Source organism: Uloborus diversus, chromosome 3, assembly GCF_026930045.1.
Source record: "Uloborus diversus isolate 005 chromosome 3, Udiv.v.3.1, whole genome shotgun sequence".
In the NCBI taxonomy this organism is placed as follows: domain Eukaryota; kingdom Metazoa; phylum Arthropoda; class Arachnida; order Araneae; family Uloboridae; genus Uloborus; species Uloborus diversus.
In genome coordinates this window covers 120415946-120545883 of record NC_072733.1, presented here as the reverse complement: position 1 = coordinate 120545883, position 129938 = coordinate 120415946, and the positions used below count along the sequence as shown (strand labels likewise).

Sequence of the window (129938 nt, the reverse complement as noted above, 5' to 3'; positions counted from 1 at the left end):
GTTAAGGAGCTAACTGGCTCTTTTTGTAACCAGGTTAAACTATTTTTTATTCTTAGTATCAATATCAAAATTATTTTGCCTTGTGAAATATCTAATAGTTTTTTTTTAATCATAAATTAATTCATTTCAATTTGCTTTTTCTATGTGTTGAATGGCTCAAGAGACTGATCATGCTGCATAGCATAAGATGCCCTAAAAGAAGTTGTACACCTAAGACAATTTCTATCAGGCAAGTTTAAAATTTTATATGTTTATCAATGCCTTAGTTTGATATTATTTCAGTATAAACTTATTCCAATATTTTTTATATACCTTTTTTAAGGCTGTTGTGTATTTTTCCCAGACAAGCAGAACCTAACAATTACAATAAACCAGTGGTGCCCAACTGTTTCGTACCCAAAGGCCGCACTCCTTTTAAAATGCTTCCCATTCTGTCATAAAAAAACACATACGAAAACTTTAAGTATTTAAAATTTTTCCTATTAACATAAAAAATAATATAGGAAATTATATGAAAATTAAAAAACTCATAGCTGTTGGAGATGCTTGATGCTCCTTTTATTTATTGCACTGTTTTTCCGGAATCAATTTCTGAATATTTAACTCCAAACTTTATATTGTCATGAATTAGCTTTTCGCATTGTTGCTTTTGAACTAAACAACAGGCCACACGTATCAACTTCGCTGGCCGTAGGCTGGGCACCACTGCTATAAACTAAAGAAATAGTCACACCTTACTGCTTCACTCTATCGTGGTTTTAAAAAAAATATGTTCATTATTCTTTTCTAATGGGCTCGTGTTGATTCTTCTGAGGGGCTACAGTTTAGTTTTAGTGGGGTGATAAAAAATGCTGAAGAATGTCAAACATCATGATATCATGAATGTCTATTGACTCTTGACTGTTAAAATACTTATTGAGCTGTGCATATCATGGACGCCCACATGAAAAATTTTGAGGGGCGGGGGCAATATTTCCCCCATGGTTTAGCAAGATATTTTTCCCATGAAAACTGATTTCAGTACAGATTAGAGTTATTAAAATTTGACATTTTTAATAACTTATTCATTAATGGCTGGATCAGAATTGTTTTATATATTTTTTTCAAAGGAAAAAGTACTAAAAACAAAAAGAAGCTCTAATTTAATAAGTGGGGACTTGACCCCCCACTTACCCCCTCCTACATGGGCTCCCATGGTGCAATCACTGACAGTCAAAACTAAGCATAAAAAGCTAAGAAAAGTATCAAATTACACAAATTTCAAAGGAACGGCCATGGTTTTAAAAACATATTACACTGCTCGACATTGAAAATGCAACACCAAGAAGGAATGTTCAGAAATTTATGTAAATTTTGGAGTAGACGTATATTACTGAGTTATGTAAATGATGTGAAATGTGCAACTCTTTGATGCACGTGAAGTAAGATATAAGGGAAGGAACTTGCAGAATTTGCAATATTCGTGTCATTTCTGACTGGAGAATAATCGAAAAATTTTTGTTTCTGTCTTGGAGGGTACATGTAACACGAGAGAATGCCAGACCGCCATCAACGAAGGCACTTCATGCAGATAGACGATTTTACGAGGGTATGGTGATCAGACTGAGAACGGGAGGTTGATCCGTGCGTCAAATTGCAGCTGATACCCACATGGATGCATGCATGGTGTGCAAAAGATGGTTGGAACAACGAAGTGTGGCAAGATTGAGGGGTGCAGGGGCAGCCAGAGTGACGTCAGATCACGTGGATCGAAGCATCCACCGACAAGCTGTAGCAGACCCACAAGTCACTTGTTCCTCGATACTGCAGCAGGTGCAAGATACCCTGAATGCTCCCGTGCCAACCAGAACCATTTCCTGTTGTTTGGTCGCACATGGTCTGCAATCACGGCGTCCGCTAAGAAGACTTCCATTGACCCCACAACATAGACAGCAACGTTTAGTATGGTGCCGGACTAGAGGTACGTGGATGACAGAATGGCAAAATGTCGTATTCTCAGATGAATTCCGCTTCTGTTTATACAGCAGTGATAGTCTGCATGCCTGTGTGGCGTCGACATTGAGACATCTAATCCGGCAGTAACTGGAACGTCCCACTGCACGACAATATGGCATAATGGCTTGGGGTGAAATTGTACAATTCCATATCACCTCTAGTTTGTATTCAGGGCACTATGACGGCCCAACGATACTTGGCTAATGTGCTGCGGCTGGTGGCAATCCCTTACTTTTAAGGGCTACCTACTGCAATTTTTTAGCAGGATAACGCCTGACCACACAGTGCTCGCATCTGCCAACCTGCTCTCTGAAACACACAAATGCTTCTCTAGCCACCATACTCTCCTGACCTGTCACCAATCGAACGTGTGGGATGTGATTGAACGCTGTTTGCAGACTCTGTCCCTTCCACGTTCAGAAGACGAACTTTGGCAAATGGTTGAAAGGGAAGGGAGAGCCATTCCTCTGGACACCCTTATTGACTCTATGCGTAGATGTGTTTCTTCGTGTATCGCTGTCCCCGGTGGTCCTACATCCTACTGAGCCGACGCTGTTCTCGCTCTGTATTCTGCCTATCATTTTGAAATTAAGATCATTTATTATTCCTTGCTGTCTCTGTCTTTTTTCCAAATTTCATCACTTTCTGACCACTCCTTCTTGGTGTTGCATTTTTAATGTCGAGCAGTGTATTTTTTTCACAAGCAAAAGGTCTTACTATTCAACTTTTTACACTACACGTGATGAAAAAAAAAACATAAGAAATGAAAAAAAAAATGTTTTTGAGAAGTTCATTTTTACATGTTTGGTCTAACTTCAGGGACCTGGCAGAGGTCTCAATGTATTTAATTAGTCAAAAAAATTTTTAACAAACATTATATGTCAATACACAACTTTTCCCACCACAAACAATTTTTAAAATAATGCATAAGAAATTTTTTTTTTAATTTCAAAAAAAAAAAAACCCAATAATTTTTGCATATTTGGAACTTTTAAGGGATTAATAATATTTTGATTTACAAAAAAAAAAAAAAAATTACACCTGTATTTGATGCTAGTACACAACTTTTCCCACCACAGGCATTTTTGATTTTGAAAAAAGTTAAAATCGACCCACCCTAGTATAAAGGTTTTTTTTTTCCTTTTAGTATGGAACACTTATGTGAAAAAATAAGGTGAAGTTTCTTGATGGTAACATCATGCTATTTCAGAAATACATTTACACTAAAAAAATAAAATACTATTCTTTAAAAAATACTAAGCACTTTTCATAATGTACTCAAAAGGGCAAAATAACTTTTCTGGGCCAGAAAAGACAATTTAAGTATTCCTGTAGTTTTCAAGTATTCCAAGAAAAACACTTTAAAGAAAAGTGCGACTCATGTCATACAGAGAATGTCTTATCATTATCTAACTTTCAATCGTAAATTTAAATGTTGAAACATGCATATTTTTCTTAGTAGGAAAGATTGGTTTGAAATGACTTGAGCTGCACTTTTCTTCGTTTGTGGTTTTATTTTCTTGGAATAATTACAAAATACAAGAATACTAAAATTGCCCTTTCTGACCAAGAAAAGTGATTTTGTCTTTTTGAGTGCATTATGAAAAGTGTTTAGTATTTTTTAAAAAATTCTATTATTTCTGAATACAATATTTTCATGTTTATCTCTTTTTACTTTCAAGTTAGGTAACTTTTGAAATCAACAATAATAGTCAATAAGCATGTCATAATGATTTATAAAAAGTGCTATTATCATAGTAACTTTATACTACAGTGAAGCACTGTTCATACGTTTCTCTTTTATATATTTTTTTAAATTGGCCCCTGCCAAGTCGAATACACATTAGCCTATACCTGTTATATGTTTTTTACATTTGTACACTTTTTTCATACAGTCCCTTCAAAAAAGTATAAGTAGTGCTTCACTGTATTTACATGCTGATTATAAGAAATTAAGGACAATTTCTACTAGATAAAATTTAATTTTGATATGGAGTATTTAATAATTATATTTTTTTTAATTTAGCAATTATTTTCCCCTTATTTGAATTGCAATATATATATATATATATATATATATATATATATATATATATATATATATATATATATATATATATAGAAGTTTTTTTTTTCAGTTATTGTGTTTGAATTTTCCTTAGAAAACATAGAAAAAACTGATAATTATTTTAATTAAAACAATAGTAATGACTTTAAAAATATTGCATGTAGGTATACAGTAAATTAACATAATTTACTATTTTTATAAAATACACAGCCAAACCTCTTTTACAAAAAATTAAAAGGAACCATGCAATGGTGATTATTTTGGGTTAAACAGATTTTATCTACTCCCAATAAATTGCCAAAAAAAGTGAATTACTCTTGCAAGACCAACCATGTATTTCATGTGACGCAATGTTTTGCATTTAGGTTCTACGATTCATTTGCTTGATAACTACCAATATTAAAATAAATTATTGAATTTTCTCTGCTATCCAAATTTGAGTAGAATTTTGTGTCATAAAAATATAGATTGTATCTTAATCTACTTTTGTAGATTCTAGAATTTTTAATCTTAACCCTTTTTTGTTTATTTCCTTGCATTTGTAACCTTTCAACCATATTCCCAGTTACTGTATTATTTTCCATTTCATATTAATTTCCTGTATAACAATACTTATTATTGAAAAGCTGTTATTTCAGTATTTTTTTTTTCTTTATCAATATTTAAATTTGAAATTTGGTGCTATTATCTTAATCTAAAAACCAGTCTTTCATAATATAGACAAACGTGTGAATGGCGTTCGCAGAAAATGTTTGGCTCTGCAGAAATTTTTTTTAAATTGCTAGCATTAATATATATATATTTGTGTGTGTGTATACATATATTTCTGTTAGTCTTTTTCCAAAAAGCCTTTTAAAGTGCATGTGTGAAAAAAGTAATGGTTTTGGCAGTTTTCTTCAGTTTGAAAAATAAGCACAAACTTGATTATTGCAAAATAAATAAATGATTTAAAGCTTGCTTTTTTTTTTTTTTTTTTGGCTTCTTTTATATTTGAATATAGATTTAATTCTTTATTCATAGACATGGGTGCCATATGCAAAATTGTAAGGGGGTGGGGCTCAGATATTTTCTGCATGGTTTACAGGATATTTTCCCCATAGACACTGATTTCAGTACAGATTAGAGTTACTAAAGTTTGACATTTGTGATTAATTATTCATTAATGGCTGGAAAAGAAATGTTATTACATTTTTGCAAATAAAAGGTACTAAAAGCAAGGAAGTTCTAATTTCTAGGGGGGATGGGTTTCATCCTCCCTTGCCCCCTTATATGGGCGCCTTTGTTCAAGGGTGAGTAAGGCAAAATAATTATTTGCAGAAAATTTTTCAGTTAGTATTTGTGTTCAAAGAAAGCTTTCCATTTTATCTAAGTCTGCTAGACCTACCTTAAACCTTGTGTATCTCAAAAGTCAGTCTTATGAAGTATCAACATAATGGTAGTACAATTATTGTTGTATTATCTTCTGCTCAATAATGTAGCACAGCAGGCCTGCATATTGAATTACTAAACCAGTATAAAGTGCCTTCACGCATGGGCGGATTTAGGGGGGGTCAGAGGGGTGGCAATGCCCCCCCCCCCAGTTTTGGGAGGACTTTATGTAGTAACAACACATCTTTCAAAAATTAAAAAAAAAAATCATGATTTTTTCTTTTTTGAATAGGAAATTAAAGTTTATTTTTTCTTTTAAACTTAAAATAGCCGTTTCTTACAAAGTTTGAACAATACTGTACAAGTGTATAATCTACTACTCAATTTCAGAGACTGGAAAGTGCAAATTATTTATAGGTTCTAAAATCCCTGAAAAGAATTGGCGCAGTATAGCCTACAAGGGCTCTTGAACTAAAAACCCAATCTAACCAACCAAACCTTGAAAATAATTAGACAAGTCTTTGAAACTCCAAAGCAAAGTGTGCAATTTTATTTCTTATCAAGTGTATAAATTAAGAATTGTTCAAATGGGTAGTATGTTACTCTCTTGATACCTATTCTCTAAATCTGTGTACCATTTCTTTTAAAGTATTAACTTGCATCACAAAGCACTTTTAAAGCTTAAAACTTAAAAAACAATATTATTTGCCTATTGTTTCTAATTAACCCTTATAAGACTTCAAAATGCAGAATTTTATATCCATTTTAGAGAATTTCCTCCGGGGGAGTAACCCCCGGGCCCCCTAAAACTGGAGATATTCTATATCCCACTTAAAAGGGAGCACTGCGTTACTCTCTTAATACCAGCCCCCTCTCTTTTAAGGTCAATTTAAAAGGACAGCATGATTACACACAGTAATGAAAACGACACATAAAAAAGTAAAGAATGGCCTTACGCATCACAGAAAACAAACAAAAACATGGGGGGGAGGGCAATTAAAAATCCTGCCCCCCCCCTTCCTCAAGAACTCGAGTGGGAGAAAACTGGGGCAATTATCACACTGAAATAGTCTTTTCATTTATCACAAAACACCTAATCTCTGTTCTCAATGCATGGCATGTCACCTTGAAGTCCTGCAAACCTATACCGCTTGCACAGTTCATGAGTTTTAGAAATCAGGCTGTTCCCCCTGACAAATTGAACTTCAGGGATAACCTTTCTCATGCAGCAGCTGATGCAGTGCTAGACTTGGTCATCTCTGCCTAGAATCTTTTTGGATAATATTTTAGTTGAAAAATCAAAATACTGAAACACTTAATTTCTCATTTAAATTTAGCAGTTATAGAAGTAGAATTTTAAAATAAAATTTATGAAACCGAAGTCTCTTCATCCCAAGTTTTCAATAATTGTGTAATGATACTATGGGCACTGACTAAGTTTTTGAAATATTTATTGCAAATGCAAAAATTTATTCCCTTTTAAGATAGACAAATGTTGTTCAGAATGTAATACATGTTAATAATAAACAAGTTCTCAAAGAAGAAAAGAAACTAGAAAAAAAAGAAAGTTTCAAAAAGTTTATTTCATTTTCCCTCTCCACCCCTTTATATTTTATCAAGGCATTCAAATAATTAGTTGTTTTCATATATTTCTTTTATCTATCTAGGATTGGTGAAAGGCACAGAAAAGTTAAGTGATGCAACTTCCGGATCTTCATGAATATGATCAAATTTTTCTACTGTAATATATGTTTTCTGTAATATAAGTTTTAGTAATAAATTTTTTCTCACATAAATTGGTGTGTTTACTTTGATTGTTTCTTTTTCTTATGTGTTCAACATGTTTCATTTAAGCTTGCAAAATAAAATCTATGTGCGTATAAGAATGCAAAACTTGAAACAAAAGCTTTAAATAAAAATCATATTTATATAAATTTATTAAATAATTTTTTTATATAAATTATTTGAATATTATAATATTCAAATATTTTTTTTTTACTTTGCCGGCTTAATGCAGTGTGAAAATAAATTCATAATTGATAGTTTGTTGTATAAAAAAAAAAATCTTCAGGTGTTCTCAGAAAGAAGAAAAAGAAATCAATGCAAATTATTAACTTAAATTGATGTGCATTGTTAAATCCTGATATTGAGGATGAATAATAATTAGTAAATAAGTTAGTATTTGATAAATTAATTTTTGTGATAATGAATAATTGGGATTTTTTTATTAAGCTTCAAGATAATTGATGAGAATACGTGAAGTTTGGAAGTAGAAAATAGCTAGCAGTTATTATTTAAACAATATTTTTATATAAACCATTTTATTATTTTTAAAATTTTTAAAAATTGCTGTATGCAGCAATAACAGTCATTATTGATAGTGTACACTAAAAATGGTATCATATATGATATTACTTTCAGGTATTTCCAAAAGGAGCAAAAAATCTGTGTATTTTAACTCAGTAAACTTTGTAAAGACATAAAATTAGGAGAAAATTAGAAAACTAATCAAACAATATAAAATACTTACACACACACACACACACAAAAAAAAGGTAAGTAATTGTTTTACAAGTAGGCTTTTTTTTTTACAGGGATTGCTACTTATTAAGCTTCAAGGTAATGATCTAAAAATACAATGAAGATTGATTTTAGAAACATAGATTCAATACAAAATGTTTGAATAAATTGCTTTAAGTGTGATTGTAAAAGATTTGAAAATATTAGAACTGCATGAAGACTGCTGCATCTTAACTAAGTGTAGCTTAAATTGAATGTATGCTTGAAAGTCATACACTTAGCTTGATGGCAGAACCAGAATTGGTTCAAAAGAACGAAAAAAAAAATTCTTTTTAAATTTTCAATTTTTCCTTTCAAATTAAAGTTTAAAAAAAAAAAAAAATTGGTACTTTTTTTTTCAAATGAGAATGATTTAAAAATATGATGTTTTATAGCAATTTCAAACAAGAATATTTTACAGTTCAATAAATTATAAACTGGTATATATTCAACAAAAATTAAAGTCTTGCTCATTTAAAGTTTTATATATATATATAGTACGTGAAACACTTGGTATAGTCCAATTAACATCCTGGAAAAGGTCAATATATGAACGGCTATAGTTCGTAGGACATCTTTCGGACATTTGATATAGCCCATTTAACGTCCTGAAGAAGGCCAATATATGAACGGCTATAGTTCGTAGGACATCTTTCGGACATTTGAATTAGTCCGATTAACGTCCAGAGGATCGACTACAAAAAGCATGGTCCTAGACATCGCCGAAAAATGATCGACTGACATCATTTGGACAACCAGGGGATTAAGTTTTTTTTACGTCCTGAGGATCACGAAAGGCTTAAGTCCTCGGCTAGGCCGGACATCATAGGGACGAACTGGGGAAAAACACTTCGCGGACATTGAACGGTCCCTGGGATGTCCCTCGATGAGCACGGGATGAAATTCAAACGTCCAGAGGATAACCTAATGTTTTGAGTTAGTCCTGAAATGACGTCAGTAGGACGTCCAAAGGACAAAGTTGTGCTGTCTGGGATGCCTTTATAACTCTTGGATCTTTTCTTCAGGCATTTAGTATGGAAAATATATGTATATCATTTTTTAAGATTATCAGCACGGAAGCCTACATATGATTAACCTAAGGTCTCCACCTGACAGGAGCGCAATTTTGAAATGCAATCAATTTCTGATAATCTATGTTGATCGGAACCGAAACCAAATCGGATTATGCAGACTGAAGAGTAAAATTAAAAAGCAGAATTCAGTTTTATATGCAACTAAAAACAGAGAGATTAAATAAGCACGCAGATTTTAATAAAATGTATTTTTTATAATTCTCCTCCAAATCAAAATGGACAAACCCAAACCAGACTAGCAAATAAAGAAAAGCCAGATAGACAGGACTTGGATTAGTGGGGCTCTAATGTGCTCTTTCTATTGAAATTCCTACAAATCATGAGATCAAGCAATCTTTAAAAATTTATTAATGATCTCCACTCTTATTTATCAACTTACTTATTTTTAAAGGACAGAAAAGTCTTTGCTTAATAGTTTCAAGATAGTAAATTTGGATTTTAAATGAATTAAATTAAAAAAGCGTGATCATGACAGTAGGATGAACCAGATAACAGTGTGACTTTGCATATATGACACATAAATAAGGTTTCTACGCAAATGAATTATTTGTCAAATCAAAGAAACAAAACTGCTTGAGAACATAACTATAAGCTCATTTGTGTTTGTGAAAAGAAAGAATTAAGACATCCTCATGTAACAAAAATAATGCATAAAGAAATATTGCAGCGGTATAAGAAAAAGTGCATTCTTAAAATTCGAAATAGTAAACTAATATGTACTCATAAATTAAACTTTTTCTTACTTATCCTTCCAGAAGTGTCCAAGACTATCTGAAAATATGAATACAATAGTAAAAAGAAGCAATACTGCTTGAGACACTAGTCCGATTCGGGATTGATGAAGTTGTGATGAATCAGTTGCAGAAGATGAACCTTGAATAAACTCTCCTCGAACCTAAAATAACGTCATTTATATTCAGAAAAAAATTAATTCACAAAAAAACTACACCAGCTGACATGTCTAATTAGAAAGCCATACAATTTTCCGTACAAAAACATCCAAAGACAATAACATATTTCAAAATGAAAATGAAACATTAAATATTAGCTTACTGATATGACTACACTTAGAGTGGTTTTCTTGAATTTTAAATGACATTTTAAACTTAATTTAAATTTTCAATTGAAAACATAAATAATTCACTATTGTAATTTTCTGTGAAGTATGTGTTAAATGCAATATACCAACAGCTGGTCATGCTATTGCAGTGAAGTTCTGGCTTTAGCCATGGCTTAGGAGCAGTAACTTTCTTATGTGCTATATGTTTCAAAACATAAAAATATGAGCAACTAAAATAAAACAGTCAAATGCAGTATATATTAAAATAATTTCTAATTGGCAAAAATATTAAAATGTTTTCAAATTTTCAAGATGCAGATATGTTGAAATTTAAAGCGAGGGAAGCATTTTTTCTTGGACTGTTGGTTAGTTTCCCAAAAATAAATTTATTAATCATAAAAATGCAATAAGATAATCTAAAACAGCAATACAGTAGACCCTCGTTTACGCGGTTTAAGATTTGACACCTTTATTTTATTTTACGCATATGAGCAGGGGTGGATACAGAAAAATCTTTTGGAGGGGCACGAGAAACTGAATATATACCCCCCCCCCCGCCACCTTCGATGTTTCATAACAAAGTTTTAATGACTATTTTTAAATGTGCGTGTTTTTTTTTTATTATTTTTTTAGGATTCCTTTAGGTCAATGAGTCTACTTTTAAGTACATGAATATTATGCCCGAAAATCTTTGAATGTGGACGGAAAACATCTTTAACGTTCCAAGCCATTTAAATACTAAACCCAATATAATGTCACCGAGATGCTATACGAGCGGCTTCACTTAGGAACATTGTCATGATGATTATAACACGAGGGCAAGGTTATTAAATAAACCCATACCTCACTTTAGTTTTTAATTAATTTATAAAAAAAATCATAACTTCATAACATATAATTTTTACTGAAGAATTCAGAAACTATTTCTGTGTGAATTTCAAAACAGTTGCTGATTTGTTCTTAAAGCCATGATACAGCTGAGATAACATATATGTACTACATGCCGTTTCCATTAAAAATCATGGTTTTTCATAGAAACTACCATAATTTCTTTCATTTTGCATTTTTTATAAGCTGAAAAAGAAATCTATTATTTCGCAAATAGGCTCCTGGATCAAAATGACTCTTTTATGTGCGCCTACACATTTTAAAAAAATGCTAATGATTGATTCCATCAAAAAATTAGTGGATGAATCGCAATAATACGGTCCTTGAATTCGAAACCAGCGAGTTAAATGTATTCTGCAACTCTGGGCCTCTGACTCCAGTAAAACTTCTTTAGCAAACAAAAATGCTTTTTTTCAAAATATGCTGTATGTTTTGTGTTCTTTTTAATTAATTACATAAAAAAATGCAAAAGAAAGGTCAATTAAAAAGTTATAAATAAAATAGTGAAATTAATTCATCCTTTTGGGGGGGGGGCACGTGCCCCTGGGGGGGCCCCCCCTCTAAAATCTGCTACAGCATATGGGTTTCAGTTTTACGTGGATGCCGCAAAGCAAACAGATAAAATTTCCCCCTCTTTCAAAATCCAAACTCCCAAAGATTTCAGATTACAAGTAATAAATGTCTTTTAGCATGCTAATAATCAAGCTTGGGCGACATTGTATGCAATTGGTTCCACAGCTCTTTCCAAAAGTAAAATTATTACACTCACACAGTTCAGAAATCACTGGAAGAAGAACTTTTAGGCGTGACAAAGAAGGACAAAAGCAACGAGGATACCGACATTGATGACACAGAACCAAAAACTTTCAGATCGAAAATTTTGAGCCATTTCTTGACAGTAGAAATGAGCTTTCTGATTTGTTAGAATAGGAATATTCTATCATGGAGAAATGATCATGGATGGGTTAATGATCAGCAAAGAACTACAGAGAAAAATTCTTGACTGTCAAAAGACTATCATAGCCAGTTCCTTTTCAAAAGCACTTAATTATTCTGTGTTTCCTTTATTCATGTTGCGTATAGAAATCAGTATAAGTACACATTAAACTAATTTTACGCTCGGCTATCACTGGAATGAAGTCTACGGAACCTAACCCCTATTTAAACACTTATTAAGTCTTATTTTACGCGATTTTGATTTACATGACATTTCCGTGGAAGGTAACCCCTGAGTAAAACGAGGGTCAACTGTATGTTAAAATAACTTCCAACCATCAAACATATAAAAATAATTATAAGATATAAAAGGATTGAAATGCCAAATACAAGAAGCGATTTTCTCTAAGGTGCATATTAAATGTAAGCATGTATGGGGGCAGGGGCGGGGATTTATTTAAATTTAAAAATAAAATTATCTAACTTAAGGTAGCAAATGCACATAACCCTTAAAATTTATAAAAATATTAAAATATTAACAAGATTAAAGGATTGAAATTTCTCACATGGAAAAAATTTTTTTGCAAACCACATGCTAAATGTTGACTAGTTCCCCAAAAATAAATTAATCTATTAACTATGAAAATTTAAAAAATTGCAATACGTTGATCTAAGGCAGCATTCTATTAAAATAACTACCTAACATCAAAAATACTAAAATACAGTAAAACCTGTTAAGTTGACCTTGTTAGACAGGAACAGAATTAATATTTTATTCTTTTATAATACATATGAATCTTTATAAGTTCACCACAAAAGCACTGCACCGCAATTGGTCACCTTACACAGATTTCACTATATTTACAAGATGTAGGATTTAAATATCAAGCACAAGAAGCAATTTTCCAGCGAAGCAGGTGTTAAACATATCTGCCTTTTGATAAGCTAAAATGAATCATTAATTTTTATAACAGAAAATAAAATATGCTAATGGGAGCTAACACATTCAAAAATAACTTTTAACTGTCGAAATTATCAAAATATTTGTTTGATGCAAAAGGATTGCAACCTCAAACACAAGAACCAGTATTTCATGAAGTATGTAGTCAAAGTTGCAATCTGCAAGATGAAATGCTTTTTAAAAACAATTTAGCACAATTGAGGTAGTGAGAAACAAAGGGATGCACAAGTTGCAAAATTAAAAATTTGGAGATAACCTGTACACAAATGGTAGGTGAACCCCTCCTCTGTCTTGGGGCAAGATATAGTACTAGTAGCCCTGGTAGGTGCTGCTGTGCAGCATGATTTAGAAAAAAATTCAATGAAAGCCTACCTAAGACGTCATCGTTATGCGCATTTTACTCAAAACTTAAAAGTCCACTTACATCCCTTTGCTTCTCACTTCCTCAATTCAATGAACTTCTAAAGAATTTAAGTACAGTAAAACCTTTTGCATTGACGACCTTTGTAAGTTGACTGCTTTTGTCAGGAACAGAATTAGTCTTATATCATACATATTATCCTTTATACAATTCTGTTTGTGAAAACTGCAAGACCATGAAAGACTTAAGTGAGTGAGCTGAAAATTACAGGAAATGTATAATAGGACATGATATGCAAATGATTCGAATTGCAGACAGGTAGCGCATGCGTAAGCTGAGTAGCACCCTCTGAATGGTGGATCGAACTGAATATAAATATATGGCTGTAGCGAGGCGTGTATGATTATCGGTGGTTATATGCTAGAGTAAACGTTAACTGAATCGTTACTATGCCTCTTCCTCGAAAGAAAGCGAAACTTGAGCAAATTTCGGAGTTTGAACGAGGCAGAATCTTCGGCCTTCGTGAAGCTGGATTGTCTTATCGTGCAGTAGCCGTTTATGTGCAGCGTAACAGCAGCACAATCATGCGTGTTTGGAAGCAGTGGACGGACGAGGGTCGGACAGCTCGGAAATCCGGGAGTGGACGCCGAAATGTGATGCCAGCTCGCGATGACAGACACCTGGTGCGTATGGCGCTGATAAACCGCACAGCTTCTTCTAGACAATTGGCAGCACAGTGGTCAACAGCTACAGGTGTTTCATTGTGTGCTTCATCAATTCGGAGACGTCTGCTGCAGCATGGACTGCTCGCACGGATTCCTTTATACAGAATTCCTCTCACGCAAAACCAATGCCGCCTGGGGCTACAATGGGCCAATGTGCATAGGAGCTGGCATGCTAATTGGCAGCAGGTCGTCTTTTATGACGAATTCTGATTCAATTTGTGGCACCATGATGCCAAATTCATTTCAGGCGCTATGCCAGTGAACGGCACATTCCGGAGTGCATTATCGAACGCCACAGTGAAGGAACACCCGGAGTTATGGTCTGGGGTGCCATAGCATATCATGGACGATCACAATTGCTATGAATTGTGGGCAATTTGCACAGTACCTGATACATAAACTAAGTTTTACAGCCCCAAGCTATTTCTTTCCTGCAAGGTTTGCCAGGGGCTGTATTTCAGCAGGATAATACCCGTCCACATATCACCAGGACTGTCAAATTTTATCTTGATTTGCAGTAGGTACAGCTTCCTCCTTGGCCTGCATATTCCCCGGATATGTCACCGATTGAACATGTGTGGAATTTCGTTGGGAGGCCTCTCACTCCTGATCCTCGTCCTGTTGCTTCGACAGATGAACTTTGGTTGCGCATACAAACAATATGGAATACTCTTCCACAGGCAGATATTCAAACTTTCTTTCACTCCATGCCGAGTCGTGTAACAGTTCTTATTGCGACGCGTGGTGGCCACACAAAATACTAATTTCCATCTCTTTTTATTATTTGTTTGGTTTGAAAATGCATTCATTTGTACCATTAGCACTTAACTGCGTATTAAATTTCATTCAACTATGATGCTTCCTTCATTGTGTTGCAATTTTTTTCAAACAGGAATGTAAGTTGACCACAAAGATGCTGCACTTCAAGTGATCAACTTACAAAGGTTTCATTGTACAAGAATTATAAGCTTTACAAACTTTTTCAACATTTTCGGACAGTTAAAACTTTTTTTCGAGCATTTTTCAAGACTTTTAAAAGAATATGTATCCGGAGTTTCCTGAACTAATTCAAAAAAGTATATTGTTTAGTGAACATTTCCAATCTCGAAACTTCCTTTGGTACAACTTAAAACCCTAGTTCACCAAACAAAGGCTGTGTGATAGTGGCTGGCATAACGTCACAAGATGTTTAAGATATAGCAGCCAAAGTTCACGGTCTCCTTTGTGTATTAACGCATGTAACAATGAATTTTAAAGAAAGCTAGCAGTTAAAGCATGTCTGAATTGATGAAAAATATGTAAACAACATTCAATTTTATACCTTTACCTTGCAACTGTAAAATAGGGCAAAAAAAAAAAAAAAAAAAAAACTCTACCGCCAGAACTTGCCAGTTGGCAGGTATAAAAAACTGAGATTCTGTTACATTTACCTTGAAATAAACTTCCACACCATAAATTAAGAAAAAGACGACTACAACCAGCATCAAGACAGCATAACATCCATGAAAGATATTAATAAATAGGCTCTGCAAAAACAAAAAAAGTGAAAAAATAAATAAATGAGCAAAAACTAGAACATTATAATATTTACTTCCTGGATTCATATTATAACTATTGATGAAATGTAATGAAATAAAGCTTGAGTAATGACACATCTTTCGGTTGGATCTGCACAAGTAATGCTACAGTGATGTTTTAAGTAAAGGGCAGATGGATTGAGAACAATCATAAAATTGGTATACAATGAATATCTAGGACAGTGGTTTCCAACCTGGGGGTAATTGCCCCAAAAGAGAGGATTTGGTCCTTCAAGGGGATGACAACTTTTTAAGTGTTGATAGGGGGAGATGAGTACTTAAAAGATAAAATAATTTTCATAAAAAGCCTGCAAATATTGAAATTCAAAATGCATACAAAACAGATTGTTCAGATTTCACACAAGGAATATCAAGTTAAAAAAGAAAAAGTCTGGAGCTTCTTCCTCCTCAGTCCAACCACAAAGGAAGTATTGCAGCAATCAACACCAATTTTTATGAATTTTCAAATTTCATTTTTTAAAAAATTTTAAGTGCCAATGCTTGTATAATCCCCCAAATTCTAATTTAAAAATGAAATTTTCATAAAAAATGTACTACTGTTTTAGAACATCATTGATTCTCTAAGTAAAGTATTTCCCTTCAGTTTGTTTTGTGAAAGGTGAATAACAAACATAAAAAAGGTATTTCTATTTATTCTAAATACAGTTTATTAGCCACATGGGTGCAAGTTTGATGACATGTTCAAGACGGAAAATATTTTGAGCCTCCCCCCCCCCATGCATGCTCAAAGAAAAATTTATGAGCATAAGTGTTGTAGATTTTGACTATAACCGTTTTGGAATCTGTGTTTAATTTGAATTTTTCGCTTTTGACTTTTCTAACAACATGGACCTAGTTTAAATTGTAATATTTAAGCGTTTTAATATTGTAGTTCCAAAAAATTAAGAAATAACCAATAACGTGGTGTCTGGGGGGGCTCTCCAGAAATTTTTTTAAATAGAAATCCAAAAGATGCAAGGCTAGGCCATTTTAGTAAAGTTCAGTGAAAGGAGGGGTTCAGGAACTCTTTTATATCAATTTTGTCAAACTCATAGTCCCAAAATCACAATATTGGGCAATCTTCAAAAATATTATAGAAAGAGGGGGGGGGGGGGCACTGGCTCTCCCTGAAATTGAAGCTTTGAAGATTTTGAAATTGAATCTTTAAAAACGAAATTGTACTCCATCTTTCATAACATTTATACGCTTTTTGAATGCATTATTGAAGGGATGGAGTTTCAGAACTCTCCTTCGGCAATATTTCGAAATTGAAGTCCCAAAAAACGCAATGTTAGACGATGTTGGATGATGTTAGGGGTAAAAGCTTTCGGGACTCCAAACCATTAATTTTTTGCCGATCGTAAACCTTTTTATTGCAGCAATAAAGTCGCTCGAGACATAAGATTTTTACTTTCGCAACATAAATTAGCTCTGATCGGAAAGTCTACCCAAGATAGTGCGAACAAACTAGAAAAGAAGGAAAGGTAGTTGAAGGGTATGGGCGATAAATGAGCTGGCACCATCCCCCCCCCCCCAACACACAGTCTTCATTTGTAAAAGAATTCTTTTATATGATAGCAGGTGGTAAAATTAGCAATTAAAAAAAACAGCTTCAGTGAAGTAGATGCGCTTTTTAAACGAGGAACACTATCTAACATTCATTAATTTAAAAAGCAATAAGGGAACTGAATCCTCACCCAAGAAAGGGCCCCCAAATCATGTCCCCCAAAAGGCACTCACAGGGATCTGGCCAGAGGATATTTGGGTCCGTTAACGGACCCTTCACAAAAATCCGATCAACCAAAACGGACCTTTCACAAAATCCCGATCAAACAAAACGGACCCTTCACAAAATTCTGATAAACAAGATCGGATCTGTCACAAATTGTTTATTGAAAGAGCAAATCTGAAAGCAAAATAACGCATATTTCTGTGTATAAATCGATAATTTTTGGAACCTTTTTTTAAGTCAAATTAGAGGGATCAGCTTATACAAAATCGGCTAATTTTGAAAAAAAAAAAAAAAAAAATCGGCACTCTTGCAATTCTCCTGCAAGCGATAAATAATTGCTACTGCCAAATAAATATAATGGTTGTTTTGTAGTAAGTTACCGCCCTAAAGCTCCGGATGGAATAACTGAGCTGGCGGTGTAGTTTATAATGGTTGTTTGTTTTATCACAGCTAATTAGCAGCGGTGTTGTAAACTTTTCTGAAAAGGCATTGGTAAGCACTTTTCTCCGCTCATGATTTAACAAACAATAATAATATGTATCTGCGAAATGAACTTAGAACTGCAAAGGGATAGTAAGGGTGAGGAAAAAATATGATCGCTTCAGATAGGGTTACCAAATTCAAAATTATCACCACTTAGCGTCTGGCGTTGAACCTTTATAATGACTTGATTAGAAAATATTCTCATCATTTTGCCAGCTTGTCAATATTTGCATTTTTACGGTGCAGTGCGATGTTTAATTGTTATTTTGGGAGAAAATTATATGGGTTTTGATTTTTCGATGCTAACAAGGATGATTAACTTTAAATAAACTCTTTTAATTACCGTTTTTTTTTTCTTTAGATGTCTACATTTTGAAATATGCAATCTTTTAACATCCAATATGAGAATCATATTTTGTTCTTTTTTCAAGCTAACTTCGCTTTATTAGGAGTCAAATAAATGAAAAGTCTCTTTATTTCTGTTAGAACTCTCATTTCAAGTTTTTAAAGCAAAATTCCATTTTCTGTTATGAGTCAAAAATGAAAATGCTGAGATGGTTTGTTTTATTTTATTTTTTGGGTCAACTGTGTCCACAGATATTAATGAAATGGTTATCATAGGACTCTAAAATGCAATTTTAAAATAATTTTATCAAAAATATTTCTTTTACAAGCCGTTTTTATACTTTTGATGCCTTCACTTTGAGAATTGCGATCTCTTTGCATCCGATATGGGATTCCGATTTTTCGAATTTTTGATGATTATTACGCTTTTTTAAGAGGTAAACAATTGAAATATCTTTTTATTTTTGTTAAAATCAGGGAATTTATAAGCTTTAAACGAAATTCTGTGCTTTTTAACAGTGTCTTGGGTCAAAAAGTTGAATGCAGAACCCTATTCTGAATTTTATTTATTTATATTTTTGTTACAATTATTTTAAATACTATACAGAAATATATCTAGTATAATTTAACATAATGTAGAATGTTAGATAAATATTGATACTTGAAAGAGCGATGACCCCCCCCCCCCCCCCCCCCGCCGCCAAATGTCAGAAAAAAAATCCAGTATGATTTTCTCGACATAGAAGAGGAAAACACTCAACTTTAAGTTTAATTGATGCAGTTTTGTGCCATCTCTAAGTTCTAAAATTTCGTTTTAACAAAAAAAATTTTTTTTTTTTTTTTTTTTTGCGAAATTTTTTGATTTTTTCACAAAATTAATTCATTTTTCACAAAATTATTTGATTTTTCACAAAAAACGGACCCTGCGAAAAATCCTGGACAGACCCCTGTCAAATACAGCCTAAAGTAGCGTTTTAAATATTTCAACATCGAAAAATTGTCGGAAGAGAACTCCCGAACCACTTAAATTCACCACAAATGTCCTTAATTTGAAATTTTAAGGCTTCAGTTTCTACATTTTTTTCAATCAACAGTACCCCCCCCTTTACCTATATAAAGGGTGTCCCAAAATTAATGCAAGATTTGAATTTGCCACCATTTTTTCCATAAATTGTTGGCAGCCATGAAAAAAGAACAATTTGACAGTTGATAGTTTAGGGTTAGTAAAAATGGGGTGTTATTGTACCATACAGCTAGAGAGAGTGAAACATTTCAATTATTGCATCAGGCATTTCCTGGTCGCGTACTCTCTCATTTCGGTCATCAGAATTGGCACCCTAGATCATGTGATTTAACATTTTTAAATTTCTTCTTATGGGGTTATTTGAATTCAAAGGTCTTTGTCAACAAGCCCACAACCACCCGTGCATTACCGTGTTGCGATACCGAGCGCCAATAACAGTAACTGCTTGACCAGCCTCAACTTTCATTATTTTTGAAACAATTGTTCAATAATGAAAGCGCGTTATTGTATCATATAACGCTCCATTTTTGATTACCCTAAACTCTCAGCTGTCAAATTGTTCTTTTTTCAGGGTTGCCAACCATTTATTGCAAAAATGGCGGCAAATTCAAATCTTGCGTTAATTTTGGGACACCCTTTACATGACTTATAACTGCCTAAAAGTTTTAATACTTTAATTTTGGTTAAATTTTTGCCAGAAGCTTCCGACTCCCTTCCCACTTAAGTCATCCAAAGATAGGCCAAAATAGGAGTTCTTAAAACTTCAAAAACGAAAATTTTCGGGCTAGGCAGCGGAATACCCCCTTCTCCTTGTGTGAAGCAGGCACACTAAAGGCAGTGTAAGTTTGTGAATAAGATTTATTTTTCTATTCAAAGAGCAACTCCCCTCCCCACATCGCCAAAGACAACCCCAAGTCCCAAAAACTTCAATTTCGAAAATGTTTCGAGAAAGACCCCTGAATTGCCTAACTCTTAATTCACTCAAAAATAGCCAAAATAGCATTTCAATACTTCAGCATAGAGAAATTTTTGGGGAAGAGACCCCCACCCCCAAACTCTTTCCACTAAATCTAATAAATTTGACTTAAATTTGCGGTTCCGCTTTTCATTACCGAAGTTTTTGCAACTTAATTTCTAAAATTTATGGAGCCTTCGAATATTAGCCTTTGAATTCTCTCTTCTTAAGTCCCGCAAAGATTACCTAAAGCAGAGTTCTGAATACTTCAGCTTTGAAGGGGGAGGACCCCAAACCCCACCCTCAATGTTCATTAAAGATGGTATAAAGTTGCGCTTTTAAGACTCCAGTTTTGGAATTTCGCCTAAAGGGGGAAGGGGGACCCCCCCTCGACATTGCCAAAGACAGCCTAAAAGTTTTAAGACTTCAATTACAAACATTTTTCGGGAGTGGGGTCCCAAATACCCTTTCTTTTAAGTCATTTTAGTAGAGCCTTAAATAGTTATTAATGCATCAAGCTACAAAACATTTTGAGGTTAGAACACCGAAACCATCTCTCATAAATTCACCAAAGATTGCCTAGATTAGTGTTTTTAAGACTCCCGTTTCCGATTTTTTTTAAACCTCACCTTTCCCACTTTTACATCATTAAAGACAGATTAAACGTTTTTGACCTTTTTTTATAAGAGTTTGCAGAGGAAATATCCCAAACCACTCCTAGCTTCAAAAATGGCTTAAAATTAAGTTTTTCGATTTTTTATTCTGGCGCCCTTGAGTAGACCCCCCCCCCCCGGCCCCTCTTAGATTCTCCAAAATATAAATGTGTTAAGACTTCAGTATCGTGGGTTAGTTTGCGGACTTACCCTCTTTGCAAGAGCAGCGTTTTATTCGCAAACTCGTGCTGCCATTATTTTTCTCGTTTCCTTTCTCTCCCCCCCCTATTTACATGCTAGCGAGTGTTAGATTGAAAGTCATTGGAATTTAGTAATTCTTCAAGTCTTAGAATATTTTATCAGAAACATGTCGGTGTTTCAAACCAGCTTGAAATTTGCCTCCGATACTTTCCAAAATTCCAAATTCTTCTTAAAATCTTCAAAATTCCTGCTAGTTCGCGTTTTACCTGGTATGTGGATGCCCTTTGATGTGGCGTAAACATTTCATCCATGGGTGCAAGTTTGGTGATGTGTTCAAGACGGAAAATATTGTCAGCTCCCCCCCCCCCCCCTGCCTGCATGCAGGCTTACGGAAATATTTATGTGTGTTAATGTTGTAGATTTTAAGAATGCCAGTTTTGGAATCTGTGTTTGATTTAAATTTTGTAATATTTAAGCGTCCAAAAAATCTAAAATCCGGCAATAAGTGGAGGGAAGGGGGTCTGGGGGACTCTCCCCAGAAATTTTTTTAAATTGAAGTCCAAAAAACGCTACGGTAGGCCATTTTGGTAAAGTTCAGGGAAAGGAGGAGCTCAGGGACTCCTACATCAATTATTTCAAACTGATAGTCCCAAAATAACAATATTGGGCAGCCTTCAAAAATATTAGAGAAAAGGGGGGGGGGTGCTCTGGGCTCTCCCAGAAATCGAAGTTTTAAAAATGAAATTGTACTCCATCTTTCATAACGTTTATACGCTTTTTGAGTGCACTATGGAAGGGATGGAGTTCAGGAACCCTCCTTCGGCAATTGTTCGAAATTGAAATTTCAAAAACGCAATTTTGACGATGTTGGATGATGTTATGGGTAAAAGCTTTCGCAGCGCCGCACCATTAGTTTTTGCCGATCGTAAACATTTTTATTGTAGCAATGAAATCGCTTAGGACATTAGGTTTTCACTTTTGCAACAGAAATCAGTTCTGATCGGATCGGAATGTCTATATAAGATAGCGCCAACAAACCAGAAATGAAAGAAAGGTGGGGGAAGGGTATGGCCAACTAAAAATGATAATGAATTGGCACCATTCCCCCCCCCCAGTCTTTATTTGAAAAGGAATTCTTTAATAAGATAGCAGGTCGTGAAATTAGCAATAAAAAATCGCTTCAGTGAAGTAGATATATTTTTTAAACAAGGTATCCTTTCCAATACTCATTAATTAAAAAAAGAAATAGGGGAACTGAATCCTAACCCCAGGCAGGGCTCCCGAATCACATCCCTCTTAAGGCACTCAAATAGCCTAAAGTAGCGCTTTAAATTTTCAGCATCAAAACATTTTCGAAAGAGAACTCCCGAAACCCCTTCTCTGAGTTCACCACAAATGTCCTAAATTTCAATTTTTAAGGCTTCAGTTTCTAAATTGTTTTGTAGGAATAATACCCCTCTTACCTAAACATGACTTATGACAGCCTAAAAGTTTTAATACTTTAATTTTGGAAACTTTTTGAATGAACCTTCCTACACCCTTCCCCCTTAAGTCATCCATCAATTGGAGAGCCCAAAACAAAGCTCTTAAAATTTTAGAAACGAAAATATTTCGGGCTGGGGTGCGGAATACCCCCCCCCCTCATTGTGTTTACTAAACGCTGTGTAAGTTTTTGTTTAAGATTTATTTTTCGATTGAGAGAGCAACTCCCCTCCACACATCACCAGACAACCCAAAGTTTTAAGACTACAATTTCGAAAATGTTTCGAGAAAGACCCCTGAATTCCCTAACTCTTAACTCACTCAAAAATAGCCAAAATAGAATTTCAATACTTCAGCATGAAGAAATTTCCGGAGAGAGAGACCCTCCCCCCCCTTCCCAACTCCTTCCCCTAAGTTCACTAAATTTGCGGTTTCCCCTTTTCATCACTGAAGATTTAAGAATTTAAATTCTAAAACTTATTGAGAGAAAGCCTTCAAATTCCCTCTTCTTAAGTCTTTTAAAGATTACCTAAAACTGAGTTCTGAATACTTCAGCATTGAATATTTTTTGGGAAACGGGAACCCCGAACCCCAAGACGGTCTAAAGTTGCTCTTTTAAGACTCCACTGTCGGAATTTCGCCTAAAGAGAGCCCCTTCTCTCTCTCTTGACATTGCCAATGACACCTAAAAGTTTTAAGTCTTCAATTACAAACACTTTTCGGGAGAGGGTTCCAATGCCATTTCACTCAAGTCCATTTAATTATAGCCTCAAATAGTTTTTAATACATCAGCTACAAAACATTTTCATGTTAAAACACCAAAACCATCTCTCATAAATTCACCAAAGATTGCCTAAATTAGTGATTTTAAGACTCCAATTTTTGATTTTTTTTAAAACCTCGCCCTCCCCCCCTTTTACATCATTAAAGGCAGCCTAAAACTTTGACTTTTAAATTTTTAAGAGTTTGCAGAGGAGAAATATCGAACCACTCCTAGCTTCAAAAATGGCTTTCAATTCAGTTTTTCGATATTTTATACTGTAACCCTTGAGTAACACCTCCCCCCCCCCTCTTAAATTGTCCAAGATATCAACGTTTTAAGACCTCAGTATCGTGGGTTAATTTGCGAACTGATTACCCTCTTTGCAATAGCAGCTTTTTTCGCAAATTCGTGCTGCCGTTATTTTTTTCCTTTCCTTTCGCTCCCCCCCTCCCATATTTCCATTCTAGCGAGTGTTAGATTCAATGACATTGGAATTTAGTGACTCCTAAAGCTTTGTCAAAAATGCAGGAACAGTTGCCCATCAGTGTTTCCAACCAGCTTGAAATTTCCCCTCGATTATTTCCAATATTCCCAATTTTATTGAAATATTCAAAATCCCTGATAGTTTCCGTTTTACCTGGTATGTGGACGCCCTTTGCTGTGGCGAAAACATTTCATCCTGTCAGCAATCACTCTCAATTGGTGATTCAGATTCAACTCTAAGACATTTATAATTTTCATTTATGCGTGTAAAGTTTGCAAAAAAAAAACCGCAAATGAAAAAAAAACGAAAGAATGATCGAAAATAGCATGAGATAAGGCTAAATTTTCAATTAGAGCCGATTGTTTCGAAAAATCAGGGAGAATAGCGAGCAACTCCTCGGTCGGCAATGCAGTGAGTTGGAAATAATAGAGCTATACCTAAAAAAAAGTCAAACGGCGCGAGTAGAAAAGCCACTACTCCAAAAGCACGTTGCAAACAAAACAAGCCCATGGCGGAAAACCGAGAGAATGTCGATGTAAATTCGCGGTTATGGAACGGTCCAGTAATAAAAGCATACTTTTCAAACACTCAATTTTTCTTTTTTAAGTAAAAACTGAAAGAAAGTCATCGAATTTCTTTCCGTCCCGACCTCCGTCTCGGAAATTTGTCCAAGACGGAAATCCGTCCTGAGACGGAAGGTCTTGCACCCATGATTTCATCTCGTCAGCAATCACACTCAACCGGTGAATTAAAAACGCACATATTTTTCATTTACACATGTAAAGTTAGCAAAAAAAAACGAAAGGATGATCGAAAAAATAGCAAGTGAAAAATAAATACGAAAGGCGATCATTTTGAAAAATTAGAATAGCGAGCAACTTCTCGGTCTGCAATGCAGTAAGTTGGAAATAACAGAGCTGCTTAAGAAAAAGTCAAAAGGCTTGAGTCTAAAAGCCACTCCTCCAAAAGCACGTTGCAAACAAAACAAGCCCATGGCGGAAAATAGAGAATGTCGATGTAAATATGTGCTTATGGAAAGGTCAAGTAATATTAAAGCATATTTTTCAAACACTCCATTTTCTTTTTTTTTAGTAAAAACTGAAGCAAAGTCATCGAATTTCTTTCCGTCTCGACCTCCGTCTCAAATTTTGTCCAAGACGGAAATCCGTCCTGAGACGGAAGGTCTTGCACCCATGATTAGCCAATTTCATTTTTTGTTACATACATTCTATCTCAAACTAAAATTAGTCATTTATATCTTCAACAGCATTAACGTTCACCAGTGCCAACTTATGGTTTCCCCTCCCCCAAGTAAAAGGAGGGGAGGGGTGGGGCGATAGGAGTCGGTTTACCTCTGAAGTGGGGCGATTGGCTCAAAAAGGCTGGGAACCACTGAGCTTGGAGGTTTGTACTAGTATTTAAAATTTATATACAGTGAAATCCTGTTACAACAAATTTCAAGGAACCAAATTTTGTTTGTCATAACGGGAGTTTTATAGTAATGGAATTCCAGTAATGTAATAGAAATTAAATCAGGGCTGAAATTGTGTTTCCTTGTAACAGGATTTCACTGCATATATATGTATACAATACATATATATGTATACAGTTGATTCTCTATTTAACAACTTTCAAGAGACCTCAAAAAATCCTTCTTTAGTAGAATGCGTCCTTACATAGAAGGCTTTTAAAACTACATGAAAAGTCATCTTTAAATAGAGAAAGTTGTTAAATAGAACGCCGTTAAACAGAGAACCAACTGTATATAAGGCCTATTCTTTACTTCAATATGTTTATCAAGCTCCAAAAAGTCTTAGCTTGAGACTAATTTGTATTCCCCCCCCCCCCATTAGTAGCGTTGATTCTCATTGAAAGTCAGAATGATCTCAACTTTGTGTTATAAACAGTACCTCCACTTTAGTGCTGATAACAAGCGCATTGAACAATAAAAAGTAAGTTTCCAAATTTTCAAAATAATGCTTGTAGCAGTTTATACAAATCTTGAATGTTGTTCATAGTAGGTGAACATTTTCATAAAAAGTCTATGAGAGCATGACTTTCTTTTAACACACAATTTTTTTGTGCATTACCTGAAAATAATTGAATTCAGCTAGGATGACCATAACTAGTTTTTAGTATGATCATAACTAAGCGAGTGGGACCATAACTGGCCAAATCAGTGTATTCTAATCGATTTCAAAAAACACACATATATATCCTTATTGAAAATATCACAGCTAAAAAAAGTGAAATTTTTATGTTCTAATAATTTAGAATTAAGAATTGAATGAATACCTTTGTGCTTAAAATTAAAATAAGATATGACAAGGTTTTATCGCACAAAGTTGGAGATTACAACATATGTGTCTCGTCATTACAAGGAATGGCTTTTTCAATTAAAGGAAGGCTTTTGTCAGATGTCATTTCATTCATAAGCTCACTGCTTTTGAAACCTCAAAACATGTGCATATAATAATCTGCAATTCTGTGGGACAAAACATTGTTATATTTTATTTTAATGTTATAATTAGTTTTCCCATGAACAAGAACTGCAACATTTGTATCCAAATTGAAAAAAAAAATATATCTTTTGTGAAATATTTTGAATTCTTTGTTCTTGTGATTAGCTGGCAGTACTTTTTAGGATTAATTATAATGATTTTCATGAGTTATAAATATAAAACATTCAAAAATATTGTCGTCACAGAGGAACAGTAAGATGTCTAAAAAAAGAGAGAGAGAGAGAATGAGTTTGGGTCATGCTCTTTTTCTAAATGTGCCTTTATTTAATGGACCACTTAGCTATTCATATCTTTTGAACATAAAACATGACTTTGTGTTGCAGAAGTTTTAACATTCATCTTAGTTTAAGGCAACACTAGATTAACCCAAGTCTCTCTTTTTCCTCATATCCTACTGTTGCTCTAAAGCAAAGATATATGAAATGAGTTCATAACATACTGGTTCTATATTTGAAAACTGTAGGAGTAACAATTCGGCCAATAATAGAGAGTATGTAATAATATTGAAAAGGACAAAGCCTAGCAGAGATTTACTCAGAAATCCAGGTTTCTCAAATGTCAGATCCCGAAGGTGGAAAACCTAAATAAGGAATGAAACATATTACACAATTAACTCTTTTTTTTTCATAGTTAACTCCATATCTTAATAGACATTAAAAGTACAAACATAATAATAAAACTTATGTAAGAAGCAGGAAGACTTTTTTTTAAACAAATCTTTACAAATTGAAAAAAAAAAAAAAAAAAAAAAAAAAACAAATAACCATCTGATTAAGTATGCCTTATTATAGCAACATCTGATTAAGTATGCCTTGTTATAGTAATCTTTTCAAAGGGCTTCTTTTCTTTCTTAAGTCAGGAATACAGTGAAACTTCTATGAATGGTAACCTCCATTAATGACTAGTTTTTCAAATTACAGATTTTTGTTTTTCAAACCACAGATTTTTGCCTCCTAGCGACTCACGTGTTTGTTAACGTTCTCTCCTACCTATTGAAAAAATTATTTTACTTTCCTTTTTACATACTATTTTTTTCTCTCCAAATAAGGGTTTTAAAATATTGTACGAAATTCAGGCACTGATCAGTCAAGAAGAAAGTGTGTCTGAAGAATTGGTTCAACAGAAAGATACTTGGATTACAGTTTCTCCCCCCTCCCCATAGAAATCATTTAAATAAATAAGCTCCATTTTGTCAACTTCTGACAGCATATATGATGTTTTTTCTAAATTGAAGAATAAGGAATAAAAAGAGGTACTGAAAAAAAAACTCATTTTTTCATTCTTTAAGAGTTACAGTATGTTTCTTTATAATTTGTGCCATAGTTCTTATAAGCAAAATTCAGGAAATAAAATATACAACAGTTTTATTTCTTTCTTTTTTTCCACTTACTGAAATTAAGATTTTGGTCCAAGCAATCTGATGCTGACTCTTCTCTGAGCAACCACCTTTCTCATTACCAGTTTTTCTCAGAGAACGAGAAATCACTGTACTGTAATATTTTTTTGATTGATGCAGGTTAAAAAAATATCGAATTTAATAAGTAAAAATTGATTATTAATTTTTACTTTCTTCTATATTTCTTCTAGAAGAATGTTCTTGAAAATTTTTGAATTTCAAATTTTGTCTGATTTTCATGTTTTGAGGTGTGCTGAACTCATTTTGAAGATTTTTGGAAAATGTATGAGTGCAACTAGTTTTTTGTTGCCACTCTAGTGCAAAAACTACTGCACGAAATCAAATGAAATCATTGCGCATCTGAGAAAGTGAGAAACAAAGAGATGTAAGTGGAAATTTTCAAGTTTTGAGTAAAATGTGTTTAACCCCTTAGTGACACAATAATTTTCAAGAAAACAATCATAAAAGTGTTTTTTTTTTAAATTTAATAAAATTAAATAAAAATAGGTATGAATAACGTAAGCATTCAATTTAATTTTCAATATTTTTTAGATTAAAATTTTAATTTTTTTTTTAAATTTTAAAATTTAATGAAAAGTTAACAAGCAAGCCCAAGCAAGGGTAAGCAGCAAAAATTTTAAGAAATACGTCTTTTAATCATTAAAAGAGAATTTCATTAATCTTTTGTGTAATATAAGTAAAGATTAGTAAATTTTTCTTGAGTGGTAAATTTCAAAGCATGAGGTAGAGGTCAATGTCACAATCAGGTCCGTAATAAGGAATTTACTTCCTGCATCTCTGCAATTACATTTAAAATGGACTGGTGCTGCTATCTGGTGTGTAAAAAGAGAAATAAAATGCATTCCGAGCAAAACAAATAAATTGGTTTTAATCGTTTTGTTGAGTTAATATTGCACACCCCAGCACGGCAATATTGCGGGCAAGATAAATGGAGGTCGAAACCGCAGCCCCCCCCCCTCATTTTCACGGGAGCAAGAGGGAAGAGGTTAAAGATAAGATCCTAAGTAAGCTTTCTTTGAATTTTTTCTATAAATCATGCTATACAGTGCGAATTTTCTCCATTTCCTCAAATTCTTCCAAGACAGCCTAAAATTGTGTTTTTTATACTTTATGTAAAAATTTTCCAGGAAAAATCCACAAACTTCCGTATTTCCTCAAAGTCACCAAAATTGTCAAAAACTGAATGTTTAAACTTCAACAAAGAAACATTTCGAGGACATGCTCAAACCCCCAATATCCCTTCAGATAGTCAGGGGTGAAAGGAGAAAAACTACTCGCCACTGAAATTTAACGGAAATTATCCTAATGTTAGAAAAAGTATCCTAAAACATTAGACAACAAAACATTGAAGAATGATTTTTTATCAAATAAAAAAAAATGTTTTACCTTTATTTAAGGTTTTTTTTTTTTTTAATCATTAAGCAACTATTAGCAGCTTTCTCTTAAATATGGTCACAAAATACAAATTAACAGTTATCTCCACTTTTCAGATTCAACTCATATTCATAGATTATTCATTACCTTTTCACTTTTTTTCCATCACTCTGTTTCCTGTTTTTATAGACAAAAATCAGTTAAAAGACTGAAAATTTTCACTCCTGGAGATGGCCTAAATGTGACTTCAATTTTGGAAAAAATTCAAGACGGTACATTTTCTAAAATTACCAAAAATTGATTTTTGATGCAAACATGGAAAATATCTTATCTCGTACACGTTCCCTCTGTTTTAATTCTTAACACCACTATAGAGTTAAGAAAGCTATGTTTTAAGACTTGAATTTGGAAAAATGTTTGCAGGAGATTCCTTGATCCTTTTTCTGACATTACCAAAGAGTCTGAAATTGCATTTTTAGAACTCATAACTTTTGATATCTACATGCTGTTAACAAAATCCCAGGAAAAAAGTTCTCTGCTGATTTCCCTGATTTAGCTTCAAAAGTTTCCCTGATATTATAATCGTGATTATCACTAAGATATAAAAGATAGAACTATAGGTAATAATATAGCATACCTGCTGCTTTTGCAAGAAAAACTAGTAGATTTTAGTTCAAAAAACAGGAGAAAAAGAGTAAATTTTATAGTAAAAAAACAGGAGAAAAAACAGTAAGATTACATTCAAAATACACCGACTATGCTACTTTTTAAATTAACTTTCATTCGAATCAACATTTACCTTCAATCATGACATTTGCAAACTCACACTAAAAATGATCACAGAACTTCAATGAAACATTTGCGAATTAAGTTTTTAAGGAAAATAAACAAATTTTATTTTCAAGCCTTTTAACAAAGCTTAATTTGAAAATGAAAAAAAAAAAAAATTCCAAACACAAGTGCAAAAATATTTTTATCAGCTGTAAGAAACAAAAAAAAAATTAAACAGTATTAATAATTACTGACATGATCGTCAGTCTTTTGAGTAAATTTTAAAAAACAATGAAAAGAGAATAATCTGATTTGGGGTAATTTTTGCAAATTTGTATAATTTTTGGCAGGCTCAATCTCAAGGATTTGTTGCAGTTTTTAAAAATAATTTTAGAATATTAAGCAAATTTTAATTTAAAATAAAAAATTATCAAATAAAAAACAAAAAAACCCAACTGCGTTAAAACCAAAAAACTAAAAAGAAAAATGTATAAGCCCAGTAGTTTAGAATGTTATCAAGTACTACTGAATAACTACACCGTTGAAATAGTTTTATAACCGTACACAGATAAGACAAATCATGAATTCAAAAGCAGAATAGAAGGATCAACAGTCGAGGCTCAAAATTTGAATATATAAAGAGTCTGTATAACTCATGACGATGCGAAATCAAAAACATCAGTCAAATCTTTCTCGCAAAACTAAAAAAGCCTCTCAAGAAAGTACGCGTCAGGAAACTCAGCCCCTTGAATCAAGGCAAAAACAAATGCAACACGTTAGAGTTGCAAGTCGAATTAGTAGACTCTCTTTTGGTGCTTATTGCATAGGTTTATTTTGATGAAGACTACAATCTGAGTTTCTTGCCTTCGTTATGCATAATATATTTTTTAGTACAGTACAGAATACATATAAAGAACACATGAAAGAATTTACATCAGAAAGAGGGGAAAGTACATTCGGAGCGAGGGTGTCTTGACCCACCGCCTCAAGTAGGAGAAGCAATCGCTTAGACCACTCTGTCAATGAGACCCCAATTAGTAGACTTAGTAAACAAAAAATTTCAGGCAGCAAAAACTACCGGCATTTGTAGCACGCAGGTAGCGTGAGACACAGTGTGCAACACTCGACCCCAAACTGACAAAATATAGCAACTGGTTGTTGATATGGTGAATTTTGATTACTGTCATGTGTTTAGTGACACTCCCAAGGTTAAGAGAAATCGATTGACGTAAGAATTACCAAAATTGGCCAAGGCCTTCAGCCTACAGAATGCCACATAGGGACAGACATACATAGAATTATAAACACATTACCCTCCTTTGCGTCGGGCACGTGCAGTCGGGTAAAAAAAGCTTTGTTTTGTGCTCAATAAGAAAAATTTTATTAAGGAAAACTACAGAGGTGTGGCAATGTAAAATTATAATTTTCTCGAGTATTTTGAAATTTTTTTTAAAACACCCTGATTTTTTTTTCAGAAATTAAACTTTCCCTGAGAGTTACCCAATTTTCAATTTGTGTTAACACCGTGATCTATTTTGCCTTCAAAGCAGTATTAAACTTAAATAAATTCTCCCCACCCCCTTTTTCTTCCATTTAAAACTTGAAATAGAGGAAGGGTAGTATGAAGCTTTCAATGAAGACTTGGCAGCGATTTAAAGTACTGTTTTGTATCAACATTAAGAAATATATAGCTCCAACTTCAGTGGTATTTTTTCTACTCTTTCATTAAGCAATTTGGTTCAATCAATATTTTTTTTAGAATTGTTTAGCAATAAAATCGCATTATTTGGAGTTAAATTTTACTAATTTTTAACAGTATGTAATAGTGTAAATACTTTTTTTTTTTCATTTTATGTAATGATTTGTATGTAAACACCTTGGCACATGTGTAAGCATTTCTTAACTTGATATATTTCTTAATAATGAAGCATAAGAAGGCCTTCCATTAATCATGTGATGTTTTTTTTTGGCATTTTGTAACACCCCCCCCCTTCCCCTTGGTGATACATGGGGAGGTTGAAGACTAACTCCCCCCTACTATATGACATGTATTTTTTGTACCTACGAACAATCTTATAATTCTTTTTAAACATTTATAAAATACAGGTAGAAGTATCATCTAATAATGAAAGACGGCGAATCAAAGTCGTACACTACAAGCCGCTTTTTGGTTGAGTGTTGCGCGTTTGTCGAAAAAATAAATACACATGATATATTACTATAACCCTTCCTCCCCCTATGTGATGTTTCGTGATTTTTTTCTGGACCTTTCTCCCCTCCCTCTTTTGAGCCTCACGTGACTAATCTACAGCCCCAAAGGAGTAGATATTAAAAAACTTGAAACTATTTGTAGGGTAGTATTCTATAACATGTTTTCTGAAAAGAAACACATTTGTAAAAACTTGCTGGTTTGTTGGTTTTTAAAAGTTTACTAACTTTTCTTGTGCAGCTCTTTGCTTTGCTTGCGTAGCACTTGGCTTTCTTGGTTAGCCCCAAAAAAGTCATTTGTGGTGGGCCCAAAATTTGTGTTGCCCTTGCTAACATATTGCAAACATCTTGGTTGGATTACTTAAAGGAGCATTGGCTTTGAATGCCTGGGCTATCTATTAACAATTTTTGCTCTTACGATTTCAGTCAAGAACAGCAACTATTGTTCTTTTAATTAGTGTTTTTACATGTCGAATAGTTACTACCTCATTCCTTTTTAGCCTTATCTAGTACTTAGAGCAGGGGAGCTGCTAGTATTTTCTTTCTTCCAGACTGCTTTTCACTCCCGCAACTAACTTTTCATATTTTTGGAACATGAAAACAACTGTTGTCTCCTGAATTTACTAAAAAAACTAAGTTAATATCAGAAAAATTTATACCTTATTCCCATATTATACCCATGCAGTAGTGTCCATTTTTTTTTTTTTTTAACACTTACAAAAGACAGCATGAACAATAGCGATTAGAAATGTTATAACGAAACTTAAGAATTTCCTCCAGGTGAGAAATCAGACTTGAATCACTACCAATTTGACGGATTGCCAATCGATCAAACTCAAATGCATTTACTCCAAAATAATGCAAAATTTTTAACTTAGCACATTTGCCAGTGATCCATTCACATAGTGAGATTTTTTTCCGAACATTGTCTGATTTTGGAGTTGGGTTCCAACACATGTGTGTTTTTACCATCAAACTAAATACATAATTTTTCCTGTAGACACACAACATAGATTTTTAAATACATTTTATTGAAATGAAAGACTAACTCAAAATCTGTGAGTTTTGGGATCAAGTTTTTAAAGATAAAGCACTTACCTCTGCCCAAAAGCACACAATAAGTGAAAAACCAGAAAGTAACACAGGATAGTATGCACTCATTAAGCTTGAAGCCCATAACATTGCTTCATGATCCTGTTGAAGTAAAATTAATATTTAATAATACAAAAATAGATTTCAGATGCTTAAGGGATTACATTTTTTCCCTTTCATAGAAATGAGTACAGAAAGTTCAATTATTATCTATTTGTTTAACACTGATGAACACTAGTAGAAATATGAATGAAGAAAAGCAATCCCATTTGTATATTCAATCTAAAAGATACAAATTCGTCTGTTTAACAACTAACAATTATTTTGCAATCCAATAATACAATTAGAACTATTACTTTGTTACAACAATTTTTTAGTACAATAGACCTCTGGTCGCATGGCTTGGCTCTGTTGAGAAACCCCCTCCATCATTTCATTCATCAATATTATCAACCAGAAACATTTTTATTGGTATACTGTTAATTTAAATTTATTATCAGAATAACTGGAATCAAAATATTTTTATTCACAGGGTTCATACTCCTTTTGGATGAAAAAATTCCATGACTTTTCCAAGACTTTTTCATGACTTCAATGAAAATTTTCATGACCTCATGACACGAAGAGAATAGCACTATTTAATCTCAAACTTGGTAATATTTGGAAATGAGCATTAGCAAAACGTCTATATGAATGCCACAGCCTCATTGAAACAATTAGTTGTAATGGAAAAAATATAAGTGCACACTTAAAAAAAACTATTCAAATATGATGATGCTTAAATGTCTGATATTTCTTTAAAAACAGGCAGAATAATATTGAATGGGACAAAGGTTGAATGAGTCATCACTAAGTTTCAATAGATTTGCTTCAAAAGTTACCTTTTAGAGTAAACAGTGCCTTTAATCATCCACATAACTTGACAGAATTTTGGTTCTTTGAAGTAAAGCCACATAGTTTAGTTCTTTATGTTTCGAAACCAGATCTTTTTTGAAAAAACCATTCAGTAATGAATCAATCTTCTGATTCAAAAGTATATTTGTTTTGTTTACAAATTGGCATATTTTCAAATGCATATAAATTAATAGGTTCAGAAATTCCAGAACGAACCAGTTTAATTCCAGACATCGAACGTAGCAGTGGGTCGCCATGAATTAGTTTTGCATGCCGTATGCTGGGCACTACTGTTTTAGAGCATTACAATTCCTCTTTTTCTGTATTCTATCGCCTGACTTAAAGATCTTTATTTTCTAAAACCTTCAACAAATTAAGATAAACTCTGATAAATTTAATAATAAAGTCCTTACGAGTGATGGAATCGAACTCGCATGCAATTAAATTGCTTTTTTTTTTTTTTGAGTGTACAGGGTAAAACTAAGAACGTGAAATTTTGCTACTACAGAATATGAAACATAAGAAGTGTTGAAAATAACAGAAAATTCAAAATAAGTGATGTCCAGGCAGTAAAATCACATCCCAAAAAATGGCAAGCGGCTGCGACAGAAGTGGATGGAATGAGATTTCAAAATTCAGAATTGATTTCTGGATCGTTCAATTTTCCACTTTTAATAGCTTTTATGTGCTATACTGTTAAATCACTCAAGATTTCTAATGCTCCTTTAGCTACTGTTCTTTTCTTTTTGTCCAGGAAATTTTTCCATGATTTAAAATAAATTTCCATGACTTTCAATGAAAATTTCAGTTTTCCAAGACTTTTCCAGGTCTGAAATTCTGTTATTTTTTTCCCATGATTTTCCAGGATTTCCATGACCCGTACGAACCCTGTATTCAAGAAATTTATCATAAAAGAATTACTTAATAATTAATGATTAATTTACTTATACGGATGAATGTGAATAGTATACAAGTTTAATAGAATGCGTTTCTAAATAATTGAATCTTTCAAAATATTCTAATTTTTCCAATGAGCTACTCAATTGTATCTAATATAAAATCATGAATTAAGATGTCCAGAAGGGTGCATCAAACTCCCCATGTTTCAAAAAATTTTCTAGAAATTGTTTGTACCTATGTTATTTTTGTTCCAAATGCCAAAAAAAAGTATGTACATAAAGTTTCATGAGCTTTGAATAATACCTATGTGGTCCACCTGTCCCCCGAAAATGTAAAATTTATTTAAAAAAAAAAAAAAAAAACAGTATTAATGAGGAAAAATAAACAAATAACTATTCTAACAAAAATATGAACATTAGAGTGATTTAGGATGCAACAAAAGAACAGATGTACATGCACCAATTGCTTTCTATCTTTATTTTAATTCTTGCGAGCACTCAACTTTAGATTCAATTAAATTTATTTATTTTATTAATTTTTTCCACTTTTGTCGATCTTCTTCAACAACTTGCACAACATGCTTGTAGTGTGTTGATGTATCGAATATTATTATTAACGAATATCAAACAATCAGAAGGTTAAATAAATAAAAATATTAAGCCGCAGAATTAAAAAACATAAATATATACATTTATTTACAATCAATCACCAAAATATCAAGCGCCTTTTTTTACTCCAAACTTATTTCGCTATCTTTGTTAAATTCCTATTTATGGAATTCTATATTGAAAGTTAAAGTTATTATTTTTCTTCTTGCAACGCAACGCCTGCAAGGCTCTATCTTTTAGCACGATGGAAGGTTTTCCTGTCCGTTAGAGGTAGTCCCCCTCCAGCGACAGCGACAAAATTACTTGTAGCAGGGCTTAAAACTTATTCTTCTTCCAGATCTAGTAGTTATTACTGGAGGATCGGAAGCAGTGCTGTCCTTGTTTGGTTGCTTTTTTTCGGATTCAACATTTTTGGGAGATAATGGTATGACTGGAGAAATGCGAGAGGTTGGAGTAATATCACTTTGACTGATGTAAGCTGGTTTTAGCCTATCAATATTTACGTAAACTGTTCTATTCTTGATGCGAAGTTGAAAAACTTGATCTTTTCGATCAAGAACTTCATATGGTCCTTCATAAGGTGGATCAAGACTTTTCTTTATCCTGTCGGTTCGTAAGATAACATGAGTACAGGCTTTCAAGTCTTTGCTTACGAACATCGATTTGTTTTGACACTTAGGTGACGCAGGGCGCATGTTCTGCATGTCATCCTTCAATCGTCCAATAAATGTTGCAGGATCAGGAGGAGAGCTTGTCGGAGAAAGAAAATGTCAGGAGGAAAAACTAATTAAAGTTCTTGGTAGACCTCACAAATGTGTCTTGGTAGAGTCAAATTAGAAAGCATATTTAAGTAAATCATTAACATTTATTAGTACTAAAATACAACATGTTAATAAGAAAAAAGGCTTCTTAAAAATATATTATTCTTGTAGAATCCTATCCAGCAATAATAAAAATATTGCAGCGAACATGAACAATAAATAGAATAGTTATACCACACTTGCTCCTAAAAAAGTTCATCTTGATAATGGAAAAACAGTCCAGCGATCTGGAATCATCTTCCGCCAGTTGATTCCAAACGAAGTCTTGAAACATCCACGTAAGGCCGGCCGGCCCAATTCATTTGCCATGTAGATTAAGTGGAACGCTATTCCATCATCAACAGGACGATAGATTCAAGGGCTGGTAACCCACTACAACAACTTATGCCGGAGGAGACATCCTGGTAGTTGAAACAGGGGAAAGCGAGATCGATGGACGGATGTCCACCGCTTAAATACTGCTTCGATGACGTTCACACAATTTACATATTCTTTGTTGCAAGTTCGATGAAATTCACTAAGAAAACTCAAAAAAATTATTTTTGGCAACACTTAATTTCGTTGAAACCGTTACATTGACGGACAAGATTTTTTTCACTGCGATTTTTAACTGAACCGTCAATCAAGCACCGTGCGGTTTGTTTACATTTTTCTTACTACGCATGCAGGAAAGAACGAAAGTTTTGGGACTGTATTTAATTAGTGCGGCGTCAAGATATGGAGAGTCCCCTCACATAAAAATAGGTAAGTATTATTAATATCATTTCCCCAGTACCGGAAAGTCAAGAAAACAAATAAAAAATATCAAATATTTTGACAGAAATTCTCCCGGAATTCGTATAGGAACTCCATACAGCATTTTAGATGCTGTAACACGTAATTCTTCCTTCCAAGCTGCATGGAAACCAATGAGAATAGTGGGTAAAATCATTGTCCAACGAGGAGTGGCATCAGCTCGAATAGCATTTTTTAAATCTCTGTGGAAGCGTTCCACTAATCCATTTGATTCGGGGTGGTATGGTGTAGTACGATGCCGTACAGTACCCAGTAAATCATTTAATGCTGTGAAAAGAGAAGATTCAAATTGAGCTCCTTGATCCGTTGTAATTTGAAGCGGAGTGCCAAATCGTGCAATCCAGCCAGCATACAAAGTTTCTGCTACTGTAGCAGCAGAGGTGTCACTTAAAGGATAAGCTTCGAGCCATTTCGAGTATCTGTCCACACAGGTAAGGCAATACTGGAATCCATTGGATGGCGGAAGGGGATAAATCGATATGAATGTGCTCAAATCTTGCATCAGGCGGCTTAAAACATCCTAACTCACTTCGTGTATGTCGAGTGACTTTAGATTTTTGGCACTGAATGTATGATCAAGCCCAGGTAGTAACATCTTTTTTCATGGAAGGCTATACGAATCGCTCTTGTATCAATCTCAAACTTGCTCAAACACCAGGATGTGAAAGGTTGTGTAACGCATTAAATATAGGTCGGCGAAAATGTTCAGGTACTACAGGACGAATGCGGCCTGTTGAGACATCGCATTGCAGGTCATATGAAGAGTCAGCTACAGGGAGTGGTTTTAGCACTAACGATGTAGTTTAATTTCCCGAAATAATGTCCTGAAGACCAGTATCTTTCTTTTGTGCAAGAGCCATTTTCTTATAATCGATTGATGCTGACGAGTCGATATGTGAAATTTCAACACGTGAAAGTGCATCGGCTACTGAATTTTCGAGAACGTTAATATGGCGAATATCTGTCGTGAACTGTCCAATGAAGTCCAAATGACGCAATTGTCTGGGAGTACATTTGTCAGACTTCTGTTGAAATGCAAAGGTTAAGGGTTTGTGATCAGTAAACAGAATGAATGTACGACCTTCGACCATGTGTCGGAAGTATTTTATGGCTAAATAGGCAGCTAACAGTTCTCGATCATAAACACTATATTTTTGCTGTGCTGGCGATAGTTTCTTTGAATAGAAAGCAAGGGGTTGCCAAGAACCAGATACGTCGCAGCTCTTTTATTGCACTTGGTTGAGGAAAATCTTTTATGGCGGATACTTTGTCTGGTAGTGGCCAGGGCCGGATTTGGAAGTGTGGAGGCCCCGGGGCAACGAAGGAGTGCAGGCCCCTAATCAGGATTCGAAAAGATCATCATATTTCCGAAAATATCCAATACTTTGATATATATATCCTAATATTTTGATATATATGTGTATATCCGATATTTTCGATCAGCACTTTAATAGTAAATACATCCTGAAGTTACAACTATTTATTTTTTTATATTATTATTATAATTTATAGACTTAAAATTACTGTTTCGTATTTATATCTAAACATACATTTCATTTTCATGTACTTTTAAGGTTATTTTCATATGATATTTAGAAATACATTCTTTGTAGAAATACAAAAAAAAAAAAGTCTGGGAGAAAAAATGTAAAATTGGCTGACACGTTAAATTTAGGATATTTTGTAAAAATTTTATTGTGGGGGCCCCTTTGCTGTGGAGGCCCCGGGGCAGTAGCCCCGCCTGCCCTCCCCTATATCCAGCCCTGGTAGTGGCGTAATTCCATGAGCGCTAATATTATGACCTAAAAATGATACAGTAGATTCACCTAAAACACTTTTTGAAGCATTGAGTCGTATGCCATAGTTTGAAAATCTTTGAAATACTTCTCGAAGATGTTCTTCTTCATCCCTAGAAACAACTAAGACGTCATCGAAGTATGGAACACAAAAGTTCAGTCCCGTAAGTATATTATGAACAAAATGTTGAAAGGTAGCTGCACTATTGATTAAACCGAACGGCATATATAAATATTCAAACAGACAGAATGGAGTAGTGACTGCTGTTTTTGGTATGTCCTGTTCGCGAACTGGAATTTGGTGGTAAGCTTTAGTCAAGTCCAAGGTGGAGAAAATTGTATTTCCTTCTAAAACTTGGAACCAGTCTTGGATATGGGGAACCTGATATCTGTCGGGAACAGTGACCGAGTTTAATCTCCTATAGTCCCCACAAGGACGCCAATCACCATTTTGCTTTTTAACCATATGAAGTGGACTTGCCCAACTGCTCTTAGAGGGTCAACAAATCCCTTCAGACACCAGGTATTCAAATTCAGCTTTAGCAGCTTTCAACTTGTCAGGTGGCAATCTTCTAGGTTGTGAGAAGACTGGACGACCTTTTGTTTCTATACAGTGCTCAACATCATGCTTCGCTGTCAGCAGTTTCAATGCAGTTTCTGTTAGTTCAGGAAATTCACTCAGCAGGCGATGAAATGTGGACTTTCCATTTACGCATTTTAATGTAGGAGCAGCATTAGCAGATATTTGGCATTTTGACTGTAGGTTTGTAAGTGGGTCAAGCAAGCGTTCATGTTTGATATCCACTAAAAATCCAAAGTTCTTCAAAAAATCAGCTCCGATAATTGGTTTAGTCACGGCAGTAATTATAAAGGGCCAGTGAAACACTCTTCGTAAACCAAGGTCTAATTTTAGCAATTGTTGGCCATAAGTCTGAATGGCAGTTTCATTTGCAGCAAAAAGTTGTAACTTGTTGGGAGAATGATGTACTCTCAGTAAATCCAGGAGGAACCACAGAAACATCAGCACCTGTGTCAATCAGGAACTGCATACCGGAAGAACTATCCGAAATATACAGTCTATGTATAGCTGAATGAGTGCCGTCACCCGAGGGACCGAGCGACGACCCCGTTAGTTTTCTGAGAAATAAGTACAGGGCATTATGCATTTATTTGCTTTATCATGGAAACGATAATGGTACCAACACAGGCCATTAAAGTGTTTTCTATTACGACTTTGGGAACGTCTTCTTTTCGGATTAAAATGAGGGCTTTTATCACGAGAGCAAGAGTTCATTTCTAATCGGTTAAGACGGGAAGAAATGTCATGCAACATGTCTTTAACTGACTGCTGACCAGATGAAACAGTTGTAATCTTTGTACAGTTATTATCAGTTGCAATAATTCCATCAGCCATCATAGCAAGTTTGTCCAAATCATCACTGAAAATAGCTAAAATTTGCTGTGCGTTTACTGGAAGTCTTTGTAAAAATAAAGTTTTTAGCAATTCTTCACTTACATGACTAGGGGATTTACTTCGCATTTCTAGTAACAATCGCGACGGCTTTTTATCATCCAACTGCATACCGGAGATTAAACTTTTAAAACGTTCCGTTTCACTTTCTGCATATTGTTGGCAGAATCTAGTTTTCAATACAGTATATGGAGAACTGCTTGGTGACTGCAAAATTATGTCACCAACCACCGCCAATTCTTCTGGTTGTAGCGCTGACACAACATGGTGAAATTTTGTAGATTCTGCGGTTTTGTATATTCGCGAGCTTAAATTGTGAGTAATTGTATAAACCAAAGTTCTGGATTAGCTCGCCAAAATGCAGGCAATTTTATTGTTACGGCAGAAACAGTTCCATTGTTTGTATTTCCTGCGGCAGATGCATTTTCAGTATTATCATTCATTGCGAATTATAACGTGAACAAAAGTTCAAAAAATAGAGCAAAGTTCAGAGTGAAAAATATAGTGCAAAATACTGAATGAAAGTTATTAGAGGAAATAATCAGTCATTTCAAATAAAATTGTGATAATGAATAATAATGCATACCGATATTGAATACTGGCACATTTGAAATTTCAGGCAAATGGTTTTGAGAAAGCAATTTTGTTCTATCCGGGTCACCAATTTGTTGATGTATCGAATATTATTATTATCGAATTTCAAACAATTAATCAGAAGGTTAAATAAATAAAAATATTAAGCCGCAGAATTAAAAAACATAAATATATACATTTATTTACAATCAATCACCAAAATATCAAGCGCCTTTTTTTACTCCAAACTTATTTCGCTATCTTTGTTAAATTCCTATTTATGGAATTCTAAATTGAAAGTTAGTTATTATTTTTCTCGAAGCCTGCAAGGCTTCGCTCTATCTTTTAGCACGATGGAAGGTTTTCCTGTCCGTTTCATAGTGCTCTTTACATTTTGAGTACTTAATGAAGTCGCTACTTAGATTGAACCCACGCTCTGCATTCATAAAATTTAGTGTTTGTAACTTTGCAACTGATGTGGTGTAGGTGGCAGGCAGCAGTAATATGGCCGGTGTCGGATGAAGTTGTATCAAATGTCATGTTTACAACTGTTTGTGTACATTTCCAAAAAATGAGATGTTCATATATTAAATTGGCGATGATTGAACCACATTTGATCAACAGTTCCTTGAGGATATGCTGGCACACCAAGAATTTTTTGCTGGTGGACATCTCCAATGACGGTGGTCAGACGTTCTTCCGTTTTATATTTATTGGACAATGTCATTGATGGTTTTGAATCCCAATGCAAAGTTGCTTGTTTAGGAAAGCACCACTGCTTCTCACATGTTACTGAAATTTCCATCGTAACTTCCCTTCTTGATCTATCTGTAGTTGCCGCTATAGCAGATGTCTCACCGTCTAGTTCTGTAACTAATGCCTTTGTATATGCTGCCTGTTGTGCTGGGTTCTTATTTAAAGGTGTTGCAAGTAAAATAAGATAAGGTTTCTTCACTACATCATGTGGGATGAATAAACTTCTTCCTGTTCTGTTATTGCAATGATGGCTTATAGAACTTGTTGAGGGTCCTTCAAAACCAGCGTCTTCTATGCCATTTGTTATGTTTTGTCCATCAGAATCAGATGAAGTGAGAATGTCATTTAATGTTAAATCCAAACTGGTTTTATTATTTATCTTTGCTATTCTTTTTCTGCTAGTTTAACCCAGTTTCTCATCTTTTAACTTATCTCCAAGAGTTTTATCATATGATCCAAATTTGCAATATGATCACTTTTCATTGACTGAAGAAAGAAAATATCTTTTTTGTTCTTCAATTAGTTCTACATTCCCAGGCCACAACTGAAATGTTAAGGCTATGTTATCTTCCATTTGTTTTACTTTTTGCATAGTAGTGGGTGCAGATTTTCGATTAAGGGGTATAGCCCTTGACTTAGCATAGTCATCAAGAAATTTTATAATTTTTTGACAGGCTTATAGCTCACTAATCATAGAAATACTTGCTTTTCATAAAAGTTTTATACCTGTGATAAGACTAATCTAAAAGACTCCCTCTTTGTTCTGCTTTCATGAATTCTTCGATATAGTACATCATGCATCTTAAAACTTGCAAATTAGTAGGAAGCTTGGAGCCATTTATTTTTGAATCGTTGCTGGTTATCTTGCTGCCAAGACCAAAAATATGCAACGACAATCTGGTGTCCATAGTGCAATCAGATAAAAAAACCTAACTTAAATTAAGGCATGAGTTTCCAAATCAAAACCAAAAGCAGAAATAAGCAAAATAGAATACTTAAAAATAGAGACTAGTGTTTTCAAATTTGAATGGAAAAAATTAAACAAAATATAAGTTAATGGCTCAAAATTAAAAGTAAAAAATCGACTTTAAGTGAAAACTACAAGTTGACGAAAACAGATAATGCACTGTTTTGTAAACAGAGTTAAAGTTGTAGTCACTATTAAATGTGGCAAAAAAATTATAGCAAAAATTAATTTGGCTGTATAATTGGCGGAGTGGCAGATTAAAAAGCACAAAAGCCGTATTATTTATTAAAATTAAATGATTTTATGATCCATTTTGCATTTTACACTTACCTAATTACTTCTTGAATATTAAGATAAGATTAATTAAAATATGAAGAAATTAACTAGGAAAAATACTGATTTTAATCGTTTTTTGTGGAAAATCCGAAATTTCAAAGTAGGCCACCTAAAATGATTAGGAAAACAAAAATATTTGATATGGAGAAATTTTAAGGGTAATGGAACATTTTCAGACTAGGTACAAAGCAATTTGTTTCTGGAAAGGGGTTTGATGCACCCTAATGTCCAGGGATGGAGAGGTTAAAGAAAATTAGAAAACATGAAAGACAATTAAATTGATTATTACAGAAAGGGCATAAGTCACATTTTTTTCAAAATTGAGTTAGTTGTGGTATTCTCATGCTTGTTTGTAGAGACATCGACTAGTGTAGCAGGAAAGACAATTCTTGCACAACAAAGTACTTTATTTAGGGGTCACATTTTTTGTTAAGTGCAAAATGGGCATAAGTCCCAGACTTGTGCCCTTTCTGCACTAAACGTGAAAGAAGAAATAGTAAGATGCAATAGTAAGATCCTAGAAGAACTAGATTTTTTGGCATAATGAAGTAAAAGCAAATAACTCCTCTGATCTAGCATAATTTTGGTAATGGTAGCTTCGTCGGTTAGGGGGGATACGAAATCACGAAATCTGAATGAAATTGGCCAATATCTCAAGGGTTTTATTAAGATCACTCTAGGAACTGTGAAAAAACTGTATGCTTTCAGTGAGATGTACGCTGGTCAAAATAAGAACAACACTGCAGGAGATTTTTCTAGAAATAACACTGAAGAAATTCAACAAGATTGCTGATGACTTTCCTCTGAGAGGACATTTGTTTGTTCTTTGCGACCAGGATCTTGGGAGAGTAAAGCAAATGTTTAACAGATATGACAGATTATAACCATGGGAAATCCAAGCTCTCATAAATGAAATTCTGAAATTACATCAAGATTCACCGTCAAATCTGTTGAAAACAATGAAATCTGTAACTGCTTAAAACAGGTGCCCTTCATTTCTTAAGAGGACTTTTCCCCCAAATGGAGATTTTGGAAAAAGATTCTACTGGGCAACAAATGTATTCAATTACCAACATTTATGATGCTTAAATATTTGATAGAACATCAAAGGAACGGTTTCAGGCTAGCTATTTTACATAGTTTTCAAGAGAATATTGCAAAGTAACACTTGTCGGCTGAACTACCTTTGCCAATATTGAGTATAAAGGGAAAATTTTCATATTGTTGAAAGAAATAACAAATATCAAGATGATTATTCAGTGCAATTTTGAACATAGTCATACTAATATGTACATTGAACTTGGTACACAAAACTAGACAAGAAAAGGATAGAAAAAAAAGATTTCCATGAAGGATGTATTTGATGAATATAAATATAGTTTTATACACATGTAAAACTTTTGCTTTTTATTTTTTTTATTTTTTTACACCAGACTTTACTATTTCACTAAAACAAGATGAGAGAAAGAGGAAAATGCACGATATATTTTCTTAAGAAATGAAACTATGAATATGGACCTTACTACAGTGAAACCTCCGAATAGCGGACAGTTAAGGGACTAGAAGTTTTGTCCGTTATTGGGAGGTGTCCGCTATTAGGAGGAACTACTTAATTTACCTTTTTCAAAATGGGATGTTGTTCCCTTTGTAGAACATAATCGAAAAAATTGCGAAAGGTTTACTACATTTTACGTCAAGTGTAATTAATCTGTTTTTTCTTAATAAAGGTATTCTGACAGCACACACTTGTCTTAAAAAGCATTTAATCAATTAAAGAAATCAGTTAAAACAGTTTGACATCTCTTTTTTGCATTACCAACGGCGGCGATTCGGCGGAGCAACTCCCCTCCCCCCACACACTTTTTATGGTTAATTTATTTATTTTATCTCGAGTATCACTATTGCATGATTGACAGTTGGCAATATGACCTTAAATATGGGCAGATCTTTTTCATGTCTAAAAATTAAACAACCCAACGAAACCACGCCGCCATAAAGCCGACTACTACCGGCGCCGGTCTGCTCAATTGCATCTCCCGAGAGCCCCACTTAGAAAAAAGCGCAGAGTTTCTTTTTTTTTATCTTAACTTTTGAATACTTATTGTGTACAAAATTCATTAAAATCTTAAGAAAAATGTACGTTAATTGTTAGGCTGACATCAGTTTTCACTTATCTGCTTCAATACTCTCAAAACTAGCCGTTACAAAATTATGATTTTTTTTTTCTTTTTCATTTTTTGCTGCCCACAAAAAGTACCATGCCTTTTAGTTTTTTTTTTTTCTGCCCCCAACTTTTAAGCTCAATCGCTGCCTCTGCCCATTGCCACTCTTTTAATTCCAAGAAACAGTGATAAGGAAATGACGGGGGTGGAATATCAGTTGTGGAGGATGAAAAGCTTTGTAAGGCAAGCAGTTACTAAGATATTATGTGAAAAGAAAAAAAACCGGAAGCGCTACGATCGCAAGAAAATTTTTTGTGAAATAGCTGTCCGTTATTCGGAGTGTGCGTTATTCAGAGTGAATTACATGGAATGGCCTATATTGAGGGACTGGGACTTGCAAAAATGTCCGTTAATTAGAGGTGTCCGTTAAGGGAGGTTTCACTGTAATTATTTTTGTCACTTTGTAATATTATTTTTTATTATCATAAATCAGTTCGAAACAAATCTGTTTCACTTGATTTACATTTTCATCACTGTAAACTAGTCTTTCAGGATATTTATTGCAGAAAGGGCATAAGTCCCCAAGTAAAAAAAAATAATAACAATTAATTTCAGTGATGAAATGAAACGTAATTTAAGGTGAGGTAATGATCCTACTTGTGGCTAGATAAGTCATAATAATTTTCGTAGAATTTAGTTCATTTCTGAATGAAATAATCACTTTTTATCGATTCCTGAAAAGTTGCATTAGTTGAACTTATGCCTCTTCTGAAATGATTGATTCAATTTATAGAACATATAATAAGGAACTGCAAATACTACCCAAATTCAAAATAATAGAATATCAGAATTTTTTCAACAAAACTTGTCAATAAATCATGTAAAGTGAATGCAGGCAATTTAAAAGAGTGAAGCATGTCATTCATGAATGGGCGCGAAACTATCAACAACTTTGCAGATATTATGTAACAATTTAAAGGTCATCAGTACATTAAATGTTAATTTTTTTATATGGACCAAAAAATTAAAATAACCTATTTATTCCACGTTAATTTGAAAAGCAGCAAAAATATTTGCACTTGTTAATTGATAAATTGTGACTAGTATAAAGCTTGGGCGCTCAGAAAATCTTACATTACTCTTTTGTTTAAAATGGGTAGTCAACGTGATAGTTGTGAAACAACAAAGTTGCGTATAGTATTGTTTAAAGTTGGAGAAAAATAATTCGTTTTAAATCAAATGAATGTTTTATTGTCTACTGTTTCAAAGATTTTAAGGGAATATCAAAGAACTGGCCAACTAAAGAACAACTGAAGCAAACGGGATAGAAAGCTAGGGACTAATGCAAGAGATGAATGCAAAATAAAATGATTAATCCAAAATAATCACATAAAAATGCTTGAGGTCAATAAATCTGGGAAAGAATCTGTAGTTATTGTATATAAGTTTACTGCATTTGAACAACAGCATAAATTGCAGTTTCAGTTGCCTCAGAGTAAAACCGAAGATGAACATGAGGGTCATTCTCACAAAAAGGTGACTTTTACAGTCCCTTAGTAATAAATAATAAAAACTTCACTATATTCCTTAATATTTTTTTCATGTGTTTTAGTTAAGTTTTGAACTAATTAATTTTATGCATGACAATTAAATAAATTTAATATTTAAGCTTTATTTTTTAATAAATGTTGCTTTAAAATCCCCTCCGTGGACGTCCCTAAGTCTGTGAGACAAAGCAATTTGTAATTAGTCTCAAACTCTTTAAATTGGTTTTAAATATCTTTGATTGTATCAACCAGCTAAGAGTTCTAAGATGTTTTTAAAATAAAATTTAAAAAAAAAAAAAATTGTATTTGTAAAGAAAATGACTCATAAACTTTGTCCCTAAGATTGAAGTCTCCCTCCGTGGACACTTAAAATAACTTAATAAATACATAATAGAGGGCAGCAAAAGTCAAGTCCATATAAGGTAAATGGTAGGATACTTAGCCATTTTGTTTTCTAGTGATCAACTTTAGTTCTCTTGTACACGTGTTGGATTGTTGTGCCTAAATCTGGTTTGGCAAAGTTCGTAGTGTATTCTCCCTGGTCATCATACAAAAGGTAAAATAAAACTGTTTTGTATTTGAAACATCATTTTTAGATAGCAAAAGTGGTATATTTGATAAAAAGAAGCATTCCATTTTTTTAACTTTAAAATCAAAACTCAGAAAAATTCTAAAGCTTACTTTTGTCTCCTCCTTGAACTTCCCCTCCGTGGACGTGGCATGTCCACGGAGGAGATGACGTGGTCCACGGAAGAGACAAAGCCTTAGAAAAAATCATAATAAATTTTAGTTTGCTAAACAAAATATAGAGCAATTTTGTTTAGTATTTTTTATAGAAAAGAAATTAAATTCGACTCTTAAAGAAGTTCATTTTGTCAGTTTTTCTGTTAATTGATTTCTGTAATGTTATATATATATATATATATATATATATATATATTCTTTTAATAGTAGAAAAAATGGCAAAACCAAAAAGTAAAAAGAAGTCAGACGTTCAAATCCAAAAGAGGAGGGAACAAAAGAAACTTAGCATGAGACGTGCTAGACAGAAATTTAAAAAAAAATCCTCTTATGTTTGAAGAAAGTAAGAAAAAAGAGAGAGCACGTTACTACCAAAGAAAGGCTAGTGGAAAAATTAAATGTGTTCAAGAAATGAATGAACGTGAAAAAAGAAAAATAAGAAAACTTTGGAAAGAAAAAGCAAGGAAATATCGTAAACAAAGAAAGTTGGAAGGATCTGAAGAATTAATTATAGATACACCTCCAAGCACCTCTTCTCAATTGGATAATAGTAACAGTGCCAAGGAAAACAAGAATTCTGGAATTTTGAGAGGAAAAAAACCGTTATAAACTAAAGAAGAAAATAGAGAAATTAGAAGAGAAAAACAAAAAATTAAATACTAGACTTGAAAAATATAAAAAAAGATTCAGCAGATCTCAGAAAAGTGAAGAAAAGAAAAATGAATCACCACGAGAAAAAGTTCGAAGAGAATTGAATAGTAAAGATAGAAAAAGCAAATCCAATGTGTTTAGAAAGTTATTGTTTGCTGAAGCTATTGGCAGACAAATACAAACTAACTTTAATAGCCAAAAATCTCACAAAGTGAAAAAGACAATGCTACAAGTTTTGTCTGGTAAAATTATGAAAAAGTATCGACTACTCAATAAGGTAAAAAAAATAACCTCAATCAAAATGCTTAGCAATTATGGTAATAAAATTTACAAAACTGTGTCAAAAAGAGATTTCACAGAAGAAACACAGCTAAATGTTCAGAAATTTCTAAAATCTGACAAAGCAAGTCGCTTGTGCCCAGGGAAAAAAGAAACACAAGAAGAAAAGAAAAAAAACAAAAGCGTTATTTAAATGATACTATGTATAATTTGTATAAAATGTTTATAAAGGAATGCCAAATCAAACAAATTATCAAACTTTGTCGTTATTGATCTTTTTGGATCTTATTTCCGAAAGTTTCCGATCGGGAGACATGTTTATGCAAAGTTCACGAAAACATAAAGCTTTTAATAGTAAAACTACATAGTCTTGTTATTATAAATGAAAAAAATATATCTCAAGTTCTTAAAGCAACATGTTGTGATCCTCAGAGAGAACTTTGCCTAAATCTTAAATGTGATGCCTGCAAATTAAAAGAAATTAAAATAAATGACTTTCAAGATGAACCTGTGCTACTTCCGAAATGGATTAACAAAAAAGTTACTATGAAGATTAAAGGTGAAACAAAAATTTGCCATAGAACCATGAAAGTGGATATTGAGAGTACAAAAAAAGAATTAGTGAAATTATTTTTTCAGATATAAAAACAAATTTGAAAAGGAATGAAATCCTAATGCATATTGATTTTTCCGAAAATTACATATATAAGTTTCACAGAGAAATTCAATCAGCCCACTTTCGTGGTTCAAAGCCACAGGTAACTATACATACTTGTGTTGTAAAAGAAAGTCCTATTTCATATGGAACAATCAGTGCATGTAATAGGCATGATGCATCAGCTGTTACTGCTCATTTGCTTTCACTCAAAGATAATTTAAAGTCTCTTATTCCTGATTTAAAAAAAATTCATTTTTTCAGTGATGGTCCCAGTGCTCAGTACAAAAACAAAACAATGTTTCAGTTAATAGGTGGATATTTATCCTCTCAGTTTATTGTGGATGAAATTCACTGGCACTATAGTGAAAGCTCTCAAGGAAAAAGTGCTCCAGATGGAGTTGGAGCAGCAATAAAAAGAACAGCTGACAATTTAGTTGCCCAGAAAACATATCTCAGACTGTTAAATTTTAGTTTCGGTACTTCAAAAAAACTGTAAGAATGTAATAATAAAAAATGTTGAAGAAAGTTTTATAAGTGATGTAGATAAACAAATTCCAAAGCATATTTTACCGTTTTCAGGAACAATGAAAATTCATGAACTTGTATTTAAAAAAGACCAAATAAATATGGAAGCAAGATACCTCACCTGTTTAAGTTGTGGTGATCAATGTAAACATTACCATTTGGGATTGATTCATCGAGAAAGGATAAGAAGCAAATCAAAAATCAATGATTATGTTGTTGTACAGAGGGGATGCACAACCTATAACCTGCGGGCCAGAAGCGGCCTGCGAAGCTTGTTAAATCAGCCTTTGGCAAGTTCTTCAAAAAAAGAAAATGATTTTTTTTTTAAATTAAAAAAAATATCTTTTGATTTATTAGGTTTTTTTTTTACTCATCAATGAAACTAAGGACATACTTTCGATATTTTCTTTTCCAACTAAATTAAGTTGCACTTTATTGATTTTGTTGCAAATGCTAGAATGTGGATTTTTTTCCGGAACTGATGTGATATACCCCACCCTTAGCGACTTTTTCCTGTTGGCGCCAAGAAAGCATCGCCAAGAAAACGATGTATGACGACATATGTCATACATCGTTCTTAGCGATGCTTTTTTAGCGCCAACAGGAAAAAATCAGATAAAAAAACATGATCAAAGCACTTCAGAACACAATATATATAAAAACAACATAAAAGCACAACAAAAAACATCACGAATATATGCTTCAAAAATGTACAGGGCCGGGGTTTTTTGTAAACATATTAAAATACAATGAAATAAATTATTGTATTAATTACAAGTCGAAATTAATGCATTAATTTTTTTTTCATCATTTCTCCGGGATACGAGCCCTCGGTCTCATAGTACTTTCGTAATGAGACCTCGGCTCGCCGGCCCTGCCTCGGTCTCATTACGAAAGTACTATGAGACCTCTGGCTCGCCAGAACCTCGCTCCGCTCGGTCCGTTATCCCTCCGACTGTTAATATACATTACAGTCGGAGTATGGTCACAGTTATGTATATTTTCATGGAGACACCCAAGGGTGGCTCCTTCCGTTCAGTGTACAATAATGACACAGTTTTAAGTGTGAAATATGCACCATTATTGTGCAGATTTATTAATAAAATTCAGCATTTTTAAGAGTACAACCGAAAGAACTTTCAACTGTTAACATAAAATTCAGTACCTAAAGGAGGCACGTTAATAGAATGTCTAAATAATTCGTGGCATCGATAAGAATTAACTTTTAGAACAAAATAACCGTACTATTTCTGTAAAATTAATTTACATACAGTAAAAATATAGTTAAAAACTACAAGAACCCCTCAAGGATTTGTAAAAACAAAGAATTTTGGAAGTGAGAGGTTTTTTTTTGAATTCTAAAATAAAGAACTTACCTTTTTATATGGTATAAATATTCACACTCAGTCTAAAACAATACATCATATGACAATGGCACGTTACAGATACACACCATGTTGGAGTTAACTTTTCATTAACCTTCAAGTTTGAAGAAACTGGCATTTTCTAATGTTTTTACTTCAAAACACAACTACTGAATTTAAACTAACACAAAATAAGCATTCCTGTAAGGTATATTGCACGAAACACCACGTATCTCTCCTGCGTGAAACCCAAACAACCCAAGTAAACAAGTTTGAACAGATCTGTAAGATTGCCTTCGGGTTGCTAAACACAGGTTAGTTTGGCCAGGGATGCCATGCATAAAAAATTATTGCCTCATTGGCGAGAAAAATATTTTAATTTTGTGCAAAAAAAATCGAATGTCGCCAAATGGGGGGGTATATCACATCTGTACCTTTTTTTCAATAAAATAGGATATTCATAAAGAGCGAGGTCAGGAGTCTTTATTTCAAAAGCCTCCACATTTTAATTTGTTAATGTTAAGTAAGAGTCACATAATAGTTCATATAGCTTTAAAACGCATGTTTACTTTCATAACAACCTTTATTGACACTTTTTTACATAAAAAATATCCTCCGTTGACTATTGTATCCCCTCCGTGGACGAGGTGGGATTTAAAATATTTGAAATCTTTTTAAAAATAAAATAGAAAACTTAACCACTACTACAGGGACATAATTTATAAACAAACAAAAACACTTATGCAATTATTTTTTTTTTACTTAGTTTCATCAAAAGCATTTTTTTGGTCTATTTGTACCTTTTCTGTGAGAATGACCCATAAAACAGATGTGCTTAACCCTCCTGGAGCAGAGAGAAGCTTCACCTGGGGAAACAAAACTGGGAAAGTAATTTATTCAGTGAAGAAATTTTATTTAAAATATCTGTTGACAAAACAAGTGTTCAGGTTTGCCGTTTCATAAGGGAAGTGCTTGAGAAATTTTGTGCGAGAGGTTCTGTCAAACTTGAGATATTCATAATAGTATGAAGTTGCGTGAGAGCTAATGAAGTTGCATGAGAAAACATGATTTTTAAGACAAATAGGATGCTAATGATCACGTAAATAAAAAAAAGGCATTCAATCAAAGCATTAACAACTAATACCCCACACTGCGACCACAGACTTCACAATGAAAGTATACAGGTGTTGACTAAAAAATATTAGAAAGACCACAGTCCAAGTTCGACTATCAAAGCACAGAAAATGCTTAATTCTAGAAACAAGTTTTCTAGTTAGATGGGTGGTTAAAAAACTAATTATATCTCTACTTTTTTACAGCTGTGTGCAATGTCCAGCCATATCTATTAATGCTTACAAACTTGAAATTTGGTACGTAAATAGTTTGAACTCTTGGATGGTGCACCTTGAAGCATTTTTTAAAAACATTTGGTCTAAAAAAATTTAAAAAATCCGTGCTTCAAAATTCAATTCAGTTTTTGAATCAGCTATCTTGCGCAGTACACAGGCAAAGAAGGCCTGAAAAAGGAATTCTACCTTTGAAGCAAAATATAAAACTAACAGCATAAAAAATGGAATAGACTCTCAAATGGTAGTGATCTCTGATATTGATAAAACAGACTGGTATTCAAATTGAGTCCTGAACTGTTTGAAGAATTAAAAGCAAAAAGAATTTGAAACATCCAATTATGACTGAACTTAGAGCTAAGTTAAGCTTAAATGAGCAAAAAGTCATATTTAACGAAACACTTTCAAAAGAACAAAAAGGCTTAAATTGCATTACCTGGACACATAAGAGCAACATTAATTAACATTTCCAACAGAATTGAACAAAAGTAAATCTTTAGCAGTCCAAATATTATTCTGCAAGACTAATATCGTCTGCAACAAAATCATACAAAACTTTTTAAAAATGCCTAAGACACTGCCAAGAATGGCATGAAAATTGAATCAACTGCAAAACCAATGTACAGTATCAAACGTCTTGAAAACATAAAGCAGTTTCTATTCAAATAGAATGCTTATTTGGAATCTTAATGTGAAAATTGTTACTAATTTATTGGTTTAGAATTTAATTCTATGTTAAAGTATAATTCTGAAACTGATGCTGATAATGATGATGGTGAAGATTTTAATGATTGTGATAGTTTAATTTACTTGTCGATTTTTGTTAGAGTACAGATTTTTTGAAATATTTTTGTTAATGTACCACTTATCGAAGCTATTTTTGTTAAAGTGCCAATTTTATTACATCATTATTTTTTGCTAAGTATTGATTTTCCTGTGTAATTTTTATGAAGATACCAAAAAAGAGAATATTAGCCTGTTTACAGGAAGTAGAAAAACAATTTTAAAAATAGCTAGCAAATTTGAAAAGCACTTGAATGGTGTTAATGTCAAGCTAAACGATGGTATACTTACAGGTGATGAAAAATAATATCCCCGAAGGGCTGTCGCCATACATGTCAAAATGTATAGAGTCTTCTGAGTAGTTACATTACATGCTTTGATGATTGAACGTGGTTTAGTCCTACTGAATTCAGACTTAATGCAGAGTATCTGGAAATTATAAATCAAGTTCATTAATAAAACAAAAGCAAGTGAATAAATAGTTAGAAACACAGCTGTGAAACACTCTCTCTACCTCTCTCAAGGGAAAAAAAATTGATGCATCTGAACTAGCTTAACAAAGCTTAGATTAAAGTTAGTACTAGACACACTGACAACGGAATGTATTAGTATAATATTTCTTGAAAATTTCAATGCATATGCAGGGCTGCCATTGGGATTTTTCTCAAAATCCAAGATAGTGCTCATAAAATTCCAAAGACCTAGGCAAAAAAAAAAAAAAAAAAAAAAAAAAAAAACAAACAATGATCAATCATTTCTTTAGAACTTTACTTTAAAAAGGTGCAAAAAAAAAAAGTCTGTTGCAAAAAAAGTCTTTACACGGGTATACAGATAGAACAACACAGATAGGCTAGAAAGATGTATGCCATGAAGAGAAAAATTATTCAGGCCTAAGAGGGTGGAGTGCTGTTTCTTCTCAAATCCAATCTTTTAAAATAGTAAGTGGATGAAATAAGCCTTCATTATAGATTACTTAGCTAAAAAACTATATTTAGTGAAAATATTATGTTTTATCTTAAAACAATACAATGAACGTACATTTTTCATCAATTAAGCCAAAAACCTAAAAATTTCACACAAAACAATAACCACCGCTATTCCTCACTCTGTATCAGCGAACGATTGAACTCGCATCATGGCTCAAGACATGACCTTGAAAACACACCATATTCTCCATTCGGGTTTGGCGATAAACTCCATCACAGCATTTCAGGCTCGGCTTATGACCTCGACTTTGGTGGTTTAAGCCAAGATTTTCCTCCCATTATCTTTTGTAAACAAACAAAATGGACAATTGTTGTTTGGATTATTTTGAGCTTGCTGAGTTGCAATTATTAGAAGCTATTGAAAAACATTTGCCCTGTATTCTTGATGTGAGAACTAATGATTTATTAGATGATTTAATCGTCATTCTGCATGCAGCACAAATTTAATCGAAAAGTACTGTCCGAAATATTATTGAAATGCTTAGCAGAATGGTGCAAAAAAATCATTTTGTTTTCATTTTCGAGTCAATATACCGCAAAAAAGTTTTGATTACTTGCGAAAACTTAAAAATAAAATTAAAAATTTGAAACCCAATGTCTTCCAAACTTCCAATTGCGTAACAAGCCTGAAAGCTTTAAACATGTCGAATTTCACTGAATCTTTGAGTTTGTCAAAATTTTGCCTCAATGAATGACAAAAATGTTGCAAAAGAATGCTGCATCAGAAAAATAATTTTATGGGGTTTAATAAGAGGTCACTTCCAAGAAGGTATCTTACTATCATGGAAAACTTTCGTTCATCACAAACAAGCCTTTATCATTTTATTTGCATAAATTTTGAAAGTAACAAAAGCTTACTTTTTTTAAAAATGCAGCATTGCTTTAAAGGTTAAAATGCCGGATAATCAATTTGTAAACAACCAATAGTTTCTTAACAAGTTCTTTCTAGAATTATAATTGTATTGACGTCACTGCCATGCCTTAATAATTGCTAAAATTTTGTTTTAAATTTATGAAAACTGGGGAAGAAACGGCACTTTTCATTATTTTTATGATTTTGGAGAAATGAAAATGGTCCGAAAGCAGAAAAATCAATCAATCTTCTTAAATAGTTGCCTGTTGCAAAATTTTTACCCTTTTGTATTCAGATCAATTAATGAAACGGCAATGTATCTTGTCCAATTGGGACAGAATTGCATATATCTCCACAGACAGAAATTTACATAACGGAGCTGAATGTTCCACAACATTTTACTGTGTAACACAATAATATGTAAGTTAACTTAAAATTTTCTTTCTTTCAAAGAATTTTAACAAAATGGATATGGGATAATGGAAAAATTACCATAACTAGCTTCATACATAATGTATCACATTAATGTGGAAAAATGTTCACAATGGATGAAATAACATTTTCTCTCACACTTGAGAATGTAATAAAGGCAATTAAAATGTTTGTGAAAAAATTAAGGTGTGAATGAGGACTAAGAATTTTTAAATGATAAAAAAAATATCTAGAATATAAAACAGAGAATATATATGTATGTGTGTAAGTATGTATGTTTATATCGTTGCTTAAAAGATGAATGGGCATATCTCACTTCTAAGCATTTTGCAGAAAAACGATTTAAAGATTTCTAGTTTACTGTATCGCTTGAGAACCGCCACCAGTGTGAGGCTCTGTAACTTTACTATTTATTGGTCATCATAACTAATTTTTCGATTTTTTTGAGATACGCAAATTCGTCTTTTTAGCGACAATATGTTCCCTATACAGTTTACATTGGATCTCCACCACACGTGATAGGAGGTACTTGAACACCTGAAAAGGAACGTAGAGGGTTTTCAAAGGCCAAAGAAGTCACAAACTGTTCGAATTTTAAAGTAAAACCTCAACATCTTGTCATGGCATGTGCGACAAAGTTTACTGTATGATGATTTTTTTTTGTTTTTAATCGGAAGTGCTTGAGAAATTCATCTGGGACTTAAATTAGCACTACTCCTGATATTCACCCACATACAGTACAGAAATACGAGTTTTATCATTTTATTTTGAAACAGAGTATGTGTGGCTTAAATAGGTGGTCAATAATAGGTTTATCTAATTTAATGATTCTTTTGCTGTTATCAATTGGTTTATCTAATTTAATGATTCTTTTGTTGTTATCAGTCACTTGTTAGCAAAATCATACATTGGGATACAAAATGTTATCATTAACCAGACTACTGTACATGTCCTTTATGCAATGTGGAATAATAACGTGGGTTTCACCAATTTTTATTTTTAACAAAAATCTGTTCCTGAATATAGATCTGGATTTACGAGTCTACATTATTGCTAGTAATGAATTAAATAGAATTATGAATAGATTACTAGAAAAAGAAAATAAAAATAATTAAACTGACAAAAAGAATACTCACTAATTGGATAACAGATACAGCACAAATAATGTAGAATATACTGGAAAAAGCAATATAGTAATTCAAATTTGGATCACGGCAGCTTCCTCCACTGTATTGAACCTGTAACATTATGACAAATAAATAAATCTATATAAAAGGAAATGGAAGGACGAAGAAGAAAAAAAAAATAAATCAATGCAAGCACTTTTCAGAGAGAAAGAAAAATGCAACCAAGCTTTTGTAGCTACATTCAAATATTAAGAAATATGATACTGTTTTTATTTTCCTTTTAAGGAAAGTTCGGTACATCAGTTTATATCTTATACAGTCGAGCCTGCTTAGTAGAATATCGGTTGAAATATCCCGCCGTTACATTTTCAAAGTACCAAGCCATAGGTAGTAATTAGTTGTTTTGATCCTGGATAATGGAATTTTCTGCTTATTAGAATATATATATATATATACATACATATATATATATATATATATATATATATATATATATATTGTTACAAATTCTGTAAATAGTAATTATTTTTGTGATTAATTTGTTGTAATCCAACTAAATTTGCCATTTATTCCATTAATTATCTTTTATCTAAAATTGTCTTAGTGACGTAACCTGTAAATAGTTTTTTGTAATGAATATACAACCCCCTTACATTTGAATGAAGTATATGGTTCCTCCATTTCTGCACGCTAAGATTTGTGAATGGAATAAAAAGAAAACATCCAGAAGCATTTCAAATTTTGTCGAAACTTCTCTAGGATTTGTAAATAGCCTCCGCGTGTGATAAAAAGTCAGACTGGTCTGAGCCGTGGCGCTGAGAGCATGTATTTGGCTCTGCATGTATTAGCCTCTCTATATTTTTGCATATTTTGAAGTAAATACCTGTGTGACCATTGAGTTTATGGTGGTACCAATTTTTAGTTTCCTTATTTGCTGATGACTGATTTAGCAGCTGTAACTACATTTCCTGTACATAAATCTCCTGTGTTTTCTCAAGAACTGTGTTCTCATTGAAAGTTTGAAGCTGCATTGGACTCGTAACTATATATATATATATATATATATATATATATATATATATATATATATATATATATTATACAGTGAAACCAGTGTATAACACTACTGCCTATAACAATAAACCTGTCTATAACATTTTTTTAGGTCCCAACAGTATCGTTGTTGACAGGTTTTATTGCAAATGGCTATTCCATTAAGCGGGCAGGACTGTAATTTTGAGATGAAGAATTATATGAAAAAGATTTCTGAAATAACTAAATTTTTCTACTTTGAAGTTATCAGAGATGCCATTCTCATACAAAATTTTTGAGTCTCAATCTTATTAATTTTTAGTAGTTTTCAAAGCATATCAGTTGTTCTGGCCACCTGAAAAATGCAACGGCAACATCTATTCAACATACGAAAAAACAAGATCCAAAGAAAAAAATCTCACCCAACAGAAAAAATGATTTATATGATACCCTCATTATACATGTAGAACAAAACAAAATCCTACTCACCCTTTCTCCGCAAAGGAAGAAAGAAAATAGTTTAATTAAAGTATACATTACAATTAAAACAAAGTTTAAGTCCCCTTTTGGTAAAAAAAAAAAGACTATAGGTATTTAAAACAAAATAAAAAATCCCCCGTCCCCCAAAGAGAAAAGATTTTTCATTAATAAAAGCACCCCAATTTGAATCAGCCAAAATGCAGCACAGTATGATTCAGTATTGGATTTGTTACTGCAACAAGCAAAGCAGCAAATAGGCCACCTTTTAATGACTACAACTGAGTTGAATTTTAATATAAATATGAGAAAAACTTGAAAAAACGCTGCACATACATCAACAAAAACAAATGCAAAAACACCTCCCTCTCATACCAACACAGGGTTGCTGCAAATTCTGGTTAAAACCAGGTATTTAAGCTTTCCCCTGACACTTTATCTCCTACTGACTGATGTTGCACCCTACCGTGATCATCTGCAATCACTCGTTTTGGAGCTCGGCAAAATTTTTTTCAAAGGGTAATCACGCCAAATGTTTAAAGTTGAATTTGCAAACTTTATTTTATTTCTTGTAGAAAATTGAGCCTCTTACGCTGACTTAACTTTTGATAAAACTTTTCTGTAGAAACTATGGAGAACCCTATAAAATTTAGCATCTCTGAGTTATACAAAAATTCATGACTATGACAAGGGTATTTATTTATTGTTAAAAATATTTCTCATTCACAGAGGTTTTGGAATTTTAAAAGTATCAGTTTTTTAGGTTGAGCTTTCATTAAATTTATTTCATTGCATACAGTTTAGTATTATAAGAAACACTACTAATAACAGCCAGAATTCACTTTCATTAAGTAAAAAATAAAAATGTACATAAGATTTTCTTTTTACTTGTGTAGTCCAGAAAAATAGCCAAGGAAATATAAATCGGCTACATGGTTGGGCATTTATGGACTCTTTGAAGGACACTTAAGAGCACAGACTGATTTTGAAGATAGAGAGAGAGAAGCCTGTTATGTGTCCAAACCTCCCATGCCTTAATATGCAACAATAGTAACTAATGTGCCCTTAACAGCAGATTTAACAGTTGGAATAACACTTTTAAGAGAGAATTGCTGAAAAATGTAAATGGTGCTTAAATTTTAGAAATCATTCTTAATTTTCATGGATAATAATGATATTGGTACACAGCTGATATCATTCATAATGCTCAAAAGCCATGATAAACGGGAAAGAGGGGCTAAATTTGCTGAAAAAAAAGTATGACATTTATGGACAGCCCCGAATGCAAAATACAATAATCAGTTGAAATACAGTTCTTACCTCACAAAAACACACACCATCATAACAGTCACCGTGACCAGAGCATCCATTTGTACATGTTACATTAAAGTTAGTCATTTTTGTCCAGAAACTGGGAAGAACAAGCAATGCAGAAACTTCATTAGTTGGCTGAGTACAATTAACCATTCTGACACTTGACCAAATCCAGCTCCTTTCAGGCAAAACTCAACTATGAAAAGTAAATTTGAATTTTTACACTTTTATTCATTCAGAAATTAATGCATACTTATCAAAACATCACACATATATCCAAAAATATAAAAATGGATATACATAGCTCTGTGTTTGTCCACTTGTATGTGTATTATGCAAATCCAGTTTATGTTTGATCTTTGCTAAATTTGATATGGCATTATGTTGATGCCCAAGAAATCACAAAGGGACAAAGGCTAGTCCATTGAAAGGTTTTAAAAAGTTAAATTTAGAGTCTTAAAATAGAATAACAATGCTTTTATAACATGAAAAAATTTCACATCAAGCAGTAATGCAATGCCCCAAAGCCAAGGCAAAACTATATGCAATACAACCACAGCCTCGTTATCCCATCCAGAGACTGCCATTTTGTCCTTGTTTGGACTCATCAGCATGGAATAGGTAATAACTGAGCTGGAGGCAGATGTCATCTCATTGAAGCTGGGAGTGCCAACAAACTGGTGGCAAAGTAAATTTATCTCATTAGCAAGAGTCCGCAGACATGGTGAAGGAAACATGGTTGACCAGTTTGTTGCCACTCTGAATTTCTTCCAGCTTTGTTATTACCTATTCCAGACTGATGAGTCCAAACAAGGACAAAACTGCAGTCTCTGGATGGGAATGGACCGACAAAAACTGAGAAAATAACGTAAAAAGTAATTAGCAACACAAAATACATAATGCACAGGGCAAACAATCAAATGCCTACCCATGCCTCATCTTAACATCTACACCTCAAGTCCTGTTAGAAGCAAAATATAAGGTATTAACCAAAGTACAATTTATTTACATTATTATCACCATTAAAAATCGAGAAGTCTCTCAGGACCAGCAGAACTAATAGGCTATATGTTTAAGGAACAAGCAAGATTTGTGAAACTTGCATTGATTGCTTATTTTGTTAAACTGGTACATTGTGTAGTAGCCTGGGCTGGTTATAAAACTTGACTGGAAAAACATATTTCAGGAAACACTGTCAAAGTGTTTTAAAAAGCTATGATATTAGGTATAAAATCTGAATTAATGTTGACAAGTAAAATACCAGCACTTCCTTCTTGAGCACATAATAATCAGTAACTGCCTGTTTAAATCTGTATGCTGTTTCCTTTTTATAAACACTCATAAGATTCTCCTCTTTTGTTACATTGATCCAAACATTACAGGTATCTGTAATTGAAAAGTTCTTTTTCTGAACTAAGCCAAGGTCAATATTAAATAGCATTTGTTTTCATTTTTTACAATGATGAAAAGAAGTTACATTTTTTAGTGTAGCTAAATGTGGTGTATCGAACTAATTGAACTCCGCTATTGTAATCGCAGTGACGTCAGAAGCCACTGACGTCACTGAGGAAAAACATCCTCTCAGGAACAGAAGAGATCGGAACGAACTCCGGAGATGTGCGCATTGGCGACACACTCTGTCTTGTATATAGTATTATGTATATAGTAAATGTAGCAATTAGAATAGTAAAGTCTAGTATTATAATTCCTGAATGATTAATAATCCATTACATGTTCCAGCGAGCATAGGTTCCCTAAAAAGGAACCATAACAGTGGCGACGAGTGTGTGTTACGAATTTCAAAAAGGATAGGGTAATTACCCGAAGACAGCTCAAGGTAGGAAGTTTATATATTTTTGTATTTTGGGTTGAAAAATAATGGAGGCCCTGGTTCAGGAACTCATAAAACAAAATGAAGCCCTTGTACAAGCTCTCAAGCTTAAAGTGGATACCCCAAATGAGTCAAAAGTGACAGGGGTCAATTTTGAAAAATATGATGAAATGTCCGAAAATTTTGATTCTTTTATAGAACGTTTCGAGGCATTCTTAGATATTCAAAATGTCCCGAAAGAAAAAAGGGCGAAAATGCTTATATCAAGTTTGTCAGCAAAATTATACAATTTACTGAAGAATCTTTTGTCACCCGACAACCCTGGGGAAAAAGATTTCGAAACGCTCAAGGACATACTAAGAGATCATCTCAACCCAAAGCCATTAATTATTCCTAGCGGTCAAATATTTTTAAACCGCAAGCAGAACGAGCAGATTAACGAGAGCAGATTAACGCCTAGTTCGCAGAACAGAACTTCGCTCATTAGCAATTCCCTGTATGTATAAACCAGATGACTTAAATATGATGCTTCGAGATGTTTTTGTTAGCGGATTAAGAGATCGAGCAATACTAGATAGATTATTTGAGGAAAATGACCTTGAATTAAATCAAACCTTACAGATTGCTTTAGAGATGGAAAAATCTCATAAATCCACGGCAGAATTAATTGGAAGGCAATCTGGAATTCATAAATATAATGCTGAAATGAAACAGAGCCAATATCGGAAGAAAAAGTGCTCTGAAGAAAAAAATAATAGAAAATGCTCTCGATGTAATGGAAAAAAATCATTCTACAGATGAATGTAGGTTCAAGACTTACAAATGCAAATTATGCGGCAAAATTGGTCATTTAGGAAAAGCATGTTTTTCTGCCAAAGCAAATAAAGTTAATAAACCTGTTAAGCAAAAACAGGTGGATGTAGAAGCTTTTCCTGAAGATGAAGGTGCTGATTCCGTGCCTATTTACACAATTCAGTCTGAAGAGTGTACACTGCCTGAACAAGAACCAAGGAAACCTAAAATGGTAAAAGTTCAAATCGAAGGCCATTGGGTAAACTTTGAAGCCGATACAGGTGGAGCCGTTTCAATAATGTCGCTGAAGAATTTCCGAAAAATTTCAAATAAGAAAATTCAGCCTACAAAATTAATTTTTAAAACCTACAAAGGGGATAGAATTGTTCCAATGGGTTATGTAACGGTAAATGTTACCTATAATGAGGTTACGTACGCATTAAACTTGTATATCGTTAAGGAAAATTTAGATACAATTTTTGGTCGCGAATGGTTGTATAAAATTAAACTAGATTGGAATTCAATAAAAAATTGCAAAGTTGAAACAAATGTTAGTCTTTCTAAATTGTTAGGCGAATACAAAGAGTTATTTAGTGATGACTTGGGAGAAATTAAAAATTACGAGTGCAAATTAGAGCTAAAACCTGACGCTAGTCCGGTATTCTGCAGACCTAGACCCATGCCCTTTGCACTGAAAAATAGGGTTGGCGAGGAAATAGATCGCTTAGAACGCGAAAATATTATCGAAAAGGTACATATTTCGGATTGGGCAACACCGATCGTACCGGTGATTAAATCAAATGGTAAAGTTAGGTTGTGTGCAGATTACTCTGTAACATTAAATAAGAATTTAAAAGTGCAACAACACCCACTTCCTAGAATGGAAGATATTTTTGCATCACTGAGTGATGGCAAGGTGTTTTCCAAGGTTGATTTCTCTCAGGCATATTTGCAAATGAAAATGCACCCTGAAAGTCAAAAATTGTTGACAATAAATACACATAAGGGACTCTATCTGTGTAAAAGATTAATGTATGGGGTAAATGCCGCTCCGGCAATCTGGCAGAAATATATTGAAAGTGTTTTTCAGGATTTAAAGGGAGTTGAAATATTTTTTGACGATGCTAGAATTGCAGCTCCAGACGCTGAAACTCATTTAGTAAGATTGAAAGAATTTTTTGAAAGATGCCGCGCTCATGGATTAAAAATTAACAAAGAAAAAAGTAAATTCTTTCAAAAAGAAATAGAATTTTTAGGGTACAAGATAAACTCTCAAGGACTATCCCAAACATCTGAAAAAGTTAAAGCAATTAAAAATGCCGTGGAACCAAAAAATGTTCATGAAGTTAAATCATTTATGGGGTTGATAAATTTTTATTCGCGCTTTTCAAAAAAGTTAGCTACACTGGCTTATCCTTTGCATGAGTTAACGAAGAAAGATGTTCCTTGGAAATGGGATAAGAAATGTAAGGAAGCTTTTCAAAGGGTCAAAGACGAAATTTGTTCGGAAAGAATTTCGGCACATTATGACCCGGAACTTCCACTTTTGTTGGCAACTGATGTGTCACCAGTTGGACTGGGAGCAGTATTGTCACATAAATTTCCAGATGGTTCAGAACGACCGCTTGCTTTTGCATCTAAAACTCTTTCTCCGACCGAACAACGGTATTCTCAAATTGACAAAGAAGCCTTAGCTATAGTATGGGCTGTGAAGAAATTTTTTCTCTATGTGAAAAATACCAAGTTTACTCTAATTACAGATAATAAGCCACTACTGGCAATTTTTGGCTCAAAGAAAGGCTTGCCAGTTTTAGCTGCTACACGGCTATTGCATTATGCGTTGACTCTGCAATAATTTCAATTTGACATTATTTATCGTCAAACTAAGGAACACGGCAATGCAGACTTTCTCTCGCGTTTACCTACGGATTCGGAAAAATTGGCTATACATGATGATATTGATATCTTCCAGTTACATCAAATTGAAACGCTGCCGGTGACAGCGAAAGATTTAGCCAAAGAAACTGAAAGGGATGAAGAACTCACTCCGTTATTACGAATCCTGGAAAGTGGAGGTGAACTGAAGGGAAGGGAGATGGAATACAGCCTGCAAGATGGCTGCATAATGTATGGGCAACGTGTATGCATTCCGAAACTGTATAGAGAAAGAATTTTAAATGAACTGCATCACGGACACTTAGGTGTAGTCAAAATGAAAACAATCGCGAAATCATACGTATTCTGGCAGGGAATCGACAAGGACATTGAAAGGGTTGCAAAAAACTGTGTAGATTGTGCAGTTAACAAAACTGATCCTCCTGGAGTAAAAGTACACCATTGGGAGTACCCTAGCGCTCCAATGGATAGAATTCATGTTGATTTTGCAGGCCCTATATTTGAACATATGTTTTTAATAATAGTTGATGCACACTCAAAATGGCTAGAAGTATACCCCATGAAAACTAGCACTACTTTCAAAACTGTCGAATGTTTACGTGATTTCTTTGCTCGCTTTGGTCTGCCGATCATGTTGGTAAGTGACAATGGTCCACAATTTACGTCACAAGAATTTCAGGCATTTCTGAAAGTTAATGGCATAAAACACAAACCCACAGCACCGTTCAAACCATCAAGTAACGGTCAGGCCGAAAGGTATGTGTTTACTGTAAAGCAATCTTTGAGAACTATGAAAAATTATCCTGGAACTCTTAGACAAAAGCTGAGTACCTTTCTTATGCAATATAGGAAGGCCCCCAACATGACGACATTACAAAGCCCAGCTATGCTCATGATGAAAAGAGAAATTCGTACAAGGATCGACCTGGTTAGACCAGATCTAAAGAGCAGAGTCGAGGAAAGAGTTCGCAAAGGAACTTATGAATTTTCGGATAGAGGATTCAATGTAGGAGATAAGGTTGCAGTTAGAAACTATCGTCAAGGCGATAGAAAATGGCGATTTGGAACTGTAAAAAGCAAAGACGGCCAACTACATTACACAGTAGATGTGAATGGTCAACTCTGGCGACGTCACATCGACCAGATGCGTCACGGGGGAGACATTGAAGACGTCGACTGGGTGCGCCGACCATCCTTCCGGAAAAGATCCAGTGACGTACGTCCTGAAAGCGGTCCAGCCGACAACGACAATAGCAATCTCCAGGGAGACCGGTCCATGCCTTCGGAGATGACTGATGTCCGGCCAGGATCTCCAGCCGCCGTACCTATGGCAGTTACCAAGATGCCAGGAGAGCCATCAGCTGCACCTGTTCCACTTAGACGTTCCACCGCGCGAGAAAAGCACCAGATAGACTTGGCTACTAAAGATTAAAAAGGGAGGAATGTGGTGTATCGAACTAATTGAACTCCGCTATCGTAATCGCAGTGACGTCAGAAGCCACTGACGTCACTGAGGAAAAACATCCTCTCAGGAACAGAAGAGATCGGAACGAACTCCGGAGATGTGCGTATTGGCGACACACTCTGTCTTGTATATAGTATTATGTATATAGTAAATGTAACAATTAGAATAGTAAAGTCTAGTATTATAATTCCTGAATGATTAATAATCCATTTCATGTTCCAGCGAGCATAGGTTCCCTAAAAAGAGACCATAACACTAAACTTATATCATTTGCCGTACATGCTTGTTAGGGTGTCCCCCCCAAAAAAACTTTAGTCTATTTTTCAAGTTGCACACCCTCTCAAAACAACTGTAAAAAAAGTTTTATATCATTTGAACAACTGCAACAGGGTGGCGACAGGAACTGTGAAAAAAAGTTCCCTGATTTTTCCCTGATTAAGTTTACCAAATTTCCCTGGTTTACGTTACCAATGATAATGGTTTTCTTTCTTTGCTTTACTTGAAATCTATTGTATGTTTGTATAAAATGCAGTATTTTAAACGTTTTAAGTTATGTAAAGTTGTTGAATTAAAGATATGTTTTAAAAAGATGCTACTTTTTTAAATAAAATCCCTGTGTTTTCCCGGTTTCTTCAGGTTTCCCTGTGGCGTGGCAACCCTGGTTGAGGAAAAATGATGCACAAATATGCGGCATTATAATCGCACCTCATTAATTTTACTTTTTTTTTTTAACAGATAATTGGCGGAAAATGCGTAGGGAATTAAGAGTACTTAATTTTGTAAAGCAAAAAAAAAAAAAAAAATCAATTTTCCCTGATTTTTTGTTATTTTTTCAAAATTCCCTGATATTTCCCTGACTTTTCCCTGATTAAGTTTACCAAATTTCCCTGGTTTACGTTACCAATGATAATGGTTTTCTTTCTTTGCTTTACTTGAAATCCATTGTATGTTTGTATAAAATGCAGTATTTTAAACGTTTTAAGTTATGTAAAGTTGCTGAATTAAAGATATGTTTTAAAAAGATGCTACTTTTTTTAATAAAATCCCTGTGTTTTCCCGGTTTTTTCAGGTTACCCTGTCGCCTGGCAACCCTGGTTGAGGAAAAATGATGCACAAATATGCGGCATATAATCGCACCTCATTAATTTTACTTTTTTTTTTGAACAGATAATTGGCGGAAAATGCGTAGGGAATTAAGAGTACTTAATTTTGTAAAGCAAAAAAAAAAAAAAAAAATCTTCAAAAAATCAATTTTCCCTGATTTTTTGTTATTTTTTCAAAATTCCCTGATATTTCCCTGACTTTTCCCTGATTAATAGAGTTCCCTGACTTTTCCCTGATCTCCCTGATTTGTCGCCACCCTGTGCAACCCATGCAGACTTGCACCTGAAAGCATAAACCAGCACTATGTACTAGGATGATTTGCCAGTGTTGACCATTTGAGCACTAATATGTACAAAACAAGAATAAATAAGTGTATTTTTAATCTGACTGCTGGAACTAATTTATAGCATCCCATGAAGTGTATAATTTATTGATGCAACTAAAGTTTTGAATGGAGGTTAGGACGGTACAATTACAAAAACGGATAAAAAATTTCAAGAAAATCACTTTTCTTACTAGTGAGAATTATCATGAGATAAAATTATTAATTGTATTCCTCGACGTTAAAGTTTATTCTTCAGGTTCATTTACTGATATATGCAGATCATCCATGCTTACACTAAGTAAATAAAAAAATGCATCAATTTACTAATCATTTATGCTGGGATTGAGAGGTGGTCACCTACTAGTGGGTAGTTCGCAAAAGGTGGGAACAAAAAGTTAACTCTGAGCCATTTTTAAAATTTTGAAATTTGACATCAGTTTTGCTTTTTTGCAAAGTATGTACACCTAGAACATCATATACAAACATAAAAAGACAGCAGGTATTTATAAAAATTAATAAATAGCAAATTTAATGATCGGTCTGTAGGTAACAGATTTTGGACATACAGTTGTCCAGTAGGTAACAGATTTTGGACATCATCATAATGAAAGTTTCAGTTTTTGAACTTTTCCAATGAAAATTTTATCTATTTTTAAATTCTGCAGTGAAAAATAGAGGATTTATGAAGTATATGAATGACTTTATACAGGGTGTCCACGCTTTAGTTGACCAATAGCCAATTCCTAAACCGTTAAAGATAAGTGTATAGTTACATTTTTAAAAAATCTTTAAATTGCACAAGGACTCTAAATTCATGAAATTTTTGTCAAAAACTCAAATTTTGAAAAAGTTTCAAAATTTAACTTTTTATACAGTCCCCCAGTCCTAGCAATAATATTTAGTAAAACATTCCGGACACACTAACATTTACAACTAAAAAAAATCACTTTTCTACGACCAAAATTGGCCGAGTAATGAAGTTTTGAAAAATCACTATTTTTGAAGATATGACATCATTGAGAGAGCTCTTAAAGGCACATATGCGAATTGACAAAGTGTGTTAATTGGTTTAAATTTATTTTGATTCTTGTCATTAGGAATTATTTTTTTTATTAGTAGGCGTTATAAATGATTGAAAAGACTTTTCAAGGACTGTTTATAAGTTCAAAGATATATTTATGATTAAAAGTTTTTTTTAAATCTTTGTTTATCATTTTGTTTCAATAATATCTAATTTCTATATGAGAATTTGATTTTAAAAAAGTTGTTGAATCTCAAATTTGTGCAAAAGGTTATCGATGCATTTAAAGTTACTGTTTTTTTTTTTTTTTTTTGATGAAGGAAAAAAAGCGTTTTTTTTAAAAGAAAGGGAAAACCGTAAAAGTTTGAATTATTTAGAACTTCTGCTATGGTATTTCAGAGGGCAGTCGATAATTTTGTAATGCAAAAAAATTTTTTGTTCTTCTTACGCATTTTATTTAATGGTTGTAAAAGACATTTCCGGCCTAGAAAGAAAAAAAGTTGTGCACATGATATAAGCGGTGGCTTGAATCTTTCGTTACAACATAAATTCTTTTTCTGAATGTTTAGGTGCTCTTAAAACTTAAATATTCTCGCTAGTCTTATTTTCATTATTCGTTTTGAAAAACTGATTTGATTGCTTGTCGTGTTTCATAAATTAATTGGCGGGCACAATTTTTTTTTCTCATTTCCATTCTATTTGTAGAAACAAGAAACTGAACAAGTAGGGTACTATCGCAATTTATGGTTGCAATGAACATAATTTCCATTCAAGATGATTAAAAAAATTCAATTTAAATTATGTTTTTTGCAATCACGAATTGCGAAAATCTATTTGTTGGGTTTCTTGTCTCCCCAAATGGAATGGAATAGAAATGACTAAGAAATTTGCATCCGTCATAAAATTGACTTAATTTTCTAGAATAGGTAATATGAAGTGACACCATAAAAAAGAAGTTGTGATTAGGATGCGGTAATAAAGATAGATTTTATGGCCGATATCCACCAGTACACTTATCATAAAGATTATTTATAACGTATACTGTCATGTATTTTTATTTGTGAATGATGTCATGTATCTTAAACGATGAGAACTAGTAATCGTGAAATTTTGTATGAAGATGAAGTTTAGGTTAGGTGTTTTTTTTTCTGAAAAACGTAATTTTACATACAGAAGTCTTTCTTTTTTTTAAAAAATAAAGTCTGCTTGAGTTATGCCCTGAAAAAAATAAGAATAAAATAAAACCACAGACGATTTGTAACTATGACGACAACAATTTTTCTTCCTAAATAAATATTAAAAACAACCGTCATCATGGCAATCTGAAAAATCAGAGCAACATCAAATTTGGTTCAATGAGTATAATAAGCAACTCGTGATTGCCAAAAAAATCAGACATTAAACAAAACTATTTTTTTAAACAAAAAGAAAAGAATATAATGTTTTTAAAAATATTTGATTTTTGAATCTCAAAAAAAAAAAAAAAAAAAAGAAAGTCTCTTTATTTAATGATGTTCGGAGGACGGAAATTAGAGGTTCTTAAAACAAACCGACAAACCACTTCGATACCCCCCTCCCCCGGCGTGCCTTTTAAAAATAAAGACTTTGAGCTAAAAATATCGCTTGCTTTATCTTTTCAACCGTTAAAATTGCCCCATGATGTCAAGAACCAAAATAAATTTAAACCTATTAACACACTTTGTCAATTCGCATACGTGCCCTTAAGAGCTCACTCGCTGACATCGAAAATAGTGATTTTTCAAAACTTCATAACTCCTCCAATTTTGGTCGTAGAAGATTAATTTTTTTTGTTGTAAATGTTAGTGTGTCCGGAATGTTTTACTCAATATCATTGCTAGGACTGGGGGACTGTATAAAAAATTAAATTTTGTAACTTTTTCAAAATTTGAATTTTCGACAAAAATTTCATGAATTTCGAGCCCTTGCGCAATTTAAAGATTTTTTCAAAATGGAACTATACGCTTATCTTTAACGGTTTAGGAATTAGCTATTGGTCCACTTTAAGGGTGGACACCTTGTATACTGGTCTTTAAATAATAAAATTTTGTTATGGTTTATTAGAATCCGAAAATAAAAAACCATCGATTTTGCCAGCACACGTGATAAAGTCAGCAAAACCGACACTGTTGGCGAAAATCGTAATTCCTCACTGGTAACCCTTTGCTTATTGTATGCTGTGAGTTGTCGCCAATCGGGGTTTTCTTGGCAATTTTTGCCGCCTTTTTGTTTACGTAAATGCTCATTACGATCAAAACGTGTGTTTCTACTGTTATTTATGTAATGTTCAATGCATAATGTATTAATTGTGCAAAATACCAATGGATTAAAGAAATTAACATTATAATAGCCTTTTTTATTAAGGTTACAAGACAGAAGATCATTTATGTTATTGAATAAATGGACAGAATTATCGGCATCTAGATCGTAACGCAATTTGGACATCTCGCATATATGTTTAAGAAAAATGATTTTGCTTCAATGATACTGCATAAAAACATATGAAAACACTTTAAGATAATTAAAAATTGATTTTCAGGATTGGAAAATACCTTTAAAAAATATAAATCATATATTTAGTTCTCAAATAATAGCATTGTCCAGATCGTAACTTTTGGACATGCATCAAACTTCCAACTTCCTTTTTTTCTAAAATCGTTTACAAAGTAAATAATATGTCTTTACTTTCGTATTTTTGTGGAAAATGTTATCAAAAAATTATTCAGTTTGAGATTCATATCCTTACTTTTTTTTTAAACGTATGGAAATAATTAAAAAAAAATTTTTTTTAATGGTTCATTTGCTCAGTTTAAGTTTTTAATTTCCAAAAATGGGCCTTTTAGCTGAGAAATTATTTTTTTAAGGGTATTTAAAGAGAATTTTTTCCGTAATTTATGTCAATTCTTGTCTCCATACAGTATTATAATTTACCTCAAAAATTTTTGAGTTAATTAAAATGAAAGTTATTTGATGCTACAGCTTCAAAGTTGAGGTCTGTTTGCTCCCACCTTTTGAGAACTGCCCTATCTAAAATGCAATTAATGCCAATAGGTGACCAGAACGGCTTAAAAAGTTATGGCAAAAGTTAGTTAATGGCAAAAAGTTATGAACTTATGTTGGTTCTAAAGCTTTTCTCTCAAAACCAAAGTAATTACAAACATTTTTTAGCTTAAGATAATACATAATGCTACTTTTGTTTAGAAAAAAGGATTTTCGCAAGTAACTGACTAGTCGCCTGTCCACTGACCAATAGAACCAAAATTTGTGATACTGTTATTTGAACAGATGTTCTCCTAATTGCAAAAATTTTAAACAACGTAGTATTAACAGATTCTGTTATAGTAAACTAATTTCGGAAATTTCGAATTGCAACACCCACATTTTGCTTGCGCAAATTGATCCGCGTATTGAAAAACCTCAAATTGCGTTGTAACGAGTGGCGTGTGCCAAAAACTGCAAAGGTGAAAGTTATTTATCCTAGTGACAATATAAAAGAGAAGCATTTTGCATAACTCACAGGGTAAGACAGTAGCAGAAGCACCAACCACTAAACATCATGTGCAAAGCTTAAGGAAAAAATCTTTAAAATGCAGAGTGGAAAGAGTGTTTCTTCAGTCGGTGCTTAAATTTTTGAACAAACAATTTTCGTCACACGTCATTTGATCCAATGCCATTTCTGGCTCATCAATACACTGATCAATTTACATGAGGAAAATGAGTAAGTCGTCATTTGAAAGTTTTGAGATTCTATCACTGTAACCGCAGCCATGAGATCACTGCATTGTTTAAAATCATCAGCCTCAAACGCATTCTTTCAAATAACTGTATCTAAAATTTTGGATTGGTTGGTTCAGCGAATACGCCGCTAGGACTCCATATATAGGGAAAGTTACTTTTGAACACCCTACATAAACTATTAAACATTGTTCATGTAAGGGTTACTTAACAGTAATGTTATAATATTTAGGCATTATTCTGGCAGCTCTGCTGACTAGATTCGGGTCGACAGTAACGTTTGGGTCCTGCAGCGACTTACATGATGTGACATCACATCTGCATGGAGTGGCTGCTATGAACTTGGCAAGAAATAAAAGAGATATTGCTAAGTTGGCATCACTTTTGGCAACTTATTTTGGCATCAAATTTGGCGAGAAATTGTTAAATTTCTCCAAATTTGGTGACTTTTTAAAATTTAATAGGTCATTGTTGGCAGAGTTTAAAAGTACGTGCGAGTGTTGATTTTTTTAGCTGTTGCTTCTAATTTATTTTGCGGACTATCCGCAAAATTCACTTATACGTGGTTACTATGCAGGGATGAGAGTGGTCAGAGAGCAAAAAGGAGGAAATCCAAAAAAATTTCGTAAAAGGGATGATATCTTAAAAAAAAAAAATTCGTGAAAGGGATGATATCCAAAACCTGAAAGCCCAAAATAGACCCTGAAAGCCATGATATTCCAAAAAAAACCCAAAAATGGCTAATTTTCCAGTTTTAAAGGTAATACGTATTTAATTAAGTATGAGTAATAATTTTATACAATTTGCTGCATTGTACCATTTCTTTGCAAGGGTGTTTATTCCTAAATGAATCTAAATTTTTAAAAAGAGGTAACAATTTCTAACCCCCGAGACCTTGAACAAAGGGTTGGGGGAGCCAGAGGTCAATCTTGGCTGCATCACACAATAGTGTCAACTTTTCATTTTTTTTTAGAGAAAAATACGTTTGTTCATTAAAAACATTTGAGTTTAGAGTGTTTAGAGAACATAAATTTTAAAATTAGATCTGTTTGTAAAGTAAAAATTTGGAACAGAGAGAAAAATCTAAAATTTCTTAATATTCTAAACTTTCTAATACAATTTTGGAATAAAAAAAAACTTGCAGCTGCCTCATTTAATCATGAAATTTCAAAACTTTTAACAGGTTGTAAAGCCTAAACCATTTGAGATTCACCATAAATATTTTTTACCCTTTCTTAAATACACAAAAAAAGTAACCATGCCAAGTTACAAAAAATTCGAGACTGTGGGTGCTAAGCCACATTTTTTGATTGAGTTTGGCATTTTTTCTAAAATAAATTAAAGAAATAAAAATATTATTGAAATGATGAATAAAATAAGAAAATATAAGGTAGTACATAGTAAAAAACCGCCCAACATTAAAAATAATTGAAACACTTTCAGGATGCAAAAAGATTGAAATCTCAAACGAGGCATGCAACTTTCGGCGCAGCACGTGTTTGAAGTCGTTGGCATGATTCCAAAACGTACGTCTTTGGCAGATATCGAGGAGGATGAAGATTCAAAGGGAAAAAAATAGAACAAATAAGAAATCAGGGACCAAAAATTTCAAAAAATTGTATTTTTTTTTCCGATTTCTGAGAAAAATAAGGCTTGAAAGAGGCAAATAAAGGAGGAAAAGGAGGAAAGGTTTTAAAAAACAACAGAAAAAGGCGTAAAAATTTCATCCCTGAACTATGTCACCCTATTCCGCAGATAATTGGGAGTTTACTGTACTTACACTGATCACTCATAATATCAATGCATTATTTTTAGTAGTAACTTTTTAATATTTAAGCATTATACGAGCGGTCTAGGGTGGCTAGATTCTCCGCCTGAGGTGCCTTAGGCGTCTCATATATCAATGACGTCATCACGGGTGCAGAATATGTCCGATCCGGCGATCTAGGATCGGGGGAAATTTGAACCATCTGGGGAAAATTTTGCAGATTCGATTTTAAAAAAAGAAAAATCCATTTTTTTTTCTGCAAGTGTCTTTTGAATGCATTTTCTTTTGCATCACCACTCTTTATATTTTCATCAACTATTTGTTGGATAATAATTTACATTTAAAATAAATGTAGATATGATATTGTAATAAAAATTTACATGCATTTACTTAATTTGCCTTTTAGATACCGAGTTCTAAGGCTACTAGTTCATTCATTCTATTAGTTTTAAAGATGCAATTGCTCCCCCCCCCCAAAACTATCTCTACCTTTAGTAATAATACACTGTAAAAAATATCCGTACTATTTTAAACCAATTTATGGTGCACTTGTACAAATATCGCGAAAAAGAGGTTCAACTAAAATTTTTCAGAAGCGATGATGGCTCGAAATCATGGTGCAACCGCTCGAAATTACGGATCTCACCGTATTTCAGTTCAACTAACGAAGTGAAGTTACTCACCGGCCGTCATCTTTATTTACTTTCCGCGGCGCAGCACAGAATTTAAAGCTGCAATCCAAAGGTTTGTAATATTTCGATGTACTTGATGTTACTATGATTACTTTATGTTTCCATATTTTAAATATCACAAACAGATAACCGCAGATAATAGCAGATAATTTAGACTGCAAAATATTTGCATAACCTTCATTATTTTGACTTTAGTAATGCATTTAAAGGTTCCCTTAGGCTTAGCTGTATTCTATTTAGAGCTTTGCTTATAGTAAGTGTGTGCCTGTTTGTAGACTCATGGTTTGAACAGTGGTTGGAAAAACTACTTTTTTTTCGTAGAGAGAACTACAACTACTTTATTACAAATGTAGTTAACTTCAACTACAACTACTTTTTTCAAAATGTAGCAGCTACAAACTACTTTTGAAAAGTAGTCGCTATTTCGCTACTTTTAAAAAAATAAATAAATAAAAGCATACACATATACACTGTTTGAGGATTGAACAAAAAAATTCAAAAAGTGGTTTAGATTAATAAAGTGGCTCATTTGAACATGGAATATAACAAAGAATTATTTATTCTTTCATTCCTTTATTGAGCCAATACTGAGCCACTTTGTCATTCCAAACATTTTCTACGATTTTTACAAATATTCGCTGCAAGATAGGATTGAAAAAGTTGAAGGAATTCAACCTTCAAGTTTTTAATCCTTTCCTGACAGTGAATATTTCATTCAAGAAGTGCAAAGAAAATGTAAATAAATGCAGTCATAATTTGATTAAAAAATGTTATGTAGGCATACATACTATATTTACATAAAATTGATTTAGATGATGAAAAACATCTTTTAAAAGAGAAAAACATTAATTTTCATTATAGGAGTTAATTTTATAGGAGCTTATATTTTGCAGGAACTAGTTAATTGATTTTGAACTTCAAGCTAGGGATCCGGACCTGGACACCATCTCCTTTCTTATGCTGCTGATGAAATGAAGTAAGAGCAGTTTTCAATTTTACCGAATGACCTCAAAAGCTGACAATATTTTTTGATAATTCACTTTTATCTAGCTGATATATCAACACTCCATCAGTAAAAAAGAAAATAAAGAAATAGGAAAAATATCCCGAATGGTACCAGTGTTTATAATCAAATATTAATAAATATACGAAATATGAAACATAACTAAGAATGCTTATTTTACTTCAATGTGTAATTTTAAACTGCAGTGGACTCTCGCTCCAATGTGATTCGACTTACGCGAAATGGATAAATAATGAACTTTTCTCGAGTAACGAATTTCGGAGCTCACGCGAATTCCTCATCCCGCAACACGAAAGTTTTCGGAAGGGAATCGCAAGGCTTAGGTATCACCTTCTTTATTGGGTACTAAATATCAGTTTCGTAAATGGACTTTCCCTTGACCATCACTGAAAGCAAAAGTACCCCGCACTGTACTAGTCAGAACATCGCTTTGTTAATTTACAAATCGTCACTCCGCATCTTTTTCATTTTAAATATGAAGTTGATGAAACATAATTCCACATAAGCGGCTGTTTATCTAAATTTTTAAAATGGAAGTAAAAATAAGAAGTTTCTGACAACTAAAGAAATTTAAAAAATGTCGATATGCTTGAACAACTAAAAAGTGCAAAGAATATAATTACTGTGTCTACTGTACAGTACTATTGTAGTACTGCATTTTATTCTTGCTACATACTATATCATGGTGGTAACAAAAACCTAGAAAAAAAGTTCCCTGATAATTCCCTGATATTCCCTGATTGAGCTCCAAAAATTTCCCTGATTTTACAATCGCGACTATTACACATATTTCAAGGTTAAAACAACATTAACATGCATAACATTTGCAAAGAACTTCTAAATGTTTCAAACAACCCCTCTAGATGAGAAAACTGAGTTAGTGAACAAAAAACAGTGGACTGAAGCTAATAGTTGAACTGTCAGAACTATTTTTAAAAAGATAGAAAAAAGGTTCATTTTAAGTTTTGTAAATTGTGTGCTCTAAATTTTAATATCACATTCAGAAGATTTTCAGCACTAAAGTAACCTACTTATATTTTCATCAAATATCACTTTGCAAAATTTTAAAATAAACAAGATTTTAACATACCAAAATAACAAGACTTTATATGATAATTGATCAGTTTCAAAATGGAAAAAATAATCTTTTAATGGATATGAGAAATAATACAAAAAGAAAAAAAAACAGCTATTTCTTTTGAACAATTTTTAGTGCAGAAATTTCTTCTTCGATTTGAAGTCTTTCTTTTTCCGCCTGCATCAACAGTTTTGCTTTTTTTGATTCCAGTTCTTTTATTAGATTGGTGGCCTCTCTCTTCCTTTTTAACAATGCCTGTAGATTTGTTTCTTCTTTGCGCTGAGCTTCTTGAGCTTCCGAGTATCTGGCTCTTGCATTGCGGGCAGCATGCAACATTTCACGGGTAACCTGCATCTCGGACAATCCACCTTTCATAGTAACATAGTCATATACTCTCCTTCTTGCAATCACAGAATCCTCTTTCATATTTTCCCACAGGCAGTCACTGTTCACAGAGAAACCTCTTTCAATGTTGGCATTTCCATGTGAAAATATCATCACCAATTTTAATACTTTTAATGACTCTTTGGGACAGCCTTCAACGCTTAAAACATTGAACCAAAATGTGTCTATTCGCTCTTTCTCAGGACCATAACGTCTGTAATTTTTACAAACTTTGATTACACTTGATCTACTGCAAATATCTTTCAACTGCTTTTTTGCAGTTTCTGCTTCAAATGGAGTGATCCACTTTTTTTCAAGTAGAATGAGAAGAAGCTTTCCCAATCTTGATGAAAATATGCTTTCATTTGAAGCTACAGAAGGGTCGAAACAAGAAGCAGCTTTTGTAAGGGGGTACTTCAAGGGAGAACGTTCAAGCACTTTAGAAATACAAGCAATCAGAAATTTTCTACATTGACCTCTGAATTTATTAATTTCTGTTTCCGAAACTTTAGCTTTTTTAGTTATTGCTAAAGTAGAGATGCCTAAGTCAATGCTTTTTGCAGCAATGTAATTTTCTTGATTGTTAATGTCAACGCTCATAACATCTCCAGTTTTTTTAAGTGTGCTCTTTAAAATGAATCGTTCCATTAGACTTTTGACCAATGCCGTTAAGTCCGAAAACAAGAACGGAATTAATGGACTATCCGACTGATATTCTCTTAGGAAACCTTCCACTTCATCTGCAATAATCTTGAAGAAACATATCTTCGCAGATAATAGCTCGTCCTTTAAGCTCTCTTTTATAACACAATAGCGGCAGCATTTCTAATGCCCGTGCTGCAACGGGAGAGTTCTCTAGCCACCTGACATTGCAGAATTTCTTTGGGAATAAACTAGATTCCGTTAAAGCAAAATACCGCGCCCTCCTTGCAGGAGAGTCTTTGAATACATAGTACAGTGATCTCAGAAATTCAAATATAGACCAACCACTGGCCTTTGAACCTGCTTTAAAGGCATTGTTTAAAACATGTAATCCACATGATCCAATTGACAGCATCTCAGGATCATCCGGATTTTGTTCAAGAATGTGTCTCTGAAGCTCTTTGAAAAATTTTAAATTTGTGTTTGGGCCATCCATGGAAATTTGCACAATACTTTTCAAATGAAAAGGCTTAACTGCCGAAAGAAAGGCTTCTAGCAAATCTGAAGCACAACTCCTTCCCAAAAAAACTGAGGTTAAATAAGAGGTTTTCACAAGATTTTGCTTAGGGTCCCAAAATCTCACGTTTATGTCCATTTGCTGCTTTTGGGTGATTTTGTTCAAACACTCGTCAAAACCAATCACAACATGATCCAAAACTGTTACATTATCCAGTAGGCTCCTCTCAAATAGAGGAGAAAGTCCATGTACTATAATATATGCCATCTTTACTCTGGACAGTTGCATACTTTTAGCAATAGCACTGTCAGGAAACATATTGGAGAACAACTTTACATCTTTTTCAGCAATTCGCAATGATGTATGAGTGAGAATAGTTTGGATGCACCACATGATTTCAGAAGTGGTAACATTATCCTTCAGCACAAACTTATCTAATGTGGTACTTAGTTGAGTTTTAGTCCCTTGCACCACAGAAGCTGTAGCAGACACCAACGTAATATCTTGGGCAGGATCAGGTGCATTGGGTACAGGATCAGGTGTAACTGCATTAGATTTTGCAGATGTCAAAAAATTTCCCAATTCTGATGAGATGGATAAACTTGATTCCTTTTGAATGTGCTTTTTCCCATTCATATGGCTTTTTACAGCAGTATGACCCATGTTGCTTAGACTGAAACTGATAAAACACAGCTTACAGTAGGCTTTATCCGTTTGACTTGGCACTCGCTGTATCCATGGAAATTTTTGGCTCCACTGCTCTTGAAAATGACATTTAGGCATCTTTTCCCTTTATATAAGTATTCTAAAAAGAAATAAAAAATAAATAACTGAATAGCTAAAAACAAATAAAAGTGAAATGTATTACAAAATGATAGTAGCAAAAAATATCTGGATTAGGTCATACCAAAATATGCCAAGTAAATGTAAAAATTTCTAGTCAGCATCGCAACATAATAAAAAGACATCTTGAACCACAAAGTTTTACGTACAAAACTAAAATATAAAAATGCCTGTAGTTAGTCAAAATCTGACGAGCAAAAAAGAAAAGAAAACGAGCTGATGAGCATTACATGCCTTCCTTTTACACCAATTATTTAAAACTAGTTATAGATCCCTTGGAGTAAGCAAAGAAACTTTAAATATTTGTGCCCCAAGTTTGTTGCGAACTGAAGAAAAAAAACTATTTATACAAGTTATTTTCTCAATATTGGACATTTAAAATGTGACTCAATGGTTAACTCTCTAAATATTGCCAATAGTGGCCAAAATGAGAACAAATTTAGAAAAAAATTTTGGGTTGCCAAGCTGGCAAAAAAAATTGGCGACCAAAAGCTTGGTAACATGTCCAAGCGTTTGCCAAATTATAGCACCAGTTGAGTTTGCATTGACATTAACAACGATGTCCATCCAAAAAGGTGTAAAAGACCCCCTTAGGAACATCCAAATGCAACCAAAAGGAGAGGTGCACAAGTAGATCCCACTAGAAGTCTACGTACCAAATTTCAACTTTCTAGGACATATCGTTTTTGAGTCATGCGAGATACATATGCACATACATACGGACATCAAATAGTAAACAAATTCAAAACTTTTTTTTTACATTGAATGAAAGTTACAATTTTGTGCCACAGCACAAAATTCACACTGTAACTTTTTTTATTTTATCACATTGAAAGTAATTTAAATACAAGGAAACACTCAGATGCTAACTATAAATTTTGTTGCTTTTCATTTCTTCTTAAATCTTATGACAAGTGACATTTGCCTTACTATTACAAACTCTTTTAAATATGACACAGGTACCAGAACGCAATAACAAATACATGAAGTAAATAAACAAACTTGTTATTAACTGCTTGTTTTATTAAATATGTAGCTTAAAAAAAGGTAAACACTTGGAAAATAAATTTTACAGATCTTTAATTTCTTAAGTTTTATACCATATGAAATAGCTTTAAAAAAACCTAATTAAATTAGTCACGGTAAGAGAAGTTTTATAATCCTTTGCTCTTAGAAGAAAAATAAAAATATCTGGCAATGTTTGAATTTTCTTTCTCAATTTTAGTGACAATACAATTTTTTATCAGTTACTAAAGAGTTTATCATAACAGATAAATTGTAACTTGTTAATGACAGTTTAAGCAACTTGGGATTGTGCTTGTAGTTAAGGTAAATGCAAGACCTTTATGACAGTATAATAAATACCATGATTACCAGTTATCAAATAGAAATCACATACCCAAAAAGAAATTTAGCATCCATTTAAGCAGGATTGCAGAGAAACATAAACCACATTAGACATTGACTGTATTAATTTGCTTTTGCTCTTGGAATGATTTATTTTAAATTAAAAATCATTCCTTGAGTGATTAAATTTACTATGTTAAAGGGAAATGCAGATTCACATCTCTCAAAATAGATAAACATGTTCCATTTTAGAGTGGTGTAATATTCAAACATTATAGTTTAAATTTTGAAACAATTATTCAGTATTTCGCAAATTATGGTATTTGGTTCATCTCCTGGTCTAAGGTAGCATACATAAGGAAAAAAAGGCATGCTCACAGGGGTCACTAGGGGTACCTTGGTATCCCCATTAGCATAGAAATGAAAGTAGATACGAAAGTCGGTAAAATTTTACATTTTTAGGTTCATTTATTTCTTACTTCATACGCTTTAAAAATGCTTTTTTATTCACAATATTTGAAAAATTTCTGTCGGCGAGCAAGTATGGGAGCCTTTCCAAGCGTAATTTAACCTCCTGGTACAGTGGTACCCCCATTTCTGAAACCCTACGCACTCTTATAACAACCAATTGCCCAAAATATAAAAATATTTACACGATGCAAAGTAATTGAAATCTCAAACACTAGAAGCGAACTTTCATGAACCATGTTCAATGTTGGCATATTTCTCAAAAATCAATTTTATTTGCTTAAATTAAACATGAAATTTGCCTATACAACACATGTGAAACTAACATTCGAGTGCTTAAAATATTAAAACATTTACAAGGCACAAAAAGATTGAAATCTCAAACACAAGGTACAATTTTCCACTAAGTCCTTGTAATGCTATGTTGCCATGGGAACAGAAAAAAAAATCATGTTTTATTGAAATTGACACAAAAAAGCTAACCTAAATAGCATATGTCAAACTAATTTAAAGTGTCTAAAACATAAAAGTAGGATTTACAAGATGCAAAAGATTGAAATTCTAAACACCAGAAGCAACTTTCGCAAGGCTGCATATGCATATCAAACACATGTTCAAAAGATAGCACTGATGAAAAATGCAACAACTTTTAAAATAATTCAAGCTCTCAAAAACCTTTAAAACTCTTTCTAGGCTTTAATACTTGAAAATGATTTTTTTTTGAAGTACTTTTCAAGGTTTTTCAAAGGCATACAAATCAAATTTTTTGAAAATTCTTAAACTTAGTTCAGCTCTCAAAAAATAAATGAATAAAATATTAATTTTTTAAAAAAAATTCATCTTTCATCAGAAAACAGTTTTTGCTTGCAACATAAATATGAAAATTCAAAGTAACTTACCTTACGAGGTGAAGAAATTCACTGAAAACGACAGGATAATTACGCTTCAGCAGACCTCAGAGTCCATGAGCGAAAACCAACTGCAAATATGAAAAAGCAGAAAATTAAATAAAATGTAAAAAAAACAAACTATCTCAATGGAATGTACACGAAAATGCGATAATTTAGAAAGAAATTCTACTTACTTTTAACATTTGAAAATCAAATTATCGCGCACATCGCAAACTTCAGCTTTTGCACGTGGTAGCTCCCAATTCTGAAAAGAATTTGAAAATAAATTTTAAAAAACCAATATTTTTATAAGAAAACAGGTTTAATTAACAAATAGCGACAATAATATGAAAATTCAAAGTTTAAACTTACCTTGTCGTGAGTAGAAATCTACCGAAAACCACGCCAACAACTTCAATCTGCGGTAGCACAACACGACAGCCAAACTGCCCGGCGAGCCGGCGACGGAGCGAGTCCATGACGTCACTTGATAAACAGAGGACAGCTCGGCTCTACATTGGATGATCGCTCGCTTTATGTTGCAATGCGCGCAGGAACGAACTGTGCAGCTGAACTCGAACGCTCTTCAGTACGAAGAGTGCGAAACACGATAGGAAACAAAATGGCGTTTCAGCGTGACTTGCAGAAAATGCATATTAGCTGAAGGTCGAAGGGAATAGGGGCAGACTGATCTGGGGCTGATCTTAGAGTGATTACAAGCGATAAAAAAAAAATTCCCTGATAAAGGGGAAATTCCCTGATAATTCCCTGATTTTTTCCAGAAAATAAAACTTCCCTGAGAATTCCCTGATTTCCCGGTTGTGTTACCACCATGTATATGTACCGTGGAATTTTATGCCAGTCTCTCCCATTGATTTTGTGCATTCTAACCTTTTTATTCAATAACAGAGCATTAATTTAAATACAGTAAAATTTCAGTTCTCTATGTTTAAATTCGATAATAGGAAGTTAAGAAATGGGTTAAAACAATTTGATGTCTAAAATAATAGGTATGTTCAAAAAAAAAATCACATAGATACCCTTTTCCACAAAGCAAAATTTCAACCTGCGTGCACAGGTGTATGAAGGCCGAAGAACCTAAAAATAAATTCAATTATTATTCATGATTAAATTATTGCCTTGAAAAGGCTTAAATTGCTGTACGAATGACCTTCAGTTGAAGCATTCAGATTTCCGTATTGTCACCTCGGAGAACGATGCATTTGAACATGTCCAGGGACCATGGGAGTCATGTTTAAGCGGAACATATGGCCACCTTAGTCATACCTGTTGCTTTCCAACTTAGCCCTTTTTTGCATTAATATTTCTTTTTCTTTTTTTTTTTCATTATCTTTATCTGAGTTAAGTGATTTAATTAGCTACTCCATTTTAAGATACATTTTATGTCCAAATGCTGTGCTAAATATGTTGTACACTTTTATGCTTTTCACAGAACCTTTCTCAAAGTGGCCCTCGACAGGATCTCGACTTTGTGGTCTGCCGTCTCAAAAAGATAGCATCCTGTGCAGGAGATGTGCTTATGGGCAAGGTCAACCAGATGGTCAAATTTTAAAATTAAGATTTCTAAACAAATGAGGTGTCACTTTAAAGGTAAAAAGTTGTATATTTTGAAATGCCTGTCTAAAACTTGTTCACTTCAGTTATAAATAAGTTTCAGGAGGTTAAAGTATTTTTAAACCGTATTTGGTGACTCTCAAAGAAATTCTGTTTTTCCCAAAAAATACTAATATTATGAATTGAGATAAATCACCATTTAAAGATACAATGTGTTGCTGGTGATGTTGCAAAAATATAATTCATTTTGATTTGTAAAAGAATTCCTGTGGGGTACATTAAGTGTTTTAGGTTCGACACCAAAATGTGCAGTTAATTATGCTGAGCCAATAATTTTAAAGCTACATACATGTATTTTTGGGTACAAAGTAAGATTTTCAATCTCATTGATATAACATATTTTTATTTTGTAACAAGTGAATGTTTTTTACTAAAATCTAAGCGTCGGACGTAAAAAAAATTTTACGGTCGTAAAAAATTTTTTACGTCCGACACTGTTACATTCCTTTAAACATCATATGTTTTCAACTGTGTTTCTCCTTTTTTTGCCTTTGATTTCAAAGTTAAAGTGAAACATGCATAAGAAACAACTTAGTGAATTTACTGTATAACATTTAGGGTTGCTAGGGGTAAGTAGGACCCCTTTTGAGAAAAGGTGTGTTGGATGAATGTAATACAGTTGATTAAGTTCAATTTTGGCAAATTTGCCAAAACTGTGATTGGAAATTGCAATTGGAAACAATAAATGACTACGTCTATGTGTAGTTGGCTAAGGAAGAACCATTATCAACATTCAATCCATATAAATCTTGATGGTTTTCTATCAGTTAAGTTTCACAAATAACTAATCACCAGCTTTTGTAGCTGAACTATCAATTCCTACTAAGTCATCATAGTTGTCTTGTATTTCATTAATACAAATGCTACATCAGAGAGTTGCTTTTGATTTTCATATACTCACTGTTATGGGGGAACTACTTACCCCATAGTGTTGGGACCTCTTCTAGTGAAATTTTACGGGGTAAGTGGGGCTCCTCCTCTAAAACAGTTTTGAACAATATTTTATTCAAAAATTTTAATTGCAGTATGCACTCTAAATTAAACCAGGGGTCTGTCCAGGATTTTTCACAGGGTCCGTTTTTTGTGAAAAACTAAATAATTTTGTGAAAAATAATTAATTTCGCAAAAAAAAAAAAAAAAAATTGTTAAAACGAAATTTTATAATTTAGAGATGGCACAAACTGCATCAATTAAACTTAAAGTTGAGTGTTTTCCTCCTCTATGTCGAGAATATCATTCTGGAGTGTTTTTCTGATATTTGGCGGGGGGGGGGGGGAGGCATCGCTCTCTCAAGTATCAATATTTATCTACCATTCTACATTTTGTTAAATTATACTACAAATATTTCTGTCCAGTATTTAAAATAATTGTAACAAAAAAAAAATAATAAATAAAATTCAGAATAGGGTTCAGCATTTAACTTTGTGACCCAAGACACTCTTAAAAAGCACAGAATTTCGTTTAAAACGTATAAATTCCGTGATTTTAACAAAAATAAAAAGTTATTTTAATTGTTTACCTCTTAAAAAAGCGTAATAATCATCAAAAATTCGAAAAATCGTATTCCGATAGCGGATGCAAAGAGATCGCAATTCTCAAAGTGAAGGCATCAAAAGTAATAAAAACGACTTGTAAAAGAAATATTTTTGATAAAATTATTTTAAAATTGCATTTTAGAGTCCTATGATAAACATTTCATAAACATCTGTGGACACAGTTGAAGCAAAATAAAAAAATAAATAAATAAATGAAATAAAATAAACCATCTATTCAGCATTTTAATTTTTGACTCATAACAGAAAATGGAATTTTGCTTTAAAAACTTGAAATGAGAGTTCTAACAGAAATAAAGAGACTTTTCATTTATTTGCATCCTAATAAAGCGAAGTTAGCTCGAAAAAAGAACAAAACATGACTCTCATATCAGATTTAAAGGATTGCATTTTTCAAAATGTAGACATCTAAAGAAAAAAAACGGTAATTAAAAGAGTTTATTTAAAGTTAATCATCCTTGTTAGCATCGAAAAATCAAAACCCATATAATTTTCTCACAAAATAACAATTAAACATCGCACCGCACTGTAAAAAACGCAAATATTGACAAGCTAGTAAAATGAGAATATTTTCTAATCAAGTCATTATAAAGGTTCAACGCCAGATGCTAAGTGGTGATAATTTTGAAGTTGGTAACCCTATCTGAAGCGATGATATTTTTTCCCCACCCTTACTATCCTTTTGCAGTTCTAAGTTCATTTCGCAGATATATATTATTAATGTTTATTAAATCATGAGCGGGGAGAAAAGTGCTTACCAACGCCTTTTCAGAAAAGATTACAACAACACCGCTGCTAATTAGCTGTGAAAAAGCAAACAAACAACCATTATATTTATTTGGCAGTAGCAATTATTTATCGCTTGCAGGAGCATCGCAAGAGTGCCGATTTTTTTCTTTCAAAATTAGCCGATTTTGAATAAGCTAATCCCTCTGATTTCAAAAAAGGTTCCAAAAATTATCGGTTTATACACAGAAATATGCATTGTTTTGCTTTCAGATTTGCTCTTTCAATTAACAATTTGTGAAAGATCCGATCTTGTTTATCAGAATTTTGTGAAGGGTCCGTTTTGTTTGATCGGGATTTTGTGAAAGGTCCGTTTTGTTTGATCGGGATTTTGTGAAAGGTCCGTTTTGTTTGATCGGGATTTTGTGAAAGGTCCGTTTTGGTTGATCGGATTTTTGTGAAGGGTCCGTTAACGGACCTAAATATCCTCTGGCCAAACCCCTGTAAACTGTACATGAATGCTTAATGATCATAAAAAATATATGCTAACCGGGAAACACTTTGAAAAATTCTGCTTAAACTCGGCAAAAAAAAATTTCAGATTTTTTTTTTTGACTAAGTCAACTGACCTAGAAAAAAAATTCCACGTAACCCAATTATTTTCAAAACTAATCACTGTGATGAAACATGACATGATCAATGTAAAAAAGTATAAAAACTATATACATATTTCAGTTTTAGGGGGTGAACCACTTACCCCAGTGTCCCACTTCCCCAATCAACCCTATTTTTGAATTTATTTCATAAATTTTGTTTCAGTATATGTAACCTATATTATATATTTATAACTGTAATCATTGTTACGTATTTACATTTAAGAGCAATAGTTTACGTCCAATACGAACAATTTACGTCCGACACCAAGCTAAAAATATTTTTTAAATAATTTTATTCCTTATGATATCATTTGAAAACTGAAATATGCTTCAATAATAAGTATATTTTATAATTATGCTGTTTTTAAAATTAAAATGTAAGCCAATTCACAGACTTTTAATAAATTTTTAAGTGAACCATCAATTTTACTATTTGTGTGTTTACGTCCGACACCAACTCTTTACATTTTTTTAATTTATACTTTAGGGATCTATGGTGAAAAACTAACATGATTTTTATTCTGTGGGATGTAGTAAGTATCTTGTAAATAAATTTGATCATTTTGGAACAGTTTATATTTGGTAAGTGGAATTAAAACTGAGAAAATTTTCTTCATTTTTTACGTCCGACACCATGGAATTGCCCTCATTTAATGTTTATTTATTTTATATTGTTTTATTCATTTGTTTATTTATTGTACATTCATCTTTTTTTTTTTTTCATTTTTTTAAATTCATCTTTATTTACTAAATCATTGTTACTATTTTCATGGCTTAATGAAGATAAAATATCTATTAAACCATGAATGATGAGTGTGGTACCACCATTTCTATTCTGTTCGGACTTCCAATATTTGCACAAAGGATCCACTCAAAGCAGATAATGTAAAAAGACTGAAATCAGGGTGGCGACAGGAACTGTGAAAAAAAGTTCCCTGACTTTTCCCTGATTAAGTTCACCAAATTTCCCTGATTTACGTTACCAAGGACAATGGTTTTCTTTCTTTGCTATACTTGAAATCCCCCCCCCCAAAAATCTCAATTTTGGGGGGGGGGGGAACCTACAAAACAGTATATTAAATTTTTCTTCATGGAAAGATTAAAGAAAATTAATAATAATAAAAAAAAAAACTTTACTTCCAGGAACCACTTAGCATAAGAATTTTAAGAAACTATTAAAATCACTTTTAAAAACATATGTGTATTTATGATTGAACTAACAAGTAATTGAAATTATTTTGAACTAAATTTTCAAACAGTATAATAATTGTTGCAAGAATAACTAGTAACAGTGAAAGAATAGAAGTAATATAGTTATTCTTATATAAATAATTGACATATTTATGCAAAACAGATGAAACCATTTGACATCCATTCATAGGGAGCTTTTCTCTAATCAAGAACATAGGTTTTAATGAATGAGTACAGCATTTTAACAGTAAACAAATAAAAATATTTACTTAAGTAAACACAAGTTAACTCTATTTCAAATGATTTCAGTATGTATCGAAAAAAATTCTTAGATTGCTTTTGTAACAAACAACTTTGAAATGCAAAAAAAAAAAAAGAAAAGAAAAAGTGATTAGTTAATTTTGAAATATATAAAAGAAGAATACAACTTGGTTATAAAATAAAAGAATCACTTAAGTCTGAAGAAAGAAAATCTTTATAATCTGCGGTGACAACAAATAGTATAACGGCAAAAAATAAAGTTTTTTTTTTATTGAACGTTCAATTTTAGCAATTAAATTAAAAACGTGAAGAAGTAATAACTTTTAAGCTTTTATCTGTATTAATTCAAAAACCAAAGATTTCTTCTTGAAATCGTGATTACAGTACGCTAATTACTTCGAAACAATGGAATAAAGATAAAGGAGCTCAGGCCTTTCTTCCTCTTTGCCTGTATGGTTGTTTATTTTATGTAGCATTGAAAGCGTGAAAGGAAATTTCACCCTAGGTAAAATAAACAACCTAACAGACACAGAAGCAATCTTAGGAAGTTCATCCTGCGGTTTAATAAGTAAGATTCAATACTTTGACGTTGAGGAAAAAAGATGCACAAATATGCGGCGGTGTATAATCGCACCTCATTAATTTTACTTTTTTTTTTTTTTTTTGAACACATAATTGGCGGAAAATGTGTAGGGAATTTGAGTACTTAATTTTGTAAAGCAAAAAAAAAAAAAATTTTCTTTATAAAATCAATTTTCCCTGATTTTTTGTAATTTTTTCAAAATTCCCTGATATTTCCCTGATTAATAAAGTTCCCTGACTTTTCCCTGATCTCCCTGATCTGTCGCCACCCTGGAAATTCTTTTTTTTTTTTTTTTTGACATTAAACATCACCTATCTGCCCACTAATCTAAAGAATGAATAGAATCGGTTTTTTTTTTTTTTTGGAGATCAGTTTTCTTAAACATTCAATAAAAAATACATACTGGTATATTTTACTTAAAATACTCACAACGAGTAATAAAAATATTTATCACTCTCATTTTGTTTTTAAAATTTGTTTTAAAAAATAAAATGCAGGTAAAATGTCATTTCTGTACCTTGTCCACAACATGCATTCTATCGATTTTCCAGCAAGTTTACTGTATAATGATGCTGTGTTAGAAATGTATACGTACAAGTACTATCTGTATATCATTTCACATTTTGTATATGTGTCCATAGATACTGCTATTAGTACCAAAGAAAAATAGATCTTAATATACATCTTAAGGTGTTAGTTAGCCACTTGAACTCCCCCCCCCCTCCCCATTTTTTTAATCTTAAGTCAGCCATTCATAATTTTGTTTTGAATATAAATCAAAATGTAAATTTTGAATGTGAACTATAGTTAAATTTTGATAAAAATAAACATTTAGCAGTTGATTTGTTCTATTGAGATCCCTGGTAATTCCTATTGTTAATTAAATTTTAAATGTCCTGTTTAAATGTTGTTTACTTAGTTCAGAATATTTTGTCTTATAAAAATAGTTTTAATTTTTAGAATATGTAGAACAAAACGGATGTTAAAAAAATGTTTTTTAAGTGTAAACTTTTTTTTTTTGGTCCCTCTTAGCAATTTAATTGAAGTTTGCTATTCTCATTTTATCCTTCGTAAAATTTGAATACTATCAAACATTTGCATAATTGTTTTTTAACTGAGTAGTGCTTTCATATTACATTAATACACTAAACTGTTTTCTAATTTTCTAATTAGTTTTTATTTTCAAATATTTTCAGTATACACTTACATATTTTTTGTTTTAACTTCTAATAAATAGAAATTTGGATACCAACTGCAATAAAACATTTTTTATGTAGTCTGAACCAAAGTTTCAGTTTACTACTTATTTCAGTTTCTTGACTCAAGATATGCTACATAAATGAAAGAAAGTCAATGGGGGAAAATACCAGTGTAATAAAATGTAGTATTTGTGAGGCCAAAAGCATAAAATTAAGGAAACATTCCTGAAGGCGAGATTATGTGTAGCAACATAATAAATGTGCCATCGTGCCCAATTTATTTCTTCTTCTGTACAACAGACAAATAAAATAAGCAAAATATGTTCTGAAATGTTAGGGAATGATCTTATTTATAAAAAATATTACATTAAAAAAGTCTTGAAACAAAGCAAAATTATGTTAAAAATAAAGTTATTGTAATTTCTGACCCGTCCTTGCTGCTCCTTGAAACAGAAGTCGCAATTTAAATCAGCAACTTTTTCATTTAAAATTAAAAATATTATGTGTTTATTTACAAAATTTGATCCCCTTAAATGTGTTCACCTAGTTACTATTAAAACGTACAAAAATGTTTTGCTAACGTACAACACCAAAAATTCTTGAGAATAATCAAAATTCAAAATATTTCTTCACAATTGTTGCCATTTTTTTAAAACATACTATTAAAATTTGAATCAACATTACTTAACATAAAGTCTTTTGTCTAACTTTTCACTTTTAATTACTTGAAAAAAAAATTAATCTTTTCCTGAGTTTGTGAAGCATTCAATTTAGGACAGTAAACCCTCATTAATCCAAACCCAATTAAACCTGTCTTTGCTTAATCTGAACAATCATTTATGTGTACATGCTGTATAAATGAAAGGCCATTTAAAGCAATAATGTATTTTTGTTGGCTGTATTTCGTTTTTTAATATTTTTCTCTTATGCAGTTTTATATTTCATTGTCTTGAGTTCAAAATTTTACTGTGTACAGTAGTTTGTTTATGCACCTTGGCTGAATTTGTAGGTTAAACTTTCATTAATTCAGACGACTTGGATCACATATTAGTTACTACATTTAGATATTTTTTCGACCATTGCATGGTTTTCATATAAGAGTTAAAACCCAAAGGGTTAATGTATGAGATGAATGTTTCAACTTACCATAGGCAAAAGTTAATATACTCGTAAAATCACCCATGTAAGTATTTTTTACATTTATAGAATTTTTATATTGTATCTCCTTTTGGTTATGAGAAATAACACAAACATGTTTAAAATTGAATATTTTAAAACTTTTTATGTACATTTGTGAATAAAGATATTATTTAATTTATATTTTGTGTTCATTTACTGATTTTTCCATAATTTTCAAGTATGTTCGGTTAATTTTAAAAAGCAATGCTGTAGTTGGAAAAAATATTTTGGGGAACTCAAAAAAGAAAAGATGGTGTGAAACCAGTTACACAGTATTTGCAATATTTTTGCAACAAAAAAACATTTTTTGGAGACGGCATGCCCCGTATTCCCAACTGCTGCCGCTGCTTATATGACATATCCGTAACACGCAAACAACACTTTTTCTTACTTTAATTGACTATTATTAATGTGTCGCTATGTCAAAATAAATGAATGTGTTGATTAGAAAAAATTTTGATGTTTAAAAATACAGTGGACGCTTGTTAATTGAATCCGAAGTAAATTCAATCAAATGCATTATTGAATCAAATCTTCAATGCCACTTTATTGAATCAGCCACTTTACAGGATCAAAACTGTGTAGAACAAAGGGGGTTCATGTAAGAGGTGGCCACTGGATAAACCATAAAAATAATGGAAGGGGTTGCTTTGAGGGATATTTTTCTCTTTTTTGGAGGGGGAGAGTTTGTGGCATTTAGAGAGGTGCTCCCCTGCTTTTGGGGGGTATAATCATCCCTGTGCTATGTATAGATTATAAAATGGAGGGTTCTGTTGAGCAATCACGATTGCTTACTGTTTTCACTTGACAGCAGTTGATTTGTCTTTTGATTTTATTTTTCTATACTTATAATGTGGCGTTCTGTGCCTTAGAATCAAATTACAGTGGACGCCGCTTCATGTGATTACATTTAATATTTGTGTAACACAGTTGTTTATCAGCTGAGCCTTGTTTGGTTGTGCATATGTACGTTAAACTTTTCTTTTTTATTATAATCAGCCAATAATTGATATCAAATCACTTTCGCCCAAATGTTATCACATTAGGTGGTGTCTACTGAATTTACAAACCACCACCTTGAGTTGACACAATCTTTTTTACGCAAAATCGGTATACACACATAACATCTAACATCCAGCCCATGGCATTCATTTGAAATTTGACGTCTTGAATTCAAAAAATGGTTGCAATAAAAGCCATTAGTAGAAGCAGGAAACCCAACGTGTCGAGTCCTATCACAGTTTGTGATTGCAAAAAACATGATTTTTATTAAAGGTCTCAAAATCCATTTTTTTTTATGTATAGTAACAATACACAATTTAAATGCTAAACAAATTCAAACAAAAACTTACTATCTGTTGTGCTTTTCAACCCTTCGGACGGAACATCCGTCTCTTGGACGGATATTGTCTATAAATTTTCCGATAGGTACCGCTGTGGTGTGAGTTGGAAGAGGTGGTTTCAAGGTTGCTTCTTTCATCATTTCCCCTCAACGTTCAGCATGAAAATTTAGTCGTCCTTTGCACTCAAAGCAGGTAAGAGCGTTTTTATTTATACCTACCCCGTTCTCCAGGCGGATGTTCCTTATAACTGGTGGTTGGAATATCCGTCTGTTAGGCGGGTGTTCCTTTTAACGTACGTTTTTAGCATCCGCTTGTCAGACGGGTGTTCCGAAAGCAATGCTTTTGACTTGTACTCGTTTAATAAAATTAATTTAATTATTGTATTTTGTAATTGTGATGATAAATAATTTGTTTTATATTGTTCCAAGACCCACTATGGCTGTTCCAACAAACATATCCACACGAACCAAACGAATTGTTCAACTTGCTCTTGAACAAGAATCCGACTCCGACATTGATTCTGATGATTCTTACGTCCCTAAAAATGATGACTTGCAGGAATCCGATCATGAGATGTCCTCCGAAATTGATGAAGATGAAAGCGACGGACTGCTAGTTTCGCATGAAGAAGAAGGAAGTGGAGAGTACTATGGAAAAAAAAAATGCATTGTTTGGAAAAAAAGACCTGTAGTTGCTTCAAATCATCCAATTCAAAGAAATATCATAAAAGTTCGTCTCTCGAAGCCTGATAGTCCTGCTCGATTGCTAGGAGGTAAGCCAACCCCAAAAGAACTATGGGATCTTTTTTTCACGAACGACATTTTACAACTGATAGTGACGCACACAAACTCAAAACTTACCGAAATGCGTACCACGATAAAACACCAAGATTCAGTGGCATACAAAAACACAGATGTGGACGAAATAAACGCATTACTCGGGGTCATATTGCTTTGCTGCATTTTCAAGTCATCCCGGGAATCATTACAATCTCTTTTTTCAACTTCAATTACGGGGCGACCAATTTTTCGAGCATTTTTGACTGAAAAAAGATGCAACATTCTCTTTCGGGCTCTTAGATTCGACAATTCAAGTACAAGGAAAGAAAGGGAAAAAGTTGAAAAAGCTGCTGCAATTTCAGAGTTGTTAGACATATTTGTTAATAATTGCCAAAAGAACTATGCTCTTGGGGCCCACGCAACAGTGGACGAGGCTCTTGTGCCTTTCAAAGGTCGCTGTGGGTTCCGTATGTTCATGCCCCTAAAGCCTGCCAAGTATGGCATAAAAATAATGACTCTAACCGATGCTCATACGGCATATCTTTATAATTGTTATATATGCACCGGTAAAGGGAGCGACGGATTTACTCTGAGTGAACAGGAAAAAAAAAACCTGAAGATTCCAACCCAGTCAGTAATTCGTTTGACTAAGTGCATTTCGGGCACTAACCGAAATATCACTTGCGATAATTGGTTCTCATCAATTGAGTTAGCCTCTGAGCTACTAAAAAATAAAATAACGATGGTTGGAACGCTAAAAAAAAACAAGCCCCAAATCCCTCCGGAATTTCTTCCAAAAAAGACTAGAAAGGTAAACTCTTCATTATATGGATACACGAAAGATATGATGCTTCTTTCGTACGTTCCGAAACCGTCAAAAGCAGTTGTTCTTCTCTCAACGATGCATCACTCTGAACATACGGACATACAAACAAACAAACCAGAATTGATCTCATTTTACAACTATACAAAAGGTGGAGTTGATACTTTAGATCAAAAATGTAGCATATATTCCGCAAATCGCCGAACAAGACGGTGGCCACTGGCTGTATTTTACCATATAGTGGCAGTGGCAGCATGCAATGTGCACACATTGCACTGTTTGTTCGACGATACTAAAAAAATCTCGAGGAGTGCCTGTATAAATGAAATAGCTCTGGGATTGGCAAATAAATTTATAAGAAAAAGGTTGATGATTTCAAATTTATCTCAAGACCTAAGGAGTATAATCACTGAAGCCGCAGGGATAAAAGATGAAAAAAAGCCTTTGTCGCTTCCTGCCACAGATCGGCTTGAAAAGAGAAAGAATTGCAGATTTTGCCCTTACCAGAAGAACCGAATGACTGCATACAAGTGCATCAAGTGTAATACTCCTACGTGTATGGAGCATTCAAAAAAAATATGTGATACATGTGCTGTGAAAGAGTAATTTTTCGGAATATAAGTTACCTATACATAGTTTCTAAATAACATACTGTGATGTTGAAATAGTCTAAATATAGTAATAAAGTAATAAAAATCATCTTTGTACGTACCGCAAGGTTGATGAAATACTGTAGAGAAGTCCGTCAAACCTTGCCCTCATTCTTTCCATACCAAACCGGTTTCGGGCTTTGCCCATCATCAGAGGTTTAACAGGTGCAAAACCCGAAACCGGTTTGGTATGGAAAGAATAAGGGCAAGGATTGACGAACTTCTATACAGTACCGCCTTTTATTGTTGTTATTTTATTTTGAGGTAGGATATTATAATAGTTTTTTTTTTTTATTATTATTATTATAGCTTGGGGTATAACTTGTTAATAGTCAGTTTGACTAATATTTGTAAAAGACTGATATAGTTTGTTTTTTTTTCCAACCAAAAATAGGATAATTTTATACTGTTTTCTATACAAAAGTTTTTCAGTATTGTAAATAAAAAGTTTCTTTATCGTTGTTGATTTGTTTTCATTCACCGTAAACAATACCGCTTAACAATCAGTCATCGAAAATGAGAAAAACCAAGGTGACCGTCTGAGAGACGGATGTTCCTCACAATAGTAAAAAATAAGATGTTCCGTCCGAAGGGTTAAACATACTTTATATTAAAACACTACCTGCATATATTTATTTATTTTTCTTTCTAAAAGAACACCTATTGATTACAAAGTCAGCTTGATTACTTCCTAACAATCTTTGAATTATTTTTTTTACTCAAGTTTTATAAAATTGTAATTTGCTTTTCCTTTTGCACAAATACTCTTATCTGTCCATTTTGTTAATTTTGATTATCAGTTAGTTTATGCAATTTGGAGTTTTAATTCAACGAAAAAGTATGCCTTGCCTCTCCTAGAGGGGGGGGGGTGATGTCCTTTTTCACCCCCTCCCCCTCTTACATTAATTTTTGAATCAATCATACATTATTTAAAAAATGAAATGTTTACTTGTGTGCAAAAATAGTTGAAGAAAGATTCGATGCATAAATGAAAAAAAAAAAACCTGAATTACTTGGAATACATTTTTCATCACACAGAAACGAAATAAAAGTTCAAGCACATTTGAAACAATGTATAATATTTATATCATGAGATTAATTCTTCCCCATTTAAAAGAGGTTCCTTTTAACCCCCGAAACACGTGTGCAGTATCCTGCAAATTTGGACATCAACGTTGTATTATTTATGTTTTGTTTTACTTTTCATCACAAAGGCAAAAGCACAAATTTAGCTTTTACTTTTAAATCTGCTCATATTTTTCCTCAAAAGAAAAAAAAAAGAATAACAACAAAAATTAATAAATAAAAAATCTCTGAAATTCTGTATTAGTTAAATGAAATATTAAAATAATAAGAATTGTATAATTTTAATATTTCATTTTAATAATTCAATAATTATTGAAAAAATATGTTTATGCCCAAAAAGAAAAAAAAAGTTCTTGTTTTACATTATAATTATTACTGGATTCAATAGTAATAAAATTAATAATGAAATCGAAAATCGGCGTAGGTGATTACATGAAAGAATGCAATAGAACCAGAATTTTTTTTTTAGTCATTTAGATTTAAATAACATTGATTTTTATTTTATTTTCGATTTCTTAGAAATACTTAAAAACAAAATAATAGTATGTTAAACTATGCACTGTTGGGCCTAAGTACAGTTCGATCACGCTCTAAACCTTCGCATTAAATAAAACCATTTCATTGTTTTACCATATGCTATCCACCCGCGCTCAACCGATCAATATTTTGGTTCAACCTCGCACTAGTCTTTTGCGCGAGCGATACTCATTCTAGGTTTCAGCTCTCACCATTCGTGCGGGAAGAAAACGACGCCGCTTTATGGTTCATTCTTTCCCCAAACAGAAGAGCCAGCAAATGTTCTCCCGATTTTGGTTCGATGTTTCACCGATATTTTTTACAGTGTAGGAATGAATTTTTATCTGAAACATATAGCATATTGAAAAATTTTGGGGAAATTTTCATACATATTGGGGGAAATGTTGGTACTAAAAACATTTTCTGCACCCCTGGACGTCATATGCATTTGTAATCTATAGGCATCGAATGTCACGAAGTTTTCAAGACAATTCAACCTATTAGTCATCACTGCAGTGTAACCATCATCAAAGTCATGTGACATCTGTGATGACGTCATCCACCCAACAACCAATCAAGGGCTACCTTTAAGGGAATATAAGTACATACCAGGGTTGTATTTTTGCCGGGACAGTGGAAAAAACCATGGCAAAAATGGAAAAAAAAAAACGGCAAAAATGGAATAAACGGCAAAAACCTAATTGCAAATAAAGTAGCATTATAGTGTTAATCAAGAAATAGTGACGATATAATATAAATAATGCACTTTAATATTTTAATTACGTCTCTCTATGTTATTTCTAATTTATAAGGTGAAGAATAAAGAAAAAACAAATGTTGGGATTGCAAAACTTAAGATTTTAAACGTTTGCTAAAACAATTTTTTCAGAATGAGCCGATTCCTTCAATGCTAAAACAAAGAATGTTTACTTAAGCTTAGTAAATTAATAAAAAGATTGAATTCTAATTATATATATATATTTAATTAATCACTTTTTTTTTTGATCCCCCTAAGATTTTTAAGCTATTTAATTAATAACAGAATATTTACTTGAATACAGAAAAATATTAACTTTTCCTCACAAAAGAAATAATGCATTTTTTCTCACTTACAGGGAAAATGGATAGCCAAGAGAAGAAGTTAAAAAGAAAAAAAAGCTGATGAATATGTGCATTCTATATTCACTCTACTTTTAAGTAATACTAGCTCACTCTACAGAAAATGGCAAAGCCTTTTAGCAAAATCTTTTCATGCTTTTACTTTAATATAAAAGGAAAAAAACTGTCCGTAAGTTGTTAGCACAAAATTTATTTTTGCCACTTTGGCAAAAACCTATTTTTGCCGGGCGGTAAAAACTGATTTTTTCCATGGTTTTTTCCGTCCCCGGAAAAAACTTGCCAACCCTGGTACATACAGGCATGCATCTGGTCCCGATTTTAATAGTGTATCTTTCAGATTTTACAGTGTTTAAAAAGTGATCAACTACTGGCAGACGCTAGTCAACTACTGGAAGCGAATGGTCAACTTGCGAAATCTCCCTTTTTAACTTCTAATCAAAATAACTTGAAAAATAGTAAGTAAAACAGAAAAATGATAAGTAGCCGTTGGTCCTGATAGTTTTATAGACACATAGGAAAATTTTCAATTTTTTTCCAGTTTTTTTTCTTGTGAAATTAAATAGATCTTGTAGAAATTTCCACTAAATGGTCAACCACTGGCGAATCACTCTAGGTCAAATCAAAAAAAAAAAATTCTGAAGTTTGAAATTTCATGTTAATAAAAAGTTGCTCATATAGCCCCACATGTACCACAAAAATATTAATCTAAATCAAAAAATATTTAGGTGTCCAGCAAAAGGCCTAAAATTTGTAATTTTTATCAAAAAATTGATTTTTTTTTTCCATATACTTTTTAAAAAGGTAAATTTTAAGAAGTTATCAAGCTGAAACAGTAAAGTTGATAACTAGCGTTAAACAGAAATTTTTGCTCTCTTTTATTATTTAAGTCTCCAACATGGTACTAAAAATATGGATTTTTTCAATATAAAGATAAACTTGCCATTAAAAAATTTTTTTTTTATTATTCATTCTCAAATGTTGATTTGAAATGTGTTTGCTAATTTTTTTTTTTTTTTTTTTTTTGTAATTAATTAAATAATTGAGAGTAAAATCTTATAATTTCTCATACTTAGACATTACGACAGGAGAACCTTGTTTGAAAATCTTTAACTATAATAAAAAATACAATACTTAAATGGGTCTTAGTATTTATTATCAAAGAAATAATTTACTGTGATAGTTCAGACATTATTAATTACAAATAACCAAGAATAAATTCTTGCAAATGATTTTCCTCATAATCATAGCTATCTACTGTAAATAAAAAATAAAAGTAAAATTAAAATCATGCAGTCTTAAACATGGAAAGTATTTTGCAATATCTACAAATAAATCATAAGTCGGATGTACAGTACACAACTTTAAAAATCAAAAGATCAACATATTTTGTTTGAAGATGTTAAAAAAAGTTACAAATCATGTACTTTTACTTAATGTATCAGTGACAACAATTATAGAAACAGGACAAGTAGGCTTTAAGAAAATCATTATGCTTTCCATTGCAGACATTATTTCTCCTGGTTTAATGCATTTAAGAATACAATTTTTTTATCAAAGAAAACAAAAATCATTTTAATTAAAAGCCTCAGTACAAACTTAAATGAATTTTTTTAAATATTTTAATAATGAAGACTCATAAAAATTAATATTTATTGATTCTTTCACCTTTTGTATTTGATACATGAAATTTTTTTATTATATTGGGATCAAAAAAGTTCTTAGAAAGGTGAAAATTTGGCATTAAACTTTTTTATAATAGCATTGAGTTACATGAATAGTTTCTGTTTTCATAATTTCATATATTTTCTTCTTTTTTTTTTTTTTTTTTTTTGTTCTGACAGCAGCGTTGATTGGGGATACAAAAAGTATGCAGGCATAACCTCAATTTTATGCCTACTCTACTTGCATTACCTTAAAAAATATAAGTCTCTAAATTTATTAAATCTGCAATTTATCTATAAAACTTCACTAGTTACTTTGCATTAATTAGATTTTACTCTTTGCAATAATATGTAAAATTAATGAAAATATTTGGGGGAAAACAATGAAACTTAAAAAAAAAAAAACATTTTTGTAAAAACCACTTGGCTTAAACCACTGTTTAAACCAACATAGTTTAAACCAAACAACCCTGCTGCTGGATGGCTAAATATTTTTTAGGTAAATGTAAGGCTATAGGGGCAACATGTTTATCAACGTGAAATTTTAAACTTAAAAAAAATATTTTTTTCATTCTGCCTAGTACACAGGGCTAGTTTACACTTTCAGGAGGAAGTCTGCAAGGGTTGCCGTTATTCAAATTAAATGAAACTTTTTTTGCAATTGTTTTGACCTAAAAGGGAAAATATTAGAGGGTGTACGACTTGAGATATCAACTTTTTTCTTTTTTTTGGGACCCCCTAATGCTCGTGTTTTAAATTGATTCCCCTACTTTTAGGAGGAAGATCGTGAAAAAAATCGAAAACCTGCGTATAAGTCGAGCCTCCCCACATGCTAAAAAAAATCAGGAATGTTTTGCCACTAATTTTGAATAGAAATATAATAAAAGGAAGATGAAATTTAATTAACATTCTTACGTTATTAAACGTTCAATTATAATTTTGCACAAATAGGTTTCACTTTTGCAATCGCGATTTCTGTAAAAGGGTGTGATTTTGCTTTAGCAAGTTTTTTTACTAGTTGCTTTTATTTTAAATACATAGCAATACCCATATTACATTTTTTGTAAAAATGAGCATTAATTTGCAGCTATCAAAATTCCGGAATTCGGCGATTCCCGCAATTTTTGAGTATAGTCCGCCGCTTACTGTAAATATTTAGTCTTTATTTTGGTCAGACCATGTAAAATTACAGCAGAATATGTACGTATTTATTTCTACAGCATCTGCTTAAAAAAGTTGGACTAAAGTCTGGAAAATATTCACGTTTTCGAATGATTTTTCTCCCCAAGAATAGTTAGCTAAAACTTTCGGAACTTCTGCCCTATGTTAAGTCAATTCCCAAACTTTCAACATCATTTTTTGAACTAAATTTCTCGACTAATACGCCAGTATATATAATAGTAGTTACTAGAACTATTAAAGATACCTTTTAGTATTTGCCAGTTTCTTACGGGTTATAACCAGTTTCTGCTTCTGGCAGGGCAAAAACCGGGCTTTGATGGCAAAAAGCCAACCCTGATCCTCAGTCACTGTAATAGAAATAAAATTTTAATTAGAGTAACCCTTCACTACTTCGCGCTTTTCCTTTGTCTAAAGAAAAATTACATATTTTTTAAAAAATCTTGTTTTACAATTGACATCAAAGGGAAAAAAAGGTTAATTTTCTCTTTTTAAACCATTAACAAAACTGGCGTCCATACTCAATTTGTGGCAGTTTAAGCTGCAACTTTCAATTCTTATTCTACCATACAGCATTTGTAAAAGTTTAAATTACTTTCCTTTATTTTAAAGGAGCAATTGACGAGCTAATATTCATTTGTTTTTGTTAAGAAAATAGTCCTATGATGATGAATTAATCTTTTGTAGGTGACATGCCATTAATCTGTACGTTAATTAAATTGCTACTTTTTAAAGACCTCCGTGATGTTGCGCTTTTTTTTTTAGTCTTCGAACAAGTGCAATATAACGAGGGGTTACAGTTTTTCATTCACAATCAACACTTTGAAGAGTGCATAAGTTACTTTCAAGGGAAAAAAATTCATTACTTTCAATGACAAGGAGCGACTTTAAAAGTAAGAAATGAGAAACTCTCCTTTTTTAAAAGGTTAAAATTCATAAAACATTTATGTCCAAGAGATACAACTTTTCATGTTAGGTCACTGTAAGTAGCCTTACACCAGAATTTTTTCCGAACGTTTTCAACATTTAAAACGATAAATCACCTCTACATAAGTCAATATTTAGTTGCATTCTAGAAATGAATTATAGAATAATTTTCCAATAGAAAATGCACTTAATTATACAGAATTTCAAAAATCAAATTGTCATTAAAAACATTAGCTTTGTTGTCAGGATGTTGCACTTGATTGTGGTAATACCTGTATTCAAAGAAAAAGTCTCAAAAGAATTTTACCTGTCATTCATGCAACTCGTGTCTCTTACGATTGGAATTAATTTTGACATCAGTCCTTTCGGAGGCAACTCGATTTCTTTCTACCAAGAGAGAAAGATGAGTCACAACAGAACATAAACATTAGCTAGCCTCCATTAAAATTGACAGGAATGCTGGGATATGATGCACCAAGGAATACATGCATGATTTCCTGTACTTATTGTTGCCAAATTGAAACAAATTTTGTGATAAAAATGACTAGAGGCATAACTTTATGAAACAACAAAGAGTGTGACGTCACACAAAAGACACGGTTTCGTTGGCTGACAACTTCGCCGATCCAACTTGAGACAAGTCCAAGCAACGCCCAAGGTGGAGCCATTGAACTCTAATAATAAGTATAGTTTTAGTCAGGGAGGTTAAAGGGGAGGAGATAAATCTTTACTATGTAGTAGTAGCAACGTTCGTTCACTTTTTCCAGAGAGCGCTGTATGTGCACCGCTCCCGACAATCGCAGCAGATCAATGTAAATATGCTAAGTTTCTCATTTTTTTACAGGCAGCTATTAAAGCAAAGAAAGAAAAAAACTACTGGAAATTGGTTGTAATAAGGGGCCAGTATAGTGGACGATGTACGGCTTTCGTCCACAGGAAGTTAGCGCAGTATTTTGATGAAAAAATTTATTTTATTTTTCATAACCAATTTGCCGAATTCGTCTGCTATTAATATTGTGCTGTGCGATGTTTTATTTATTACGAGTTGGAATTTTTCTATTCCTGTAAATAATTGACGAAATGAGAATGTAGTAGAATTATTTACGTAAATAAATTTTTTAAATTAGCTGTAAATTTCGTGACGTTTTTCGAGAACTAATTAAAGCGAAAAAAAATTTTACTTTCACGACCTTTAACAGATAAAAATAAATGTTAATGTTCTATTTACTTAACTTCAAGCTGATATTGATTATAATAATTTACTCACTGCTTAAACAGAATTGTTATCATTATTTTTTTATTATTGAATTTTTTTCGACAACCAAATGGAAAAAAAATCGAGAAACCTTATTTATTCAAAAATTTATACCTTGGAACGCTTTTTTGAGATAGTTTGTGGGGTTTTCTGTTGAAATAATCATGTTTTTAAAAATTACAATTTACTCTTTTTGTACATGTATTTTTAAATGAAAAAGGTTTCCCGATTTTTTTCGATTTGGTTGTAGAAAAAAAGGCAATAATAATAAAAAAAATAATGATAACAATTATTTCTAAGCAGTGAGTAAATACATGAATAAAATGATTATAATCAATATCAGCTTGAAGTTAAGTAAATAGAACATTAACATTTATTTTTTTTCTGTTAAAGGTCGTGAAAGCAAAATAATTTTTCGCTTTAAGTAGTTCTCGAAAAATGTCACGAAATTTACAGCTAATTAAAAAAATATATTTACGTAAATAATTCTACTACATTCTCATTTCGTCAATTATTTACAGGAATAGAAAAATTCCAACTCGTAATAAATAAAACATCCCACAGCGCAATATTAATAGCAGACGAATTCGGCAAGTTGGTTATGAAAAATAAAATAAATTTTTTCATCAAAATACTGCGCTAACTTCCTGTGGACGAAAGCCGTACATTGTCAACTATACTGGCCCCTTATTACAACCAATTTCCAGTACTTTTTTTCTTTCTTTGCTTTAATAGCTGCCTCTAAAAAAATGAGAAACTTAGCATCATTTACATTGATTTGCTGTGATTGACGGGAGCGGTTCGCCGACAGCGCCCTCTAAAAAAGTGAACAATCGTTGCCACTTTTACACTAGCAATCCCGTAGGACATTTCTCTCCTTCTTCCTACTCCGTGGTTTTAGTATAGTTCAATGGGTGGAGCAATCCTCAATACCAGCCAACACCGGCAGAGCTCAGACTTGTTTCTAAACCTTGACGTCATCGTTAAGTAGATAACACGGCTTGTTCCCCCCTGCATTCCTACCTCCATGGGAAGCAATCCTTCTACCATGTATTGGCATTTATCGATGTTTAGGGATCTCCAAAACAGTTTATTTTTGTCAGTGGGCAAAGATGGCGATGGAGTGGCTCAGACTTTCAGATCTCTTTATTAGGAGGGAGGTGTCCTCCACGTGGCAAGCTTATCTTGATGTGTTTGACAGTTTGGGCCAGTTGGAACCTCACCATCGACGGTGAACAAGGAAGACAAAAGCTTTCTTCTGAAACACTCCATACGTGTGGATGACCTCTCCCCTACCACCTGCATTCTTTGCGTTTGTGGTATAAAACGAATAAAGGAGTTGTTATCGAAGGGTCACTCAAGGTCACTGTCCAGTCTTATTGAAGGAAGAGACAGATGACTTCCAGAGTGCCGTGATGGTTCCCAACCGTGATGGTTGAATTCGAATAATTTTTGAGAGTTTTTTTTTTTTTTTTTTTTTTTTTTGTTCAATTTTGGTTCTTATTTTCTGTTTTTAAACATTTGAATTGATAAGCAACAAGATGCTGTAGAAATTTGAATTTTTAGTGAAAATGAAAAATAAAATTCAAATCAAGGACATTCACTACCTACCTTCGATTTTTTCTTTTTTTTTTTTTCCAAAAAAGGAAAGAACGCTTTTTTATTTTAAAACAAAAAAGTAGAAGTTTTTCGTATGGAGTATGGGGTCGTTTTTCAGTGGTTTCAAGACGAACTTAAATGTAATTTGGTGAAATCAAATCAGTTTATACAAAATGATTGAATGGTTGAATAAGGGGGAAATTTTGAAAACAAAGTTTTCTGTAAAACGCTTAACAATGCCACTTGCAACAGATACTGAAATAGGAAAAAAGAAAAAAATATTTGAACTTATCCATAGGCCAGAAAAAAAATATCCTTCAAAGTAGTGTTGGAAATGAGAATTTAAATTTAGGCGTCATGTTTGATGCCTAAGTGGGAGCTATTTTCAATGAGTCAATTACATATTACATCCAAACATAAAATTTGCTATTAAAGACGCTGCCGATAGGATATCTGTAAAATAATCAAAAGGAAATGATAATCAAAGACAAAATTGATGTGCATTTGAAAATTACTTTTACAAATTCATCAATTGAGTCAATCACGGGTCTTTCAGTTTTGAGTTTTGATCAAAAAAAAAACCCCTCCAGACAGAAATTCTGGCTGCGCTAGTGGTGTGGGTTTTATATTTTTCTCACGTTATTTTCATAAAAATTCCCAACTTGGCCCAATGGAACTTTGAATTGGGAGGAGGAAGTATACTGTGGCCATCTGTTTCGATTTTTGAGGATCATTTAAGTCAATAATTGCGTTGAAACTGTCCGTCTATGCATCCATCATTTGTTTAAATTTAACACTTTGAGTTCGATTATGTTTTTCGCAATCCCGAATTGTGATAGCACCCTACTCGTTGAGTTTCTTTTTTCTACAAATAGAATGAAATGGAAATGGACAAAAAATTTGCCCCCTGCTTGTTAAGATTGGTGATTTTCTAGAATAGGGCATACGAGGCATACCCATAAAAAAGAAATAGTGATTAGGATGCGGGAAAAAAGATTTTATGACCGATATCCACGTACACTTATCATAAAGATTATTTACAAGGTATACCGTGTGTATTTTTATTTCTTATCAATCATAAATGATGGGAATAAGTCATTTGGAAAGTTTGTATTTAGATGAAATTTAGCTGTTTAAAGTTCATCTAGGTAGAGTTGAAATTGCTCCTCACCCCCTCAAAATAATAGGAGCAAAATTTTCTGGGTTTAAAAAACGCAAAAATGCCCCCCCCCCCCCCCCAAAAAAAAAAAAAAAAAAAAACCTTATTCGGATATTTTTGTTGACGATTCTGCGAATTTGGAGAAAAATTGTCGCATTAATATTTTTTTTTTTTTTAGAAATTCTTTTTTTCTTCTTTTTTTTTAGCTACGCCTAATTTTCTTTCTCGTTAGATGTTATTGTAAGATAAGCGCGCACGGTCGTTTTTCATTATTTTCTGAAATAGGAACATGATAGGATGCAAAATAAGGTTTGGCGAGCGAAACGAGCAGGAGGCGGCACTCCCTAGTAGTTTCATAACACTTGTTCTCTCTTATCCTTTGAAGTTTTAAAACCTTCCGTTGTTTGACAGCGTAGATGAGTGCAGATGATTTATTGTAAAATGGCTCAAATATGAGTTAGACCTATAAGGGAAAGTATAATAATAGAAAATGGAGGGATAAACATTAATCGATATTTGTCTGCCTGGTAATGCTAAGCCTGGTTTATTCGAGACAGCATTTTTACTTTCAGAAGAGATTAACTTCCTTTGAGTTGTTTCATTATTCATTACCTTTTGCTCAAAAAGACATTTTGATTTTTAAAAAAAATTAAAAAAAAAAAAAAAAAACGAGTACACTCCACATTATTTTAGAATTTTTTTCAAAATCAGGCATTAGTGCTGTTTTGATCAAAAACGTGTTTTGAGATCCAATATCTAATTAAGCTATTTTATGCCTATGAAGCTGAATCCAACCTCTGAACCTCAATAGTTTGTGCGTTCAGGGCCTGATTACGGCACATGCCAAGTAGGCCTGCTCATCTAAAATAATGAAAAATTAATGATATATTAATTGGAAAAAAACTGTTTTGATACTTTGTTCGTATTTCTCTTATTTAGTAATTCTGTAAGAGTAAGACTTAAATTTTTTTTTTACCATTTTTTTTTTTTGTTTGTTTTCTTAAAATAAACTGACTAATTAAGCTCAGAAGACTGAAAAAAAGAATTGTTTGAAAAGTAATCAATTTTTTTTGTTTGAGTGGAAGAGTGTGTTTGGGGGGGAGGGGGGCAATATCCTCTTCGTTTTAATTGAGCTATAAAAGTTTTACTTTATAAAATGAATAATGAATATAAAAAAACAATGGGCAAACAGTGCGACTGCACAGGCCCCCGCGTCCCTATATGCAAGCGTCCTGCTAGGGCTAGTACCCACATTGCGGTAAAGTTAAACAATATTTTGGTTTAACTTAAAGTGATAGAATAGAGACAGAGAGTTTCTCTCTAAATTATTGTGAGTCTTGGGCTTCACTTTTTGTTAGTCGGGTCCAGTGTGCGTTTACCATTCTACCATAGCTGTTATCTTTATTTATAATAGCATCATTATCCTATTATTGAACAATCGCCAATTGTTTTTATCTTCACTTGAACATACCATGTTAACTGCTGTTTTTATATTTATTTAGAGAGCGAAATTTTAGTTGTCGTATTTACAAATAGTCTACGATTTGATTTCATCAATATTTTTTTCGATGCTTAACTCAAGCAGACAAAAAATAGAAAAAGGGAACGGGGAGGGGTGTAAAATTAGGTTTTTCAGGAAACAACATCATATAGATGAACTTAAAATGAAGAACTTCATATAAACCTAATTATAAATTCCCATCATTTAAGATTGATAAAGGTACGTAAATGATAATGAAATTAACATTGATTAGTACATTACTGATTGATAAAGGCCGCGTTATACGCGGTGAATAATCTTTATGATAATTGTGTTGATGGATAGCGGCCATAAAATCTTTATGTTTATTAGCGTATCCCAATCCCCATTCCTTTTTTCTGGATAGGCCGCGAAATACCTATTCTAGAAAATCATCAGTCATAATATGATGGGTGCGAATTTCTTGGCCATTTCCGTTCCATTCCATTTGTAGAAACTAGTAGGGTCCTATCACAATTCGTGATTGCGAAAAACATAATATGAATTCAAGACGTCAATATTCAGATGATTTTTCCTTCATTTTTTTCTTTCTTTTTTTTCATCTACGAATCCACGATTTGAATAACTCCCCCCCCCCCCCCCCGTCTATTTGATTAATATCTTCCAGTCAAGTCATTACGTTCATTCACGTGAATTTCTTACCACTCCTCACTTTTCGTTTTGTTTCCTCTGTAAATTGTAACTGGATTCACATTCCAGAGTTAAAAGTTTCCGCTTTTGAAAATTGTCCATTTTAAAAACTTTTTGATGACTCTTTTCTGTTCTCCGGTTTTTAATTTCACATATTTCTTTACTTGAAAACCATTCTGCCTTTTTCGCTCGACACTCATTTTTATTTGCCTCCGAGGCAACATTAAGATAAGCTAATTTTTAAATTTAAATATTTTAAGAATATCAAAGAGAAAATAAATGTCAATCACTCAAGAAACCATATTTGAGTAAACTTTAATAAGGCACTGAAAATCTCAGTCAAACTCCAATCTTGTAGCGACTTCTGGCCAAACGCAATAACACCTGCTTTTCTGCAATCAGCACCAGCTTCTTGTTTTCACTTATTGTTTTTCATTAAAATTAAAAGAAAAGGATGTCGCTATGGAAAATGAAAGAATATTAAGGTTTCAGTTTCAACAATAATAATTAAAAATAATGTGCGGTTAAAACTAAATTCGTGCCCAAGGCAGCTGTGCATAGTTAGCCTTTTATTGGGAAATGCGGCCTGAGTATGATGTATGTGTGAAATGTGAAAACCCCAGGAGTGCGTGCTCCCCCCCCCCCCCAATAGTTACTGGTGCAGACTGTTTCATTGAACATTCTCAAGGTGTTTTCTCGGGTATTTCTCTCTTTTTTTTGGGGGGGGGGGGCACTCTCATTCTTTTCTTGAGCTTGATGGTCTTCTTCGTATTTGAAGGTGCATTCCGTATAATCTTCGTATTACTCTGGAGAGGATGGACAACCCTGGTGCAAAATGTCTGATTTTAATGACAAAAACTGGCAATTCTTCAGAAGCTTAAAATGTGTCCACACATACACAAAGAGAGAGAGATAAGAGAAGAGAGTTGCTGTTAATCTAAGAGTGTGATTAATACTCAAGCAAAACAATCCATGTTACTGATCAGTTAATCAATTTTAAAACTTTTTAATGGACATTTTGCTTAAATATTTTAACAACTTTAATTGGGCGAAGAGAATGCAACATCGAAAGTAGCGTAAATAAATCAAATCCGCAAAATTATACACAGTTCTCTCATTTAAAATACTATACATATAATTTTTAAAAATGCCCTTCGGCACTTTTTTTTTGCGCAAATTCACAAAAGATTATATAATACTCTTTCATTAAAAAATGCTATGACTGAAAAAAAAAAAAACCCCTTGATATCATCTCATTAGTTCCGGGGGAGGGGGCATTGAAAAATGATTCAATAACATCAAATCCTCAAAGAAAAAAAAACTTGTAATTAAAAAAAAAACATACATATCCCTTTTTCCCCCCTTTGAGTGCGCGGGGAGGGGGGAGGATTGAAAGCTACAAAATAAAATAAATCCGCAACACGGTGTTACTGGTATAGCGTGTGTAGATTCAAACAATCGACGTCCTTCTTTTGTGGGGAGTGGAAGGGGGGAGGGACGTAATTTTATTACAATGCGCAAAAAATGAAGTGGTAATTACGAACACAGTGGTCGCCGCTTACATGAATCACGTTTCATCTTAACAGTTTTGATTCCATGAAGCGGCTAATATTCAATACAGCTGGATTTTGTTCTGTTTTTGACGATTTGATTAATTAATGCGGCTGATTCGATTAACCACTGATTCAATTAACTGGCGCGTCCACTGTAGCTCAAATTTTATTTATGAGGAGCAAGGAATGAAAAAAAAATCATTTCTTCAAAGCAATTTAATAAATTTTCTGGTCATTTTCCGCTAAGTAAACTTTGTCGTCTGTAAAATAGCTCAAAGCATTCAATAACACCTTTAAATAACTTAATACGTAATATACGGTCCCCTCATTATCCTTTTTAACGCTTGCTTAGTCACGGGATGAGAAGGAGAATATTTGCGCCGCGCAATGCTACAGCTGCTGTCACAGACGATTCCTGGATGTACTTCCGGTCTTCAGTGGCAATAGCTGTTTTTGTTGTTTAGCGTCACGGGCTTTCCGTGGCAATAGCCAAAGCGTTTTGAAAATTAAGTTTGTACCAAATAAGTGGAGCTCATCAGCATTATTACCTTCTTTGGCTGCTAAACCTGTAATAATATTGCGTAGAATAGTCAAGATGAAACTGAGATACAGATTGTGGGATATCAAATAATTGTTTAATATCACTATTGTCCCTCTTTTGTCTACTGTCCCTCATTTCTTTATGTTGTTCACTACTTTGCAAAAGATTAAAATTGTTATTTTTTTCAACATTTTGTGCTTGACTAACGTTGTGCTTTTCACTTGTAGCAACTGAATTATTTAATAAAGCGATTCTAATTTTCACGTTATTCTTAAACTCAAAGTCTCAAGCAATATGTACTTGATTTATGTAAATGAGAAGCTGGCATTATAAATGGCAACTTTTGTTAAATAAGATTGTGGCCAAAGATTACATGGGAAATAATACTTATTAAATTTCTGGAGCAATAAAAGAAACTTCTTTAATACAGTAAAACCTGTAAAGTTGACTACCCTTGTAAGTTGACCACCTGTCTATGATGACCGCCTTTATCAGGAACGGAATTAGTCCTATCTTATATATTGAAAGAAAACCTCTATAACTTGACCATCTCTCTATCTTGACTACTAATGTACACCTAATTTGGTTTGGAGTATTGTAAAAAACCCTTTGTAAGTTGACCAGTTGGTTTATTTTTTGAAACTTTCTTCCGCAATTATTTTATATTTTATTATTTATTTATTTGTCTTTTTTTTTTTGATAGTTTTCCAAGAAAATTTTTAATGCTTTTACTAACAGACTAGCATTTTACTAAATAAATAAAACCGCAACATAAAGCTTATGCTGCTCTTTAATCTCCAAACTTGTTTTTCATTCGTTGTTCTATTTAAGATAGCCTACTCTCTGTTCAAAGAAAATAGGTGTCAGTACAAAAGTACAAAGTCTTTTCTATCAGTTGCAATATGTTGTGGCAACACTGGAATTGTGCTAAAGAACAGGCCCGGATCTATAAATTTTGGGCCCCCTGCAACAAAATATGTAGGGCCTCTCCCTAGTAGCCAGCAGTATCTATTTGTAAAGTTAACAAGTCTTAGTGCTAGTTTTTTTTTTTTTTTTTTTTTTTTTTTCAATTTCTAGGGCCGTTGGCCCCCTTAAGGACGTGGACCCCCTCAATGCGGGTACGCAGATCTGGGCCTGCTAAAGAGTAAAGTTACATATTTCTGGTGCAAGGGATTAAGAGATAGGACATTTCAATTTTGCCTTTATTAACCGGGAGAGTCGAGCTTGTTGCTCTTTTTGCTATAAGTTTTACATAAAAAGGCTTCAAAAAGAAAGTTAACTGAACTTGAGATTAATAAAAAGTATGAAATATGAAAATGAATTGAGAAGGGAGAAAGTCAGAGAAAATTAGCTGGGCACATGTGGATTTTCCAGAATTAGTGTCTAATATGGTTGAAAACAAGGAAAAAATGACAAAAATATTTGAATAGTATTTTTAATTAGTGTTTCATAATGTTAAACAATGAAAGTGAGTTGAGAGTAAAGGGTGAATTCGTCAAAAAATGAATACATGGTGCAAGAAATGACAAAAAATAAAAAAAAATCATTACCGCCCTTTATAAGTTGACCAACTGTCTAAGTTGACTGCCAAAGTACTGCACCGCGAGTGGTCAACTTACACAGGTTTCACTGTATTAAAAATGCATTTCAATATTTTCTTTTTTTTTTATACATGTTTGTTTCGTTCCCCCCCCCCCAGCGTAGTGGAGTGAATTGGCATGCGATATGGGCCATATACGACCCACGGGCCCCAGCTTTTCAACCTCTAATTTATGTAGAAGTCGACTACGAGAATTACCTCTTAGCATATGTTGTAACCATATTTTTTCATTGTACTAAACGGGAAACAAATGCGTCGAGTTATCGGGATGCTCAAATTATACAAGTGACGGGTTATCGCGGTTCCACCTAATTTTTTGGAATAAATGTGACATAAAAATTAACCAAGACGCTTTACCGATACGTAAAACAACCGAAAATAGAATGTTGGGATTACTATTTCAAAATTTTGTGGTAAAGTTAAATAATGGAAAAAAAAGCCAAAAACTAGATATTTTCGGTAAAATATGTTCATATTTCAATAAAATATCTCTAATATACTCCACAAAACTAACCATACAGAAAAATCTTTCACAACAAAATGTTAACAAACGACCTAAATACTTCCTGGCATAAAATTTTCAGCAAATTTAAATAATAAATCGTTTCCAAGGAACAGTTTGAATTTTGTAATTTTGTCGTAAATTTGGTTTTGAGAAAATCAACATTTTCTGTTTCACTATTGAAAATTTCATTATTAAATAAACAATTTAATTTTTAATACGAATTCACCACAAATAAGGTATTATGATTCATTTGAAATGGTATTAGTATTAAAAATTAAAACATTGTATGCACTTTTTACTCATGCGTTTTATATACATTTTTTAGTAAAGAAAAGGGGCGTGGCTCCCACAAATAGTGTCATACTTTCGCCAGTTTTCCGTCGATTCAATTCTTTTTTTTAAAACGGTTCAGCTAAAGGTTTAATTTTTAGTAGTATAATGAATGAAAAGCCGTTTGTTTGACCAATTTTTACTCATCTGAAAGCCCCTTATCGCCTTTTCCGTCGATTCAATTCTTTTTTTTTAACGGTTCAGCTAAAGGTCTAGTTTTTAGTAGTATAATGAATGAAAAACCGTTTGTTTGACCAATTTTTACTCATCTGAAAGCCCCTTATCGCCTTAATCAATGACTTCTCACAAAATATACCAAATAGTTAAGCTATAAAAATGGAATTTTATAAATAAGGTAGATAACATTGATTTCGAACTATTGTTTCGATTATTTTAAATTATTAAAATTGAAAACTCCCTTTGTACTAATTTATTCACAATATTTTTGGTAAATCTGTATTTTGATAACACGAATTGATTTGAAGGTTTTTCCACTCGTTAGCAGGTGACATGTAGTTGTCCATGGGAGAAAAACCTATTTTCTAAGTTCAAACCTAAATTGTTTGCCTTGAGATCTATTTTTGGTTATCACGAAAGCTAAGCGAAGCGGGAAAATGAAGTAATCTGAACTATATTGGAGATTCTGACGATATTAAGGGAATGCATGGCAGCAAGAAGATTTCTCATTTAAACTTCCCCGTCAAAATTGTTGCTTCATGAACATTTCCGGTGATCCTTTTGATAACTATACGTGTATCTTTCCAAAATCTAGATAGGTTTAAATTTTAGAGAAGATTAATTGGGGAACCAATTTTTAACTGGAGATTGTGTTGTGTCATTCCTGGTATATTCAGAGAATTTAAAATTCAGTTGGAAACTTTATGGATTCGTTCTCATCCACAAATCTATCGATTGATTTAAATAACTTCAAATTACCGGACAACAACTGTTGTATCTAAAAGTTAATTGCGTCTGCATCAACGTTTTTTGCTACCAGAACAGCGCAACTACAGAGGCAATTATGATGAAAAAAAAAAATTAAATTTATCCGGGAATACACTGTTAAATAGTTCATTTTTCGTCTCAACGGCAGTGTAGAAATTGTCTGGCTATTTGTTGTACTGTATACACTACTCGACTTTGAAAATGCAACACCAAGAAGAAGTGGTCAAAAAGTGATGAAATTGGAAAAAAGACAGAGACAGCAAGGAATAATAAATGATCTTAACAGAGCGAGAACGGCGTCGGCTCAGTAGGATGTAGGACCACCGCGGACAGCGATATAAGAAGAAACACATCTAGGCATAGAGTCAATAAGGGTGCGGATGGTGTCCAGAGGGATGGCTCTCTTTTCCCTTTCAACCCTTTGCCACAGTTCGTGTTCTGAACGAGGCAGGGACAGAGTCTGCAAACGGCGTCCAATCACATCCCACACATGTTCGATTGGTGACAGGTCAGGAGAGTATGGTGGCCAGAGAAGCAGCTGTATGCCTTGGAGAGCATGTTGGCAGATGCGAGCACTGTGCGGTCGGGCGTTATCCTCCTGAAAAATTGCATTAGGTAGCCCTTGAAGGTAAGGGATTGCCACCGGCCGCAGCACATTATCCAAGTATCGTTGGGCCGTCATAGTGTCCTGAATACGAACTAGAGGTGATATGGAACTGTACGCAATTGCACCCCAAACCATTATGCCACGTTGTCGTGCGGTGGGACGTTCCACAGTTACTGCCGGATTAGATCTGTCTCCACGTCGACGCCACACACGTATGCGGCGACTATCACTGGATAAACAGAAGCGGGATTCATCTGAGAACACGACATTTCGCTATTCTGTCATCCACGTCGCTCTAGTCCGGCACCATACTAAACGTTGCTGTCTATGTTGTGGGGTCAATGGCAGTCTTCTTAGCGGACGCCATGATTGCAGAATACGTGCGACCAAACGACGGAAAATGGTTCTGGTTGACACGGGAACATTCAGGGTATCTTGCACCTGCTGCAGAATCGAGGAACAAGTGATTTGTGGGTCTGCTACAGCTTGTCGGTGGATGCGTCGATCCACGCGTTCTGACGTCACTCTGGCTGCCCCTGCACCCCTCAATCTTTCCACATTTCGTTGTTCCAACCATCTTCGGTATAGCCGATGCACCGTGCTCGCATCCATGTGGGTATCGGCTACGATTTGACGTACGGACCAACCTCCCCTTCTCAGTTCGATCACCATACCCCTAGTAAAATCGTCTGTCTGCTGGAAGTGCCTTCGTTGACGGCGGCCTGGCATTCTCTCGTGTTACACGTATCCTCCAAGACAAAAACAAGATTTCTTCGATAATTCTCCAGTCAGAAATAACGACACGAATATTGCCCATTCTGGAAGTTCCTTCCATTATATCTTACTTCAAGTGCGTCGGAGAGCTGCACATTTCACATCATTTACATAACTCAGTGATGTATGTCTACTCTCAAATTTGCATAAATTTCTGAACACTCCTTCTTGGTGTTGCATTTTCAATGTCGAGCAGTATATTTTGATACAGTTCAATTACACCGCAATACCCAGCAATTGCTTAGAAAATACTTGTGTGAATAGATCATTTTGAGTTTGTACTTGCGTTTGTCATAGTCAATCGCATTATCTCGACATTACGCAATAAAAAAACTGTTTTAAACTTGCGTTGATTTCATCGGAATAACTGGTAATGTCTGCCGGAAGTCCCCAGACAGTACTCAGACAATTTCGCTTTAAAGTTTATCGTTGCCGTTCAAATCTTCCATAATCCTATGATGTACTTCGAATGAATGCTTTTGCTCATTAGCCATAGTACACTTATCCCAAATTATAATTGCACTCTTTTGCAACACTACAGCCATTCCGCGTTTTTTCTTTAACGTTACACATTGCGTTTTGTTTGTTATGAATATGTAATAGGCAACTTTAAAGCTGAATGTGCTGTTCGTCTACCATCTAAAAAAAGTAGCAGCTATGCCTGACGATGCAATTATCACTGCAATTTTCTGTTGCGAACGTATCTTTGCAAGAATTAATGATATTAAAAATCTTTTGGGAAAAAAAGAAAGAAAATAAATGTTTTCCGCTTAAATTCATTAACTTTACAGAAATTATCCTGGAATATTTTTGAAGAATTCAGTAGTCTTCTTTGTTAAAGTCAGTTATGATTCTGGCACCTTCAGAGAAACCTAACGTAGGTTTAATATAATAGCCTGGAACCTTCCTGCTTTTCTAAGAAGGCTCTCAAAGCATTAATGTTAGCATTGCCAGCGCTAAGACAGGCTCTTAAGCAAGTAGCTCCAATGTAGCTCGTCTGCAAAACTTTGCAAAGCTTCGTGATCCAGATATCTTTTTGCTCTTATTGGGAGCTGAGTCAATCTGGACGGACAGTCATCGAACTGAAACCGATACACCTATTAAATACGTTCAGTTAATCTTGATACTGGTGGAGAAAAATATTTTTCACAACGGTGTGAAATCTGCAATTTGTAGCAATTCAGGAAACGTTTTGACAAATATAGTTGATTTTCTCAGGAAGTGAATAATAACCTGTAAAATATCGAAACGTTATATAGAAATAATAAGCAACGTTTCTGAGTTTTTTTTATCATAGTGTTTTTATCAGTAAGTCAAATGATGTTAGAGTTATATCGATTAATTAACTTACTCCGCCATCTATTAAGAATTTTTAGAACTAAAAAATTAATTCACACTATTATTGTATAATTAATATTTAATTTGCAATAAAAAAATATAAAATCTATCCTATCTCTTAAGTTGGACCAAATGATAAAAATTTGATAAAAATCGGCTGAGTCGTTTCGGAGTTTACACCGAACAAACATCGTGACATGAGATTTTTATATATATAGATGTAAAGTTGATTAAATATTAAAATTTAGCTGATTTGAAGTTAATCATTAGTTTACGCTGTAGCCTTTCCCCTTTAACGGATTCTTATATTCGCTTTAGCTTCTTGAAATGTCCTATTCATAAGTACAAAATTGAATGTATGATTATTACATTAAAATTTGCTCTTCTTTTGTATGTAAAAAAAAATTCTATAGCAAACGTTTTCTGCACCTCGCATTTGCAACATCACATTTCTTTTTAAGAGCTAAGCAGTAGAGAAAGTGTAAAGTGATTATTTTTACAAAACTTTTTGCAACTACATTTCAAAATCAGAGTCATACACTGTAAAATTGATTCAAAAAGGTTCCTGGGAAATAATGGGCAGCTGATGTGCCATATTTCTGCCAGTAGCATATCTTGCAAAAATGGGAACGTTTTCCGCTAAATGTTAGTAACCTTTCCAAAATTACCCTTGAAACTTTCTGAAGAATTTGAAAATCTCCCCAGTTAAATCCAGTTATGTCTCGAGAACCTTCAAGAAAATTTGAGTAAGTTTAATGCAAATTGATAATATCCTTCCTGATTTACCAAGAAAGCTCTGAAAGTATGAATGCAATCACGGCCATAGCCAAGACTGAATTCTAAGCAAAAACCACTCATCACCCTTGCCTGCAATTCTTGACTCGCATAGCTGCAGCCATGCGATGACTTATTCGCTCTCATTGGAAGCTTCGTCAATCTAATCTAAAAATAAAAACAGTCGTAAAAAACAGGAAAATTTCGGAAAAAAAACCGTTTATTTTTCCGAAGAAGTTTATTTCCACTTCGGAAAAATTGAAAAATTAAATTTTTTCAACTTTTGAGGAAGTTTAAATTGAAACTTTCAGCAAAAAGTTATAAAAATTAGAAATTTCTCATACTGAAATTCTGATGCTATCCCTCCCCCCCCCACCTCCTCCTCCTTGTATGATAAAATATTGTCTAACTTTCATAATGTAAGTTATTGTATGATAATATAATTTGTATATACTACATCAAAAAACATTTCATACTTTTTGCACAAAAAATGAAACCAATATCCTTAGTGAAGAATTTATTTTCCTTCTTCATGAAACAAACGAGCATAACTTTTATCTCAGAACAATGTTTCTGCTGACTGTACGAACCAAACGTACAGGGTGCGGGAAAAAAACCCGGGCAAGCAATTTTCCATGTAACTTCATTAAAAATAACTAAATTAACAAAACACAAAAATTAATAATATGAGAAGACCTTTAGCAATCAATAAATTAATTGGTTTTAAACGGGCAGCCTTTTGCAGTAATACAGAGGAGCAACTGCTTATTGAAAATTTCGATCAAGGGCAGCAAGTGTTTTACCTTTAATCAATCCTATTCCCTATAAATCAACTGGTTTAGAGAGTTTAAACTTTTATGTAGTTTAGGGTAGAATTTTGACTCTAAAATAGGCCATACAGTGTAATAAATAGAATTGAGGTCTTGCACGCAGAACGTCAACTCTAAAGATGATATCATGTCAAAAACAATGCGCCAAGCACCACTTTTGTCTTTTTGGCCATATGAACTGGTGTGGAGTCAAATTGAAATGTCCAGTCTACATTGTTGTGCTGAAGTGCTCTTAGGTCCGCATAGCTACAACAGTTTCTAAAATGTCCTTCTGGTAGACTTTTTGACACTTTTACGGCCCTCATCCACAGAAAAACAGACATATTTTGTCGCTTGTGCCGATTCCATCACAGACTAAGCCTGACTTCGAATTTTGGCAATGTTTAACATTTTCTGAAGTGCTTGAAGTGTTTACAGACCAAATTCTATCGTTCTGGGGGTTATTAGTTGGTTGAACTGTAAATCAGTGAAAGGTACCTCTTCCAGCGTGGACTTGTGGCTCGTCTTAAACGCTTCTGGCATCTTTGGAATCATACAAATTTGTTTTCCTCAGCAAAAGCCTGAACTTTTTGGAGCTAGTAAAGCTTCTGTTCGATCTGTTTTTGCCCATAGCCGCACTTATTGGTCACAAATCCTCCCCCCCCCCCCCCCCCGTCTCACGAGCGACTTCTCTCGCAGAAACCCATAGATTTTATTGACCTCCCTTTTGGATGACCAGCGGATAAACTGAAATGTTCACAGTTTGTTTTTATACACTTCTTGGACATCGACTATCATTTCCAAGCCACTTGAAGCGGCATACTGCATTAAATACTGTTTGCTGAGACACAACAAGCAAACGAATTGTCATTCTACTTGATTAAACAACTTTAAAATAGCTGGTCTTTTGCTTAAAATTGTAAGAAAATCAAAAAACTATATAGGGTCTGGTGGGGGAAAGTGGTCAATGGGGTAAAGTGGTCATACGTCAAATAAATGGCTATAGCTTGGAAATAAATGTTCGAATGAAAGTGAAAATTTTATTTTAGGGTAGGGCAGTTAGAAACTACATTTTGAATACAAAATTTTACAACTGGCAAAATTTTATTTGGCAAAAAGAAAAAAAAAAATATTTTGTGTGAATATGAAACATTTTAAAATCTAAACACCTCTTTTAACTTTCTTGGAAAATTTTGTTTGTTAGAATTATGAACAGATAGACTGCACAGGAAGCTTCCTACATGTCTCAAGAACTCTTAGTAGCAGTTAGCTGAATCTATTTTGGATAACTTTTTAGAACAATTTAAGTAAGATGGGGTAAAGTGGTCTTAATATTAGGCTTAAACTAATATTCTGCCGTGTGCAGGTAAAGGGCAGTAACTGAAAATTTTCATTTTTTGAGCAATCACGATTGCTTATTGTTCTCATTTGACTGTTTTGATGTCCTATCATTTTATTTTCTCACCGGCGCCACCCTCCGCACCGTCACCGTCGACCGGCTCCTCACGATGCTGTTCCTATAGCGAAAGCCGTCTCCAGGTTGCGTCCATGTCCTACACACACGCGCATACATACACAATTACACACGCACGCATACACAAACAAACACACACATACACCTACACACACGCATACAAACAGACCCCTACACATACACACACATACACACAACTACCCACACATTCATGCCTGCACACATACACAAACACATATGCCTAGACACATACACATACCCCCCACACACACATTCTTGCACACAACTACCCACAAACTTATGCTAGCACACAGACACAAACACACATGCCTACACACACATACACATACCCCACACACAAACACACACGCCTACATACACACACTCGTAATTGCGAAAAACATAATTTGAATTCAAGATGTCATAATTCAAATTAATTTTTTTTTTAAATTTTTATTTTTAATTTTATTATTATTATTTTTTTTTTTTTGCATTTTTATCATCTATTGTACGGTCTTTATTGTACAAGCTCGCCTATTTGGTTTCCACTGAAACAAAGGCGCAAAAAAGACGTCTATTTCCAACTTTTCCCTATTGTTAGTATTGAATCGAAAACGCGTTTCTTCAAATATCTCGAAAATTCATTTCTGCAGATACTGCAGTTTACCTGCACACGGCAGTATTGTTCTTTTAAAGTCACTTAATCTCCAAGTATAAGGCAAATATAAATTAAATATTAATTTCACTTAATATGTATTGCTCTAACTGTAAACAGGGTTAATTATACGAGTATGTGTGTATGCATACACATATATCCGTGTAGGCACGTATATATACGTATTCACATAAATGCACCAATAGACCCATATATGGATATCTTCAAATATTTTTTATCTATACAGATATACATTCGACTATACACGTATATACCCGCTTATACTCGTATATATACGAACACTTATATACTCAGGTAGACACGTATGTACATTGTACAAGTACGTACTTGAGTACACACTTACATACAAGCATATGATATGCTTGTATACAGGGTGAGTTTAAACTCTTGGGCAAATTGATAAAGGGTGTTAGAGGGGAGGATAAGAAGCAAGAACCACATAAGAAACATATGGTCACAAATACAACGTACGCTGACGCGCTACATGCACGCAAAGCCAGAAACTGATGGATGCAAAACAGGTCACAAATTTATTACACAAAGACAATTTTACACAACATTTTAGGTCTTAAGATAGTTTTAAAGCGATTGATGAAATTTGCGGCCTGCAGCTGTAATACATGCGTCGCAATCACAAAGCACTCTGTGTTGCAATAACGAGACATTTGAAAAACTTTCATCACTCGCTGCGCCTTTGTTGCGATGCGTGTATTAGAGCTACTACAGGCCGTAACTTTTAACAACTACTCTAATATTTATTAAAAGTTAAAATGTTGGGTAAAATCATCTTTGAGTAACTAATTTGTGACCTGTTTTGTATCCATTAGTTTCTGGCTTTGTGTACATGTAGCGTGCAAGCGACCATAAGTTCCTTATGATTCATTGCTTTTTATCCTCCCCTTTCACACCCCTTAGATATTTGCCCAAGAGTTTGGATTCACTCTGTAAGCCTACATTTATATTAGCGGGTATACTAGTTTATACATACATGCACTGCCGTATACACGTAATTGTACGTATATACTAGGGTGGTTCGTAGAAATCAATTTCCTTATTTCGGAATTGCGTCACTTCTAAAAGGTTCCAGTTTGCTAATATCAATTGGGGAAAAATAATTAAAAACTTCTAAGTTGACATCTTCAATTCCGCATGAGACTGAAAGTTTGAAAAAATATCCTAAAAACTGAATTTTTCAAAAAATAATAAAATTATTTTTTTATATTTTTCTAATGCAACAGCCATAAATTTTTAGTATATTGCGTGGTTTGAACCTAAAAAAACATTTTATAGCTTTTACATAAGATCTTTCGCTTGCTTATACCATACGTCTTAAATTGGGCTAAAATCTCTTGCCAATCTAAGGCGTATGCGCGAACTAAAGATCTTATGTAAAAGCTATAAAATATTTTTTAATTCAAACTATACACTATAATACTGACAATTTATGGCTGTTGCATTATGAAAAATTACAAAAAAACTAATTTTATTATTTTCTGAAAATTTCAACTTTTAATGTATTTTTTCCAGCTTTCAGCCTTTGCGTGAACTGAATATGTCAACTTAAAGTTTTTTTTATTATTTTTCCCCCCAATTGAGGAACAAACCCTAGTATATACATCTATACAGGTATATAATCGTATTTACACGTAAAGACGTAAAGAAACGTATATACTCGTGCTTCCATATATATACGTTATATATACGTGAGTAGACAAGTACAAACACGCACTGGATGTATCCACGAATTAACTTGTGTATACTCGTATATGCATAACACTTATATGTGCACATATAGGTATACTATATACAATATACGTATATACTCAGGTATGCACTTATATACTCGAGATTAGAGATGTAAAATTTCCGGAAATTTTGAAGTGGTGGAAGAAAACCGGTTTTTTACCGGTTTTTTTTCAGGAAAAATTGGAAAAAATGGAAAATTTGATTTCTTTATGAATAAAATTTGAGTTTCTTAATAGCTCTGTGTTTCTTGTAACATATAAAGGGTTAAGTACTAAAAAATATATGCTACCCACACATCTTCTTTTTCTGCTCGACAGAAATACTCATAAAGGTAAGATTAATTAAAAGAAAAAACCTTTTTGTTTTACAACTGAGTAGAGGGCTTTCATGGTCAAACCCAGAAATAAGTGAAGTCGTCACTCAACCAATAATATTGGGTAATGTGTGTCTAATCATAACAATTAAATATTCTGTTTTAGATTGCTTTTGAAACTTCTGAAATTTTCGACTTTCAAACATGATTGATATTTTTGTTTTGGAACAAAAATAATACAATGTTACTGTGTAGAAAATGAAAGCTATTGAGTTTTGATTTTTTTTCAATCCAATCTAAGTCCAAATCAAAACTAAATTGGTTTTTCTTAAGCAGAACCAAAATTAAACTGGAGTTTAAGTTTATTCATACGGCCGTGCTAAGCACAGTAGTAAAAGTAGTCATCATACCAGCTCTTTTGAACAAATATGAGTTATTATAACCAAGATGTTCTCTGTTTCGTATTTTACTTATTGAATAAAATGTTTTAGGGTCATTTGATCAAGACTGAATGAAATATATGGAAGAGCCACACTTTAAAATACAATATCTTAACTTGAGCCCATCTGCAAAGTCCCTTTTTTTGCTTAGCACGGCAGTATACAGGGTGCGATAAAAAAAAAAAAAAATATTGGACAAAAATTGTATCATCGAATGGAAGAAAGGTAATTTCATTTTAATGAGTACCTAATTTATTTCTTTTCTCACTTTATTAGGAAATGATTTACAATATATTACCTAGTTTACGTATTGTTTTTCGGTTTTCTTACAATTTTAAGCGAAATACCTGCCATTTTAAGTTATTTAACCAAGTAGAACGACAGTTCGTTTGCTTGTTGTGCCTCGGCAAACAGTATTTAAAACGGCATGCCGCTTCAAGTGGCTTGGAAATGATAGTCGATGTCCGGAAAGTGTACAAAAACAAACAGTGAACATTTCAGTTAATCGTCAGGTCATCCAAAATTGAGTTGAATGAAATCCTCGGGTTTCCACGAGAGCAGTCGTTTGTGGGGATTTATGACCGATAAGTGCGACTAAGGGAAAAAAACAGCTCAAACAGAAGTTTTGCAAGTTCCAAAAATTCAGGCATTCGTATGACTCTAGGATGCCAGAAACGTTTGAGACGGGCCCGCAAGTCCACGCTGGAAGAGATACCTTTCACTGATATACCGTTCAAACCGGTTCATATCCCCCAGAACCATAGGATTTGGTCTGTAGACACCATGAGCTCCCATATAGGGGGGGGGAAGTGGGGGCTCAAGCCCCCCCCAATGGAAATGAGAACTTCCTTCCTTTTAATACTTTTTCTTTGTAAAAATGTAAAAACATTTTTTCTCGAGCCATTACTGAATTAATTATCAAAAATGTTAAATTTTATAAGCTATAATCTATACTAAAGTCGGTTTCCATGCGGAAAATATCCTGATAAACCGTGGGGAAAATATCAGAGCCCCCCCCCCCTTAAAATTTTGCATATGGGCGCCCTTGCTAGACACTCCAAGCACCTTAGAAAGTGTTAGATATCGCCAAAATCCGATATCAGGATTGGTCTGAGATGGAATCAGGACAAGCGACAAAAAACCTCAAGTTTTTTGTGGATTAGGGCCGCAAAAATGAATCAAAAAGTGAACCAGAAGGACATTTTAGAAGTTATTGTACTTCTGTGGGCCTAAGAGCACTTCAGTATTTTAGACTGGACATTTTCCTTTAACTCCACACCGATTCATATGGCCAAAAAACAAGAGAGTGGTGCAAAGCGCATTGTTTTTGACAAGATATCATCTTTTGAGTGGACGCTGTATTCTCTCGACCTCAATCCCATTTAGTACACTGTACGGCCTATTTTAGAGTCAAAATTCTACCCTAAACTACATAAAAGTTTGAACTCTCTAGGCACGCGCATGCATGTATCTGATGAATACATGTATGTACTCATATATGAACATGTTTACACGACATGTATATACTCGTGTATACCCGCATATTCTCGTGCATATACTTGTAACTGTAAAAATAACCCATTATACAAATATTTGGGTTATTCGTAATGGTTTTGCATCTATTTTTAACCATGACCACTTTACCCCATGCTATGACCACTTTACCCGACTCCATGGGGTAAAGTGATCATAAATACATAGGGAAATGAAAGTTTTATACAACTACTTAAATCAAAATATTTTTTTCCCTTGAAATTCAATGTACCGTGTTATTTAATAATGCAATGTAAAATATCAACAAAAAAAATTGAAGTGTTAAAAGAATTTATTGTATTTATTATCCACCTAAGTTGAAAACCTACGATTTTATGACAACTTTAACCCACCAGACCCTAATTTAGGAGATATATTGTTATTTTTTTTCTAATAAAGTAGAGACAATAATAAAAACTTCCATTAAAAAGAAATTTGTTTACTTCCATTCGATGATGCAAACTGACCGAGTTTTTTTTTTTTTTTTTTTTTGCCGCACCCTGTATACTGCCGTGCAAAGTTCAAAAGTGGAATCTGCAGTTGAGCTCAAACTGAGATATTGTGTTTTACAGTTAGGCTCATCCATATATTTGATTCAGATGTCATTTTTTTTTCCAGAATTTGTTTAAAAAATAGTAGCTGATCAGATGACCCGAAAACGTTTCATTTATTAATTAAAATGCGAAACAGAGATCAACTTGGTTACAATAACTCAGTTTTGTTCAAAAGTGCAGGAATGACTACTTTTGCTACTGAGCCATTCCATTTCAGATCAGGCAGGGTCTGTCACATGACCATCACCGATTTTTTTGAAAAAATTACAGTAGTTACAACTAAGGGACATATGAAATATCCCAGAAGCATTTTGCAAGAAAATTTTTTTTTCTTCAGTCACAGCCTATTAAAAATCTGCACAAAATCCGCCATTTTGGAAAAAACCGGCAAAACACTCCATTTGAAATGGACACTATTTCAAAAGTATTTAACCTATTTGAATAATTCTTTTTTCTAGAAATAAATAAGGACCCATATATCCTCTAGACATCGTTTTTGAAAGTTTAGTTAGGTTTTTTGATAAAGAAAAAAATTCATTTTTGCCGCGAAAAAACTGAATTTTTACCGATTTTATGATTTTTTTCCTCCATGAAGGAAAAGTTTTTTTACTAAACGGAGATGGCAGTCTAAAGCCTTTATATGATAGTTTCATAACATATTTTATTATAATCTTTGGATGCATACAGCCTCGGAAATAAAATTTAAAATTTTGAAAATTTTCAAAAGTTAGCGATTTTTGAAGTGATTTTACTCAAAAAACCCATTTTTTAAAAATCTAAAAATTGGCTCATTTGAACCCTATATAATGCTTAACAAGTGGATAGACACCGCATCCCGTATTTTTTCCCATAAAATGTTTTATGATTTTTTGAAAGTGACCTTATCGCCCATGGCATGCATGTAAAATGAAAATTTCTAATAATTTCAGTCACTGAAAATCTGATTAGATTAATGCCTAATAGCTACAATAATGGTACACTTTATCAGCAACAAATAACATTTTACTGACTTTTAATAATATAGCAGTATCAAACCGCTTCTGATGACCCAGTCAATTCGTCTTTTTGTACTTCGTTATATAAATATATTTTTCTGCTGATCAGCGCCTAATTATTATGGGAGCTGAGCTCCCATACTTCCTTATTTGTTTCACTCAAATTTTTGTATTTTTGACCGAATTCAGGCCACTTAAGCATTAAAATAGGTTCTGAAGACTATAGGGATCCTGCACTTCTTTTGTTAGAAATTGGATCCCAGGCTATAATAGCTACCTTTGGTGAGATCTGTTTGGTTACCTCAACTTACAACCATGTTCAATTGATTACTTCTCTCATAAAACAAGTGGGCTTTTTAAATTCTTAAACTACAAGTGAGTTTTGCGGTTTGAATTTAGTATACATATTCTTACGTATAAAAGTAATCATACGAGGTAGGATCCAAAAATTATGTGACAACATTCACCAATGACAACCAAAGCCCGAAATTAAAATTAATCGTTTTAATATGCATTGTATTGTTTTTCCTTTTGATGGTTTCCCCTGTTGCGTAATTGAGTCGAAGAGAAAGAGAATTGAAATAGAAAAAATATGACTCGCTGCTGCATATGAAAGTAACGGTGAATGCATAGCTTTGGAGACAAAATAAACTAATATTTATATTAAAAAAAAGGAAAGATTTTAACTGTTACTGATAAAGTAAATCATTATCGTAGCTAATTAGTCATTAATATAATCAAAAAAGGCTCTTCTATCTAAAGGCTACACACAGTCTTACAAAAAGACGAATTGACTGGGTCATCAAAAGCGGTTTGTTACTGATATATTATTAAAAGTCAGTAAGATTTTAGTTGTTTCTGATAAAGTGCACCGTTATTGTAGCTATTAGGTATTAATATAATCAGAATTTCATTTACTGAAATTATTAGACATTTTTATTTCACATGCATGCAATGGACGATAAGGTTACTTTAAAAAAAATCATAAAACATTTTATGGGAAAAAATACGGGATGCGGTGTCTATCTACTTGCTAAGCATTAATTATATGGGGTTCAAATGAGCCGATTTTTAGATTTTTAAAAAAAGGGTTTTTTGAGTGAAATCACATCAAAAATCGCTAACTTTTGAAAATTTTCAAAATTTTAAATTTTATTTCCAAGGCTGTATGCATACAAGGATTATGATAAAATATATTATGAAACTATCATATAAGGGCTTTAGACTGCCATCTCCGTTTAGTAAAAAAAAAACTTTTCCTTCATAGAGGAAAAAAAAAACAAAATCGGAAAATGCAGTTTTTTCGCGGCAAAAAACCTAACTAAACTTTCAAAAACGATGTCTAGAGGATATATGGGTCCTTATTTATTTTTAGAAAAAAGAATTATTAAAATAGGTTAAATACTTTTGAAATAGTATCCACTTCAAATGGAGTGTTTTGCCGGTTTTTTCCAAAATGGCGGATTTTGTGCAGAATTTTAATAGTCTGTAACTGAAGAAAAAAAAAAATTTCTGGCAAAATCCTTTTGGGATATTTCATATGTCCCTTAGTTGTAACTACTGTATTTTTTTTTTTTTTTCAAAAAAAAACCGGTGATGGCCATATGACACTTTTCATACCTGCCTGCCTGATTTGAAATGGAATGACTCTACTGTGCTTAACACGGCCGTGTAGTTAACTGAAACTCCAGTTTAAGTTTTGGTTCAGTTTTAGAAACCATTTCGCAGTTTTGTTTTGAGGTTTCTGTTGGAAAGATAAAGAAAAACCAATTTAGTTTTGATTTGGACTTAGACAGGATTGGAAAAAATCAAAACTCAATGGCTTTCATTTTCAGACAAAGTTACATTGCAAGGAAGAGAAATCATACTTATTTTTCTTTCGAACAATATCAATCGTGTTTGAAAGTCAAAAATTACAGTTATTATTTCAAGTTTCAAAGGCAACCTAAATTAGAAAACGTAATTTTTATGATATTTCTGGTGTTTGACCAAGAAAGCTCTAGGTATAAAACAAAAAGTTTTTTTTTCCTAATTAATCTTGTTTTTAAGTGCATTTCTGTCAAGCATAAAAAGAAGATGTGTGAATTGCATATATTTTTTAATGCGTAACCCTTTATATGTTCCAAGGAACAGAGAGCTGTTAAGAAACCCTATTTTCATTCATAAAAAAAATCAATTTTTCCATTTTACTAATTTTTCTAGAAAAAACCTGGAAAAAATAACACGTTTTTTTTCCATCACTTCAAAATTACCAGAAATTTAACATCTCTAATCTAGTCTATTGTAGTCCTAGTATATAAGTCCTAGTATATAAGTACCTAGTCTTATAAGTCAATCGAACCGTATTTGAACTAACAATCTAAATGGGCCGTATCGCTCTCAAGCTGTACACTTAATAAAGACGCTCAGTCAATATTTAAACTGGTAGCTAAAAGTATCTTTCACAAGAGTGACAAGTCCTCATTCATACAATTTGTAGAAATTCCGGAAACCATCTGAATTTATTTACTGTAACAAAGTGATTTAAAGAGTGAAGATTTTAGAAGAATTTACTGCACTATAAGCGCACATTAAAGTTATTAACTGGTTTATTAACGGGGGTGATTAGTTAAAACAAAATATTACTTGAGTGGAAAGCTTAGAAGAATTAGGAAGTTGAATAAACTGACAAATTCGTTTTAAAGGCTTACTTATACTTACGTAAAAATTTTTATGTATACTTATATTGAGTTATTTTCACATTAATTGAGTAAAGCAAATTTATAGCAAATATACGTTGATTAAATATTAGATTACATCCTAAAATTACTTTCTACAAATGGAGGGATTGACACCAAATACCAGGCAACAGCCATCACGTTATATAACTTCATACCTTCCAATAATGAACAACGATAAGCCTGTTTAGATGTTTTATGTATTTTTGTCATTCTTAACTGTCAATGCTGTCCCTGGAGTTATGCCGTGAACGATCATTTGATACGTAACTGCTTTTTATATGGATCAATTCTATTTCTTGGATTTATGTTCTAGATGTTTCGGGCTACATGACATAAATTGCTGCAATAAATTTAAGTTTTCATCTTTATTCCATTTAAGCAATCGTTATAATTAAACTTTTTGTCGATATGAGCGATGAGATGCTTCAATAAGAATGTCATTTTGATTGATATTGACTCTCACGCATTTTTTATATCATTGTTTCATATAATGAGAAGCTATTTCTCCATTTTCATTCTTTTTTTTCACAAAACAGCTTTATAGTAAGATAAAAGGTAAGTGCAACTGGCGTTTGGGGAATTGCATACACTGTAAAAAAATTCCGAAACGTTACTGGTTATTTCCGTGGAAACTTTCGGGATTCCAGAGGTTTTCACCTATTTCCCCGTAAAATCAAGTATCTTCGCAAAAAAGTTTCCTGTATTGCTAAAAGATGCACGGATGCAGACTTCTCACTGGTGTGAAAGCTATTTTTTGCTACCAGTTTAAAGATTGACTGAGTGTGTTTATTAAGTGTATAGGCTTTAACTTGATTACGGCCCGTCCAGTTTGACTAAGTTTCCAATGGGAGTAAATATGTCACTGGATAGCTGCAGTCTTGCGAGGCAAGGAATATGCTTGGTTCTTGCTCTCAATTTTCGTGTAGCTTTGGCCATGGTTGTTTCAATTCTTCCTTAGTAAATCGAGGAAGTTCTAATCAAATAATTTAATTTTTTAGAAGGTTCACGACTGGCTTTAACAGGAGAGATTTTCCAATATTTCAGAAAGGTTACTGACTTTTATCGGAAAACGTTCCTGGTGTTTGTAAGATATGTTCCTGGTTGAAATTGGGCACATCAGCTGCCCATTATTTACCAGGAACGTTTCTGAATCGTTTTTACAGTGTAGCTGTAATGCCTATGTCTCAAAGGAATACAAATGTTTCTTTTCTTTTTTCTTTAAAAAAACTGTCAAGTTTTATCAGAATGTTTATACAGTTTTCATGTCTTGTCAGCTATATAAATGGGTCATTCTCAGAAAGTGTAAATTTTGAACGATAACATTTTTTAATTTCAAATTTTTTTTTCTTTTGTTTTCATTCTTACATGTAAGTGTCGCTCACTAGAAGTAACCATAAACAATGACCCAGCTAAATTCCAATTATTTTACTCGTAAATAAAAAAGTACCTTGTTCACGGACATTTAAAAAAAAAATCTTAGTCTTTGAAAATAAAAAGTCAATTTAATATCAAAGTAGTAATTTTTCTAATTGTGCAAACAATGAGCTATTTTAATGATTAGTGTGAATCTAATATTAAACTCTCTTAATTGAAGTACGGCTAAAATTTTAGTTATCATTTAGTTCTAATTTGTGTTAAAAATAGTATAGAGGGTCATTCCACAGTGACGAACATAACATTCAGAGACTCTGTTTTGTTGCATGTCATGAGTTTAAAACGTCTAATAATCATTTACTTGTGGTTTTGTGGAATTTTGTGAAAGAATAAAACTTATATGTAATATTCATGCAATAAAACACAGTATAAATGACATAAATTGCTTTTTGAAACTAAATTACTATAGTGTGACGAACGTAAAATTGTTGCAACCTTGAATTTGCAACATGAAATTCAGTTCTCAATTTCTCTAAAGTTTAGGTATATATTATTGTAAAAGCAGTGCAATGCCTTATTTTCATTCCTTAGCTTTATTTTTCATGCAGAATAATACTCATTTTTCTTATAATGTTACAGAAATGAATATTTCTTCAAAATATGATGTGTGACGAATGTATTATTGAAAACCGTAACTCTGAAGTTCGTCACGATGATGACTCGTGTAGTTTTTAGACCATTATGTGTCTAAATATTAATTAATAAGTAAACACTGATACTTTGTCATAAAAGTAACTCTTATATAAACAATTTTTCTAAAAAGTCTTCAATTTTTGGACTAAATAAATGCTTTTCTAGTCTTCAATTTTTGGACTAAATAAATGCTTTTTTATTGGCTTTGTGCAAATTTTTTTTCCCTCCTCTGTTTTGAAGTGAAACTTTTTATGCGAGAACTTTGCTTATCTGATCCCTAACATTATTGTGTGACGGAAGTGACGCTGGTATTTTTAAAATTATTTCCAGAAAGAATGAAAAATGATAGCGTTTAAAGTTAATTTTGTTAATAGAATTAACAATTTAATTTGAAGGCTTAAGTAAGCAAATATTTGTGGATTTTAGCCACTTTAAGCATTTCAAATATAATGAAGGCTTTCGAGGATTTCTTTGATTCAAGTTCAAAAGCGTAATCCACATTGCTACAGTTTAGCCTTGAATTTTGTTTGTTAAATTTTATCATCAAAATTAACTTTATTATTACCATTATTTTTTTATTGTTTTTGGCAACAGCTAAAAGGCGGATTTCGAGTAATTTCTAGTTTTATCACTGTTTATAATCTATTTTCTTCATTAAAAATATACAATCATGTTGTGAATATGCCTTAGTCAGACGCAGAAAGAACAAGAGCTTGGGGTGAGAGAAAACGTGCGGGTGAAATGGCTGTTTAGAATGTAATAAAGAAGAAAAGATATAAGTTCTTCTTCTGTCTTGGGTCTTTACAACACACTTTTTTATCACACACAAGCGGAACCTTTCTTTTTTTCCAGAAAGCTATCAAGGAATGTAATCTTCTTTACGAAAACAATATCCGTTGTAAGGATTGTTTTTTCAAGAGAGCTTCTTCCAGGAACTTTTTGACTTTCATTTCTGTCACAGTTATTCCAATATTATTATTATTTAGCAAGATAACATATAAAAGCCTACAATTTTCCTGTGATTACATGGAAGAGCGTGCTTTTTGAATCTTTCCGTAAACTTAGCATGTTGAGAAAGGTGAAATTGCATTGGTTTACAACTCTATACAAAGCTAGCTTACTAGCTTCTCTACACTTGATTCTCATCTCCTGACTTCTCATTTTTGATTCCTCAGTCTTCTTGATTTTTTTTTTAATTTGTGTGTGTGTGGGTTTTTTTCTTTTTTCACCGTAATATTCGCAAACGCTCTGCTTTTTTTTCTT

The 129938-nt window shown here is 33.1% G+C and overlaps 1 protein-coding gene across 2 annotated transcripts; it reads right to left on the bottom strand.

The window, feature by feature from the left end:
• Positions 1-9823: 9823 nt before the first annotated feature.
• On the bottom strand, positions 9824-100634 carry LOC129218215 (uncharacterized). 2 transcript variants are annotated; one of them, XM_054852433.1, is made up of 9 exons: positions 100506-100634; positions 99519-99621; positions 59299-59488; positions 56479-56580; positions 53363-53500; positions 33105-33200; positions 26676-26816; positions 15446-15541; positions 9824-9979 (listed from the first exon to the last, which is right to left on the bottom strand). In XM_054852433.1, the coding sequence occupies exons 3-9, from the start codon at positions 59443-59445 to the stop codon at positions 9824-9826; spliced, it is 876 nt and encodes a 291-aa protein (XP_054708408.1). In that variant the 5' UTR covers positions 59446-59488; positions 99519-99621; positions 100506-100634. The 2 variants fall into 2 exon arrangements, with proteins under 2 accessions (XP_054708408.1, XP_054708409.1); XM_054852434.1 differs by lacking the exon at positions 99519-99621.
• Positions 100635-129938: the final 29304 nt, after the last annotated feature.

Coding starts and splice junctions, on each gene's coding strand:
- LOC129218215 (XM_054852433.1), bottom strand. CDS start 59,445: ATGGTTAATTGTACTCAGCCAACTAATGAAGTTTCTGCATTGCTTGTT. Junction 26,817..33,104: donor TTGTGTGCTTTTGGGCAGAG/GTAAGTGCTTTA, acceptor TTCCTTATTTAG/GTTTTCCACCTTCGGGATCT. Junction 9,980..15,445: donor GTGTGGAAGTTTATTTCAAG/GTAAATGTAACA, acceptor ACGTTATTTTAG/GTTCGAGGAGAGTTTATTCA.